Raw genomic sequence first — 124,158 nt, 5'->3', positions numbered from 1 at the left:
ACAAATACTGAAAGATCCCACGTACGGCATATCTAGAATAGTCAAAATCATAGAGATCGAAAGTCCAGCAATGGTTGCCAGGGGCTGGGAGAAGGGAGATGGGGAGTTATTCTGTAATGGGTACAGATGTTCAGTTTTGCAAAACAGAGTTCTATGGATGCTGGTGGTGATGGTAACACAACAATGTGAATATAATGAATGCCACTGAATTGTTCACTTAAAAATGACAAAAATGTAAAGTTTATGTTATGTGTACTTTATCAAAACTGGAAAAAAAAATAGCTCTTCCATGCTAACCTATGGCTTATGTTTTTAAACCTGAGCTCTCTTTCCAGAAAACCAATATATCAGCTCCTGTATTTGTCCTTGTTTAGCACAATGGTTTGCCTGTTGAATTTCATCCTGAGACTCCCTGTGTTACGGTGTCACGTATCAGCTATACATAGAGTTGTGCAACATAGGACACAGCATCCTATCTAATAAAGAGGGAATATGCAAATTGACCCTAACAGCGGCACAACTGGTCGCTATGACGAGCACTGACCACCAGGGGACAGACCCTCAACACAGGAGCTGCCCCCTGGTGGTCAGTGCGCTCCCACAGGGGGAACTCCCCTCAGCCACAAGTCAGGCTGATGCCTGCAAGTGCAGCTGCGATGGTGGGAGCCTGTCCCACCTCCTTGGCAGCACTAGGGATGTCCAACTGTAGCTTAGGCCTGCTCCCCTGGGGGCTCCTGAGCTGCCAAAAGGATGTCTGACTGCCAGCTTAGGCCCAATCCCCCCGGGGAGCGAGCCTAAGCCAGCAGGTGGACATCCCCCAAGGGTCCCGGACTGTGAGAGGGCGCAGGCCAGGCTGAGGGACCCCCCAGAGTGCACGAATTTTCGTGCACTGGACCTCTAGTTTCAAAATAATTGTGTGAACATTATTGTCACTACATGCTAATTAAAAGGACAGACTTTCAATCACGAAAATTAAGACTGGCCCTAGCTGGTTTGGCTCAGAACATAGAGTGTCAGCCTGCAGACTGAAGGGTCCCAGGTTCGATGCTGGTTAAGGGCACATGCCCAGGTTTCAGGCTTGGTCCCCAGTGGGGGGCATGCAGGAGGTGGCCAATCAATGATTCTCTCTCCTCATTGATGTTTCTATCTCTCTCTCTCTCGTCCTTCCTCTCTGAAATCAATAAAAATACATTTTAAAAAAGAAAAGAAAATTAAGATTGTATTCATGGTTGATAAACAAAGCAGTTTGACACTAGGTTGATATAAACTTTGACAATCTTAGCATACTTTTTTTTTTAGTTCCGCAAGAAACAAATGCACCAGCTGAGTGCAGTTGAATAAAATCCTCACAGAATTAGCAGTTTTCTGACCCACTTACTAAAAAAAGCTGAATCACACCATGGGGACCCCAGGGAAATGCAGATTTATACCTTTGATGTGTTGCTTGGTTTTTCTTCAATTAAAATAAATTCTGGGATCAGTTTCTGAGTCTTTGCCATCTTCTCTTCTTTTAATGGGTAATTTCACATGTCTTCTTGAATATTAAGCCTTTGCAAATTCTTGACTTTTGTAAATGCAAATGTATAAAACCTGCACACAGCTTTCTTCTATGCAAATATTTTCTAAACCCATCAGGAGGGCCTGTTTCTCTCTCTAATCCCTTCCTTTATTAGATTGGGGTTGCGGGTGGGAGGAGGGGGCAGTCAGGAGGAGAAGTCCAATGTGCTTTGCTGCAGACGGGGGCACCGGTCACTCCACCTGTGGTCACACGAACAAAGGAGAGACGCCACCATTCCCAGAGGCATGGAGCCGTGTTTACTCTCCATTTCCCACCAGCAGGCCTTCACCAGTGCTTTTCCAAACACAGAGGACAGCCTTTCTCCTCCTGTCACAGATTCTCCATCCATTCTAGTTTTCCTTTAAGAAGCTGTCGTCCAGATGAGGAAACTTTCCAATTTCAAACCCATTAGTACAGTCCCTGACCAACATCTCATCAACAACTCACTCTTGTGATTGCTGTATTTATCCTGATTCCATGCTTGTCTTAGTTCCCTGTAGGAGCCCCGTGACCTTGGCCGCAGCCATAGTTGCGTGATTCTCTCTCTTCCTGGCACTATCATTCTGTCACCCAGGTTAGTAACCTCAGGGCACATCTGCAAGTATCATAGCATATATGTTTTTGCTTCCTACATAATATCTAACACCACAGCCTCTATGTAATAAATTTTCTGAGTAAATGAAGAGGTTAATACCCACCAAGTTAGTGTGTAACAAATCTGCATTCTGAGATCAAGGTGTTCTTTTCCTGACATCGTGTTGAGTGAGCACTGACGATGCTAGGAATGTGCTAAGTGCTTTACATATATTCTTTTTATTTTATTTGTGTTAATCCTCACCTGAGGATATTTTTTTCCATTGACTTTTCAGAGAGAGTGGAGGGAGGGGGAAAGAGAGAAACATCAATGTGAGAGAGACACATCGATTGGTTGCCTCCCGCACGTGCCCTGACCGGGCCGGTGATTAAACCTGCAACCAAGGTAACTGCCCTTGACTGGGAATCAATCCTGAAACCCTTTGGTGTGTGGGCCAACACTGTAACCACTGCTCAGCCAGGGCACTCTACATATATTATTCATTCATCATAAAAATGTATCAAGATCTGACTACGGGCACTGTGCTATGCCTTAAGAATACACTAGTGCCCTAACTGGTTTGGCTCAGTGATAGAGCGTTGGCCTGCGGACTGAAGGGTCCCAGGTTCGATTCCAGTCAAGGGCATGTACCTTGGTTGCGGGCACATGCCCAGTGGGGGTGTGGGGGGGTGCAGGAGGCAGCTGATCAATGTCTCTCTCATTGATGTTTCTAGCTTGCTATCCCTCTCCCTTCCTCTCTGTAAAAAATTAATAAAAATATATTTTTAAAAAAAACTAAAACAAAAAATTGCCCTTAAAAAAAAAAAAAGAATACATTAGTGAACAAAATTATTTACTTACACATTGCCTGGTGGTCAGAGAGGTGGTCTGAGGTTCAGTTAGTAACTGGGGGAGCCTCAGTTAGGTCTTACCCTAGAAACATGTTCTTGACCACTATGTTGTATTTCCTCTGGTGTGAGCTATTGACAAGCCACGTGATAATAGTGACTGTCCAGTATGACCACATTCTTACACAATCAATGATGAAATACTCCTTGAAGATAAATTTTGAAGGTCTTATATAATGTTAATTCCAAATCCATACCAACTTTCGTTGATTACTCAATAAATACCTACTGGCCAACTGCTCTGATAACTGTATGATCCATTGGCTTTCATTAGAACTTGAGAATTTCTAAAAATTAATTCACGCATAAAGATATTTCATCACCAATAAAAACTTATTTCTCCCAAGAGCCAGAAGGGTAGTAACAGCAACGATATCACAAATTATGAAAAATAGATTTTAAGGCATCCTACCTACCTGCCAGCAAACGTATTCAGTTGTCCTGGCAACTGGATGATATACTATTTATACAATCAGTTTGCTTTAAAATTGAGAAAGAAAACTACAGGGGGGAAAAGGGAAATTCACTTAAGAAACTGTTAGTATGAGCAGTATCAATAGGTATAAATAACTTTGCCTGCCAACAGATTAAACCAGAATGTGGTGCAAAAAGAACAAGACATAACAAATGTTTGGGAAATTCTTGAAATGAAATAAAACCAGGAAATGCCTAAAAATAGCTTCAGATAAATGATACATGTAGCAAAACACATCAGCAGTGCTTTTAGGGCCAAGATCATTGAAAAGAAATAGAAAGATGTGAATACAAAGAAAATTAAAATCACAAATCTTTCTAAATGTGGGCAGTGAAGAACAAAATATAGCCAACTCTTGAGCATAAAGTAGCAATTTTCTGATGAGTTTGGGCAATGGAAACAGCCAAATCATTAGAAGAGGGAGAGGGAGAGTAGGGAGCCATTTAGTCAATGTTGAGAGCAATTCAGCTCAAAACAAAAGGATTTTTTTTTTTTTTTTTTTTGCTTGTTTGTTTGCCTAAGTGGAATGGCTCTGTTATGGGCTGGTTTCCCAATGGGAATTCCCAGAAGCAGCCAAAAGCACCCATGGGCTCACATCATAGACTCTTGTGTATAGCCAATTTATTCCTATTCGGGGAACAAATCCCATGTCAAATTGCAAAGCCTGTCATTTTAGAGCACAGTTGCTCAACCTCAGCACTATTGACATTTGTGGACAGAAAATTCTTGTTGTGGGCTGTCCTGGCATTGCAGAATGTTGAGCAGCATCTCTGGCCTCTACCCACTCAATGCCAGAAGCAACCCTTGCTCCCAGTTGTAACCACCAAAAATGTCTCCAGATATTGCCCATGTCCCCAGGGGTCAAAAGCACCCCCAGTTGAGAACCATTAGCTTAAAAGACGAAGGATGACCATCCAGCCCAACCTCTTACCATACAGATGAGGAAACCAAAGCCCAACACGTTGAATGCCTTGCTCAAATGGACACAGGTGCTTAAATGCCAGATCTCACCCAGAAACCCCAGACCATCACCTTCAATAATTCCCTTCTACACCAATTTTAGTCATTTCCATATCACCATCATGATTTTGCCATACCCAACGCCAATTATCTGAGTTGACTCTTTTTTAACTTAATGAATTGATTTTAAAAGGAAACAGGTATATAAGGGAAAGACACATGCAAAAATTAGAAAAGATTGCCCTAGCCGGTTTGGCTCAGTGGATAGAACATTGGCCTGCAGGCTGAAGGGTCCCGGGTTCGATTCCAGACAAGGGCACATGCCGAGGTTGCCGGCTCAATCCCCAGTAGGGGGCATGCAAGAGGCAGCCGATCAATGATTCTCTTTTATCATTGATGTTTCTATCTCTCTCTCCCTTCCCCTCTGAAATCAATAAAAAATAAATAAAAATTTAAAAAAATTAGAAAAGATTATGGTGTCAGAGAGATCTGTGCTCAGGTATTTTATCAAACAGCTACACTGTGCCTGCCATGTGCTAGTACCATTTATTTATTTACTTATTTACTAGGGGCCCAGTGCACGAATTTGTGCACCTTGAAAGGAACTGTGGGCCACAAGGCTGCAGTGGGCACAGGGCTGGGTCTCGGCCCATCCTTCACGTCCCACCCCTGACCCCTCCCGCCATGCCACCGCCCCCCCACCCTACCCCCCCGTCCTCTGTCTGCGGGCAACCCCTGCTCCCACCACTCCCACGCGCTGACAGTGCCGGCCCGCTGACAGTGTGGAGTGATTGGGGCCGGTGCCAGCAGGAGGGCTGAGCAGCAGCTGCTGCCCTGATTGCTCCTCAGGAGCAGGGGGAGGTGGAGAAGCCCTCAGGGGTGATCTGAGCCAGCAGCTGTTACTCACACCCGCTGACAGGGCAGAGTGATTGGGTGCAAGTGCTGGGCGGGACCGCAGTGTGCCAGAGCAGAGTTTTCAGTAACCACCAGAGGCTCGCCCTGATAACAGCAACCAGCACCCCGCCTTAGTCTGGCGCCCCTGCTCACCTGCTCCACCATCCTGCTGCGGCCACCGCCCACCATGTTCCGTGCGCCCCCTGGTGGTCAGCGCACATCATAGTGACCAGTTGTTCAGTTGTTCTGCCGTTTGGTCTATTTGCATATCAGCCTTTTATTATATAGGATTATTATATAGGATTCCTCACCTGAGGATATTTTTCCATTTATTTTTAGAGTGTGTGTGTGTGGCGGGGGAGACAGAGAGAGACATCGATGTGAGAGAGACACATTGATTGGTTGCCTCCCATATGCACCCTTGGCCAGAATCAAACCCGGAAGCCTTCAGCCCGTGGGCTGGCGCTCTATCCACTGAGCCAAACCAGCTACGGCTGCACCATTTTAAGTGCTTTACATATATGAATCTTTTTGTCTTACTAATGACCTTATTAGATAACTGTTACTATTATCCTCATTTTATAAAGGGTGATACTAAAGCATAGAGATTCAAGATCACTCAAGTCCTAAGTGGCAGAACCGGGATTCCAGCCCAGGAAGGCTGGCCCCAGAGTCCACGCTCTTCATCGGGAAGAGGAAAGATCGAAAATGCCTGGTAAGGGAGAGATGGGTCTGGAGCTCAAAACTCAGGAGCGTTTTCTACGTAGTTAGAAAATAATGGATACAGGTAAAAAGGCAGTCAGACCTGGTAGTTAAGGAAATCCTTTTGGAAGAAGGGAACTCGCACCTGGAAGAGAGACAAGTTGGACAGAAACGGTGGTGGAAAGAAAGGGACAGAAGCTGCGGGAGGGCGAATCAGGGGCAGGGACAGGATGAGACTCTGAGTACAGTGTACCGGGCTCTGAGAGAAGCAAGGAGCTTGGCTGGGTGAGGAAACGTGAGGCTGGAGGGGGAGAGTCAGGCATAATGGTGACCTGGGAAAAGGCAAAAGGAGGGGGGCGGTGAGGCCCAGGAGAGGGCCCTGGAGGGTTGGGGGGAAAGGTGCGAGGGGGATATCAAGGTGAGAACCTAGAGATGGGGGTGGGGGGCTGCTGCAACTTTAGGTGGGACTGAGAAGGGGCCCCAGCGGGGCGAGCTCAGGCACCCTGATGGGTAGCAGAGAAAGCACACTCCCATGCCAGGCAGAAAAGGGTGTCTGCTAAAGGCCGACGCTGGTGAGCACCAGCCACTGAAGTTAATGTTTTTCCCTTAAAAATCAAGTTCAGCCCTGCCAGCTCAGTAGTTGAAGGTCAACCTAGGAACCAGGAGGTCACAGTCCGGTTCTTAGTCAGGGCACATGCCCGGGTTGTGGGCTTGATCCCCAGTGTGGAGCGTGCAGCAGGCAGCTGATCAATGATTCTCTCTCATCATTGATTGTTTCTCTCTCTCTCTCTCTCTCTCTCTCTCTCTCTCTCTCTCTCTCTTCTTCTCCTAAATCAATAAAAATATTTTTTAAATCAAGGTCAGTATACACACCACGTTTTGCAAAATGTTGAATCAATTCTTCTCCAAAATATATTTAAAAAGGCTTTTGATTACATTTGAGAAAATTTTGAAACTTTCATGTTCCCACCACTAGTTCATAAATAAAATATACCACTTGAAAAAAATGCGCACACACTTGTAATCGCTGAATAAAAATATCAAGCGTAGAACTACTTTGTCACATGTTTTGCCAGCTCCCGGTGTTTCTTCAATGCTTGACTTTTCAAAAAACAAATTTTCTGGAAAATGTTTTGTCTTTTACACTTTCCAGTTTTTGCAGATCGAGATGTTAATAAAACAACTTGGGGAAATTCAATGAGTGTTGCCATATTTGGAAATAGGATTTCTTAGAAAGAAAATTTCCATCCATAGAAGTCTATCCATAGTAGATTAAGATTAGTCATATCCAAGTTCAACCAGAATATCCAGGTACAAAAGCAAAACTAATACAAATATATTTAAAGGAATATATAAATAATAAAAATGTGAAGTGAGGTATAGTAATTCAGAGTCTGTCAAGCCCTAGCTGGTTTGGCTCAGCAGATAGAGCATCGGCCTACAGACGGAAGGGTCCCAGGTTCGATTCATGTCAAGGGCACATGCCCAGGTTGTGGGCTCCATACCCAGTAGGGGCATGCAGGAGGCAGCCAATTCATGGTACTCTCTCATTGATGTTTCAATCTCTCCTTCTCCCTTCCTCTCTGAAATCAATAAAAATATATATTAATCTATATATATATAAAGCCAGTGATTAGAACGCCATAATGACCGGTCACTATGATGGTCACTACAGCCAGCGAACCTGCCAGATGGCGGGTGGGTGGGCCAGCCAACCTCCTGTAGCCCCTCCCCCTGGCTGGCCCCACCCCTGATGGGCCTCCCTACTCTGATCAGGGGCAGGGCCAGCTGGCCAAACACCCATGGCCCCGCCCCCAGGCCGCTGGACCCTGATCGCTCCCCCCACACCCCATCCGGGGTGGGGGCAGCCAGCCAACCTCCCGTTGCCCTCTCATCCTCCTGACAGGCCCAGCTCCAATCAATCCGCCTGATTGGGGCCAGGCAGCCAGACCCCACCTGTGCTTGAATTCGTGCACTGGGCCTCTAGTAAATAGTCAGTCAGGCCTAAAGCACTAGCATCATAGTATCAAGTAGTATATATATTGGGATTACATATTAATAATATAGAGTTATTGTGAGGATTAAATGAGATGTCATATAAAGAATATAAGGAATGTAAAGCTAAATATAGTTTAGCTACTATTATTCTAGTGTGAAGCAGAATAAACTAAACAATGAGCTTTGCTTTGATGAGTTTTTAATTCTGGCACTAATTTCCATATAGGCAGATACTTATTTATTCTTCTCAAGGCTGACCTAATGGTCTTAATGGCTCTAAATCAACAGTTCTCAAACTGTGGTTTGCAAACTACTGAAAGTCCCAAAGACCCTTTCATGGGGTCTGTAAAGGGAACACTATTTTCATAATTTTATTAATAATAGTATAACTAATTTTATAATAATACTAATGGTCTAATACCATTTTCATTTTTCACTGTTGACATTTGTACTGATGGTGCCAAAGCAATGTTGGGCAACACTACAGAAACCTTAGCATGAATCAAAGCAGTGGGACCAACGTGTATTGGTGGGCATGTTATTCTTCACTGTCATGTGCTACCAAAGGGGGAAAAAAATAAAGCTAGTTTCCCTTAAGAATGTGCCTGATGGAGGGTAAGAGATCAACTGAAGGACTTGTATGCATGCATATAAGCATAACCAATGGACATAAGACACTGGGGGGTAGGGGAGGCCAGGGGATTGTCAAGGGCGGGGAAAAAAGGAGACATATGTAATACTCTTTGTAATACTTTAAGCAATAAAACAATAAAAAAAATTAAAATTAAAAAAAAATGTGCCTGATGCTCTAGCTGGGTACCTCAGTTGGTTGGAGCGTCGTCCCCTACCCCAAAAAAGGTTGGATCCCCAGTTGGGGTGGGTACGGGAGGCAACTGATGTTATGTTTCTTACTCATATCAATGTTTCTCTCTTTGTGTCTCTCCTCCCCCTTCCATTCTCTCTAAAATCAATGGGAAAAATATCCTTGGGTGAGGATTAACAACAAAATAATAACAATGGCCGAAATCGGTTTGGCTCAGTGGATAGAGCGTCAGCCTGCGGACTGAAGGGTCCCAGGTTCGATTCCGGTCAAGGGCATGTACCTGGGTTGCGGGCACATCCCCAGTAGGGTGTGTGCAGGAGGCAGCTGATTGATGTTTCTCTCTCATCAATGTTTCTAACTCTCTATCTTTCTCCCTTCCTCTCTGTAAAAAATCAATAAAATATATTTAAAAAATAATAATAATAATGCCAGTCCTCTCATTCTTTTTAAATTTGGAACTACATAGTGATTTTTTTTTTACTAAAACACATAATGTTAATATGTAATAGGTTTATTAAAAGTATTTTAAAATGAAGTAATAAATTTTATCAGTTAATTTCTAATATGGTAAATATCAATATCTAAATCTACCCAAACTAAAGTTTTTGAGATCTTCAATAATTTTTAAGAGTGAAAAGAGGTTCTGAGACCAAAATGTGTAAGAACCACTATTCTAAATAGTTGTCCAAACTTGGGCTGGTCTCCTCTGATTACACACTCACAGGGAGACAGCGCTTAGGGCAAACCTGTCCAGTAGGAAATGACCGCTCCCTGGTCGGGTCAGCTGTGGAGCACTGTGAGCTGGAATTAGCGCTGGGGAAAGGTCTCACCGTAACAGGTAAGTCTGAGGGAGCAGGATCACTGAATCCAAGAAAGGCAGGCCAAACACCTTTTTGGAAAGATGGGCCGCAAGTCTGGATCAAGGAAAAATAAACAACTGGAACCCTTTTGGATTAGGAATTCTGTTTCTAAATAGATTAGGGAGAAACATGTCCTTTCCCCAGCAGAAAAAGACAAAGGGGAATTGCAAAACTGCGGGCTCCTGGGTCTCTTCCGATCCCCGCGGGACGGGACGGCTCCTCGCCACCATCTTCCCCTGGATTCGCTTTCGAGGAAGGACTGCTTTACCCGAACCCCCTGGACCCGATCCTGCTGTAATGACCCGGCGACGACTCCACCCCTGGAGGCCTCGATTTCTCCTCCGTGAAATGGGAAGAGGGACCGGGCTCGCTCCAAAGGGTCCAGCGAGGGCGACCTAAGATAACGCGCAGACACCCCTAGCACCATCCTGGGCACCTACCCAGCGCCTCCGAAGCAGAGGTTATTGTGAGAGGCATTTCTTTGCTCCGTATCCTCAGGGAGCGGCGTTTTTCCTTATTTTTCAATATAATTCCTTTCTTCCAGGCTATTGTTTTCGAGGTTCTGGTCCCTCGCATCCCTGAGTCATCATCATCAAGATGCCGGGCTTCTGAGACCGTCCCTTCGACCGCTCACTAGGGCTCCCCCTCCAGATGGCTGCGCCCTCGCGGGGACCGGGCTCGTTCCGTGACCCCGAGTCCCTGGGGCGGGGCCACCTGGACCTGGTTCCGTGACCCCGAGTCCCTGGGGCGGGGCCACCTGGACCTGGTTCCGTGACCCCGAGTCCCTGGGGCGGGGCCTCCTGGACCTGGTTCCGTGACCCCGAGTCTTGGGCGGGGCCTCCTGTCTCGGGAATGTCTCCAGGCCCTCGGAGGCCGGCTGGGAGGGGGCGCCGAGCCTGGGCCTCCCCAGTTGGGGATCCCCCGGCCCCCAAGCGGGACGAGGCCGGCGGGGCCGGGTTCCCAAGGGAGACCAGGCCACACTCCGAGCTGAGGGCGCTGGGGCCGCACCTTGGGGCGCCCGCGGGTGCCGGCGCGGTGGGAGCCTCGGGAGGGAGGTGCCGTCCGCCCCCGCGCGCCGCCCCGGGCGTGAGGCCGCGCAGGGGTGACGGCACCGGCGCCACCTGGCGCCGCCGAGGAGCCCCGGGAGCCGGCGAATCCCGCGCGGCGCGGCGAACAGGTGCCCGCGCGCGTCAGGCAGCGCCAGGGGGCGGGGCGAGGGGCGCGGCCGGAAGCCCGGGGCGGGGTGCGGGCGGTCCGGGGAGCCGAGGGGCCCCGCAAGGCAGGAAGGAGCTCGCCGGGCTGCGCGGCGCGCGATGTGGAGCCGCCGCCTCGGCGCCTGCAGCAGCCGCCGCCGCCGCCGCAGCTGCCGGGGCCGCCGCCGCGCGGAGGGACATGGAGCGCGGCTGCGGAGAGTGGCCGCCGGCAGCAGCAGCAGCAGCGCGCGTCGAAGCGACAGCGGAGCGCAGCCGGCCCCGTGAAGCGCTGCCCGGCCGGTGGCGGCAGCGGCGGCGGCAGCAGCAACAGCACCAGGGCGGCTGAAAACCCGGCGGCGGCGTTCCTCCCCGCAACCTCCTCTCGCCTCGCCTCGCCTCGCGGCCCTTAGTCCTCCTGCGCTCGGCCTCCCCGGTGCCACCCGCCTCCGCGGCGCGCCGAGCCGAGCAGCTGAGCCCGGGGGCGGGCGGAGGGGCGCGTGCCGCCGGCGGGGGGGAGGGGCGGGCCGGCGCGCGCCGCGCCCAGGACTCGCGGGGCCCGGGGGGCGCGTGCCGCGGCGCGAGGCGGGCGAGGCGCGGGGCGGTGCGGCGGGGCCCCTCCCCCTGCAGCCTGGCGCGCGCCGGCCGGGCCGCACCGCTGCGGGCTCCGCGCGCGCGGGCCATGTCCGCCTTCTGCCGGGGCTTGGCCGGCCGCGCTTCAGCACCCGCAGAGCCGGACAGCGCCTGCTGCATGGAGCTGCCCGCCGCGGCCACGGACGCCGTCGGGAGCCCCGCCGCCGCCGCCCAGGTCTCCTTCCCCGGGGGCCCCGGGGAGCTGGAACTGGCGTTAGAGGAGGAGCTGGCGCTGCTGGCGGCCGGGGAACGGCCGTGCGACCCCGGAGAGCAGCCTGCGGCCGAGCCCGGGCCTCTGGCCGAGGAGGCCGGACTGCTGCCCCTGCCCGCCCAGGACCCCGAGCTGCTGTCGGTGATCCGGCAGAAGGAGAAGGACCTGGTGCTGGCGGCCCGGCTGGGCAAGGCGCTGCTCGAGAAGAACCAGGACATGAGCCGGCAGTACGAGCAGATGCACAAGGAGCTGACCGACAAACTGGAGGTGAGTTCGTCCCCGCCGGGGTGGGTGGCAAGCGGGGAGCCCAGGCTCCCGCCAGGCCCTGGGCAGCTTCCGGAGCCACTCACCGGCTCCACCGCACTCCACCCCTCCCTTGCTCACCCTACCTCACAGAAAACCGCCTGGAAGCGTGGGGGGAGGATGCAGGGTTTCGGATTATCAGACCAGGGCACCCAGTGAATACACCGACTTTGCCACCCTGTTCACAGCAAATGGGTGCGTGCACGCTGTGGGCCAGTCTACATACGGACTGTACACGGCATCTACCATAGAGCTCACAGCACGACTAACTCATACAGCACTGGGGCGATGTCTGCCCACTGAGAAGTGAGAAAGGGTAAGCATTTAAAATATGCTTCAGGTTTTCAGAGAAGTAGTTAATCTCTAATCAGGGTGTTAGCCTAAAGCTTCCCAGTTTGGGCATTAAGGCCTCCAGATGCCCTTGTCTTAACTTCCCGGCAGCTCAGAGTTGTGGGAACAAGTGCCCCTAAAGGAGCTTTTTATAGCCTTCAAATACCCGGGGATTAGGAAACGGCTCCATTGCAGCCAGGCAGGCCTGGGCTCGGCACGTGACCGCTGGTGGTGGATTTAATGTGGGCCTCCGTATTTATGTGTGTTTAACAGCACTTTTCTGTGCTCTGGGTCTCACACGTGCGACCGGATGGCCAAACAGGAGAACTTACTGTCTCAGTTATTATACACACCCCTTAAAAGAGCTAGACGATTTCTGCCGTTTCTTGCCCTTAACTAGAAAAGGGTCTTAACCAGAAAGTGGCATGGAGCACCACCAGCATTTCTAAAAACCAGGGAGATTTAAAAAGGGGAAGCATCTGTGGCAGTGGAGACAAGCTTACCTTTTTTCAGCCGGTGCATTTACTGTTGTTGCCCAGTTTGGCTGCAGCCAGTTTTTTGGTTTTTATTGGTTACAGGAGAATAGTACAGTCCCGAATAAGGTCTGAAATTGACCCTCGTCTGGTTCTGTATCACGTGCTACTGGTCGAACAGTCAGAATGTAGGCTCCAGAACTTTTCTAGACTACGATTTAAGTGTGTCTGCAGTCCAACAACATAGCGAAAGCAAATCAGGGAGAGAAAAGGGAAACCAACGAGTGCCCTGTAGTTCAGTTGGCCTGTTAACTAGGTCTGCCAGTTGATGAACTCCCGAGATACCTTTCTGAAAAGCGGTTTGTGAAACCTATAGGTAGACTGCCAAAAAGCAGCCCAGTGAATTGAATTGTTTCATTTTCACTTGAAGTAGAGGTCTACAAATAAAAGGGTGTCTTTTTTTAAAAAAGAGATTTGATTACACGGCTCTATATAGAAGTACTACTGCAGAGATTTATACTTGATTTGAAATTCCTTCAGTGAGGGACTTGATTGAAGAGACAGCCGACTTGAAAGGGCCATCATATCAGTCGGCGTGATGAGTGGTAGATTTCAGCGCAATCCTGAGTGTGCAGTTACACACATCCTGGGTTCCATGTGGAGCCTTTAGACATTTCTTCAACAAAGGAGAAAGATTTCAAAATTCAGTACCCAGAAAGGTTCTGTTGTAAGTGAATGAATTACCTTTGACTATAAAACAGTTTAAAGCTCTTAAACTAGTTTTAAAATCTTCACTTCTCTGCAGGCCAGCACTATGAACTCTAGTTAAATTTCTGGAGGTTGGTTGCACAACAGTGTGAATGTACTTAGCACTACTGAGCTGTACACTTAAAAATTAAGATGGGAAATTTTATGTTACGTGTACTGTGGTCCCCCCTTATCTGAGGAGATGTTCCAAGACCCCCAGCAGATGCCGGAAACCACAGATAGTACCGAACCTCATATGAGCTATGTTTTTTCCTGTACATATGGACCTATGATAAAGTTTAATTTATAAGTTAGACACAGTAAGAGATTAACAATAATAATAAAATAGAACAATTAAGCCGAGAACTTTTCACAGCTTCCCTGGTGGTTCCAAATTGCCAGCATTGCTACTCTTGTGTTTTGCAGCCGTTACTAAGTAAAATAAGGGTTCCCTGAACACAAGCACTGCAATACCAGGTTAGTCGATCTGATAACCCCGAGGGCTAGTAAGTGACTAGCTGGCGGGAGTGTGTACAGCTGGACAAAGGGATGAGTCACTTGCCAGGCAGGATCGAGTAGGAGGATGCGAGATTTATCTCGCTTCTCAGATGGGCGCAAAATTGAAAACTTATGAATTGTTTATTTCTGGAATTTTCCATTTAATATTTTTGGACCAAGCTTGACTGTGGGTAGTTGAAACTGTGGAAAGCAAAACTACAGATAAGGGGGGAATGCTGTACTTTACCACAATTTAAAAAATAATGGTTTTTTTTAACAGCTTATTTTTAAAAAGCCAAATATTGAGCATTATTGAAACTGTGTGAGGAAGAGTTCAGTTATACTATTTCTCCTAGATGTGTTTGAAAATTTTTAGTTTTGCTCTGGCCGGGGGACTTGGTTGGTTGGAGTGTCGTCCTGTGCACCAAAAAGTTGTGGGTTCCATTCCGGGTCAGGGCACATACTTAGGCTGTGGGTTCGATTCCCCCGTGAGAGCGCATACAGGAGGCAACCGGTAAATGTTTCTCTCTCTCTCCCTCCCCCTTCCTCTCTCTAAAATCAAATTTTTTAATCTACAAATTCATGATAAATAAAAGGAAACTGAGGCCCAGAGAGACTGTAGACCCCAAGAAGGCAGGCACTATATCAGTTGTTGTTTTAGCCTCACCCAAGCACATGTTTCACTGATTTGAGAGAAAGAGAGAAACATTGATGTGGGAGAGAAACATGGATTGGTTGCCTCCCCTACAGGCCCAAATCCACAACCCAGGTATGTGCCTTGACCGGGAATCAAACCCTCAACTTTTTTGGTGTACAGGGTGACACTCCAGCCAACTCAGCCACCCAGCTGGGGTTCTAGTACTATTTTTTTAAGAGGGCAAAACAAGTAAGATGAAAATGATTACATAATGGGACTCAGTAGTAGATTTAGGGAAGCAGACCTAGGAGGTCTTTATTTGCATTCAGTGCTAGGTCCACTTTAAAAAAAGGTCTTTTTTCTTTGTATTTTTTAAGAATCATATCCTGGACTTAGGAGAATGGTGTTGCTTTTTCAGTTCTTTGCAGAAATCCATTTCTGTGACAACCAATTTTGGGTAGGCTAATGGTACTAGATTTGTTTTTTCAGAGTTTTAAATAAACTTTTTTTTTTAGAATGATTTCAGATTTCCAGAAAAATGTGGAAAGATGGTGCAGAGTTTCCATATGCCCTGCACCCGGTTTCCTCTATTATTAACACCTTACATTAGTATGGTACACACCATCATTAAGAAACCAGGACTACCTCATCAGTGTGGCTCAGGAGTTGAGCCTCAACCCAGGAACCAAGAGGTCTCCAGTTCGATTCCCTGTCATGGCACATGCCATGGTTGCAGGCTTGATCCCCCAGTGTGGGGTGTGCAGGAGGTAGCCAATCAGTGATTCTCTCTCATCACTGATGTTTCTATCTCTCTCTCTCTCTCTTCCTTCCTCTCTGAAATCAATAAAAATACATTATTTTTTTTAAAAAAGAAGCCAATACTGATATGTAAAGTCCTGAGTTTATTCAGATTTCCTTAGCCTTTACCTTATGTATTTTTCTGTTCCAGAATTCCATTCAAGATACCACATTACATTTAGTTTTCATATCTTAGTCTCTTCTTTGCTGCAACAGTTTCTTAGACTTCCCTTGTTCTTGTTTTTTTAATTTATTTTTACTCATTTATTTTTTATTTTTATTTTTATTTTTATTTTTTTTAGAGATAGAGGAAAGGGCGGGGGAGGGAGAGAGATAAAGAGGGAGAGTGAGAGAGAAACATGGATTTGTTGTTCCACTTACTTACGCATTTATTGGTTGATTCTAGTATGTGCCCTGACTGGGCATTAAACCTGTAACTAACTGAGCTACGTGGCTAGGATGAATTTCTTTGTTTTTGATGACCTTGACACTTTTGATATTAACTTTTTCCTCTGTGGAGGTATAATTGACCTATAACATTATGTTGTTTCAGGTGTAGATATTAACTTTTAAGATATCATATAGTCCCAAGAAACAAGGAATAGTATGGGCAGAGCCTCCGGACCTCCACACTTGCTGACAATTCTGCCTAGAGCAGCGGTTGCCACTGGTGGTCCGTGAGGTCCGAAAGGTTGGTGACCGCTGGCCTAGAGTTTACTGGTTAACTCAGCACTTAATTGAAATATAATTCTAGGAGAAACCCTTCTTTTTTCAGAGTAGATAAAAAGCTACATTTTGTATGTTTATAAATAGGAAGGTCTTAATCCCCGCCCCCCCACCCAGCGTTGAGAAACCTGCATTAGGAACTTTGTCTCATGTCCAAAGAGCTACAAGGACAGATTGATCAGACCACCTGTCCCCGACCCCGCCCCTCAAGTGGATTGGATTGTGTTAGTTGCTTGGTCGGGCTGTTCACTAACAGCTGTTTGCTGAGTATTTTTAAGTCTCTCTGTTCTTTCAGAACACAAGCCTGATTTATCTGGCCTCTCAGCAACACTGTGAGTACTGAGTTCTTGCTGTTGCCGTCTGCTCAATAGTTTTCATTTTGGAAAAACTCGATAAAACCAAGAATTACCATTTTAAGGTTGTAATTATCCCTTGTTTCTGCATTTCATCTTCCTGAAGTGTCTACAGTGAGTAAAACATCCCCCTTTTGGAAGTTTAGCAATATGAGGGAAGCATCGATAGAGCATGAAATTCTCATGCTGGTGAGCGGAAGCCCTCCCTTGTCATTCCTTTCCCCACATGCTCCAAACAGAGGCTGTATAAAGTACAACCAAACAGTGACTTTTTCAGCAAATATACTAGCATGGCTATAAACAGATGAGTTGTTCCCTTAAAGTGATCAACTTGAGCTGTACATTTATTTCAATATTTATTAACAAACCGCCTTTGCTAATGTGCTCGGAAAGTTAGTTTTGGATCACTGCTTTTATCTTTTGGCACATTATTTGGACTGTTCTGTAATGGTAAATTCTCATCTTTTGGAGGTAAATTCGACTTTCAGAAACACTCACACCTCACCCAGAGCAAAGTAAGGAATGAATAGATGTTCAGGGTGACATGACATCACCTCTTTTTTAGACACATGTCAGATGTGAAGTAATGGGACTGATTTTCTTGTGTAACTACACTCCGGCCCTTAAGGCTTCCCAAAAGAAGCATTCCAAAAAAATATTTGAAAAGTGAAATCTTGGCTAGATTGATAGCCTAGCTTCCCAAGGTGAAGAGATGATTGAGTCCTCTGAAGGAGATTCACATGCCCCTGTTAGCCTGTTGAAATAATTTCATGCTTGATATCAACCTTCAGTGCATCAGATCTTGGATAGATGGGTGAGTAGGTGGGTGGGTGGGTGGATGGATGAATGAATGGATGCCTAGGCCTCATCCCATTCTTAACTAAATCACGATCTCTGAAACTGGGGTTCAGGTGGGTATATTTTTGGAGATTTATATCAGAGCTTTTCTGAGAGACTGAAAGTTGAGGGCCATTGCTTTAACTTATATTCATATAATCCTTTAGGTATAAACTTGGCTTTTTTTTGTACATACTATGCTTTCAAGTAGGAGAACATACTTGCCTCTGAAAAGAGGCAGTTGTATTCATCGCACAGAAACAGAAAGATGTTCTTATTTCCTTCAATCCAAAAGAATCTTTTTCTATTGAGCTGCTACTTCCAGTCATTTATACTTTTTCCTGCACACCATTTCTCACACTCCACTTATTACAGGTATCAGCCCGTCCCACTGGAATAAAAACTCCATGTAGGCAAGGACCATGTCTGTTTTGTTCATCACTGTGTCCCCAGCACAGTGGCTGGCTCATAGTAGGCACTAAAGAATGGATTAGCAAAAAAATATGCAAGGCTACTAGGCCATGATTTAGAGCAGGCCTGAACCTGACCTTGCCTTAATGATTTTGAAATACAGTGCTGTATATATAGCAACAAATATTTATTGAGTGGTGATTTAGAGCACTATAAACAGTCAAATGACTGGACACAAATCCCAGCTTTGTCATTTACTAGTATTGATCTTAAGCTCATTACTTAACCTCTTCTGTTGCCTCATTTGTAAGAAAAGATAGTTCATCTGAAGGATCTCTAGAGTTCTTTCAGTCTCTGAAAATTCTGTCTGGTATTGTGCCAGGCATAAAAGATGCTTTCAACAGAAGCCTTCTTCAATAGTCATTTTAAGTTGTTTAAATGTATACTTCAGCTAATTAGGTAACTTGCTAAATTTCAAGTGAATTCCTAAGTCTAGAACCCCATGCCCAAGGACAAGAATAAACATAATAACTTCAAGTATTTTCCAGAGGAATGGCATTCTCTTTATGAAACCAACTCCTTTTCTACTCTGGACAAAGGGAATATTTTCGTAGCTGTGAAATGGGCAACTTTTCCCAAGTGGTAGTGTTTTGTTGTGCTAAAAAAAGAAAAGTTAGGAGAGGCCCTGGCCAGGTAGCTCACCTGGTTAGAGCATGGTCCCAATACACCAAAGTTGTGGGTTCCATCCCTATTCAGGGCACATACAAGACTCAACCAACGAATGCACGAGTAAATGGAACAACAAGTCCATGTTTCTCTCTCCCTTCCCCGCCCCCTCTCTCAAATCAATACACAAACAAAAAAAGTTAGGAGAGTGTGCAAAGAGAAAAATGAAAGGCTGTAGAATTTTTAACAGGTTTTAAATCTTCACTTTTCACCCAGCACTTAGAACAAGAGAAACACGAACTAAGAAGACGATTTGAGAACCGAGAAGGAGAGTGGGAAGGGCGTGTGTCCGAGCTGGAGAGTGACGTGAAACAGCTTCAGGATGAGTTGGAGAGGCAGCAAGTTCACCTACGGGAGGCCGATCGGGAAAAAACACGGGCTGTCCAGGAATTATCGGAACAGAACCAAAGGTTATTGGATCAGCTCAGCAGGGTGAGTCCCAAGTTAAGAATTGATGGTGTAACATTCTTCACTGAATTTGAAAGCTGAAGTAGAGCGTCTATATCATGTCAATCATGTATATAGTAAGAGTAATTCTCACTTCTGTTGCATTTGGTGTTATATCAAGTTGAATATTTTTCACCTGTAAGGACTTAGCTGTGCCAAACTACAAATCAGGAGCCAAGACCTTTCCCGGCAGGGCCAGCTATTGAGGCTTTCACAATCACTTCACTTGGGGGTGTTCTCATTTTTAAAATGAAAGAGTTGTGTTTAATGATTTCTGACATTCCTTGTAGCTCCAAATGTCTATGATTCCTTTAACTAGAGAAAGCCCGTCACTGGTAAAATTATGTTAATGCGTTTAGTTCAATTATCAAATGCCTCTGTCTTTGAACTGAAAAGCTTAGGGAAAATTTCTAGGGCAGATGATTTTTATTGATGTTGTCTTTGTGAATATAGATTCCTTCATATTATTTAAATATGAAAGGAGGTATGTGTATTTGTATTTAAAATTTGTTCTCTTTATTTCCACACTAAGTAAAAATTCTTTAAAAAAAATTCTTGTACCGGTTATAGGGTGGTGTCATGAAAGTACTAATTAACCAAGGTCAAACCTGTAAAATCATTGCAAAGAAAGGGTTTGAGGGTTGAATAAGTGGAAACCTAATTTAAATATAGAACATACCTTTTTAACAAATGCAGGAATGTTGTTAATGCCCTGGTCTCTAAATCCACCCACTTTTGAATTAAGAGCTGCATTTACTATTGTACCTAAGTCCTTCTTGTGTGTTGAAAAGAAAGCTGCTAACTCTTTAGTTACCAAAGGAAAAAAAGAACTACTCTGATCTCATCCCTAAGCATTAATATTCTTTAAAAAAAATTTTTTAAATTGATTTCAGAGAGGAAGGGGGGGGAGAGAGAGAGAAACATCAATGATGAGAGAGACTCATTGGTTGGCTCCCTCCTGCACGCCCCCTACTGGGGATGAGCCTGCAACCTGGGCATGTGCCCTTGACCAGAATTGAACCCGGGAACCTTCAGTCTGCAGGCTAACGTTCTATCCACTGAACCAAACCGGCTAGGGCAGCACTAATATTCTCATGAGAGCATGCCTTTGTCTGCATGGTTCATCTTTGGTTCTTAGATCTTTGGAAAAGGCTTGGCTAGAACAGCATATGGTAAATTCTTGGGTTTCCACTCATTCGATGGTTAACACTTGTATGAGGTTATTTCACTAGTCAGTTGCTCCCATTGGGTACTCTGAGACTATTAAAGCCTTCATTTCTCACAAGGAAGTGTGAAGTAACTGCTACTAATAGAGAAAGGAAGAGGAAGGGGAGGTAGAGAAGGAGAGAATGGAAGGGGGAGGGAGAGGGAGAGTAGGGGAGGGAGAAGGAAGAAAGAAGGACAGGAGAGAGAGAAAGAGAAAGAGATGCATTCATAGCAGAATGTATCTGAAAGGTGGCCCTGGCCGGGTGGCTCAGTGGGTTGGAGTATCCTCTCAGTGCACCAGGGTTGTGGGTTCCATCCCCAGTCAGGGCATGTGTAGGAATCAACCAATAAATGCATAAATGGGTGGAGCAACAAATCGATGTTTCTCTCTCTAAATTTTAAAAAATTTAAAAAAAAAACCAGAATGTTATGAAAGGTGAGAATTCAAGCGATAGATCTGAAGGTCTTAGCTGCAGGTGTCCTGTCTAGGGAATCCAGTGTCCTGTCTAGGGAATCCAGTCACCATTTGATTGGCTGGAAAGGAAGAGTTGGACAGGTCTTCAGGAGGTCATTTCCAGGGCCAGCTCAGGAACAGCGTTTCTGACTCAGTTCTACAACCATTTTCAGCAACTGGGAAGGGAATCTCCAGCCTTGTGAGATTGTAGACAGGTTTTTGAGTCTTCATTATTCATGAAAGATTAAACTAACCATATAGGCCTAGCCACATCGATTTGTTTGTTCAAGAACATTTATTTCATACTGATTCTGAGCAAGTATTTCTTTCTTATGGAGACTTAAGAAAGGAACACAACCAGCCAGCACAATGAAAGGGGAAATTATTTCTTGAGGCTAAATTCACGTTCTGAAAGAACTCTAGGTGGCCAAGAGAGATGAAGGGAGAAAGCAAACATTAGCATGACATAGGAAAGAGCCCAGAGCTGGGAATGTAGATGCTTTTCATTAGCAGGTGACCTTCTTTGTGCCTCTCTTTCCTTGTCCTTAAAATGGGGGTAAAATTTGTGCTGCATGCAAGTACTGCTGACGACGTGAAAATAAGATAAGGTGTTTATGTTAAGTCATATAAGAAGGTAAGGATTTGTGTCAGTGTGGATGGTTCTTGTATTAAAGCTGTGTCTTTATAGTTGAGGTTCCTTTGCCTAATTTCTCTGTAGAAATTCCCGATAAGCAGCTCCCAAAAGATCATAGGAGGATAACATTTCCACTCGATCTAGATTCTTGGTATCCTCTCTGGCCTTGAATGAAGGCCCCTGGTGAGTTTAGTGGCCTTTTTTCCCTTTCTCTTTTTAAGCAGGACAATTCCCTGGGGTTTCTTTCCGTCAGCAGCCAGTTTAGAGTGCATTACATTTTCATTTTATTAACTGGGTATTCAGGAACTTGAGGACTCGAGTGGTACTTTGAAGTGAATTCAGGTTCTCCTAGGACAAGAAAACAGCCAGCGGAAGTAATAGAAGGCCATACTTCTCTTGCAGTGTACATAATGTGCTTTTATAAGCATGAAATGTATAATATCGAAAATGCAGTACAGTATTTCTGTGGTGCTTTTGTTCAAAGTATTTTTAAATATATTTCCTTTGCTGCCATGTCTTCCAAGGCATTTGTTTGTTTGTTTTTTAAATATATTTTTTATTGATTTCAGAGAGGAAGGGAGAGGGAGAGAGAGATAGAAACATCAGTGATTGCCTTGACTTGTTTGGCTCAGTGGATAGAGCATCGGCCTGCGGACCAAGGGGTCCCGGGTTCGATTCTGGTCAAGGGCATGTACCTTGGTTGTGGGCACATCCCCAGTAGCGGGGTGTACAGGAGGCAGCTGATCGATGTTTCTCGCTCATCGATGTTTCTAACTCTCTATCCCTCTCCCTTCCTCTCTGTAAAAAATCAATAAAATATATTTTAAAAAAAAGAAACATCAGTGATGAGAGAGAATCATTGATCGGCTGCCTCCTGCACACCCCACACTGGGGATCAACCCCACAACTGGGCATGTGCCCTGACCAGGAATTGAACCGTGACCTCCTGGTTCTTAGGGCAAAGCTCAACGACTGAGCCATGCTGGCTGGGCTGTTTTGTTTTTGAATAATAGTTCTATATAGATATAATTCACAAACCATAACATTTACTTTTTTAAAGTGTACAAGTCAGTGGTTTTTAGTATATTTACAGAGTTGTGCTACCATCTCCACTATCTAATTATAGGATATTTTACCTCCCCCCCCCCCCAAAAAAAAACCCAAAAACCTGTACCTATTAGCAGCCACTCCCCGATTCCTCCTAACCCTCTACCCCATGCCCTGACAACCACTAATCTCTGTCTCCGTGGACTTGCCTATTCTGCACATTTCATGTAAGTGGAATCATACACACTAGTGTGTGACCCTTTGCGCCTGGTTCTTTCCCTTAGCGTAATGTCTCCAGGGTTCATCCCCATGGTAGCAGGTATTAGTACTTTATTTTTATAGACGAAGAGAATTCCGCTGCGTGGATTTAACACATTTTGTTTATCCACTCGTTATTTGATGAACATTTGGGCTGTTTTCACTTTTCGGCTACTATAAACATTCACATACAGGTGTTTTGTGTGACTAAGGTTCTTTTCAGCTCTAAAATAGGGTGCTGTGAGCACGTGTATCCCATGAGCGTCTGGATCCTCATTACGATGAAGGAAGGGATAGGTATTGTTCTGATTTTATAGCTGGGAAAGCCTTAGGGACAGAAAGAAAGATACGTGACTTGATTAAGGATCTTCCTTTTTAAGCTGATTGGGCCTCAGTTTCTGATGTCTGAGGCAGCAATTAAGGTCATAGGCAATGGAGCCAGACAGCCCTGGGACCAAACACAGACTCTGCTATTGACTAGCTGGATGAACATGGAAAAGTTTTTTTCACCTTGGTTTCCTCCTCCATGTAGTAGGACAGTTGTATTATTTCTAGGGCATGATAGTGATGTGAGGACCAAGTGAGAGAGTGTATATTACAGCTCCAGTCACACTATCCAGCATATCTCAAGTGCTCAATAAGTACGGTAGCTGTCATTATAATCACGCCCTCGTCGTGTCAGTGGGACTTCTGCATTTGAGGAAACAGGGATTCTCTCACCTGAGAGTGTCCCCAGCACATGCCAGTGTGTGAAAATGTTTTGTTTAGTAGGTCAGTCCCTATGCAAAAATATTTGTGTGAAATTGAGTCGGGTTTATTCTATGGCACCCCATATTCCCTGGACGCGGCTGCATATGCCCTGGGGATGCCTTTATCGCCTGTTTATTTGCTTATTTGGACAAAATGCCCTCTAAATTCTCTTCTAGCTTCTAAGATCATGAGTCTTGTTTTGTGAAACTCAGGCTGATGTATTTGGAGAAAGTGGAATTCGCTTCCTAAGTTAGAAAGTAATGCCACGATGGCATTGACAGTGGAGTTTCATAGGACACGTTGGACATTCGTCATCCGAACTATGTCAGAAGTGGAAAGAATACAGTGGGCCTTGCTTTCACAAAGGGCTCCTGGCTATCCTTGTTGTCTAAGGAGAGTCTCCCTTGAAAAGCTTGAGATGGCGGATTGGTGAGAAGCCTCTGACACACAATACAGTATTTTTCATGGGCATTACAGCAAAAACCTCCAGAGCCCCAGACGACTTTTCTCAACAGCAGCAGCAAAGACACCAGGGTTCTGATCCGTATTAAAGAGTCTTGAAGTGACTATTCACTCATTTATCCTGCTACAGTGTGTAACACAGTGTAGACACCGTGGGACGTTCCTACATTCTCTGTGTGTACACTGACAAGCCAGAGCAGTGATTTGAGCAATGGAGAAACAGTCTTGTTCATTATAAGAAGAATATCAGCAATCGCAGGCTTCTTATTTGGCCTTTTCAGTCTTTAGAGGCAGTTGAAATAAGATATTATTTTCAAAATGAATCTCAGTGGTGTTAGAAACGCCAGTTGGAGTTAAAAGAACGCATTTTCATGGTACTAATAAAACCCCGCTCGCACATTCTTGCAAACACTAAGGTCAGGCTTGAGCACCTGGTGACCAAAGAATGGGAAAAGCAATTGCTTTCTTCTTACAAAAAATGGGGTTTAAAATTGCTTAGGGACTTCTAAGGTTTTTCTTCCCCAAAATACATAGCTCTAGAGTTTGTAAAAACTGGCCAGAAAATGTTCTTACACTTTTCCCTGCAATTTTAGGCGTGATCTGTCAGTCACCTTTTTTCCCCATCTCCTTCCCTCCTCATCCTACCAACAGCATGTGTGTGGTTCTAGTCCATTTTCTTCACTAGGAGTTAGGGCTTCAGTCCCCTGCAGGCCTGAATGTATACAATCTTACTGATTATTTGATTATGTATTAAATTATAAATATTTGATGTAATTATTTGTTGCTTTTTTATTTTAAAAAATTATGAGATAACTTCAAACAGACAGAAAACCGCAAAGAATAATATAAATCCGGCTTTGTAAAATTTAAACATTTTTCATAGTCAGGTTTCTCTTTTTTTTTTTTTTAAATATGTATATATTTTATTGGTTTTTCACAGAGAGGAAGGGAGGGGGATAGAGAGTTAGAAACATCGATGAGAGAGAAACATCGATCAGCTGCCTCCTGCACACTCCCCACTGGGGATGTGCCCGCAACCGAGGTACATGCCCCTGACCGGAATCGAACCTGGGACCCTTGAGTCCCCAAGCCGACGCTCTATCCACTCAGCCAAACCGGTCAGGGCATATTCAGGTTTCTTAAGGAGATAGGCATTACTGATACATTTGAGGCTTTCATCTCATTTCTCTCCACTTTTCCAGACTTATTGTCCTCCCTGTTCATGCTTTTATACTTATACTACCCACACACACAGATATATCGCCATTAAATATACATGTTTACCCAGTAACAATGTATAACAATTGAAGTTTTCCTTGTTTCAAACATTGAATAAATGGCAACATCATGTACACATTTTGCAACTCGCCCTTTTGGCATTTTTTGTTTTGGGGGATTGACCTATGTTAATAAATGTAGTTCTAGCCGAAACCGGTTTGGCTCGGTGGATAGAGCGTCGGCCTGCGGACTGAAAGGTCCCGGGTTCGATTCCGGTCAAGGGCATGTACCTTGGTTGCGGGCATATCCCCAGTGGGGGATGTGCAGGAGGCAGCTGGTTGATGTTTCTATCTCATCGATGTTTCTAACTCTCTATCTCTCTCCCTTCCTCTCTGTAAAAAATCAATAAAATATATTAAAAAAAAAAAAAGTAGTTCTAGTTTATTTAACTGTTTAGTATTTCACTGTGCAAATGTAATACAATATAGTTATCCATTCTTTTGTTGAGAAACACTATACATTTTTTTTTTTTGCTTTTTAAATTGAATTTATTGGGATGACATTGGGTTAATAAAATTACTCAGGCTTCTGCAATTTTTATTATTACAAACTTTTTTGTAATGAATATTCTTGTACCTCTTCTTCTGGTGCACATATAATTGATTTGCTCTGGGGATAAACCTAGAAGTGGAAATGCTGGGTCCAAGAGTAAACTCATGTTCAACTTCATGAGATATGGCCATATTCTTCTCCAAAATATGGTTGTGCAGATTCACATTCTTAACCAGCAGTGTGTGTGAGAGCCCGTGTGTGCTGCTTTATGTCTTCGCCAATACTTGGTTATTGTCAGATTTTTAAAATTTAATCAAACTCATGAATGTGAAATGGAATTTTTATTGTTTTCATTTCTATTCATGAATCCCTAATGAAGCTGAGCATCTTTTGTGTTTTTTTTTTGTTTGTTTTTTTAAATATATTTTTATTGATTTTTCACAGAGAGGAAGGGAGAGGGATAGAAAGTTAGAAACATCGATGAGAGAGAAACATCGACCAGCTGCCTCCTGCACACCTCCTACTGGGGATGTGCCCGCAACCAAGGTATATGCCCTTGACCGGAATTGAACCTGGGACCTCTCAGTCCGCAGGCCGATGCTCTATCCACCAAGCCAAACCGGTTTTGGCTTGTTTTTATGTTTGTTGTGAATTGCCTATTTATATCCTTCACCTGTTTTCTTATTGGCATGAACGAATTTTTAACACATTTTTGATACTATAATGTTTTTAGTTTGCTTTTGGAGTCTTTTAGTAAACAGAAGTGTGTACTTTTTTATATATTTTTTTAATTGATTTCAGAGAGGAAGGGAGAGGGAGAGAGAGAAACATCAATGATGAGAATCATTGATTGGCTGCCTCCAGCATGCCCCCTACTGGGGATCGAGCCCACAAAAATTTAAGACTTGTCTTTTACATTTAGATCTTTAACCTACCTAGAATGTATTTTTTAGTATTATATGACATAGGAATCCAGTTACGTTTTCTACATGAATTATTGTCTCAGCACTGTTTATTCCCCCATGGATTTCTAACGCTGTACGGATTTCTTAATGGAAAAGAAAAATCATAACATTTACTCCTGACTAAGAGCCAAGATAACTTAAAATGAAAACTTTAGAAGGTTATAGAAAACTTTATTAGTTTGCTAGGACTGACATAACAAAGTACCACAAACTGAGTGGCTTAAACAACAGAAAGTTCTCATCTCACAGTTCTGAGGCTAGAGGTCCAAAATCAAAGTGTCGTAGGGTTGGTTTCTGAGGGCCATGAGGCCGGACCTATTCCAGGACTCTCTCCTTGGCTGGTTGATGTCTGTCTCCTCCCTGTGTCTCTTTCCTCTTTGTATATTTCTCTGTTATCAAATTTCCTCTCCTTGTAAGAACACCAGTCATATTGCATCAGGGCCCAGGCTGCTGGCCTCTTTTTGATCTGATTTCCTCTGTAAAGACTCTGTATCTCCTGATAAGTCACATTCGGAGGTAGTGGGGTTTGAACTTCAACATATGAATTTCAGCCCATAATAAGAGCCATTTTTAGGTGTGTTTTTTTCAACAGGTCCAGCTCTTGTATCTTAGTAAGTGCTGTCTTTGAGAGGTGTTCACAGTGGTGCCAAAGACACATGTGCCGACAACCAATTGACTAAGGGTTGCCATGACCAATGGGGGAAGGTTTATAATCCTTAATTTTATTCTTTGAAAAAGTCCTAGATCTACCTCTCTCATCACTCTCCCTTAATGACTAACTGGCATTCTGTTCTTTTGAGTAAAAGAGTAAAACCTTTATTATTTTTTAGATCTTCTTTAATTGAACATTCAGCAAACATTTATTGAGCAAGGTGTTGGGGATACAGTGGGTAGCACAAGGCCTTTGTTGTGTGAAACCAATAGGAAGGGAGAGCGATATGAATAACCAGACAACTAAACAAATACGCGAGAAGGGGGATGTGATGGCAGATGACCAAAAAGAAGGGAGTGACTTTAGGAGGGATCCGTAGGGAAGCTCTGCTGAGGAAACACATTGGAGGTGAGACCTGTGGGGTCCTAGAGAAGGTGGGAACAGGGTTCTTTGATGGGTTCTGTTACACTGTAAACCCTTTGAGAACAGGGACCACTTCCAGCTTGTTTATTGTTATAGACAGGTATTGAGCAGAGTGGGCGGTCAATAGACGATTGTTGGTTGGCCTGACTGGAGTGGCTCAGTTGGTCGAACATCGACCTGTGCACAGAAAGGTTACTGGGTTCGATTCCCGGTCAAGGCACAAGGGACCATACTGAAGGCAACCAATCAATTGACATTTCTCGCTCTCTCTAAGCATGTCCTCAGGTGAGGATTAAAACAAAACAGGATTGTTGGTGGTTATTTTTGTTAAAGTGACTATCTAAGGTGCACGACATTAAAGAAATATTTAGAACTACTCTAACTTTCTGAAGAACACACTGTCCCTCCATGCACTCTGCAGAAGAACACTTGACTCTTTCAAACTCACTCGTATGCCGCATGGGTGTTGTTCCAGAACCGGTGGTCAGGGGAGGACTGTGGACGTCAGTGCTGTGACAGTCAAGCTGTAGGTAATGGGAACTCAGTTGCCTAGAGAGCTATCATTGTCTTCATGGATGCTCCTGGATTTGCATAAACAGCCAGTCTTCCATGAATTGAGAAGAATGACTACAGAATGGGCAGAGCTTTTGTGTCTTGACTTAAAGCCTGCCAGTACCTGCATGGGCCGTGCTTCTCCAGTGGCCTGTAGGTTAATCAGTTAGTGCTGATGGAGATAGAAATGAACATTTTAGCTCCCCCCGCCCATGATCTTGCCTCAGGGAGGGTTGGCCATTATTTGGGTTTGGGTGTCATTATGGCTCCCCCCACCCCCTTACAGGGAGCATACACAAAGAACTTCCTGTCTCCAACTATCTGTCATCTTAGCTGTTCTTAGAACCCCAAATGGTCTGCAGTGTGCACATGTAAGCAGACATTCCCCTTCGGAAAGCTCGTAATGACTGCTTTTGGACAGAGCCTCCTGGAGGATGTGTGGTTGGCCCATGCATTCACCGTAAAATCATTATTTCCCCCCTTATTACCTGTTTCAGTACTGTGCTGTGTTCTTTTAGCTTTTATTTCCCAGTGCCCTCCCTCTTAGTCATTTTCCCCTTCATTGCAGCTCTACCTGTGTCTCTAACAAACCTTTCCCCGAATCCTCGCATCCAGAAGTGTGATCATGTGTCCAGTCACTATGGCTTTGGATAATTATTATTTAATTATGCCAAAGAGAGAAGCTATAGTTGGGGCAATATTTTTAAAAGGGGCCATTTCAAAGGCTGGGTGAAGCCCCCCAAAAGGTTGTAGAATCACAGATGGAGAAGGGGATGAAAAGAATTCAGCAGGAAGTTAAGCTTAGGTCCAAGGCCAAGGGAAATCAAAGCTTGCCTTTTAAACCAGAAGGACTGAAGCCAAGAGGTACCTGGAGGACTGGTCTGAAGGTTGGTGATGAAGAGGTTGAAATAAGGGAACAAAGAGTCCCTTGTAGATCAGGTGAAGCCTGACAGCTTGAAAGCCACGTCTGTGAAAGCTTGGCACCCAGTGGTGTGTTCTTTTGTGAAACTTGGTTTATCTAGCTGGGATCGGGGTGGCTTCTTCAGGGAAGAAACCTTACTGAATGTCCCTTACCACATATTCAGGAATTCTAATTTTGCCTCTGCTTTTAAGTTTCTACTCAAAGATTTTTAAATTAAAAAAAAAAACAAAAAACAAAAAACAGGGGAAATCCCCCATGATCCTCTGTCAGAGAAAAAACTAAAGACGGTACACCAAGGTTACAGGTTCTATTCCCCATGAGGGCACACACAAGAATCAACCAATGAATGCATAAATATGTGGAACAACAAATCTCTCTCTCTCCCTTCCTCTCCTTCTGTAAATCAATTTTAAAAAATAATTCTGTGCCGAACCGGTTTGGCTCAGTGGATGGAGCGTCGGCCCTCGGACTCAAGGGTCCCAGGTTCGATTCCGGTCAAGGGCATGTGCCTTGGTTGCAGGCACATTCCCAGTGGGGGCTGTGCAGGAGGCAGCTGATCGATCTCTCATCGATGTTTCTAACTCTCTATCCCTCTCCCTTCTTTTCTGTAAAAAAATCAATAAAATATATTAAAAAAAATAATTCTATTATATTGAGGTGAAATTTTGAGTTAAATTTCTCATCCAAGCTCTCTCAGTACTTGAGGCTCTGTACTGGTACCTTTTGTTAGGTGACTGAAGCTATTGTCAGATGAGTGCCTACCCCCCTGTGACTTCTGCCCTCTGTGGTCTCCCTTCTCTTTCTCCTTCTCAGCACCCCTCCCCCCAACTCTCAGCCCCCAGAAGAGTTGTTGTCGGTGGGGTGAAGTGTGTAGAAGGAAGTTGATGCAAACAGGTGTTTTTGTTTCCTGCCTGTTTGGAGCTGTATTCCTTGGTTTCGCCTCTAATGTCTTATCTACACACAAAGAATATAATGTGCATGCTAGCTGGAGCTAATCTTCCCTGAAAAGACTAATTTTCCTCTGAAGTGTAAGCTGACTCTTGTTCTTTAAACAGTTCCTGTGGGATTAGCAGTTCTGCACCCAGTACACTTCTTGAGCCCCACCCCCACCCCCCATTCCCAGGTTTCTCTCTCAGGGCTGCCGGCTTAAACCGTGGCCATGAGCGTCACAGCCTCTGCCTCTGGTGGGTGACACGGCCATTTTTGTTTCTAGGACATTCCAATGAACAGCAGCTGCTCATCAAAAGTAGTTTTGGTTGCTGAATTGAGTTTTGGTGGGGGTTTTTTTTTCCTTTTAGGGTGGGGACTTTTGTTTTCTTCTGAAAGTCTGCTTCATTTGCAGGCGTTGCGTCGTAGAAAAAAGACATGGCGGTTATTAGTCAGCCTATCCTTGAAAGAAGTTGGGAAAACAAGGTTATTTCCCAACCGAACAACAATAATTTAAATTTCCCGAGGGTGTTCCTGTGTGAGACCTCCTCTCGCCCCGTTACCACTCTGTGACGGAAGGAAGTCGTGGTAATTACTCTTCATTTGACGGAGAAGGAAACTGCAGATCAGAAATGGAGTAAGGTTGCCCGGAGGCCTTGCTCGGTTACAGGTTAACCACTGGTTTGGAGATTGGTTTTTGTACATTTCCAAGGGTGGGGCGTCAGTCAGAAACAACCTCCTCAGTGTATCTCCATCCATGGGCGTATTTTTTAGGTGGTAGTTGGCTGCGTGTTGTCTGGGTGCCCCCAACTTCAGAGTCACAGTGAATCCAGAGGTGGGGGTCCCCTTTTAGCAGTTTCTGTTTGTTGTGTCAAGGGTGTCGAGAGGGTCCCTTGAGCTGGAACAGAAAAGGGGCTTTGCCTGCGGGAGCTCTCGGTGAAGACAGCATGGCCAGCGTTTCCAGATTGGTGGTGTTGCTAATTAGCAGGTTAAACACACCAGAGGGTAATTGCTTATTCTTTCCGCAGATGGGTGTTTTTATTGGTAGATTCGTGTCTTGATTATTTGAGCCTGTTCTTAATTATTTACCCGGAGAGAACCATGCCTGGTTCAAGAGTCTTCAGGTTGGTTGTGTTAGTGACAGCTGTACCTAGTTCTGATTAGCTTTTTCTTTTCTTTTTTTCTTTTTTGTTAATCCTCATTGGAGGATATTTTTCCACTGATTTTTAGAGAGCGTGGAAGGGAGGGGGAGAGACAGTGAGAGAGAGAAACATTGATGTGAGAGAGACATGAATTGGTTGTCACCTGCACATGCCCCAACCAGGGCTGGGGAACCAAGGTGTGTGCCATTGACTGGAATCAAACTTGGATCCTTCACCCACCGGCCAACTCTCTATCCACTGAGCCAAACCGGCTAGGGCCTGATTATCTGTTTCAAAAGAAGAGAGCCTAAGGTTCTAGTATTAAATCTAAATTCAAGTGGCCACCCAAGATTCAGCAAAGCCAAAGATTTTGATGAATGACTATGGAAGTAGATCTTATTAATGCTGCTAGCTTTGACTTAATTTAATGGCAGCCAGACTTTTTTTTTTTTTTTTACATTGAAATCTGGGTTCCTTCAGCCCCTGTAGACAGCTTAGTGTCTTGTATTGGAGTAGTGAAAACAGTTAAATGAGCTGCCCCTGTCTGGTGTGAGGTGGGGCCTCCAAATTCTGTACCTGCCAAATGGGTTGCAGGTGATGGAAAGATTGGAATTTACTGGCAGGAAAAAAAATTGGCAGCAGCTATGCATACGCTTGTTACTCAGGCAGGTTAACCCGGAGTTCCGGTTTCTACATCTCGTTGCCTTGGAAAGAAAATATCTGTGTTCAGTGAGTAAACATAATCAGCAGAAAAACAGGTAATGTTTTGCCTCTGAGCGCATCTTCATTGGAGTCCAGGAAATAATCCACCGCTATCCTGTAATTTTCAGGCCTGAAAAAGAGTGTCTAGTCCATTGGGAGCAGAGGTTAATAAAACGTTTGCTTTTCAGAGATTGTTCAGGTTTGATTGTGTTTTCTTGTAAATTATAACACTTTGAAGAGCCATTACCAAAATAGAGAACATGACTCTCTTGGGACGGGCGCCACATTTCACAGCTGAGCGCCTGTTGGGGCCTCAGCACGTGCTGCCTTGAGGGACATGGGCCTGCAGCCTCTCTCGCCTCCCTGTGAACCAAGGAGTATTACGCTGTTGGAAGCCGAGTTGTGCAGAAGTTGGTGGTATTTGTAACGGCGTCACTGGGTGAGTACAATTTGTTTCAATACCTTAAAATCAGAAGTAAACCCACAAATGCTCCCTGCTGAGTAAAGCTGCCACTGCTATCCTCATCCTCCAACTTCAGGTGGTTTTGAAAAGGCCTCATTGTTCCTGTTGTGTTTATTAGTTTTATATGTTTAAATTTATGAAATATTTAATAAAATGTCACCTTTATCGCTATCTATGTAGTGAAGCTCCTCGTAAAAAGGGTTGTGCTGTCGAAAAACAACAACAATCCATATGTGGGAAATGGTTGGTTTAGATCAGTGGTTCTCGAACTATGTTCTGAGGAGCCCTAGGGCTCCCGAGGTGCCTCAGGACTATTACAGGAAGAACTGAAAGGGACAGTGAGCTGGTGGGTTTCCATTCAAGGAGGTCCCCCATCAAGCCCCACTGGGCCAGGGGATGCGGCCTGAGGTCCCCCCATCAAGCCCCGCTGGGCCGGGGGCGCAGCCTGAGGTCCCCCATCAAGCCCCACCGGGCTGGGGGCGTGGCCTCAGGTCCCCCGCCCTGGCCTGGCGCCACACAGCCTCAGGTCCCCGCTGATCGCTCATTACGGCTTGTTACGGGAACTCTGCCTCTGCTGTGGGCATAGGAATCTTGTGACGGTGTGATGGAGTGATGGTCAATTTGCATATTACCTCTTTATTATATAGGATACACACCGTTCTGTCCCAACTAAAGAAGCAGTTGGTTTTTTTGAACTCAGGTATACCTCTGTTAATCACAGATTTGGGTAAATTTCTCTGAAGCTGTAACTTGATCCAGAATCCCTCAAATTTTTTTAAAAATGGATATTTTTTAGATTGCCTTGGGGTAAGATATATCCATTCATGGTTACATTAGGTAGGATAAGACTGTTATATCAGACTAGAGGCCTGGTGCACGAAATTCATGCACTCGGGGGTAGAGCAGTCCCTCAGCTCGGCCTGCACCCTCTCGCAGTCTGGGAACCCTCTGGGGATGTCCGACTGCCATGGAGGTGGGAAAGGCTCCCACTGCCACCGCTGCGCTTGCCAGCCATGAGCCCAGCTTCTGGGTGAGCAGCGCTCCCCCTGTGGGAGCACACAGACCACCAGGGGGCAGCTCCTGCATTGAGCGTCTGCCCCCTGGTGGCCAGTGTTTGTCATAGCGACCGGTTGTTCTGCTGTTCGGTCAATTTGCATATTAGCCTTTTATTATGTAGGCTAAACCCTAAGATCTCAATGGCTTACATAATAGAAGTTTATTTCTCATTCCCATTAAGTTATGTTTTGATGGAAAGAGTTGGCCTGGGAACACTGCAGACCTCACCACCACCCTGTCACTCACTTCCATGCTCTGTCACTCATGGATCTTTACTAAACCCTCACTCTGGGTCTCAGTTTCTGTCAGTAAAACAAGGAGATTGAACTATCTAGAATCTATGGCTCTCACTCTCTGAATGTTCACATGATTATATGTGATGGCTACTAAGAAGAAAATCCTTAAGGGGGTGTTCTCATGCTGTGTGGTACATGGTGAGCCTGGTCACTTTGTAATGTTGCCTTCTTTTGTGCAGAACATTTTCATTTGCAGCTGGGATCAGGGCTTCTCTCACCAAAATCCAGTGCCTCTATATAATGAGAAATAGAGAAAGACTGAGATGATTGGTGCTACGACAACATTTATTTTCCATCTCAGTGGTGACACAGAAGGGACTTTCCCTGAACCTGAGCGATGATGTGGGCAGTGAGGAGGTATTTACCTGCTTTTCCTGTTTAAGATTATGCAGCATAGTACTAAGGTTTTATGAGGCTGCCATTCCCAACTCCACAGATGAGTCAGATCTTCCGCATTGCCCTAGCGTTACTCATTGCATTCAGTGCTGCATGACTGTCCTTTGCAGAACTGGAAGAATTCCCCCTACACGCACCTCTCGTCATCAGTCGCTAGGTTACAGCGTTTTACATTGTCCCAGTCTGGTGATGTTGCTATGGATACCAGTTATTCCTCCTCCTATGACACTGTTCTGGTCAGGCTCAGTGCAGACAAGACGTAACGGTGAGGTCAGCTGTTTAGAATATGGCTTTCCCTCTACCTTAATGATAAGATCTAAGTAATAGCTATCAATTCCATGTTTTCTAATATAGAAATTAAGGAAACGAGGCATAGCTGAATCCTGGGCGCACCACTCCTTCACTTGGACCTGTATTCCATTATTATTCTACGGAAGTAAAGCTAACAGATTTGAACTTGGAATAAGAGACATGCTGTGTTGTATCCAGCGCATGTTCCACACAGAACAGCATCCTGCCTCCTACAGGGAGGGCTCTCCATGGGAGATGACCATTATTTTTGGACATGTCCCTCAAAGGTTAGGGACCTTGAGAATGTTCTTGGTCAAAATTTGTCAACCTTGATTGATCTCAGTGATAAAGCCTGTTGTCTAAATTTTATTTCCACTTAATATCACACGTGGTTATGTTTGTCTTCCTGCGAGGTTTTAGACAATGTGAAGGCAGGGACTGTGTCTCTAACTGGTTTTCGTCCCCATCTGTGTGTAGAATAGCAACACACACACACACACACACACACAGCAGGGATCCAGAAAAGGCATGTTGATTTGTTTTAGAGGCTGAGAGAATAGGCCATTACTAACTGGACTTTGGATTTCTGGCATGTTTTAAAATGGTGCGAAACCCCTTCATAATACAGTCATTGAAGATTGCGCTTAACCCATGTTATTAAGCTGGCACCTCGTCTGACTCTTTGATCTCACAGTTGAAGAAACAACGGAGGCCCTAAGAGGATGTGACTCATCTAAGGTCACCGAGCAAGTAAAGCTGTGGTTTCTACAAACGTGTTATAAAAAGTCTAAAAAAAAAAACAAAAACCAAACAAACAACAGTTTAAAACATTTGTAGTAGAAATAATTCTGTGTGCTTAATCGTGTTTGGTTTTATGCAGTCTGTTTACTTAGAAATGGGGCAGGCAGACATATATGATTAACTTTAATAGGAGCTCTAAGAAGACCATACCAATTTTTATTTCCAGTCAACTCAAAGCCTTGCAGTCCACTTAATATTTGACTTATCCCTCAAAATCCAGATTGAAATTGAACATAGCATAGGATTCAGGGCAGCCTTTCAAAATTAACATCCTGTTTAAAAATGGGCCAAATTGGGCCCTAGCTGGTTTGGCTCAGTGGATAGAGCATTGGCCTGAGGACCAAAGGATCCTGGGTTCAATTCTGGTCAGGGGCATGTATCTTGGTTGCAGGCTCCTCCCCTGTCCGGGCCCTGGTCAGGGCTCATGCAGGAGGCAACCAACCAATGTGTTTCTCTCATGTCGATGTTTCTCTGTCTTTCCCTCTCTCACTCTTCCTAAAAATCAATGGAAAAATATCCTCCGATGAAGATTAACAAAAAAAAAACCCCAAAAAAGCAAAAACACACACACAAAAAAAGAAAACAGGCCAAATTTGAATTAAAAAGTCATCCCTTGCATGTGATGGCACTTCCCTAAAGGGAAAGGAATTTATTTACCAGATAGAATTCTTTTCTTTGGGAGCCACAAAGTGAATGAGAACATGTCTTCTGAAACACAGACCGCCAAAGGCCAAGGGCGTCTGTTATGGACTTTGTCAGCAGGGAAGACCAGACAAATCCCATGAGATTCCTCGAAGTGATAAGGCACAAGCCTCAAGCGATGACACGTCCTTCCAGGGGAAGCCCCTCCTTCCTGGACCAGAGAATCAGAGAATCTGCCCCTCCCCCTTTCTCTTCTCACCACCATGGCCACCGCACGGCCCTTGTTGAAGCTCTGAACTTTAGGCAGTAATTCCCCACACATCTCTCTGCCTTTCGGCTCTGCCCCTCCACTTGTCCCATTGTCAGGTTACCTTCCTTCATGGGAGTTCTGAATGGCTCGTTGCCTTCAGGGGGCTCCCGTTAGCCGACCAAATTAAGTTGCGACCCCTTGGCCTGGCATTCAAACCCGGTACCACCTGGACCTAGCACACATTTCCTACCTTCCCACCTGTGACCTGTGCGTCAGACACATGAGCACGTTTCCCGAGGATGCCGGTGCTCTCCCGGCTCACTAGCCCCCTCTCCTTGCACCTGCTGGAATCTTCCCCGGCCCCAAGGCCAAGCTCAGCTGCCACTTCCTTTACGAGGCCTTTGCTGTTCTTTCCCCTCCATTTTTATCTCCCCTCCCACTGACCACAAAGAGCATGTTCGTACCTTCCTTTTGTCCAGAGAATAGATGCTAAGGTTTAGAACAGCTTTCACAAGTAAGCATGTCAGACCTGTGGTTCAAGTGTATAGCAAATTTGACTGTTTACTAAAAGGTTTGACCTTGAGAATCAGTATTTTACTTCCTTTACACTCCATTTTTAGGGAATATTTATCTTTCATTAACTTTTGAGATATAATTGACATATAACATCATAGAAGTTTTAGGTATACAACATAATGATTCAGTATTTGTATATATTGTGAAATGATCACCGAATGCACACTCATTTTTGCTGAATCTCTTCACCATTGCTTATATCGGTGGCTCCCAGTCTCTCAGTATGAGAACCCTCACCCTTTAAAGATGTAATCCAATTGCCTTCTACAGTATTTTTGAGCACCCTTATTGAGGTATAATTTTCACTTTATAAAATGCACCCATTTTAAGTACAGTTTTAAACAAATATAGGTAATTGTGCAACCATCACCGTAATCTAGTTTTAAAACATGTTCATAGTGCTCTCCTGCCCCCCAAAAAAGTTCCCTTTCGCACTCAGTCCTCACTCTTACCCCCTCCCTCAGCCCCAGGAACACCAAGCAGCATTCTCTCTGTATTGAGGTACCTTTTCGGGGTATTCTGTGTGCGTCGGTGGAACCACAGTCCAGTTTTTGTTTCTCTTTCCCCAGCACAGTGTTTGTGAGGTCCGCTCATGCTGTGGAACTCGTCAGTGGTTCCTTCTTACTGCTGATCAGTGTTTTGTTGTGTGGACACACCCATTTCATTTCTCCATCACCCGCTAATGGACATTGGGATCGTTTCTAGTTTTGCTACTTGGGACACTGCTGCTATGAACAGGAAGTTGATGTAGGTACCTTCCTTTCTGGGGACACGTGTTTCATTTGAGCAGGTACCTGGGAGCAGACTTGCTGTACGCTATTTCTCTGTGCAGCTTTTTAAGAAACTGCCAAACTGGTTTTCAGAGAAGCTGCTACCATTTTACATTCCCACCAACAAACGTATGAGGCTCCAGTTTCTCCACAAAAGGACTTCCTGCTTAATATTAAAGAAAGGACTATAGGTGCTCACAATAACAGATGTCACTTTAGTTATCTGCAGATTAATAAAACGTATACAAGTGCCCTAACCGGTTTGGCTCAGCGGATAGAGTGTCGGCCTGCAGACTGAAGGGTCCCAGGTTCAATTCCGGTCAAGGGCATGTACCTTGGTTGTGGGGACATCCCCAGTAGGGAGTGTGCAGGAGGCAGCTGGTCGATGTTTCTCTCTCATCGATGTTTCTAACTCTCTATCCCTCTCCCTTCCTCTCTGTAAAAAATCAATAAAATATATATTTTTTAAAAAGTATACAAGTGACACATGATTAGGGACTTGGCAATAATTTTAAAAGGATTTCTACAGGCATACCTCGGAGATATTGCAGGCCCGGTTTCAGACCACCACAATAAAGCTGGTCGTAATCTCTTTGCTGGTGGAGGGTCTTGCCTTCAATTTGTAAAAAAGAAAAAAAAAGAGTCTGTAAAGAGCAATAAAACGAGGTATGTCTATATTCTGTAATCACAACAGCACTTGGTGACATGATGTCACTGCACAGGAAATGCTCTGGATGCACTCTCAAGCAATCCAGCCCTGAATGGTGTGGCTCAGTGGATAGAGCATCGGCCTGTGGACTGAAGAGTCCCAGGTTCGATTCCAGTCAAGGGCATGTACCTTGGTTGTTGGCATATCCCTAGTGGGGAGTGTGCACGAGGCAGCTGATTGATGTTTCTCTCTCATCGATGTTTCTAACTCTCTATCCCTCTCCCTTCCTCTCTGTAAAAAATCAATAAAATATATTTTTTAAAAAAAAGCAATCCAGCGTCCCCAAGGGTCTGTAGTTGCGACCTACTTGTTTAGAAATAAATATAAACTATCTTATGTCTTTTTGTGACTCATCTGCCAAATAGGGACCTACCTCATAAAGTTGTTTGAAAGACATGTCAAGCATTTGGCCTGTAACAGGTGCTCATTTAGTGACACCTGCTAGTCCTAGGGGTCAGCTGGGTTAATAGAAGGAGCAGAGGCTTGGAGCCGCACAGGTGAGGATTCTGGCTCATTTGAAGCAGGTAAATTACTAGCAGTCTCTCCTCTACGCAGACTACCTTGGGATGGAGATTGCGTGGATTCTTGTAAACACCGGTCTTCATACTTAATTCTTGCTCACTTCAAATTTCTGTTTGCATCTACCCATTTTCTCTAGTTTCATCTTTTTTGGATAGGAGCCTTCTTCTCCCCCTCCCTCCTAGTTTATCCACGTCACTTCCAAAATGTTCTTGCCCGTTGGGGTCCACCTGGGCAGCTTTTGCGCTGAATACAAATGCCTCGGGCCCACCCCCAGAGATTCTGATTTAACTGCTTTCGGGATGTGACCCGGGGGTTGAGATTTTTAAAAGCAGGTGATTAGAACGTGCGCCCAAGGATGAGAATTACTATTCTAGTGTGAACCCAGGATTGGGTGGCAGCTGTTCCCGCCTCATGTGGCATCAGCAGCCAGTGTGACGGGAACAGGCAGACCTCGTTCAATTACACCTCACGGATGTTGTGCTTTTCCCCAAACGGAAGGCACAAACCTCCACCAGCGAAAAGCTTACAACTCGCTGTTCTGCAGGGGTCTGAACCCAAACCCACAGTGTCGAGGCACGCCTGTGTCTTGATTCCTTTGTCAGTAAAGGGATTGAGCGAAATGGAGCCTCTGGGTTACCCTGTTAGAATGACACCAAGCCCGGGGGGAGCCGCTCAGGTAAGACTTCCTTCCACCCAAGTATCCAGTCAGTGTCTGAAAGGAGGGTGTGTGGACTGAACGCAGGAACCCGGCTGGATGGAGTCAGGGCCGTTTCATCGTCCTCGTCCTTCCAGGAGGCAGTGTGCATCGTGAAATGGACTCAGGTTTGGGCACTGGGTGGATCCGGGTTTATTTTGGCCTTGTTGATTACTAGCTGTGTTGGTTGAGCTTCTGAGAGTTTGCAATTGCACATTGTCTCCTCATCAGGAAAAAAAGTAGGGATTATTAAAAACAAAAACAGAATCCTATACCTTTGTAGGTCTGCTTGGATTTTAGACTATATATAAAGCCCTCAGCATGTGTCCTGGCTTGGCAAATAACAGCTTTATCGACATGATTAGCTGTGCTGTGTCTCACTAATTGGACGTGAAAGCCAGGGACTACGAAGCCGGAGACTATATTAGACTCATTTGTCTCTCTGGTGTCCTGTGCTCAGGTTATAAAATTTGATGTATAGAAAATAGAAAACTTGATTTCTTTTTTTAAAAATCGGACTGGTTGATCTCCTCGGTAAATAATTAACAGAGATGTGGCAAGTGAATGTTGCTACACATTTTAATGTCAGTATCCCTTCATTTTTGTTTAATGAGATTCATGGTCAAAGTCATGCAATGTCATACAACCCAGGAACAAAAATAGCAGTACATAGTATTCAGCAAGAAATGCTTCAGTAGTTTCAACAAGTTTGATGTAAGCAAGAGAATAGGTATGAGGGACAGCTGTAAACAATTACCAGGCAAGGAATGAGAGAGAGGTCAGAACGGATAGGAAGGATACAAAATCAGAACATTGAAATTTAATTCCTTTTTTTCCCCCCTAGCTCTGTCCATAAAGGGCCAAGAAGCAATGAAATACTAGTAGTTATTCAGCACCCCTAGTGCCAGATTTTACTTTCTAAATAGCGTTCCACTAAAAGGAACCGGGCTCCCTGGAGAAATGAATAATTCCAAGTCTGGGGTAGGACACCCTCTTGTGCTACAAGTAAGAAAGCTTCCAAAATCCAGTGGCATAACTATACTTTAATTGAACACAAACTAGTGGAGTTGGGTCAGAAGGACACAGACGTCAATTTGAAGGGGCTCCGACTGGCCAACGTTGGGACAGTCGGAGCTTCAGGGAGAATAATGGCCGCAATCGATTTATATTCACGAACATGTGCAGATCCATGAGTGTGTACTGACACTCAGACCAGAGAATGCCCGACCCCCAACTGTCAGCATTAGCAATTACTCTAATATCAGCTCCTTACTCTAAATATTGGCAAAATAAAAAAAATTGAGCATTTTTCCAGGAGCAACTGTGTGTTGTTGTTTTTTTAAGGTCTAGGTGATAGGGAAATGCTGTTCTTTACGTGAAAACAGTTTTAAGGAAAAAAGAAAAGGGGCAAAAACAGTAGAAGGTAAATGCAAAGCACCTGTCGCAGGAGCTTACTAATAACGAGCTCGGGAGGTTAGCCGGTGGAAGGAAGGACCGGCCACTGTGCAGCCTCCCAGCACGCCTCCGAGTGGGGGCGCGAAGGAGGTTCCTGCTGCGTTGTCACGGGGCTTTAGCTTGCTAGTCAGCTTTTTTCTTTCTTCGCTGTCTCTGTGGGTGTGATTATTGGTATGAGGTCTCCGTGCGATGGCTTGACAGAGATTTGGGAGTTGTTTTGCCCACGTCCAGCTGAGTTGGAGTTGGTATTAAACTGTGGTGGAGCCCTGGCCGGTGTTGGGCTCAGTGGTTAGAGCGTCGGCCTGCGCACTGAAGGGTCTTGGGTTCGAATCCTGGTCCAGGGTACATGCCTGGGTTGTGGGTTCAATCCTCAGTAGGGGGTGTTCGGGAGGCAGCCGATCGATGTGTCTCATCCAAGGTTTCTTTCTCTCTCTCAACACCAATAAAACCATATGTATTTTTTTAAATCAATGGAAAAAATATCTTCAGGTGAGGATTAACAAAAAATAAAAACTGTGGTGGAAATTCCATGAGGAAATGGGGATTATATAGAGAATATGAATTATTGACTGTTTCGGTGCTTGAGATGAGAAGAGAAGAGAATGATGGGGTAATCGCAAATCCCTTAGCAGTGAAGTTGAACCTCATCCTCCTCCTCCCCTTGCGGTACCTCTTCACCTGGAAATTGCCTGGGAATAACACTTTCGTGCTTTATAGTTTGATCTGTTGTCATGTTATCTAATTTGAGACTCAGAGCTGTATTGTTTGTTGCAGATAAGGAAATAGACCCAGAGAGGCTGAGATTTGCCCAGTGCTGATCAGCTAGGTCCTTCACAAACGGCCCTGTTGTTGTCCCTTTCTCTCTTCTATCATGGATGTTTTTCTCGGACTTCTTTCAGAGCTTACAGAACTCAATTTGCACTCCCCAGGTATTGTTGAAAATACGGCTTTTCTTGTGGAAAAATATATGCTCCAGATTTTTCTTTTTTTTAAATCCTCACGCAAGGACCTATTTTTTTTAAGTGACTTTAGAGAGCAGAGGAGGGGGAGAGAGAGGAACATGGATTGGTTGCCTCCCGTACACACCTGGACCAGAAATCGAACCCACAACCTAGGTATGTGCCCTGACCGGGAATAGGACCCGAAATCTTTTGGTGTTCGGGGCAGCGATCCAACCAACTGAACCACCCGGCCTGGGCTATGCCCCGGAATGTTCTCTCACACATTGTGTAGTAAGTGTCCAAAATAGACTTGGTCCCCATAGGACCAGTTTAGCTATTTTAATCCAGGACAGAGGCTAACATCACTTAATGCCATTATTCCCAATTAACACATCTGTTTACTCTCAACTTGCAATTGTGGTACAAGATAAGCTAAAAACAAGAAGATTCGGAATCAGAAGCACTAAAATGTTGCCATGTACCTAAGTGGTGTTTTAAGACAGCGTCTTAATTGAGGCAGTGGTGGGTATTAATCTCTCTCCTCCTTACCTGACCCCTAGACTGTCGATGACTCGGGGTTCATCGAGGACAAGGCTGGCTGTGAAATGGCTTGTCTCTCCCATAGCGTCTCATCCTGGGGTCATGGCTGTCAGTGCATCGGGGCCTGGAATGGAAGGCAGCTCTGTGGTTTCCTGGGGCTACCGGCCTTATTAGGAAAGCCAGTCTGGTAGTCCCTCCAAGTCTCGTTTCACTGGAGTTTTAATTAATAAGAAAACATCTCTGGTTCTGTCTTCTCTCTGCCTTTCAGACTTTCCTGCTTCACTGGCTTTACTACCATTTCAAAGGCCCACTTGTCAGTCACCTATCCGAGAACTGATCCCCCCAAAAGAGATGAGTATTGAAAATTAAAAAATGTGTTACTGCCCTGGCCGGTGTGGCTCAGTTGGTTGGGCACGTCCCATACACCGAATGGTCAGGTCGTAGGCTCAATCCCCAGTAAGGGGCATGCAGAAGGCAGCTGCTCGATGTTCCACTCTCACGTCGATATTTCTCTCTTTCTCTCCCTCTCCCTTACTATCTTTCTCTAAAAATCAAATTTAAAAATCTTAAAGAGAAAGAAAACATTACTTTGAAAAAGGCAGCAATGATATAGTGGTAGCTCGAAATCTAGCTATTCAGACAGTCTGCAGATTCCATAGTTACAGGTAATCGAGGAATCAGGTTGGAAGGCAGCAGCTGATTTAAGAAAACATGGACCTCAGAGGTGGTCATGATCCAGGAAACCAGTGAGGAGGCTCTAGCAGAGTGTGCTGAACACGGGGAGGCCCTGATTCAGGAGTGTGGGGCCTTAGAACCTGGCTGTTAGTGCTGTGGTCAGAGGCCTTAAGTCATGAAGGGGGAGGCATGTTAATTAAGATCAAAACAAGTGACCAGCCAGCATGGCTCAGCAGGTGAGCGTCAACCTATGAACCAGGAGGTCACAGTTCTATTCCCGGTCAGGGCACCTGCCTGGGTTGCGGACTTGATCCCCAGTGGGGGGCAAACAGGAGGCAGCCGATCCATGATTCTCTCTCATCACTGATGTTTCTATCTCTCTCTCTCCCTTCCTCTCTGAAATCAATAAAAATATTTTTTTTAAAAGATCATGACAGGGAGGACTGTGGAACCCCAAGGGCAGCTATAATTTCACCTGAAGGTTGGCCCCATTTCCCCTCAGTCGGTAGGACAGAGAACCCTCAGCTTCATTCTATAGAACACAGTCTCTGACATTGCCATTGCTATGGCTAAGTGTTCTTTTTTATTTTTAACTTGGTTGCCATCAGTGGAACCCTGGAGTGAAATGTTGATCTATTTAGAATTTTCCGGAGTGTTGACAGCAGCTTTCCCTCAAAGCGCGCCATTATAGCATCAATCCCAAGGGTTGTGTATCAGAATAAAGACTCCAGGGCCAAGGAAGTCCAGGAAACATTTAATATTATGTCTCTCTCTCTGAGAGTTGCAGTGTATATTCATATACTAAAGGGTTTTGTAAGTCTTCTAGAAAAGAAGCCTACTGGACCCAATGTTTCCCAAAGTTTTTAACTCCAGAATTTTGTTTTTTGTTTCCAACACCTACTAACTTTCTTTTGAACCAATATTTATCTCTTGACTTGGGAAATGGAACATACCCTTGGAATTAATAACTATATGCCAGGTGGACTGAGCTTGAGACAAGTAGAGAAGATTTAGATTATTGGTAATGTAGCCCCAGGATTTAGAGAGACTTTCAGAAACTCCTAAGGGAATGGCTCAGGGACTAGTAATGATGAGATGGGTGTATTTTGGAAAGTGAGACAGGCGTGCATCACTTGGACCTAACAGGACGAAGAGGGTACCTCACGTTCGTATTAAGCTTTCAGATTTACAGAACTGGCATTTCCACCATCGGGACCCTGTGAGGTAAAAGAGGCAGATGCTGTCTTCATTTAACAAAAGAGAAACCGCAGGTTAAATGACTTTTCCCAAAGTCACATGACATGGCTAATTATGTAGTAAAATGAGTATATCTAGAACTCTGGGCTTAGTCTGCAAGTCCAGGGTTTATGCCCACATCACCAGAGTGGTTGCTCACGTCTGTGCTAATGAGTGCTGCTTCTATAGAAGTGTACACTTTCTCTTCTTCTCCCGGGATAAGTCCCTCTCGTTGCATTTCAACCCCTGAATTCTTTTTAGTCTTTGCTACTTCCCACAGCATCAGAGTGATGAGCAGTCTAGATATCACAAATACCTAGTTTGTCTCCGGGCATCCTACTTCGCAGAGGATCACAAACTTCAGACTTGGACAAATTTCAATATGAATTTAGAACCTACTGTGTGTCGCCTCTTTTGGTTTCGTTTTCATAAATTCGGCCGACATTTACTGAGAACCGATCACCAGCTTACCGGCCAGCATCACGTTACCCTTCAGTCCATTTTATCTTCTGATGCATTTCATCCGTGCACTTTACTCCTTAAGGCTTCAGGATGTATGTCACTCGCTAGAGTTCAACTGTCTGTTTACAGTTCCTTTTGTGTTTGTGTGTGCCAGGCGAACGATAGGTGCTTAACAAATATCTATCGGTGTGTGAAGGACTCCATCAGATCAAAACACAGGAGAAAGAAGAAGGGTTTGCGCATGCCTGAAAGTAATAGAACCCTGTGTAGTCTGACAGGGTCACGTCGGCTGTCTTGGTAACCTCAAAATAAAATTCCTTCCACATCTTCCCTTCGCCCCTTTACATGCATCCGGGGCCCCACATGTACCTGCGTTAGAACATTCCATTCTCAGAGGCAACGCATTCCATTCTCAGAGGCCAGGGAGGGGAAATCTTTCAGGGAAATGAGGCCCGAATAGGTCAGAGCTCCTCTTCCCAGTAGTGGCTTCGGGTCATGAGCAATGACAGGGATAAGAAGCATCTGATGAAGATTGAATGGGAGAATTGTTTGTCTGTTTAGCCTATTTCATGGCCTAATCAAGAGATCCTTCCTACAGGCCCGTCACTTTCAGGCTGACGATGGGTTAAAGAATCAACAGTTAGTTTCTGCTTGTCCACATTCCACCCACTTTTCCAGGACTTGGCTGGCAGTTCATCTCCTCCTAAAGGCTTCTCTCACCATTCCAGCCCAGAGATTGCTCCATCTAGTTGGCATTCATTATTCACCGCCTTGGGAATTTTGTTTTGCTTGACTTATTTTTTTAACTAACCTTTTTCTTTTTTTAACCAAAACCGTATCATCTGCTGCACGTACCATTTCATAACCTGCTTTTTAAGTTAGTGATCTCCACTTTTCTACTCCAGTAAGTTTTCCCTCTAAGTCAGCGGTTCTCAACCTGCGGGTTGCCAACCTGTGGGTCGCGACCCCTTTGGGGGTCGAACGACCCTTTCACAGGGGTTGCCTAAGACCATCGGGAAACACATATGTAATTACATATTGTTTTTGTGATTGATCACTATGCTTTAATTATGTTCAGTTTGTAACAATGAAAATACATCCTGCATATCAGATATTTACATTACAATTCTTAACAGTAGCAAAATTACAGTTATGAAGTAGCAACGAAAATAATTTTATGGTTGGGGGTCACCACAACATGAGGAACTGTATTAAAGGGTCGAGGCATTAGGAAGGTTGAGAACCACTGCTCTAAGTCCTCATTCACATTTCCCTACTTGATCTCCAGAAATGGCCTTTACTCTTGGTTTGCACACCAGAATCTAATCCAGGACCGTGCCTTATTTTATTGCGTTACGTCTTACCCCTTAAGTGTTATTTATTTTACTATAGTTCCCCCATTTGCGTTGACATGTTCTAAAAAACTGGGCCGGTTGTTCTGTAGGAAGTTCCAGCCTCTGAATTTGTCTGGCTGCTTCCTCACCGTGACATTTAGCTCATTCTTCTATTCGGTGGCACTTCCTGTCAGCTGGAGGTTCTGTGTTACAGCGTGGTGGATTCTAGTCAGACCTTCTTGGCTGGACGATAGGCACTTCTGATGTATAACATCAGATGGCACAGGCTGGTTGTCCCCCAGACTAGGGAGGTGTGTGAGGTCCTCCCTTGTTCAGCTGTGTTTCTCCCCTTTCGACAAGAAAAGTAGTCGATGGCGTATTCAGGCATTGACTTTTGAAAGATTCTTTTTCAACACCACTAAATACTGGAACACAGTTTCTCTTCCTTCGAAGTCATTGAGCATTTTGGTGAAAATAGCATATCATCGACTAAATTTTCCCATGAAGATTTCCAACGTGGTGTTTTGGTCTCTATAACTTACTGTTCTGAATTCTGAAAAGTGAACCAGTTGGAAGTCTAACAGAAATTACACTTTATCTCTAAGATTGAAATTCGGAAGGCTTCAAATACAAGGGATGGGCTCTGCCGTCTGTGGAAATGACAGAGAACTGCCTCTTAATGAGTAAGGTGTGGGAACATGCACAGTACAGCCGAGGTGAGTCAGGAAGGCAGGACTGGGCTTATTCTCACTATAATTATAATACTCAGATTACATACCGTGGAGGTTAAGAGCTGCCGTCTGGCATGGGTCTCCCTCCCTGGATTGGGGGTGCGGGGCTCGAACAGGAGCATTGGGTCCTGGGCAGTTCATATCTGGATGGAGGGGGCATGACATGTGACTTCATGACCCTGTTTGGGACGTACGATCATCCAAGACTCTTCCTAAGTGGAATTTAGCTTCACACGCCAATTTCTTTCAAGAGGTGCAAGGGATCCATAACCTTTATATTTATTTCTCACCGTTGCTGGAGGTCAGGAGTTGGGCATGAATTAACTGAGCCCTCTGCTCAGGGTCTCTCAAGCCCCTCCACAGCACAACCCCCTTCTTCTCCCCAGAGGAACCACTCTCCTGACTTTTATGGTAATCAGTCCTTTCCTGCAGCGGTTCTCAACCTGTGGGTCGCAACCATCGGAAAACACATATAGCATATCAGATATTTACATTATGATTCATAACAGTAGCAAAATTACAGTTATGAAGTAGCAACGAAAATAATTTTATGGTTGGGGGTCACCACAACATGAGGAACTGTATTAAAGGGTCACGGCATTAGGAAGGTTGAGAACCACTGCTTTACAGCGAGTTTCACTTGCTAATTATGTATCCATAAAGAATACTTTATTTTTCCTATTTGGGAATTTTGCATTAATAGAATCATACTGTGAGAATTATTTTGTGTCTGATTTCTTTCACTTAACAATTTGATTTTATAGTTCATCCATGTTGCTACAAGTAGCTTCAGTAATTTTCATTTGCTTTGGCATATTATAATCCACTAGAGGCCCGGTGCATGAAATTGGTGCACGGGTAGGGTCCCTAGGCCTGGCCAGCGATCAGGGCCGATTGGGGCTTTCCTTCTGGCTGCTGGCCGGGACCTCCCTTCATTCTGCGCCGCCCCCTGTGGGTCAGCACACGTCATAGCGAGCGATAGGTCTCCTGGTCGAACTCCTGCAGGGACAATTTGCATATTAGGCTTTTATATAGAGACTAGTAGCCCTGCGCACGAATCCGTGCGCCAGTAGCTCACTGCCGCTCTCCTGTAGCTCCCTCCGCCCCCCCGCCCCGCCCCCTCATAGCTTGCTGCCCTGCCCCCTCCTGTAGCTCTCCGCCACCCGCTTGTAGCTCACTGCCCCACCCTCCTGCTGGTCCGTGATCCAGTCGTTACGTGGTCGGTCGTTACATAACGACCATTTGCATATTACATCTTTATTATATAGGATTATATGAATACATCATACACCTGTTTTATTGGTGATGGTTGTTTATAGGTTTTAGTTATTAACAAATAGTGCTGTTATAAATGATCTTGGGCGTATATTCTGGTGAACACAGCTCACATCTCTGTGGGATATACACCTAGGGAATTGCTAGTACATAAATCTTTAACAGCTTCTTTTATTATTCCTGAAGCTGGATTCCTTGCAGTAAAATTAATGGCTCAGAAGATGTAACCATGGAAGTCGATTTCAGAACTACTATGATTTTGCTCCACAATTGTCAGTATGATAGCCTTTATTCTAGTTTTATTCTTTCTGCTGTGGTGCACACCAGCCACGCTTTGTTCAGTCTGTGGAAACGAGGTATAGAATCAGTAAGCAATGTCCTTGCACTGGGAGCATCCGGCTTGGTTTTCCCTCAGGTTCATCTGGAAATGTGCCCCTTTCATGCTGCCTGTAGCCCGTTCTTGCAGGTTGACATAGCACCTGTGTCTGATTGGCCGGCAAGCTTTGAACTGTTGGGGAATGTCCCTGCATAGAAACATCAATTCACCATGATCAAATGTATAAATAAATACGTCGATGCAGTGCGTTGTCTGTTAGGATTCACTTTTCCAGAACTTGACATCTGTCATTTGAATGTTGGAATGTATGTGCTTTGGGGCTGTTGCTTTTACTTTAGCAAATGCAACCCCTAGCTTGTTCCTTTATGTGGCTCGTGTCCTTCCTTGAATGCGGGGCTACATCTTACTCATTGCCTAACATATTGCCTCGTCTACGGTAGATGTCCAGTAAGTTACGTTGCAGTGGGTCACCGCATTATTTGGAATTGCTGCCTTTGTTGTATTTTTGGTCTTCCTTCGTGTGTTTGGTTTACTAATGAGAGAGCCTTTTGATTGACGTAGAGCACCTTCTCCGCCACCTGGGAGCTCTGGGGTGACAGGATATTTGGGTTCTCGTTGGCTTGGAATAATTATTCTGCCATTCCACTGGGCCTCTGTCTGAGTGTGCTCCAAATTTTCATTTCTATCTTTTCAAGCTTCCTTGCTCCCCAAAATGTTCTGGCTTATAAGACTGCAGTTAATTGATAATCTCCACCAGGGCACCCAGATAGGCATGGAAGTTGACTGACAGGAAGGAAGCAAGTTTAAATAGGAAGGTGCATAGCAGTGAGGTAGTACTTTATGCCTGAAAGCCTTCACAGACATTCATCAGTTTCCCAACACCTTGAAGAAGAAGGGAATGGGTTTTTATTATGTATTTAATATCTGAGAAAGTGAGATATGCTTTTAATGTATTTTTTTAAAAAGACATTTTTATTGATTTCAGAGAGGAAGAGAGAGACAGAAACATCAGTGATGAGAGAGATTGGCTGCCTCCTGCATGCCCCCTACTGGGGACCAAGCCCGCAACCCGGGCATGTGCCTTTGACCAGGAATCCAACCAGGACCTCCTGTTTCATGGGTCGACGACGCTCAATCACTGAGCCACGCTGGCTGGGCTTCATCTCTTAACTCTTCCTGAGAAATTGATGTTCACTTGGGAACAACTTACATTTTTTTTTATCAGACGCATCCTTTGACCTTCCATTTTTCTCAGGAGAAAACTGAGTCACCTTCAAAACTTACTGGTTTCATGTACACACAGCCAATCCACGAGGCAGTTTCTGGAAGAAGTAAGCTACTCTTGCTCCCTTACCATCCTTGGAGAAATAAGAAAATAGAACAGATACCAACCCACAACACTGATAAAGTCTAAGTGCCCCCTGAGGATGGTCCAGCAGTGGGTAGAGTTCATTTGTCCCATATTTTTTATTTTTTAAATTTTTATTTATTGATTTTAGAGGTGGGGGAGAGAATGAGAGAGAGAGGTTGATTTGTTGTTCCATTTATCCGTGCATTCATTGGTTGCTTCTTTCCTGCATTTGCCCTGACTGGGGATAGAACCCACAACCTTGGTGCGTCGGGACAAAGATCCAACCACCTGAGCCCCCTGGCTACGGCTGCCCCCTGTGTTTTAAAGGCCTGAGGAAACAGGCCAGACTGCTTACGTGAATTGCTTATGTTCACACAGTGAACCAGGAAGGTAGAACAGGTGATCTGTGTCCCAGTACTTTTTCCTGACACCAGTTTTAAGCCTTTTTTTCCTATCCAGACCACATGCTCAGAATGCTTCTGTGGTGTTCATTTTGCAGAGGGGACTAGCCATCACTACACCTTTCATCTCCCACTCAAGAAAACGTAATGAGTGAACCTTTTGAATTTGCTACTATTTATATTGTTTAACGAAAGTATTTACTACATTCCTCTATTAGTAATAACAAATTACTTGCAGCATATATCACAACTGGTCATGACTGACACGAATATGTTCATAGTTATAGCTTTATATAAAAGTTTTAATTATTTTTTTCAAAATAGTACATGACATCGTTAGATGTCTTTCATTACTTTTGATTTCTTAAAAATAAAAATCAGCAGACTGTGCCTGCTCAGCCACTCACATCCTCTGTCATTCCTATTTTTTTTTCATTGTTGATTTTCTTTAAGTCATTTTTTGTCAACTCGCTGCCTGTTGTGAGCCCAGCCCTTTCTGGATCCTGGAGAAGTTGCCAGAGAAGTTGGACCACCCTTTCCTTTAAAGAACCTACAAGTTAGCACCCGTGATAAGCTTGTTTTTGGGGAAATGAATTGTCCTGCTGGAGAAGTCACCCTCTCCACAGTTCAGTGTCCTCATTTAAGTGGCGGGTTAGTAATGTCCACCCGGTAGGTCTTATTATGAAGACTCAGTGGAGTAATCAGTGTGACACCACTGAGCCCTGTGCCTGGCGGAGGTCAGCACTCAGTAACTGTCCACTCAGTTTGCATTTAGGGAGCCACGCAAGACACTAACCAGAAGATACTCTATGATATGAAGGCCATTTTTAAAAAATGTGAATTGAGAGACAGAAACAAGAACTGAGAGCTAGAGCTTATTAGGAAAGGCTTCATGGAGAATGGAGGGTTCAGGGAGGCTCAGAACCTAATGATGGAGCTGTAGGTGTAAGGGTAAGGAATGGATAGACTCTGCTTTGGAGGGAGAATTGGGGCTCCCCTACCCTCCTCCGCTTAGAGTCTCGCCAACTTTCTATCCCCATATGATATCTGTGTGGCTTCCCCAGGGACTCCACAGAAAGTAATTCTCACCCGGCGGTAAAGCCCTCTGGGTGATTGTGGTCAGCATTACTACTATTTGCAAGGCAACCATCAGATGATATGTCATCTTAGTGAGGCAAGATACAAGAAGTATTTTCATCAACAAATCCCCAAAATTTGCTGGTAGAATGGCCCACAGGGAGATAACCAGACTACTTCAACTCTGCTTTTCCATATTCCTGTGTGTAAACATGTAATAGGAGATGATTTTAAGAAAAAAATCTTGCCATGGATTTTTTTCTATAAGGAAATACCATCATGCTTGAATTCTGTTTGAATTGTTTTTGCAAAATGGACATAACAGAGAAGGTAAATCTGAAGGGGGGGCATTTAAATCTAATTTATGTAGAGTTTTGTGACTGCTGGTTAGTAATTAGGGGGCAGTGGTAATAATTGAGATGATTCATCTTCTGTCAGTTTTGTTCAAATGCAAGGAAAGATTTAAAAATAAAATTCTCGTGCTCGCTTCGGCAGCACATACACTAAAATCGGAACGATACAGAGAAGATTAGCATGGCCCCTGCGCAAGGATGACACACAAATTTGTGAAGCGTTCCATATTTTAAAAAAAATACATGAATAATAATAATAAAAGTCTTAAGATTTAAAAATAAAAATTCCAGATAAAAAGTGAACTCGTTCTGGCCCTGGCCAGTGTGGCTCAGTTGGTTGGGCATCACCCCAGGCACCAAAAGGTTGCCAGTTTGATTCCCAGGCCAGGCACGTGCCCAAGTTGCGGGCTCGATCCAGGAGGCAGCCAATCAGTGTTTCCCTCTCACATCAATGTTTTTCCCTCTCTTCTTCTCCCGCTGAAAAATCAAGAAATAAAGTTTAAAAAGTGAACTCATTCTGTAATATGGGAATTTTATAGAATTTGTGTAGTTCCCTCTGACATTTAAGAGTATGTTATAAACAGCTGTAAGTAAAAATAAGTGAATTGATGTTTTTCCTTGGATTCAGCAAATTTGTCTGCAGTGTGCCCGGCACATTCCTGAGCGCTGGGATTATGGCGGCAAAGGCAGCGAAGGCCCTGCCCTTTGGAACTGACATCAAGGGCCGAGAGGCAATAATTCCGTTAACAAAGGCGTATATATCAGGTGTGGTAAGTGCTATAGAGAAAAGCTAAACGGAGGAAGGGAATAGAGATTGACATGTGAGGGTAGGTGAACAAAGGAGGCCTCTCTGATGAGATGACATTTGAGCAGAGGCCTGAGTGAGTGAGAGTACAGACCTTGTGAATGTGCCAGGGAAGAGAGGGCCGGGCAGAGGGATCACAGTGCAGGTTGTGGTGTAAGAACATGCTCAGCAGTCAGCACGGAGGCCAGGAGAGTGGACCAGAGAGGATGCAGTGCCTGGCCAGTGGGGCTCAGGGGTGGAGCACGGACCTATGAACCAGGAGGTCAGGGTTCGATTCCCAGTCAGGACACATACCGGGGTTGCAGGCTCGATCCTCGGTGGGGGGTGTGCAGGAGGCAGCCGATCAATGATTCTTTCTCATCATTGATGTTTCTATCTCTCCCTCACCCTTCCTCTCTCTTTAAAATCAATAAAATCAACATATTATTTTTAAAAAGAGGAGATAGAGAGGTGGTTGGGGCAGGAGAAGGAATCTTGTACAGTCTTTTAAGGCATGATAATGACTTTATTACGTGTTTTATTCTGAATAATACAGAAAGCTTCTAGAGGAGTTTGAGCAGTGACATGCTGTGACTGTTTTTATTTTTTTAAATACATTTTTATTGATTTCTGAGAGGAAGGGAGAGGGAGAGAGAGAAACATCAATGATGAGAGAGAATCATTGATCGGCTGCCTCCTGCACACCCCATACTGGGGATTGAGCCTGCAACCCAGGCACGTGCCTTGACGAGAATTGAACAGTGACTTACGGTTCATAGGTAGACGCTCAACCACTGAGCTACGTCCACCAGGCGTGACGGGTGGTAGGCTTGCTCTGCGCGATGGAGAGTTCGCTGCAGGACACGGCTGGGAGCAGGGAGACCAGCTAAGCCAGTGGTTCTCAACCTTCTGGCCCTTTAAATACAGTTCCTCATGTTGTGACCCAACCATAAAATTATTTTCGTTGCTGTTTCATAACTGTCATGTTGCTACTGTTATGAATCTTAATGTAAATATCTGATATGCAGGATGGTCTTAGGCGACCCCTGTGAAAGGGTCGTTCGACCGCCAAAGGGGTCGTGACCCACAGGTTGAGAACCGCTGAGCTAGGCGATCCCTGCAGTCTGTAGTCCGGGTGGGAGCGTGGAGGCAGGGAGAAGTGGTAGGATGCCGGATGTTTATTTTACTCGGTAAATACTCACATAGTGCTCATTATGTGCCAGACACTGTTTAAACGGCTTTAAAATACCAACTCCTTCAAGCTCAGATCAGTCCTCGGAGGTGAATTTCGAAGGACAGCCCCCAGGATTTGTAGATGGATCGAATGTGGGTGTAGAAGGAGGGAAGGGAGTCCAGGATCATTCCTGTGTTTGGGCCTGAAATGCCTTGGGATGGAGTTGCCATCTCCTGAGAAAGGGAGGACTCGGCGCACGTGGGTGGAGGCCTTCAGTCCGGAGTGGGCTTTCTCTGCACGTGAGCTGAGCTGCCCAAGTGGACGTGGTGAGGAGGCAGGTGGATGGGTCAGAGAAGAGGTCAGGGCTGGAGATAAATTACAGAAGAGGTCTCAAAGCATTCTGGAAGAATTGCCAACCGGAGGTCTGGTTTTTGCTGCTAAACCCCAGCAGCTGGGGTGACAGCCTTTTCCTCGGGCACAGTCGTGTGTGCTGGCATTTTCATGGGCATTGGGACCAGATGTGCATTGTGAATACGAGCGCCATCGCTTGATAATCTGAGTGGCCTCAGTTGTGTGACTTAATCTCTTCCGGCTTCTGTTTCTTCATCTATGGCAGCGGTTCTCCACCTTCCTGATGCCACGACCCTTTAGTACAGTTCCCCATGTTGTGGTGACCCCCAATTTCTTTGTTACAAATTGAACATAATTAAAGCATAGTGATTAACCACAAAAACAGTATGTAATTATATATGTGTTTTCCGATGGTCTTAGGCGACCCCTGTGAAAGGGTTGTTTGACCCCCAAAGGGTCGCAACCCACAGGTTGAGAACCGCTGGTCTGTGGGGTCGGTTAACAGGACACACCCCACACATAGCATTAAGATAAAGTGGAATAAGGTATGTTACCTAGATCCGCGCTTAGACATAGCAAGTGATTCATCATCTTCCTTTTCTTCAGGTTTAGTCTGTTGCGTTCCACCCTAACAGGACACGAGAAATCTAAATTTGAAGCCTCCTCCCACATACACTGTTTTGAGAGGGTGCCTGTTTAATAACAAGCTCCAAAAAAGGCTTTCTGATCTATCAACTATCAAAAAATAACCTTTTTAAAGGCGGGAGTTTAGTGAGGTTTACAGAAGGCTCGGGGAAAGGACAGGGGTGGGTTCTAAGTAGTAAAGTTTCCACCTGAGAAGCAGCGTGAAGGTACAGGTAAGAGCACCAGGCGGCACATCCTCGGACCTGTCACGGGTACTTCACACCACAGCCTGAGCCACGGTGACCTCAGAGGGAATGTGCCTTTCCTGGGGATGGGCTGTTTACATCAAAGGGAATTATCTCATTAGTGCTCCGATGATCCTGTTAGTGCTTTACAAAGGGACACTCTTGGGGCTTAGCTTAATCCCACTTCCATTTTCTACCTCAAAAAGCACTTGTGTAAGGTTTTCAGATTTTACCTCGTACAGTAAACATTTCAGCACCTACTATGTGCCGTGTACTTTTTTAGGGAAACAAAGATAAATAGGAGGTACAATTCCTGTCCTCGAGTCCTTCATCGTGTAAGAGAGGAAACAGACATGTAAATAAATAAAACAGTGGGTGGTAAACAAACAAAATAGAGTGTGTAATAGTCAAGAGTATAATAGGACTGCGAATAGTGTTGTAATTTTATCCTGGCAGATTATAAAAGCAGTATAGTGGTCGCCTATGGGGAAACTGGGCTGTTCAGATTAAGAATTTATCAGGTGGAAATTTTCAGGGGGAGACATTCCAATAAGCAGAATGCTGGAGACAGGTCCAGGGGAAAAGAAAAAGGCTTAATTGGATTAATCGTTTGTTTTTACAGTGGTGGGAAGAAAGTGACTGCCACTTTGAAAGCAATTTCTCCTTAATCCCTCTCCAGCTCCAAACAAGAACATTTGAACTTCTTAACCTTCCTTTCGAAGTCTAGACGAGTGCCCTGGTGAGCCGTATGACCAAAAGGAAAAAAAAAGTACTGGAATTTCCTTTCTTAATGAGAACTAGACGTGGCCGTTATTTTTTGAGGGACTCCATTTGTCTTCCAGTGAGGAGTTCCTAAGAGTTTCCCCCGCCCATTCCCATCACTGCCCTAAATTAAAATTGACGAAGTAGAATGTCATTCCAATATCTACCTTCCCCTCGCCCTTCCTGTTTATGCTGAAAAGATTATCCGTTTCTTTTCCAAGCCTCTTCCCGTAACCTCCTTTTGAAAGCATAAACATTTCACATTCTGGGAGTCCTACCACACGCAGTGTTTTCAACCCTGAGCGAAAGGGGGGCGGTTCCAAGAGAGGCGTGTTCTTGGGGGACAGTGCGTGCCTCAGGGTAACGGGACAGGAATTCTGCTCTCTTGCCTGCATTTGCAGGTCCACTTTCTTCTTTGCCCCCCGAGACCTTTCAGGGCTTCTCTGTTCTTACCGCCACCATCCTGGGTGAAGGCCCTGCCTGCATTCCCTGCAGCGCCGCCTCCGTCCTAGGTGAAGGCCCTGCCTGCATTCCCTGCAGCGCCGCCTCCGTCCTGGGTGAAGGCCCTGCCTGCATTCCCTGCAGCGCCGCCTCCGTCCTGGGTGAAGGCCCTGCCTGCATTCCCTGCGGGGCCGCCTCCATCCTGGGTGAAGGCCCTGCCTGCATTCCCTGCAGCGCCGCCTCCATCCTGGGTGAAGGCCCTGCCTGCATTCCCTGCAGCGCCGCCTCAGGGCTGGCATTTCGCATCCTCCGTCAGTCCCTGTGCCAACTTTTCTCAGACTCTTCAAGATCTGTCCTCATTTATATGTAATCTTTTAGACATTTCTGCGCCGGTGACTTGAACGTCTGATTTTTTGTTTTTAATTAATTGGTTGCTCCTTGTTTCTTGCTCTGACCCGGGAATCCAACCCAGAATCTTGGCGTATTGGGACGACACTAAAGCAGCGGTTCTCAACCTGTGGGTCACAATCCCTTTGGGGGTTGAACGACCCTTTCACAGGGGTCGCCTAAGACCATCGGAAAACACATATATAATTACATATTGTTTTTGTGATTAATCACTATGCTTTAATTATGTTCAATTTGTAACAATGAAAATACATCCTGCGTATCAGATATTTACATTACAACTCATAACAGTAGCAAAATTACAGTTATGGGAGAACCAAGATGGCGGCGTAGGGAGCGGACCTGTGTGTGCTGCTCTCTCACAGCATCATTGAAACTATCAACTATGAAGTAAACAACCGCCACTCAGAACCATGGGGAAGTTGGCCCAGTGGGAGATCTACAACTGGAAGAAAAGAAAGAAGCGCAGTGAGACTGAGTGGGAGCTACGGAGGCACCAAAACCAGAGGTACGCAGTCACACGCCACGCGGGCTGCAAATGGATTCTCGGTTTTTTACAAACCCTCGAATCCTCTGGGCTTGCTCGGGGTGGGTCTCTGAGGCACCAGATCCCACAGGGAGAGGCGGCCACGGCCTTGCAGTGGTCGGAGAGCGAGGGAAGCTCTGACACGCGGCTGCTCGCCGGCACTGAGGGACAAGAAGTCCTGGTGTCCCGGGGAGGCGAGGGGCGCGGAGACTCCGCCATCGCTATTTCCTCCGAGCTGGCGACTCCCTGTGACCCCGCCCTACCCTCAGGGCTGTGCCAGAGGCACAAGAGGGAATGACTGTGCTTTTACAAACTCTCAAATCCACTGAGCTGGTTCGGGCGGGTCTCTGAGGCCCCAGGCCCCAAGGCGAGAGACTGCACGGCCTTCCAGCGGTCAGGAAGCGAGGGAGGCTCTGGCGCTCGGCTGCTCGCCGGCACTGGGGGACGCAAAGTCCTGGTGTCCTGGATAGGCAAGGGGCCGCTGAGTCTCCGCCCCGGCGACTCCCTGTGACCCCGCCCTACGCAATCTACATTCCCATCTGGGCTGTGCCAGACTCACAAGTAGAAACGCCTTTGCTTCTGCAAACTTTCAAATCCACTGAGCTGGTTCAGGCGGGATCATGAGGCACCAGACCCTACGGGGAGAGGCAGCACGGCCTTGCAGCCATCAGAAAGTGAGGGAGACTCTGTTGCACAGCTGCTCGCCGGCACTGGGGGACACAAAGCCCTGGCAGAGATTCAAGGGGCCGCGGAGACTCAGCCAGTGCTATTTGCTCCGCCATGGCGACTCCCTGAGACTCAGCCCTAATCAATTTACATCCCCATCCAAGCTGTGCCAGGTGCACAAAAAGACCCACCTGCGCTTTTGCAGCCTATCCCAACAAATTGCAGACTTCAACTGCTCGCAGCCATGGGAGACACACTCAAGAAGCAGACCCAGGAGAACCAGGATGGCGGCATAAGGAAGAGACCTGTGCGTGCTACCTCACACAACAACATCGAAACTACCAAATATCAGACAAACACCTATCATACAGAACCATGGGAAAGTTGGCCCAGTGGAAGCTCTACAACTGGAAGGAGAGAAAAAACATTGAGACTGAGTAGGATGTGACACCAAGTACAGAGCCCAACCCAACAAACTGCAGATTTCAACTCCTCGCATAGAAAGAAGCGCATTGAGACTGAGTAGGATGTGCAGAGGCACCAAGTACAGAGCCCATCCCAGCAGGCTGCAGATTTCAGCTCCTTGCATCTGGGAGGGACGCAATCGGGGGGCAGAGTCGGGTCCGGGGCCGGCCAGGGCTGGGCCTGACTGGGCCGGTACTGTGGAACTGCTGTACCAGCAAGCGCACAAACATGCCCACTGGTCCCAGTCTCTTGTGGGGCGCTGGGGGACAGCAGACAGGCAGTCTGTGCACTTGGTGGAGGGCAGGAGTGCTGGATGTTCAACCACCAGGAACGCCTGGAGATTTTGTCTGGTGGGGAGCCGCCGGCAGGGGACAGAGGGCCAAACTTCCTGTTTCCCCGGTAAGGCTGGGATGGCCCCGGTGAGGTTGAAACGGCCCCGGTGTGGTAGAGACGACCCCGGTCAGGTCGAAACGGCCCCGGTGTGGTAGGGACAACCCCGGTCAGGTTGAAACGGCCCCGGTGTGGTAGGTACAACCCCGGTCAGGTTGAAACGGCCCCGGTGTGGTAGGGACGACCCCAGTGAGGTTAAAACGGCCCCCGTGAGGTAGGGACAACCCCGGTCAGGTTGAAACGGCCCCCGTGAGGTAGGGACGACCCCGGTCAGGTTGAAACGGCCCCCGTGAGGTAGGGACAACCCCAGTCAGGTCGAAACGGCCCCGGTGTGGTAGGGACAACCCCGGTCAGGTTGAATCAGCCCCGGTGTGGTAGGGACAACCCCGGTGAGGTTGAAACGGCCCCCATGAGGTTGAAACGGCCCCCGTGAGGTAGGGACGACCCCGGTTAGGTTGAAACGGCCCCCATGAGGTAGGGACGACTCCGGTGAGGTTGAAACAGCCCCCGTGAGGTAGGGACGACCCCAGTCAGGTCGAAACGGCCCCGGTGTGGTAGGGACGACCCCGGTGAGGTTGAATCGGCCCCGGTGTGGTAGGGACAACCCCGGTTAGGTTGAATCGGCCCCCGTGAGGTAGGGACGACCCCAGTCAGGTCAAAACGGCCCCGGTGTGGTAGGGACGCCCCCGATGAGGTTGAAACAGCCCCGGTGAGGTAGGGACGACCCCAGTCAGGTCGAAACGGCCCTGGTGTGGTAGGGACGACCCCGGTGAGGTTGAAACGGCCCCCGTGAGGTAGGGACGACCCTGGCCAGGTCGAAACGGCCCCGGTGTGGTAGGGACAACCCCGGTCAGGTTGAAACGGCCCCCGTGAGGTAGGGACGACCCCGGTCAGGTTGAAACGGCCCCCGTGAGGTAGGGACGACCCCAGTCAGGTCGAAACGGCCCCGGTGTGGTAGGGACGACCCCGGTGAGGTTGAAACGGCCCCCGTGAGGTAGGGACGACCCCAGTCAGGTCGAAACGGCCCCGGTGTGGTAGGGACAACCCCGGTCAGGTTGAAACGGCCCCCGTGAGGTAGGGACGACTCCGGTGAGGTTGAAATGGCCCCCGTGAGGTAGGGACGACCCCGGTGAGGTTGAAACGGCCCCCGTGAGGTAGGGACGACCCCGGTGAGGTTGAAACGGCCCCCGTGAGGTAGGGACGGCCCCGGTGAGGTTGAAACGGCCCTGGTGAGGCTCAGACGGCCCTGGTGAGGTTGAGACTACTCCAGTGAGGTTGGGACAAATAAAGGGGACCAGTATGGACTGATGAACAGGGGTAGATACAGAAGCAGAGCAACATTGAACAGAATATTAAACTACAGTGGGAAGCCTGGGGAGGGTTGCGGGGGGGGATTAAGAGACCAACTGAAGGACTTATATGCATGCATATAAGATTAACCAATGGACACAAGACACGGGGCGGGGGGGGGGGGGCGGGGGGTAGGGGCCGGGGGAATGTCAAGGGGGGAAAAAAAGGAGACATATGTAATACTCTTTGTAATACTTTAAGAAATAAAAATTATTAAAATATAAAAAAAAAATGATGATAGAAGATGACTTGACTTGGAGTGGTGAAACACGGTGCAATATACAGATGATGTATTCCAAGCCGGCCGCTTGACTGTATACCTGAAATCTATGCAATTTTATTAACTAATGTCACCCCAATAAATTCAATAAAATGGCTAAACTTAAAAAAAAAAAAAATTACAGTTATGAAGTAGCAACGAAAATAATTTTATGGTTGGGGGTCACCACAACATGAGGAACTGCATTAAAGGGTCAAGGCATTAGGAAGGTTGAGAGCCACTGCTCTAAAGTTTACAGTCTAAACTACTTGAGCAAGTCAAGGCAAACATCAGATCTTAAATCACATAATAGTGCTGAAAACGACAGAAATAGCAGCAGCTAGCACGTCTAGTACTTAGTGGGACCAGGCACCGTTCGAAGCTCTTTGCACGAATTAGTTTATTCTATCCTCACAGCGACCTTTTGAGGTAGCTACCACTTTATCCTCATTTTACAGGTGAGGAGGCATCCGCCTGCGGTCAGCCAGCGAAGTAGCCCGTGGAGAAGAAAGACTGTTTTTTTTCTGAGTTTGAGTTTGGAACAGTTTTCGCACAGGAGCTGAGTCTTATGCATTTGTCTCTGTCCTTAGTTTCAAGCATAGAGAGCAAGTGTCCCGTCCACATTGAAATTAGTGCACAGGTCCAGGCCATCAAGTTAGCACACAGGATTGTGTGTCATTTTGGTTTAAGAAAAAAAAAAGCCTTCGTGAATCAAAAGCTCTGGTTGTAAATACAGCATATTGGGAATATCTGGGGCCTGTGTTATTGTAGGAGCCCTCGTAGAACATTTACAGATAAAAACTGAAAAATATATTTTTTCTGAGTTCTTCTGAAGTGTTTTTTTTTTTTTTTTAATTTTCATTAAGTAGCAACAGGACCTGGACCTTGAATAACGGCCCTGTTTTAGAAACAAAAGCAGATTAACAGTTAGCATCCGTCCTTTTTTCCTTTTTCCAGTGAGGCCTGTGGTGCCCGAGTTGCTGGCCTTTGATGCTGAGGGGTTGCGTTGGTGACAGTGGTTGGAAGGAGGATAATGACCTGTTATTGTGCTCTTACGTTAAAGTTAGTCCCAGTGAAACCATGAGCCGTGGCCCCCGTCTAGGGGTGCACTTTTCTGGGTGTCAAAGAGCAGCTTTTACAAACACTGGTGTGACCAGGGCCACCAGGCATGTGTTGCTTTTATCAGGCATCCCCTCCCCTGAGGAGCACGCACTGTTAGTGGCATCCGACTTTCCTCGTTCCGGGGTGCGTTTTTGGCATCCCCGAAAGTTGTCCAGTACGTGACTGTCTGTTTTTGTCTTTGTTTTTAAATGGTAAGGAGCCCTGGCTGGTATGCCCAGTGGTTAGAGTGTCGGCCTGCGCACCAAAAGGTTGCAGGTTTGATTCCCAGTCAAGGGCTCATACCTGGGTTGCAGGCTCGATTTCCAGCCCCAGTCGGGGCACATACAGGAGGCAGCCAATCAATGTGTCTCTCTTACATCGATGTTTCTCTTTCCCTCCCTCCCTCCCTCTCCCCTTCCTTCCCTTCCACTCTCCAAAAATCAATGAAAAAAGTATCCTCAAATGAGGATTAACAACAACAACAACAATGGTAATGAGCCCTGGCCGGGTAGCTCAGTTGGTTAGAGCGTGTGCCTGACTCACAAAGGTTGCAGGTTCGATTCCCAGTCAGGGCACATACAGGAATCAACCAGCGAATGCCTACAGAAGTGGAACAACAAATTGATGTTTCTCTCCCCAAAAACCATTATCATTGTAGACTCGTGAGTATTTCTCTTCCTCTGTGCACTGTAATCTAGGACTGTTATCATTTGTTTCCTTGACCAAATGGTCCCCGTCTTCGGCGTTGGGAGCTCAAGGTGGCTCCTGGGGGACCATCGCTTTCGGGGCACCTCCTTCCTTTCCGGCATGACAAGATGTTCCTGCTCGTTTCGTATTTTTCTTGCTTCATGAAACTCTGGCACCAGCCATTTCTCCAAGGAGCCGTCCGTGTTCATTGGTTAGAGATTGGTGTTTAGAAACCAAGATCTGAGCACGAGGTGTGCTTATTGCTGCCAGGGTGTCGTTACTGTAACTGTGTCTCACTCTGTCTATTTGTATGTATACAGGGCAGGGCAAAAGTAGGTCTGCAGTTGTTTGTATGGAAAATACTGCAACAATTAATAAATAATAATACAAGAATAAATTGTGTTTCACATATTCACAACTGTAAACCTACTTTTGCCCACCCCTGTATAGGAACAGTATGATGGTAACTAATCGTACAAACACGTAGAAAGACTGGTGGGGGGGGGGGGAGGGGGTCAACAAAATGCTAACAATATTTTAAAAGCATCCTGCAGTGGGGTTCTGTTTACATTTAAATTGAAAAATAGATTCAATTATTTTGAAAATAGTATTCTAAATTAGCAAAGTTTTCAACTTCAGTACATTACAAATGATTTTAAATAGTTCCCCCTCTGTCTGAAATGAGAATAAATTCAAGGTAGTGGCTCTAAAGTCACTTTCATTTCATTTTATTTTATTTATTTTTAAATATATTTTATTGATTTTTTACAGAGAGGAAGGGAGAAGGATAGGAAGTTAGAAATATCGATGAGAGAGAAACATCGATCGGCTGCCTCCTGTACACGCCCCACTGGGGATGTGCCCACAACCAAGGTACATGCCCTTGACCAGAATCGAACCCGGGACCCTTCAGTCCACAGGCCGACGCTCTAGCCACTGAGCCAAACCGGTCAGGGCGTCACTTTCATTTTAATGAGCATTTTTGAGAGGGAGCAAAGGGGGGCTGGGAAAGGGGTGCTCTGTGTGGAGGCCGACAGGACGAATGTAGAAGCTAAAGGTCTGGTGGGATTCCCAGCTCAGCACCTGCCAGCACAAGTATGACCTTGGGAAAATGACTCACCCTTGGTGTCCTCATCTGCAGATAGAAAGAGTCAGACCACCTCCTTCTCCCGTTATTGTGAAGATTAAATGAATTAATAAGCATGAAATGCTCACACCAGGGTGGAGCACGTAAGAGATGGTTGATACGTGAGGCGTTGCTATGGTGTCATCATCCTGATTGTCACTCTCACTGCCACGCCCCAGGTAGTTCAGGCAGACGCCCGTTATTCATCATGCCCTGGCAAAAAAGAAAAATTGATAATTTTTTCTTTCCTTTTTTTTTCAAATACAAGCAAAAGTTTATTTAGAAAGTCCCAGAGGTAGAAGTAAGTCGGCTGGGCTGCATGGGCTCAGGAAACAAGTTACTGAGGCAAAAGACGGGTCCTTGGAGCTTAGGAGGAAGACAGGCAAAGAGAACACATCTGGGGAAGGAGGTGGGGAATGCCAGGCTCCCAAGCGAGGCATGCGGCCCGCCCAACTTGAGTTTGACATGCTTGCTCGGAAGAGAGTGCTGGGGAAAGATGGGGTGGGGAAGGCACAGGTGTGATCTAGAGAGAGAGCACTGATCGTTTTTCTTTTTTAAAATGTTTTTGTTGATTTCAGATAGAGGGAGAGGGAGAGAGAGAAACAGCAGTGATGAGAGAGAATCATCGATTGGCTGCCTTCTGCAAGCCCCCTACTGGGGATCGAGCTTGCAACCCAGGCATGTGCCCTGACTGGGAATGGAACATGGACCTGGTTCATAGGTTGATGCCACACCAGCCTGGATGAGAGTTTTTTCTTTTCTTTTTTAAAATAAATCTTTATTGTTCAGATTATTACAGTTGTTCCTCTTTTTCCCCCCCATAGCTCCCCTCCACCCAGTTTCCACCCCACCCTCTGCCCTTACCCCCCCACTGTCCTCATCCATAGGTGTACGATTTTTGTCCAGTCTCTTCCCACATCCCCCACACCCCTCCCCGCCCCCAGAATTGTCAGTCCACTCCCTTTCTATGTCCCTGATTCTATTATATTCACCAGTTTACTCTGATCATCAGATTTTTTATTCACTTGATTTTTAGATTCACTTGTTGTTGATAGATGTGTATTTGTTGTTCATAATTTGTATCTTTACCTTTTTCTTCTTCCAATTCTTAAAGGATACCTTTCAGCATTTCATTTAATACTGGTTTGGTGGTGATGAACTCCTTTAGCTTTTTCTTATCTGTGAAGCTCTTTATCTGACCTTCACTTCTGAATGATAGCTTTGCTGGGTAAAGTAATCTTGGTTGTAGGTTCTTGGCATTCATCACTTGAATATTTCTTGCCATTCCCTTCTGGCCTGCAAAGTTTCTGTTGAGAAATCAGCTGACAGTCGTATGGGTATTCCCTTGTAGGTAACTGAGTTTCTTTCTCTTGCTGCTTTTAAGATTCTCTCTTTGTCTTTTGCTCTTGGCATTTTAATGATGATGTGTCTTGGTGTGGTCCTCTTTGGATTCCTTTTGTTTGGGGTTCTCTGAGCTTCCTGGACTTGTAAGTCTATTTCTTTCACCAGGTGGGGGAAGTTTTCTGTCCTTATTTCTTCAAATAGGTTTTCAATATCTTGCTCTCTCTCTTCTTCTGGCACCCCTATAATTTGGATGTTGGTACGCTTGAAGCTGTCCCAGAGGCTCCTTACACTATCTTCATATTTTTGGATTCTTTTTTCTTTTTGCTTTTCCAGTTGGGTATTTTTTGCTTCTTCATATTTCAAATCTTTGACTTGATTCTTGGGATCCTCTTGTCTGCTTTTGGATCTCTGTATAATATTCTTTATTTCAGTCAGTGTATGCTTAATTTCTAGTTGGTCCTTTTTCATATCCTCCAGGGTCTCACTAAATTTATCGGCGGTTTCTAGAAAATTCTTGAAAAACCTTAAAACCATGGTTTTGAATTCTATATCCAGTAGTTTTCTTTCCTCCATTTCTGTCATTTGTGATCTGTTTTTTTGTCTCCACATTTTGGCTGCTTCCCTGTGTTGATAGAGTGGCTTTGTGTGCTAGGTGTCCCTATAGGGCCCAGTGGCTCAGCTTCCCCAATGACCTGAGGTGGACACTCTTGGTGCACCCCTTTGTGGGCTGTGTGCACAGTCTTGTTGTAGTTAAGCCTTGATTGTTGTAGGTATCACTGGGAGGAATTGACCTCCAGGCCAATTGGCTGTGAGAATCAGCTGTGTCTACAGTGGGAGAACTTCTTTGCTGAAGACACCCTTATGGGGCAAGACTTGCTTCAGTGGGGCTTTGGTGCTCACTGAGTCTGCCCCCTGAGTGTGTCCCTTATGGATCTGAGGAGTTGTAATCTGGATGGTCCCACTCTGACCACTGGGGACACTGGCTCTTAGATCTCTAAGGAGGTGCTAATTTAGCCTCTGCCTGAGGCTACCCAGCAGGAGCTACAGAGAGATCTGCGGATTCCTCTCCCTTGTTTGGGGTTTGGAGGTGTCCAGATGAGGCCCAGCTGTGAAGCAGTGCAAGCTGCTGTGGGGCCTTGGGCCTTCTTTTGGATGATCTGGGTCTCTCTGACCCAGCTGCAGTTTGTTAGGTAATTTTAGATCTCAAAGGGCCAGGCCTTTAATATGCAAAAGCCTCTGACGCAGGTTGGGTGGGGAGGGGTCTCAGGGAATCAACAGGGCGGAGCAAACAGGTATGGCTGATCCTCAGCCCTGCCCTAAGAGGCCCCCGGGTCTCAGTGTCCTGGTAATCGCTGCAAGCACCTCTGAGAGAAAGCCACCCTCGAGTTCCACCTGCTGCCAGACAGTCCAGTTTCTCCCCGTATGAGTCTGGGTCCCCATAGACTCGCCCAGAACTGGAGTTCAGAGCAGTCGGGAGCTTGAGACTCCCTCCCGATTGAAAAAGACAACCGTGTCCTCAGTTGACAGCCCTTTCCACGTGCGCCTCCGTACCTCTGCACTTTACTTCTGCACCTCCTCGGAGCCTCAGTGTGCTTTTCTCTTTCCTTCTAGTTGTAGAATTTCCACTCAGCCAGCCTTCCTGTGGTTCTGGATGATGTCCGTTTTGTCTTTTAGTTGTAGTTTTGAAGTGGTTGTGCGAGGCAGCAATTTCCGGTGTTTACCTATGCCGCCATCTTGGTTTCTCTCTGAGAGTTTTTTCTTAAAGCTCAGTAAGTCAGGCAAAGTATTAAAATAGTATATCTTTCCTACTATGATTTCTAAGTTAATTGGTTCATTTTTTCCTTTTTTGACAAACAAGCTAAATGGATGCTCACTAATTGTTTTCACAAACAAGTTAAATGGATGTAACTAATGCAATTTCCTTTCCTCCTTTTAACAAGAAAGTATATATTTAACAGTTCTGCTTTGGCCAATTTAAACAAATTTAATCTAAATGTTCCATTTGGGGGAAGTGTTCGTATGTTATTAATCACGTCAAGAAGAAGAGTAATCATGGAACAGCTCTGCTCAGTGGGGAGAGCGTAATCTGTCCAAGATGGTCCACTGACCACATTGAGCATTTGGGGAAAAGGAACACAATGTCCATGTTTTTTTGTATTGTTTAAAGTATTACATGTCTCCCACCCCCCCCCCGCCCCCCGAATTAACTCTGCCCCACCCCCGCCACTCCTACCCCTGAGGGCAAGCCCCCACCGCCCCAGTGTCTGTGTCCATTGGTCATGCTAATATGCATGCATACAAGTCCTTTGGTTGATCTCTAACCCCCACCCCCACCTTCTCCCTGCTCAGTGCCACCTTCTCTCTAGATCAGCGGTTCTCAACCTGTGGGTCACGACCCCTTTGGGGGTTGAACGCCCTTTCACAGGGGTCGTCTAAGACCATCGGAAAACACATAATTACATATTGTTTACAGTAGCAAAATACAGTTATGAAGTAGCAACAAAAATAATTTTATGGTTGGGAGTCACCACAACATGAACTGTATTAAAGGGTCGCGGCATTAGGAAGGTTGAGAACCACTGCTCTAGATCCATATTTGTCCATCGGTTTATGTTGTTCATTATATCCCACATATGAGTGAGATCATGTGATATTTATCTTTCTCAGACTGGCTTATTTCACTCAGCATAATGCTCTCCAGGTCCATCCATGCTGTTGCAAATGGTAAAAGTTCCTCCTTTTTTATAGCCACATAGTATTCCATTGTGTAGATGTACCACCAGTTTTCTAATCCACTCGTCTGCTGATGGGCACGTAGGCTGTTTCCAGATCTTAGCTATGGTGAATTGTGCTGCTATGAACATAGGGGCGCATATATCCTTTCTGATTGGTGTTTCTGGTTTCTTGGGATATATTCCTAGAAGTGGGATTACTGGGTCAAATGGCAGTTCCATTTTTAACTTTTTGAGGAACCTCCATACTGTCTACCATAGTGGCTGCACCAGTCTGCATTCCCACCAGCAGTGCACGAGGGTTCCTTTTTCTCCGCATCCTCTCCAGCACTTGTCGTTTGTTGATTTGTTGATGATGGCCATTCTGACAGGTGTGAGGTGGTATCTCGTTGTTTTGATTTGCATCTCTCAGATGATTAGTGACTTTGAGCATGTTTTCATATGTCTCTCAGCCTTATGTATGTCCTCTTTCAAAAAGTATCTATTTAGGTCCTTTGCCCATTTTTTGATTGGATCGTTTATCTTCCTTTCGTTAAGTTGTATGAGTTCCCTGTCAATTTTGAATATTAAACCCTTAACGGATAGAACATTGGCAAATATGTTCTCCCATGCAGTGGGCTTTCTTGTTTTGTTGATGGTTTCTTTTGCTGTGCAGAAGCTTTCTATTTTGATGTAGTCCCATTTGATTATTTTCTCTTTAGTTTCCACTGCCCTAGGAGCTGTATCGGTGAAGATATTGCTACTAGTACAACTTATATCTGATATTTTTCTGCCTATACAACGTCCGTTTTATTTTGCCATTTTGAAGATTAATTAATGATAACAACCCAAGCACTCACATTATAAAAGGAGTTCGCTTCAGATAGCTCAAGGACTATTTGTTAAACTCTCCAGCATTCTTTAACAGAATTAGAGTTATTTCTCAAATGTCTTGTTTTTATAATCATCCACGCTGTATGCAATGAAAGTAAGAGAAAATTTGAGAATATTAGAAATCAATATCGAAAGTCTAACATGTTTCATAATACCCACTGGTGGCAAGGTATCGAGAAGCAGGCATATTTGTACTCTGTTGGTAGGGATATAAATTAAACCTTTTTGGGGGGACAGTTTGGCAATACCTATCAAAATGAATATCCTTTTACCTCGTGATTCCACTTAACAGGAATGTATTCATTTCTAGGACAAAGATAGGTAAGCAAAGATTTTTTTTCTTTTTTATTTTTTTTCAGCAAAGAATTGGAACTCTAAATGCTCACAGGTAGGGACTAGTTAAATAAATTATGGTATATTTGTATACCTAAATATCAGACAATTGTTAAAAAGAATAAGGTAGATCTACATATTGACATAGAAAGACGTTAAAATATGTATTTTTAAAGGTAAATTTTTTGGTAATGTTTTCGATAGATATGAATATAAAATTCAGAGAAGAAACAACTCCAGTGTGGGTGATATCAGCGCTATCACTAGAGAACGGGGACTGTAACTTCCGTTTCGATCCTTTGGTCTCTCCTCCCCCCCTTTTTTTAAAATTCTGAACATTTGTTACTCTCATAGAAAAAAATTTTGAGTTGAAGAACAAGAAAAACCAGAGCTAAAATCGCACCATCTTTTTTGTATTATTGATTACCGATGGCATTCTTTGCCACAATTTTGCCGTAGCTGTTCCTGGCTACTTAATCAGACATGGTAGCCAAAACTCATCATGTTGAGAAGTAAACCATGAGTCCTGTCCTGCCATTTTCCATTATCAGAATGAATTGTTCTAAGATCATGCCGCCGTCACCTCCAAGTCCAAAACCTGGAAGGAAGAAAATTCTTATTTCCAAGGGCCATGACTGCTGCCCTAAACCTAAGTAGGAAAATTTGCATCTTCAAGAGAGCTATGGCTCCTGGAGATTGGCCGGCTACTGGATAGCTTTGAAAGGTCACCAGGAGACCAGAACCAAAGGTATGGCTGCTAAATATTTCTGCATTTCCCCCTATTTTCTAGCTTGACCCACACCTTCATGATGTTGGCTGAGTCACTGAACTGGCTGTTTTCAGTGCCGACCCCGAAGTGGACTGTGTATGTGACAGCACCCTGTGACATAAACATGGTGTTCTCAGTACCTGTTTTTTTGTGTGTGGATTTTTAAAATATTTTTATTGATTTTTAGGGAGAGGAAGGTGGGGAGAGAGAGAAGCACCCACGTGAGAGCAAAACATCTATCGGCTGTCTTCCCTACCAGGGATCGAGCCCACAACCTGGGCACGTGCACTGACTGGGAATTCAACTGGCAATCTTTTGGTGCACAGAACAACGCCTAACCAACTGAGCCACACCGGCCAGGGCTCAGTAGTTGTTTTTTGTTTTTTTGTTTTTCTTAATAATTATATTTAACATTTATGTAATTTTTTGAATAATAGATGCACGTGATCTAAACTTTAATGAGACTAAAATTGAACACAAACGTTTCCTTCTCATCAGTCTCCGTCTGCTGGCTTTCACCCCTACATGAAAATAGATAACCTCTGTTATTAGTTTCTTTTTTTTCTTTTTTTTTTTTGGATGCCATTTCAGTGGTGTTTTATACAAGCATAACCAATAGACATAAGACAATGGCGGGTAGGAGAGGCCAGGGTAATGTCAAGGGGGGGAAAAAGAAGGAGACATATGTAATACTCTTTGTAATACTTTTTAAAAAAAAAGTACTTGGTTTTTAAGAAAAACAACTGATCCTTGGAAAGTTTAATATTTTACACAGTTGCCCTAAATTTGTAGCAATGCAGTATTTCTTTATTTCCCTCAACTTCAGTGATTTGACTCAACCCACAAAGTCCTGAATAAGAAATAGGGGAATGGGTGTTCCTTTAGACCAGCGGTTCTCAACCTGTGGGTCGCGACCCCTTTGGCAGTCGAACGACCCTTTCACAAGGGTCGCCTAAGACCATCCTGCATATGAGATATTTACATTACGATTCATAACAGTAGCAACATTACAGTTATGAAGTAGCAACAAAAATAATTTTATGGTTGGGTCACAACATGAGGAACTGTATTTAAAGGGCCAGAAGGTTGAAAACCACTGCTTTAGACCCACCTTTTTTGTGTTACTGTGTGAAGGAGAAACATGTCTATAATTTGGGAAAGGGGTTAAATTACATAACAACTCTTCCACATATGATGGTAGAACAGGAGCTGTAGCCCTGACCACCTGACTCTCTTTCCATCCGGCCGTCTCCTCTCAGGAGTGGAGTGGGTCCCTTTAGTTGCCCTGGCTAACTAACTCTCCTACTTGAAGAACTTCAGAGAAGCTGGGAAATTGATTATGGAGCTAAAAGGGCTCTGTAGGTTTCCTGATACTTTGATCAGAAAGCATTTAGAACATTCGGGTTGTGTTACTTAATTTATGTGCAGAAATAGATAATATTCATTCTGATGGGTCTAAAGATCTAAGCCAGATTCCATCTCGGAAAAATCATTGCTGTTGAAAGGTGCATTAGTTCCTATCAAATGGTAGCTTTATCCGTCCGTCTGGTTGATCCATCCCCTCCATCATCATCACAGGCAAATGACTGGCCACCTTGCTGGAGGGGGGAGCACAGAACCTGTCGGCCAGGGACCAGGGCCGTGCCACTCCCTGTCAGCCTCCACCTCCCTGTCTGCAGAATGAGGCCAGTGATTCCTGGGTTCCTGCTTCGTGGGGCTGCTGGCAGCTCAGATGAGAGTGTAGATTAAAGGCCTGTGAGCACTGTGTCCTTGGCACATCTGAGGAGTCGGACATTACTCAGTGGTTACGCACTCAGATGCTGGAGTCGGGCTTTCTGGGGGGAAGAGACGCGGTTTATTTCTGGGGAGGTCGCTTTGAGAGGAGACACGTCTACAGGAGCACATCTGAGACCACCTGGGCTAGATTTGTAGCCTTCAGTGCCCTCTGTGGCTTTGTTGTCTCATGATTCATGTCATGGGGGTGATGCTCAGAATAAGGTCAGCTCCTGAATTGCCCAGCACTTTGCAAATCTACACGTATTTGAAACCCTGGTAGGGTTTCAGCTGCATTCAGCGCAGGCAGTCACACTGCAGCACATATGAGATGGGATTTTCCTCCTGGGCCCTAAGTTCTATTAGAAGAAATTTTAAGAGTCTTAAATAAAATTGCTTAGTGCTAAAAAAATAAATAGAAAGAAAGAAAGAAAGGAAGAAAGAAAGAAAGAAAGAAAGAAAGAAAGAAAGAAAGAAAGAAGCCTTGCTAAATTGGACTCACAAAGTTTGGTTTTGAGAATGAGCCATAGAAATGGGAAAAACTATTTCAAGATTAAAGGACAGAGCATCGCAGTCCTAATTTGGGAGTAAGATGACCCAAAGTTTGCCATTCTGATGTCATCGCTTACTGAGATGTTGGGCAAGTTTCTTCACTTCCTGCTCCCTCAGGAGTAAGTTGAGGGTGCTAGGCCTTACTTTGGTTTTGACAATTGAGACAATGCATTTAAAGCATTTAGCACGTTTCTTGGCACATAGACTTGGTAAATATTAACGCTATTTTTAGGCAACGGTGACTGACATATTTCTAAGTGATTAAGAAGTCTAAAACAAGCTGGCAGTGTCTGAAATTAAATTTAGAATATGAAGGAAAAAATGGTTTCATTTTATTTTGTTGTGTTTTATTTATTGATTTTAGAGAGAGAGAGAAACCTCGACTTGTTGTTCCATTTGTTCCTGCATTCATTGGTTGAGTCTTGTGTGTGCCCTGACCAGGGATCGAACCCACAACATTGTTATATCGGGGCAGTGCTCCAACCAGCTAACTACCCGGACAGGGAGAATTGTTGTTTGAAAATTAGAACTATAAGTTAAGATTCTTCTTACGTGTCTCTCTAGTTGGGCATGGAGGGGAGGGGCAACATTTGTCGAATCTGTGGGACCCAAAAAAAAGACGGACAGTTGATTATATAGCCCTTGAAGATAAAAAGAACCGTTGAACCTGTAACCATTACCGCGAAAGCCTCATTGAACAGCTGGCCTACCATTTCAGCGTCATGACGTCCCACCTTCTCCAGAAAGCCTTTCCTGAGCAGCTCGGCACACGGTGATCTCGCCCGGGAACCATAAAGCTTACTGACCCCATTTCGACTCAGAAAAGCACGGAGCCGTTCCTTGCCGGTCCGGTGGCTCTCCTCTGCACTGGGCAGTGTTCGGGGAGCGCCTGAGAGGGGTTGGGCTGGGGCCCCGGAGGAAGACTCGAGTTGTGTCTTATCCAGGGAGCAGGGAGCGTTCTTTCAGAATACTCACCTGGGTGTTCGAGAAGGTGCTGACCCACCGTGATAGCTGGTGTTGCTGTTTCAGCATTAGAGAATAAGTGGGCTAGGTTGGGAAATGAGCACCTCAGCCAGCACTCCCCCAGAGAGTTAAAAGTTGCAAAATAGCCCTGGCCGGCGTGGCTCAATAGTTAGAGCTCCGGCCTGTGCACCAGAGGATCTCGGGTTCGATTCCTGGTCAAGGGCACGTACCTAGGTTGCAGGTTTGATCCCTGGCCCCAGTTGGGGTGTATACGGATGGCAACCAATCGATGTTTCTCTCTCACTCCTCCCTTCCTCCCTCCCTAAAAATCATCCTCTGGTGAGGATTAACAACAAAAAAGATGTTGCAAAATAATGTCCTTGAGGAGTGAGAGGCATAACTCCTAACAGGCATGACGGAGTTTTAAATAGTGCCGTGTTGAGCGGACGTGAGAAACGCAGACCACGACGGCCCCCTGGGCCCCGCTGGAGAGCTGGATGGGAGAAATACCGGCATTTCTCCGGTTGTAGGTCTGTCTGTCTTACTCTTTCGTGTAACACGCCGAGGCTTTGCTGAGCTGCTGCCGGGTGCCGAGTCACGATGCTGATGGTAACCTTTCCGAGCTGACTCCTTTCTAGACCTTTGGCCTCTGACCAGCAGAGTGGTCTGGACCCCGACAGAGCCCTTGATGGTGGAGGTGGGGGCAGGGGCCTGTCTCGTGTGGGTGCTAGAGGACCTTCGAACCCGGGGAGGAAACCAGCCTCACCTTCTCCTCAGAGAATAGAGCTGCGGAGAAATAAGCGCTTGAGAAAGGAAAGGCAAAAACCGGAGCAGCCGCCGTGGCGCCCCCTCTGAGGGTCTCTCTGCTTGCAGGCATCGGAAGTGGAGAGACAGCTGTCCCTGCAAGTCCACGCCCTCAGGGAGGACTTCCGGGAGAAGAACTCGTCCACCAGCCAGCACATCATCCGCCTGGAGAGCCTGCAGGCCGAGGTGAGCCCTGGGCAGCCGCTTGGTGCAGGTGCTCTCCTGTTGGCGGGCGCTGCGTCCGGTCTTTCCGATAAGGAGCCCTCTGACCTGGGAAACGGAGCCCTGCGCCCTCAGATCCTAGAGGGACAGAGCGGTGAGGGGCTAAGCGGGGGGCACGGGCCACGCTCCTGGGGAGCCCGTGGTCTGGAGGAGGAGGGAGCTGAGTTACTGCTCAGTGTGTTGAAATCATGAGTGACCTGCTTTGTACTGAATATGTTGATTCCTCCAAAAGCATCGGGCCCATCCTCAACGGGAGATGGGGAGGGAGTCTCCCTCCCTCCACTCCACCAGGTCCCATTTACTCGCCTGAACAGGGCTATTCTCACCCCTAAAGTGAGCGGAGTAGAGTAGCTGCTTCCAGGGTGGTTGGGAGGATTTGGTAAGTTTACACGTGGGAAGCGCTGGGTGTGGTGGTCGTAATGTCATTGAAAGTGGACAAGTGACCATCGGGGTCTGTGGCCCCGAGGGGCGGGAGGGCAGAGCTTAGCACTGAGGAGGCGATCCTGTGAGCACGCAGGTGTGGGCGGTGAGGAGAAGGGGGGTCGTACCGGCACCCAAACAGGCCTTTTCCTGGGAGGCTGCTCCCTGATCTGCTCTGAGGACCCTCAGCCACGTGCCCGAAAGAGCCGCCCGTGGCTGAGTCACACTCTGGAGGACAGACCAGGGCCAGGCACACGGGCACCCACTGTGGTTAAGGAATCCGCCAACCTGGTCAGCCCGAGGCAGGCTGCTCCCTACTTTGTGAAGGACCCAAAGGCGTTTTCCTAAAGTCTGTCCACGTCTTCTCTTTCCTCCTGCCTCTCCTTCCCGACCTCCCTCCCTCCCCTGGGATGGAGCAGCAGGTCCTTGAAGTAAGTAGTCTGCTCCGTGGCCTGGCATGCCTGTCCGTGTCCGTCTGTGTGCATGACCTGCGCTCACGTGCCGCCGCCGGGGTCTGACTCCTCGAGTGGCCTGTCTTCTCTCTCCCCGCACCCCCCCCCCCCCCCACATCCACTGTTCCCACACCCTCGCCGCACAGGCCCATTCCCAGGAATGTGCATTGCCAGATTTGTCACAAGTTCGGGGCAGGGGGGAGGGGGGCGGGGGGGGCGGAGTTGGCCGCCTCCTGCCGATGCCTCGCTCCCAGCAGCACTGCTGCTGTTAAAACCCAGGCTGTGAGGTTACTCGTTTCAAACAGGTGACTTCATGGGCCCGGGTGGTCTCTCAGAACTACTCATGGCTTCACGGAGTGGGGCTTGGGCAGCAAGGGTGGTGCAGGGGGGGAAATGGAAAGGTGAGAGGGGGCTTACATGAAAATCAACTGGAGTAAGAATTCCCTTCGTGCTTGCGTGGCTTCAGGGAGGGAAGAGTGGGCCCATTCACAAAAGGGGCTGCTCCCTCCGTCCCTCACGGGCGCATGCTTGCGAGACAGTGTTTCTTTGTTTGGCCAGATACCTGATCTCTGGACAAAGGCCACATACTTGGTTCCCCGGGACATGGGCTGGTGGCCATGGAGATCTGTGCCCAGGAGCAGAACTCTAGTGCAGAGAGGGAGGACAGCGGGGAGCAGGGGCGAGTGGGGAGGTCCGGCAGGTCCCCCTCAGTGAATTGTTACCCACACGAGAACCCCGCAGCCACGGCAGGGGACTATGGACAAGCAAGACACTGGCTGAGAAATCAGCCCAGCAGGGAACTGAGAAGTAGGAGGAGCCCCCCAAGGCCACTGGCATTTGGGGGACTTGGGAAGGCTTCCCAAAGCCCTGAGCGGGGCGGTGTTCGGCGGTGAAGCAGCACTGGCCCGGCTTCCACCTGCAGACCTTGAGGCCAGAGAAAACTTGGCATCCCTTTCCCCTGTTTTCCTGAAACTGAAGCAACCAGACAGACCTTCCTAAAAGATTTATGTCTCTGGAGACTGGCTAGATACTCTGTGTACAACACACCAGCCTGTCTCGTGAAAGGAGAGAAAGTGCTCCTGTTCACAAATTCAAGCAAAAAAGGTAGCGTGAGTAAGTCAGCCACCCCTGTGTGCCTGCGCGCTCCTTCCCGGGGCACAGGCTGATGCGGGCACTGCTCCTGTCGGTACCTGCCAGCTCCCCACCAGCTCGGGTCTGAGCTGGGACCCCCAGAGCCAGACCTGCCAGCAGGGGGGCAAGAGAGCCGCGGACAGGGGGGGTCAGCGGCTCCAGGGCCAGCGGGGCGTCTGCTTGTGCGTGTGCCGTGAGAGGGCGCGGAGGGTTAGGTTCCACTCCCGAGGAAACGGGGGTCGAAGTCGGGTTGTGGGCAGCAGGGTGGGGCTCTCCTGTCTTATCTGTGGAAATTCCAGAGCACTACCCGTCCCTTTCTCCGCCTGGCACCCCACATCCCAGCCTTCCCAAAGCTCCACTCCCACCCCTTCCCAGGATTCTCGACGGGAGGGGCGTTCTCTGTAGCCGAGGGGTTCGCAGCTGCCATCTCGGAGGTGGGGGCCCCAGGCCCTGGGCAGAGGGCCTGCGTGCTTGGAGGCTGGTCCCTCCCCTCTTCCGATGCTTCAGCCCGGGTATAACTCCACCCCCCCACACCCCCACCCCCGGCTCTGCCCTTGCAGATCAAGATGCTGTCGGATCGGAAACGGGAGCTGGAGCATCGTCTCAGCGCCACCTTAGAGGAGAACGACCTGCTCCAGGGGACGGTGGAGGAGCTGCAGGACCGGGTGCTGATTCTGGAGAGGCAGGGCCATGACAAAGACCTGCAGGTACTGATGGGCCAGACAGAGCAGCGCTTAGCTGCCCAGCTAGAAGGAAAGGCTGGGAGGCCAGCGCCACCTCCCACCTCCCACCTCCGGGGTCAGCAGTGGGTGCAGGGCCCCCCCCCCCCCCCGCCCCTCCCCGGGCCTGGTTGTAGCTCTGGGCTCGCCGAGTTGGCTGGGCTGGCTCTGCTCAGAAGAAATGCTTCCCCACCCACAGGTCATCCTTCCATTTTGTGCTGAGCCGCTCGCCCCAGAGCAGTTGGACGAGTTCTCTCTGGGCCATTCGCAGGCTGGGACAGAGAGAGTGGAGAGTGTGGTCCTGCCTCCAGGGGCGGGGGACCTGCTGGGGCTTTCAGAGGGAGCCGTGACTGCTGGCTCACAGCGCTCTGCTGCTGCTCCCCGGGGTGGGTGGAGGTCGTTGGCAGGAACCAAGAAGCTGCCCACTGAACCCGGCAAGACTTGCACCCTGCTTCTGCCAGTTGCTGGAAGAGGCACAGGCTGGCCCCTTTGTGAGCCTGATTAGCCCTTTTATTTCTCACTAAAGGAAATTGCTTCATGGCCGTATCTGTCCTTTACTGGGAACTGCCAACCGGCCTCAGCTAAATCCCCAAGCTCACACTTAGCAAGAAGCAGCCCCCTGAACGAGATAATCGCTCCCGGCCTCCCCAGAAACGGAGTGTAGCATCTGCCACCGGAAAGCCTTGCTGAGCAGGCCTCGGAGCACCGGCCTGTGGCTGAGTGCGTGCTGCCCTGGGCATCCCCAGGCGTGCCCGGGAGGGGGTGGCGCTGCCGTCTGTGTGCAGGTGGTCAGCCCGGTGTGCTGGCGCTCCAGGTGGTCCCCGCCCACAGGCCAGGCCACGAAGGCCCTGGGCTCGGTGGTCAGCGTTGAGGGAAGCCTTGAGATGTGGGATGAGGATGCATTTTAGGCGAAGATCACTTGTTACTGACACCATCAGCCGGCTGAGCTACCATCTGAGTGATTCACCTCTTTCAGGGCAAATTAGGGATTTTTCTCCCTCCATGTTTTTTATACATTCAGCTTGGAACTTGGCCCAAAGCCAAGTTGAATAGAAAACGATGCTGGAAGAGTTTGCTCATATTTTAAGGTTGATGGTGTTAATAGGGGTGAATGTTCATATGCTTCTTATAGGGAACAAAGCACCTTTGCACACGTTCTAAAACTGAGGGCTAGAAAAAATGAAACGTTTATCCGCAGCAGCCTAGTCAGTCAGTGGAACCCTTGCTGCCTACAGGACCTGGTGCTCGGTGCTAACTTCAAGCCTGTCACTGGCCTGCAGGTCAGTGTTGCACCGGCCTCTGTTACCCCGTCGAGCACCGTGCTGAGGGCTGCGAGGCAGAGCAGGGAGAGGAGAAGGAGAAGAAGTGCAGGAAAATGGAACAGTTGCCCCTGCCTGGAAGAAACGTTTTGTCTAGCACGAATTCACAAATGAAACGTCCTTACTTCCCATCAAGAATTGGGGCCCTCGGCCCTGGCGGTTTGGCTCAGTGGATAGAGAGCACTGGCCCGCGGACTAGAGGGTCCCAGATTCAGTTCCAGCAAAGGCATGTACCTCAGTTGCAGGTTCAATCCCGGCCCTGGTCAGGGCACGTGTGGGAGGCAACCAGTTGATGTGTCTCTCTCACATCGATGTTTCTCTCTCTCTGTCTCTCCCCCTCCCGTTCATTCTCTCTAAAAATCAATGGAAAAATATCCTCGGGTGAGGATTAACAACAAAAACCAAAAAGAATTGGGGACCTGGGGCTGGGGAACGGCCAGGACTAGCGTGGACCGTCCCGCACCGGCCGGCACAGGGGCTGTGTGTTCTCTCGAGTCCCACGTCACCCACAGTCACGCCCTCACCACGGGCACATCACTGCCGTCTGATCAGGCTTCCGTGAGAGCGAGAGGCTCGCTCGCCCAGGGCCTACAGCAGGTCAGGCGCTTCCCACTCTGATCGGAAAGTCCGCGTTTATGGGATGAATCTCATTTTTCCCAACTGTGTGTAATTCCTGCCCTTTGGTTCACATGAAACTCCTTCCGCTGCTGCCAGTGACCAGCCTGCTCCAGAAAACCCTTCCTGTTGCCGAAATGGCCCGTATGATAAATAAAAATCCCAGTTTACTCTGATGGTAGTTGAATGATCTAAAATCGGACTTGTGAAATGTAGAGCTAGTGGCCTTGGGATGTCTATCATCCATGGTTTTAATCCCTTTACTCAGGGAACGAGAGGGAGGCCAGCAGGCTGGGGGACAGGCCTGCCACAGCCGAACTCGGCCCCTCCCCGCCTTGGACCTGGTTCACTGTGTCAGGGGGTTCTACTGTCAAACCACTGACCCAATCCAACTCCCGATTTTTTTTTTCCAGACTGCGAATAGGGATAAAAATTATTTATTGAGGGTCCAATAATTCTTTAAATGAAGCTAAACTCTTGATGTCCAGCAAAGGCTGTTGTCCCTTTAAGGGCCCTGCACCTGTCCTAGTCCACACCCAGCTGGGCGTCTTACAGATGTGCGCAGCGGGCGGATTTCACCCGCAGAGAGCACGGCCCCACTGTGGGGCGACCCAGAAAGCGGCGATTTGGCAAAGCACTTCACACTCACCGTCTCCGTTCCTCGGTGTGAGATGAGGAGGGGGCCCCACTCCTGCCGGCGCTCGGGGCGTGACGATCGAGAGCCTGAACTTGTTACACTGTATGAACACAGGCGTTTGGTGTCTTCCTTGCTCATACATGTAAATACATTTGGTGTCATCTTTCAGTTCCCATTTTAGAGGGTTCTCATAGGTAATAGACCCATCCCTGGTTTGGTTCGTGTGTGTTTTTCTGCATAAGCCTGTGGATCGGTTATCGACCAGAGCGGCAGCCCCGCCCTGGAGTTCTGCGCCCTCGCTGTTAGAATTCGCTGAGCACCTCTGCGTGTGCGTGAGTGAGCGAGCTAATCCCGTCCCGTGCACAAGCACCTGTCCTCGTCTGTGCCGACGGCTCCGGCTGAGGTCTGTGTGGAGTTGTCTGGAAATAATTGTGAAGCCCTCTGCCAATTTAGGATGCCGTTTGCAATCGTGCCAAATGCTTCCTAGGAATGTCTTTTTTACTTTATGTTTTTTAACCCTCGTTTCTTTTTTCTGAGTCTCCTCAAAACTGGGGCTGGAGGCCTGCCCACTGGACCAGCGGGTATTGCTGATCATGGGAGCCACGCAGGGCAAGCTTGCCAATTCCTTTCTCGTGCTCTGCACCCAGGTTCCAAGCTCTTCCTAGTCAAGGCACATCCAGACCCCGGTGCCAGCAGCCGCCGGCTCCTGGTCCGGCCGGTAGGGGGGCTGTCGAGGCGCCTAAAAGGCTGGCTGCAGGCTCCGCGGGGCAGCTTGCTCCATTCATGAGCGAGAGCTGCAGAGTTCTGAGTTGCTGCCGGCACTCCTCCGCCTCTGCATCTCCACTGGAGCCACAAGCCCACCTGGAAAAAAACGGGTGTCTGCTCTGTTTTCTTTTCCTTTTTTAAAAAAAATATATTTCTTTATTGATTTCAGAGAGAAAGGAAGAGGGAGAGAGAGATAGAAACATCAATGATGAGAGAGAATCATTGATTGGCTGCCTCCTGCACGCCCCTGACTGGGGATCGAGCCTGCAACCCGGGCATGTGCCCTTGGCCGGAATTGAACCCAGGACCCTTCAGTCCGCAGGCTCTATCCACTGAGCCAGACTGGCTAGGGCTGCTCTGTTTTCTTAATCCTCACCTGAAGCCATAGTCATGGATTTTTAGAGGGGGAGGGAGGAGAGAGAAACACCCAACGGGGATGAAACCTGCAACCTAGGCATGTGTCCTGATCAGGAATCAGACCCACAACCTTTGGGTGCGTGGGAGGATGTGCGACCAACTGAGCCACCCAGCCAGGAGCTGAAGAGCTATTTTATAAGATGAATTAGTTACATTTAAATCCCAGGAAGTTCTTGGAATTATATGGGGGGGGCACACTACTAATTCAAGAGCAGGGGAGGAAAAAGTGGGAAACGTTGTTCCTGTGCAAGTGCAGTGTGTGGACATGTGCACAGCGATTAGCAAATGGATCCGATGCTGCAGTTAGGGCCTTCCGCTAGAAGCACGTGTAGCGAGGGGTGCGCCCGCACGAGCATGGCTGCACCGGTCAGTGGAGTCGACCCTTACGTTCAGCAGCAGTAACGGCCCCAGGGAGCAGTGGGCTGTTTGACTCCTCAGGGAAGGGGCCACAGAGAAACGGGGGCGGGGGGGGCGGGGTGCGGGTCATAGCAAGAGCGAGGGACGGAGCCCTGGTCCATAAGCCGAGACCCCTGGTTGCTGTCCCCTCTCTACCCTGTCACTCTCCTCCTCTGAGCCCCGGTGCAGGAAAGGCCCCTCCCAGGACCAGGGCTGTGTCCGTAAACCGCGAGGTATAACTCAGAAGGCAGACGCTGCTTTTCCCCGGTTTGGGAACTCTTGGTGTTACTACTTGGTGTTATTCCGCGTCCCACCCCCAGGACTTTTGCAGACAACCTTAGCTTTGTCACTAAAATACAACATACGTGTAGTAAAGAGCACAGCTCTTCAGCAGACAGCCCAGTGAATGTGTACAAGTATGTACACCTGTGTAGCCACCACCCAGCTCTGCACAGCCTCTGATCAGCAACCCCCCGCCTCCCTCCCAGGCAGTAAATCCCCTGCCACTTCCTCAAAAGTAACCCTCTGTTCTGGCTTTCTTACACCTCAGTGCAGTGTGGGCACTTCTTATAGGTGGAATCATGCGTTCTGCATTGTTTTATGCCTGGCTTTGCCCAACATTATGTCTATGAAACTCATCCGTGTGGTGGCATGTAGTGGTGGTGTGTGCTTCGTTTGCCGTGGGATAGTATACCCAGTGGTCGGCAAACTGCGGCTCTCGAGCCACATGCGGCTCTTTGGCCCCTTGAGTGTGGCTCTTCCACAGAATACCGACTTCTGCGCATGGGCCACGAAGTTTCAATCACACTGTACTTGCGCGCCCGCACGTGGTATTTTGTGGAAGAGCCACACTCAAGGGGCCAAAGAGCCGTATGTGGCTCTCGAGCCGCAGTTTGCCGACCACTGGTATAGCCATTCTATTTTTCCTGGCATTGGGATGGTTTCCCACTTGTGGCTCTCAGGGAAAATGCTGCTGTGAACATCCTGCTTGTTTTTTGGGCACACACCTGGTCATTTGTGTTGTAAGAGTGGAACTGCTGCCCTGGCCGGTGTGCTCAGTGGTTAGAGCCTCGGCCCACACACCAAAGGGTCGTGGGTTCGCTTCCTGTCAAGGGCATGTACCCGGGTTGCAGGTGCAGGAGGCAGCCAATGGATGTGTCTCTCTCACATTGGTGTTTCTCCCCCCCCCACCCCTCCTTTCTCTCCTCCTCTCTCAAAAAAAAATCGCTGGAAAAACACATCCTCAGGTGAGGATTAACAGAAAAAGGGTGGACTTGCTGGTCATAGGATAGGTGTGTATTTCACTCATTAGAAACCGCCAAACGGGTTTCCAGGCTACATCTTCCACCCCACCTGCTGTGGGCGTCCCAGTTGTTCCACGTCTTCATCAACACATGATACTATTTTTCTATTATTTACTTGTCTTAGCCATGTTTCGGTATTTTACCTTTATGTGTGTGTGTTTAATTTTTTACTGTGGAGAATTTCAGGTGCACTCAGAAACAGAAGAGGGTGATGCCCCATGTCCCACAAACCACCGGCCCCTTCCAGTCCTCCGTACACCCACTTGCTCCTCTCTTGTATTGTTTTAAAGTAAATCCCAGAATTTTTATGATTTCATCTGCAAATAACAAATACCTCTAAATGATAAGAACTTGAAAAATATAACCACAGGACTATTGTACTTAAAAAATTAGCAATATTGCCCTAACCGGTTTGGCTCAGTGGATAGAGCGTCGGCCTGCGGACTGAAGAGTCCCGGGTTCGATTCCGGTCAAGGGCATGTACCTGGGTTGCGGGCACATCCCCGGTGGGAGATGTGCAGGAGGCAGCTGATCGATGTCTCTCTCATCGATGTTTCTAACTCTCTACCTCTCTCCCTTCCTCTCTGTAAAAAATCAATAAAATATATTTAAAAAAAAAAAAAAATTAGCAATATTTTCTTAATATCATCAAATACCCAGTCAGGGTTCACATTTTCAATTGTCTTACAAAATCATAATTGCTTTTTATGTTTTTTGTTTGAATCAAGGTACAAATTAAAGTAGGCTGACCCATGGCAGTCGGTTGGTGTCTCTTAAATCTCTTTAACCTACAGGTTCCCCCTTTATCTTTTTTTTTCCCTTAAAATGTATCTGGAAGAACCTGCGCTGCTTGTCCTGTGGGATTCCCCAAATCTGAGTGTCGCTGACTCTGTCCCCCTGGGGTAGCCCAGCATGCTTCTGCCTTCTCTGCATTTGTCTGTAGTTGGGGGTTGGAGGGAGGAGCTCGGGCGGTTCCGGCCGGGCTCCCTGTGGCAAGGCCTGACGGCCCCTGTGCTGTCTCCCCGGAAGCTGCACCAGAGCCAGCTGGAGCTGCAGGAGGTGCGGCTCTCCTGCCGCCAGCTGCAGGGGAAGGTGGAGGAGCTCACCGAGGAGAGGAGCCTGCAGAGCTCGGCCGCCACCAGCACGTCCCTCCTGTCCGAGATCGAGCAGAGCATGGAGGCCGAGGAGCTGGAGCAGGAGAGAGAGCAGGTGCCGCCCCCCCCCCCCCCACACCCCGCCACTCGGGCACGTGGGGATCGCGGGTGACCCGGGCGGGCCCTGCCTGGGCGCCCGCTGCCTCAGTGGGAGCCTGTGGGAGCCGCTAGGCCTGCTGGCCGGAGCCTCATAGGAGTGCTTGTTCACTGGTCGTAGCCTCACCTCTCACACGGACAGGGTCCTAGGTCATTCGTGATCGCCCACTGGCTGCTTCTCATAACCATTCCTTCCAGGTCGGACCGTGCACTGGCTCCCCAGAGCAGCCGCCTAGGGAGAGAAGCGCTTTATTTGGCAGATGGGAGGGGCTCGAGGGCAGGGAACATAAGAATTGGGATTCTGTATAGATGTCCGGGGCCCATAGAACTATCCATACTTTTGGAACAGGTGATTTTTAAAAATTTCTGCCAGAACAGGATCTTAGACACTTGGGTTCACTTACTAGAAAAAGATGAGCGGGTGGCAGCACTCTCTCGAGCCGTAACCGAGAATAATTCTTTTGTGGGGCAGCTGAGACTGCAGCTCTGGGAGGCCTACTGCCAGGTCCGCTACCTCTGCTCCCACCTTCGAGGCAACGACAGTGCCGACTCGGCCGTCTCCACGGACTCCTCGATGGACGAGTCTTCGGAAACCTCGTCTGCCAAGGACGTGCCAGCCGGCAGCTTGCGGACGGCCCTCAGCGAGCTCAAGAGGCTGATCCAGAGCATCGTGGATGGCGCGGAGCCCCCGGTAAGAGGCCGGGCTGAGCGGGGGGTGCCCCGTCCCCTGCAGGACCTGACTGGTGGGAGCTTGAGACCAAGTCCTGAGAGAGGCTCGCTCTGGAGCTGGAGCCTTCGAAACCCGCCGAGGGTCCCTGAGCCCGACCTCTGAGAGCACCGAGCGCCGGGCGAGGAGGGCTGAGAGCCAGGGCGCCCGAGGCTCCGGGACCCTCTCTCCGTGCAGCAGGTGCAGGCCATGGGCTCAGGTGCCAGGGCTTTCTTGGGAAGCTTGGAAGACAGGGCTTTGGGTCCAGGTAAACACTGCAGGTTACTTCCCTGTAGCCCGTTGGTCCTCGGGGTGGGTTAGCCGGGCACAGGCACACGGGGAAGGGCCAGAACTGCTGAGCGTGTCTGAGTGAGCACAGGGTGAGACGATCCACAGCAGGGCTTTCTAGAATCCCAGATGCGGCTCCTCTGTGCAGGAGGGGGCAGTCCCGAGGCTCTGGCAGGCTGGCATTGCTCCTGGCTCCGGGACCGCCTGCTGTAGGCCTCTTCTCTCTCTCTCTCTCTCTCTCTCTCTCTCTCTGGGCTGTTTCTGCTCGGGTTTTATAGAGTGGCTGTGAAGGAAGATGGAAGGCTGGCCATCCTTAGCTGCACGAGCCGCGTGGACCTGTGGGATGGGCTGCAATACGGAGACTGGGTCGTGGCGGGCAAAGGGAGCGGTGGGGGGGACGTGGGCTGTTTACGCCACAACCTTCCCTGAGGCCTGAAACAAAAGAAGTACATGTCTAGCTGCTGCTTGCTGACTAGAGAATCTCTCTCCTCTAACCTTCCTTCCTTGCTTTGTCTCTCTTCTCTCTCTCCGTCCTGCTCTCTGCCCCGCCTCCTGCTATCTTTCTCTCCCCCGAACGGAACCATCTTTCCGCTGGCCGCCTCGTCCCTCCCCTCCACCCTCACCTCTGACCATCTCTCCACTCGCCATCTCCCTGCTTGGCTGGCTCGCTCGGACTTGCTGTCAGAGCTCCCGGAGAATTGAGGATGACTCCTTAGAAGAACAGATAAGGCAGACCAGCGAGGACTCGCGAGCCCTAAGGGAACTCATGGAGGGAGAGAGGGGTAAACTGAGGCAAAGCCTAGAAGAGCTGCAGCAACTCCACAGTCAGGTGAGCACCCGTCCTCGGTCGGTGCAGGGGGACCTGGCGAGCTTCCTCCCGTGTCCCGTTGAGAAGTGGTTCCCTCTGCCGGCTCCTCGGGGGCCGTGACCGAGGTTGAGGTGAGGTGGGCATCTTCCATCTTCGAGAGGAGAAGCCAGTCCCGGTTTAGCCCAGAGTCGCTGTGCAGAGCCGGGGATGGGGTGGTTCTGCTGTCGGCAGTGCCAGCACCGCTCAGGCTCCGAGGTTTTCCAGTCGCTCTTGAGCAGGGAAGTCTGAAAACCAAGGATTGATCTCCAGGCCTCTCCTCTGTAAGTGCCTCGCCTCGGCTAGCCCGTCCCTCAGCTTAGAGGCACTTACGCCGCTCGCGCTGCTCCTTCCCCGCGTGGCCTGAGAGTGGACACCCGTATTCTGACCTGGAGAGTTTCCAAGGCTTAGGAGCCAGCCCCACCCAGAAAGGAGCTTCTGAAATGCGTCCGAGGAGATAAACAGACTCTTCCTGGTGACCAGGGTCAGGTGTCGAGGTTCTGTCCCGCTTGTGGGGGACACCGAGCAGGCAGCCTATTAACCCCGCCCCCACCCAGCCTGCCCCCTTCTTTCCGTCCAAAGCTGTCACCCTCCTGCCACACGGGGCTGATGAGAGAGGGAAGTGCAGCCTGGCTTTCACTCCAGTCGGTCAGTCTTACCTCTCAAAGACCGCCTGGAAATAAACTCTTATCTTTTGGGGGTCGTGCCCCTTAGACTTCCTAGTAGGATTCTCTTGGGAGAAATGGGGAGTCCCGCCCACAGCCGTTCGCCCCTGCGCTCCCTGGGAGGGACCACCGGCAGGACAGGCTGTGGAGAGCCGGCGCTTGTTCCTGGCCACGCGTGGGGAGTGGGTCTGGGCAGCCCGCGGCATTCTCAGGCCTGAAACCCAAGGCCCTTGGGTGTCATTGGCCAGGAAGGGGTTCAGGCGTGGGGACAGGTCTGGCACTGGGAGAGTAGACGCAGGAGAATGCGGATCCGGAGGTTCTGCGGATCGACACAGGCCGTGTCACCGCAAAGCCCGTTTACATTCCTGCCTGGTGCTTACCCGCTCTTGGTCTTGGCTGTTTTTTGTTTTGTTTTGTTGCTTCTCAGAAGAATAAAACTGGAAACCCCGGAGGGCGTCATCTCATCCAGAAGCATAAGCAAGGCGTAGGTGGCTGAGAGTTTGATGTGGAACTTTTTTCTTTAATTTATTGATTTGAGACAGAGAGAAACATCAGTTTGTTGTTCCACCCATGTGTGCATTCATTGGTTGATCTTGTCTGTGCCCTGGCTGGGGGTCCCACGCACAAACTCCACATGTCGGGGCGACGCTCCAACAACCGCACCCCCGGCCAGGCCTGAGCGCGGGCTCTGAAAGGGACAGCCCCGTGCTTCCCCACATCCGGGCCTTCTCTCCGGCTTCTCCGCCGAGGCCTCTCCCTGACATGCACGTGGTCTCAGCCTTCCTCAGCCATCAGGTCCCGGTCAGGGTTCGCGTCCTCGGAGCCGCCCCGGCCCTGCTGTGTCATCCTTGCCCTCGCTCACATCTCATCTTCCCAGTCCCTAGGCCCCCACGCAGACTAGCTCGAGGTCTGATGTACCTTTTATCTCCTCCTAAAGCAGCGGTTCTCAACCTGTGGGTTGCGACCCCTTTGGGGGTCGAACGATCCTTTCACAGGGGTCGCCTAAGACCATCGGAAAACACATATATAATTACATACTGTTTTTGTGATTAATCACTATGCTTTAATTATGTTCAATGTGTCACAATGAAAATACATCCTGCATATCAGATATTTACATTACGATGCATAACAGTAGCAAAATTACAGTTATGAAGTAGCAACGAAAATAATTTTATGGCTTGGTCACAACATGAGGAACTGTATTAAAGGGTCGCGGCATTAGGAAGGTTGAGAACCACTGTCCTAAAGCATCTAGTGCGGTGCCTTGTCAGACACAGAGTTGTCCAGTGAAAGCACAAACAAAGCCCTAGATATATAACTTCAGGATGTTTTCTTTGATGCTATTCAGTCACGAGGACGGCCACCTTTTTGGGAAAGGTGGGCTTAGGGGTGGCTGTGCCCTGTCGTGTAAGAAGCCAGATCAGTCCTCGGGACCACCATCAGCAAGTTGCCTGTGGGGGGGCGGGGGGGGCGCAGAGCTTACAACCAGGTGGGCACCGTGCGGGGTGCTGGATGTTACTCATCTCTTTTGATCCTCACAACAACTTGATGGTGGGAAATACTTGTATTCTTGCTTTTTATGAAAAGTAGGTGAAACTGGGAGGGCGAGTCCCTGTCACTTCTAAGGCAGAGAGAGCTGGTGGTCTCTATCGTGACCAGGTTTCCAGGCCAAAGCAAAACATTCTTGTTGAGCCCGGCCAGCATGGCCCAAGGGTTGAGCGTTGATCTGTGAACCAGGAGGTCACGGTTCGGTTCCTGGTCAGGGCACATGCCCGGGTTGCGGGCTCAGTCCCCAGTAAGGTTCGCGCAGGAGGCAGCCGATCAGTGATTCTCATCATTGATGTTTCTGTCTTTCTCCTTCTCCCTTCTCTGAAATCGATAAAGTTCTTGTTGGGTTTTATCTGGAGCATATTAAATGCTGGCATTGCCTGCCTAGCACGTACTTTTATCTGTTGCTTACTCAGCGTGGAACACCTGGCTGGCCCACGCTGGCCGAGTCACATCAGGGCTCACATGGTCTCCAGGTGCCTGGCTGTCCCTGCCAGGTGCTTTCTGAGTCCTGAGTCCTGGGCTGTCAGGCTGCAGAGCCTGCTGCCAAGTAGGGCGAGGCCGGGCTTCTCGCCCATTGCCTTGACTGCCTCGGGGTGAGCTGCACATGTGTGTCGTCCTCTGTAGGATGAGCCGCACATGCGTGTCCTCCTCTGCAGGGTGAGCCGCACATGTGTGTCCTCCTCTGCAGGGTGAGCCGCACATGTGTGTCCTCCTCTGCAGGGTGAGCCGCACATGTGTGTCCTCCTCTGCAGGGTGAGCCGCACATGTGTGTCCTCCTCTGCATGGTGAGCCGCACATGTGTGTCCTCCTCTGCAGGGTGAGCCGCACATGTGTGTCCTGCCTCTGCAGGGTGAGCCGCACATGCGTGTCCTGCCTCTGCAGGGTGAGCCGCACATGTGTGTCCTCCTCTGCAGGGTGAGCCGCACATGTGTGTCCTCCTCTGCAGGGTGAGCCACACACGTGTGTCCTGGCCTCTGCAGGGTGAGCCGCACATGTGTGTCCTGGCCTCTGCAGGGTGAACCGCACATGTGTGTCCTCCTCTGCCGGGTGAGCCACACATGCGTGTCCTCCTCTGCATGGTGAGCCGCACATGTGTGTCCTCTGCAGGGTGAGCCGCACATGTGTGTCCTCCTCTGGAGGGTGAGCCACACACGTGTGTCCTGGCCTCTGCAGGGTGAGCCACACACGTGTGTCCTGGCCTCTGCAGGGTGAGCCACACACGTGTGTCCTGGCCCCTGCAGGCGCCCCCGCCTGTTCTTCCCTAAGGCTGCTCACCCTGCTCATCGGAGCTGTCCCCACCTCAGAAGCACCAGGGCCTGACGTTCCTTACCAGGCTCCCAAGAGCACGAAACCCATTGCCCTAGTGACAGCAAATGGTCCTGTGTCCCTCTTCATGGTGGGTGTCCTCTGGCTTCCTCCCCGCGGCTGCTTGCGCTGCAGCTGCAACTTGGCTGTCTTAGCTGGGGAGTCCCGGGCCCTGGCTCAGCCTCATTCTGTGGGGATGGTTGGGCTTCGAGGAGTAAACCGAAGGTGGCGTCTCTCCCCTCGAGGGAGGGACAGACCTGTGTGGACGGAGCCTCCCCTGGAAACATGTCAGAAGTACGAGTGATATTTAACAAGAGGGCAGGAGGCATCCGGCTGCAGGCTGATCTGTCACCTGTGAGAAGGGGCCCACCCTTCCAGTCATTCAACAAATACGTTTGAGAGCTCCGCCCGCCAGGTGGCAAACGACAGAAACTCAGTCCCAGAAACTCAGTCCGCTTCACTGAAGCAGGAAGAGAAGGCATGGGCGGGAGACCTGGCCCTTACAGAGCCCACAGGAAGGTTGGAGAACTGAGCTCCAGGACAGGAAGGAGCCGTGGGCAGTGGCAGCAACCGACTGTCCATGTAACACCTTCCCAATGGCCTGAGGCAGTCAGGCGGGGGGGGGGGGGGGCGGGGGTAGGAGGGGCAGGCGAGACCAGCAAGGCTGGGGTTCACGCCCAGGTGCCTCGGAAAAGATACGTCTTTTCCCTTTGGACTCCCCAGTCGGGGAGGACATGCCCTGTCTCCCACCGAGACACATCCAGGAATGCCCCAGAACAGGGAGGGAGTTTGGATGGTGGCTAGCCAGGAAAATCTCAGCTGTCCGCTCACTGCACAGCATCCTGGGATTAACATCGCCGAGTCAGGCTCCGAGGTGCACGGATGCTGGGACGTGCTTCCTGCCGTCAGAGCTCGGTGTGCCGGGGTCACCATGGTGCGTGGGGTGCGCCGTGCCACCAAGGGGCTCCCAGCAGAGGACGGGCTGTGGTGTCCTCTGAGGCACAGGGCACGGGGAGGGTGGCAGGTGTGAAGGGAAAGGTGATCTCATCGCTTAGGTGTGTGAGCTGCATGTGCTGTGACCAGGGGGCAGCGTGAAGGTGGAGGCGCCAGGCCGGGCCGAGTGCTGTCGCAGGGATGGGACCAGGTCCCGGGCTCTTCCCAGCCAGGTCCTGTGGGTGGCAGTGCTCCTTGTTGAGTTTCTACCAAAAGAAGTGAGTTTCAGAGCCTGGTGCATGTGTAGCCCCCTCCGTTAGTTCCCTGGGGTTGCCTTGGAATAAAGGAGGTGGTGCAGTGGGCCGTGTACGGAGGGGACCTGGCCCCATGGCTGCGGCCCAGGGCTGCGGACCCCTGCCTAGGATGTGGCATCCTTTCTCCAAGAGAGATGGGCCTCCCGCGGGCAGCGGGCAGCTACCAGCCCGCATGGCACAGGCCCCGCGCCTGCCTGGAGTTTCCCGGCCTCTCTCCCTCTCGGAGGGAGACCCCAGCCAGCAGCTGTGGCATCGTCATGCTCACCCCTTCGGCTTCCCTGCAGGTGACTCTGCTGAGTGTGGAGATGACTGCACTCAAGGAGGAGAGAGACCGACTCAGAGTGACATCTGAGGACAAGGAGCCGAAGGAGCAGCTTCAGAAGGCCGTCCGGGACCGGGACGAGGCCATTGCCAAGTGAGTGAGCAGCGCTCCTTCCCTCCACGGTCATCAGCAGGAGCCTGCCTGTCCGCTCCGGGCCAAGGTTACATCCTCAGAGGAATATAAAAGTGAAAGAGAGTCTCCCTGCTACCCACCCTCCCCCCACACCCGTTCTTCTCTCCAGGCAGACACTGCTGAACGCTGGGTGGGCGTGGCCTGCAGACCTCTCTCCTCGTGTGCAATGTAGTTGCCGTGGGCTTTTGAAAAGCATCAGTGGATGATGCTCTACATGTGTTGTTTTTCCCCCCACTTATGTCTGAGAGAGCCTTCCAATTTCATTATAAATGTACTAGAGGCCTGGGGCACAGATTCGTGCACCGGTGGGGTCCCTCGGCCTGGCCTGCACCCCCTCTCACAATCTGGGACCCCTTTGGGGGATGTTGGAGGCCCAGTGCACAGATTCAGCCCGATCCCCGCAGGCCAGGCCGAGGGACCCTATGTGCACCAGGCCTCTAGTATGCATATAAGATCTTTGGTTGATCCAGCGGTTCTCAGCCTGTGGGTCGCGACCCCTTTGGCGGTCGAACTACCCTTTCAGAGGGGTCGCCTAAGACCATCCTGCATATCAGATATTTACATGACGATTCATAACAGTAGCAACATTACAGTTATGAAGCAGCAACGAAAATAATTTTATGGTTGGGTCACAACATGAGGAACTGTATTTAAAGGGCCAGAAGGTTGAGAACCGCTGGGTTAATCTCCTCCCGCCCTCCGCCCTCCTCCCTTCCCTCTGAGATTCCTCAGTCTGTTCCATGTTTCCATGCCTGTGCATTGAGTGTCTGCCCCCGGTAGTATCATAGCTACCGGAGCAGCCGGACGGTCGCTTAGGCTTTTATATATATAGATATCTACCTGGACATTATTATTTTGGGGTGGGTTTTTTCAACTTTTATTATGGACGTTTTCAAACATACACAGAAGTAGAAAACAAGCTGGATCCCTTCTTACCCATCTCTCAGCTTCAACACTGATCAGCATGTGGCTAGTGTCTGACATCCCCACCCTCACCCACCTCCCCACTGGAGGTGTTGAAGAAAACCACAGCACATCCTATCCACTCACCTATAAACACTTCCGTGTGGATCTCTGCCAGAAAAAGGCACTTTCTGTAAAACACAACCCACAGTGCAGTTACCACACTTGAGAAAAGTCATAGTAATTTCTTATGTCATCTAGTATCCAGGGTTCAGATCTTCCCAGTTGTCCCGTGAATCTTTTTGTAATTAGACTCAGACTCCAGAGACTCCATTTACTCGATATGTCCCCAGTCTTCCCTCCATTTTTTAAATATTGCATTTATTCATTGAAGAAACTGGGTTGTTTCAGAGTTTACATTCTCACTGTGATTGCATCCCCAGAGTGTCATTTAACATTTTTCTCTGTCTGCTGTATTTCCAGGAAACTGTAACTTTTTAATGTTTTCTTGAGCTGAGAAGAAAAGTATAAATGCATTCTCTTACATTCAAAAAATTTGGAAGTACATAAGCAAAACACATATTTCCCTATCCCCATCTTGTGTTAAATTGTTGTTAATCCTCACCTGAGGATATTTTTCCATTGATTTTTTTTTTTTTTTAAGAGAGAGAGGGGCCCTAACCGGTTTGGCTCAGTGGATAGAGCGTCAGCCTGCGGACTGAAGGGTTCCAGGTTCGATTCCGGTCAAGGGCATGTACCTTGGTTGCGGGCACATCCTCAGTAGGGAGTGTGCAGGAGGCAGCTGATTGATGTTTCTCTCTCATCGATGTTTCTAACTCTATCCCTCTCCCTTCCTCTCTTTAAAAAATCAATAAAATGTATTTTTTTTTTAAAGAGTGGAAGGGAGGGGGAGAGACAGAAAGAAGCATTGATGTGAGAGAAACACATCAATTGGTTGCCTCCTGCACATGATGCCCCAACCAGGGCCAGGGATCGAGCTTGCAACCAAGGTACATGCCCTTGACCTGAATAGCATCTGGGACCCTTCAATCCGAGGACCAATGCTCTATCCACTGAGCCATACCAGCTACGGCCTAAATTATTTCTTTATCATGCACTCAGTCTATACCCTATTCACTGAGTGGGAGGAGATACAAAGTTCTAAAATTGTATCTGCTTTTAGAGTGCTTTGCAACACATTAATAACATTTGTGCGTCACTTTGCTGTTTGCAAAACACTTTTATCCTTTAATGCTCCCAGCCACAGCAAGGGGTAGAAAATTTTAATCCCAGTTTTACACATGAGAACACAGATTCTTTCCCCAGGATCACAGCCCAGTGGTGATCACTGGCCTCCACCTCAGGCCTCCGACTCTTGTCCCCACATCCTTTCCCCTTACCATGTGGCTGTTTGTCAGGAACCAAAAGGAGCTCATTTGAAACAGATTGTAAATATGCCTTTTAAGAAAATAATAGGATACATTTTAATTTCTGACTTTAAAATTCCCTACACCTTTCCCCTTCTCACTTCCTCACCCACTCCTCCCCACCTTTCTGTTGTCTTCATTCATTTTCATCATTTTAGTTTTACCTTTGGGTCTCTATCTGGTCAGACCCCATTATCAGTTCATTTAGGAATTTTACACTCAGTGAGGCTCACAAACCTATATGTTGACCAATGAACTTTCAAAAAGAGTCTGGAGGTTTTGGCTAAAAATACATGATATTATTCAAGGGTGTTAAAAGTTTGTAGTTTGGGAAACCGGCTAGGCAGAAACCCGCACAGGGTTGCAGAGAAGAAAGGAGAGTGAGGAGGTCTGCAAGTCCCGCATTCTCAGCCCTGGGATTGGCCCAGGAGTTACCAGGCCCAGGTCAGGTTGTCTGGAGGCACCCTCTGCTCCTGGGCTGCCAGAATCCTACGGTTCCCTAATGTGATCTCCTCACTAAACACAAACAAACTCGAGGGCTAGCAATCCAGCTTATAAAAACAAAAAGGAGTCCGTTGCTAGTGTTTTCATTTAAATGAGGAATTCTAGCCTCTGAAATAATTCCTTTTACATCTCTGGTTGCTGTTTGCGTTCGTGGTTTCTGCAGTTTTGCTTTCTGGCTTGGGGCTTCTCATGAATGACAAGCACTGAGATCCCCAGTGTGCAGTCTGAGGCCGGATAGGAGGTGGGGAGGCGGGCCCTGCCTCAGGCGCCGGGGGAAGACGACCCCTCCTCCGAGCTCCGCCTCGCCCTCCGCCCGCAGCGTTAGCACTTTCCGGGTCTCCAGGTTGCTCGTGGCGCCACCTGCCGGGAGACGCCCGGGAACTCCAGCGGCGGCAGCGGGGTGGGGCGCTGGGATCCTCTCCGACAGGCTGGGCGTCCGTGGCAACCGGCTCCACGGAGGAGTTCCGCTGTTTGCCACTGGCCAATAGCAGCGGGCGTGACGTGTGACGTGGCAGCTGGGGTGTCTGAGGCGCCGGCGCTCATTGGACAGGCTCCGCTCTGGTCCCTGCAGCCGCATTGCGGGCGGCAACCCCAGCGGTTGTCCTGAGCGACTTGTCTAGGAAGGGCGGGCGGAGCAGTGGGGTGTCAGGGGAGGTGACTGATTGCTCGGTGGACTGGAGGCCAGTGAGGAAGTGACGGTCATGGTGGTGGCCTGAATTCTCTACCCCAACTGCCCCGCCTTCCAGCCATGCTTAGCCCGGTGCGTTCCTGAGGCCGGAGCTGGGCGGCCTCTGCAGGCGGGTCCTCCAGCTGTGCAGGCGGGTCCTCGGGTCGCTGGCCCTGTACGAGGAGGACACTTTTGCGAGTCTTCGTCGTGTCGAATGCAAAAGGGATGAAGACAAGGACCAGTGCCGCCTCTGCACAGGCGGCCCCGTTAGTCTGCATTTTTATGCCCGTTCCCCCACCCCCTCCCCATTAATATTATTTTGCATTGAGCTGGAACTTAGCAGTGTTGGGCAAGGTTTACGAAGTAGTGTGTGTAAACATTTCAGAATGTGAAAATGCCAAAGTGTGTGTGAGCACTTCCCCATCAATGATCATCATCCAGAGATAACAAAGTAGACATTTTTGCCTGTGACCTTGTATACACACAGGCACTTCTTCTTTTCCGAAGCAAGTATATCCGACCTTGTTTTCTGGTGCTTTCCGCCCCCAGGTCCAAATACATGGTGAGTAATTTACCACCAGGCCCCTCGTCATTGGCTTCTGTGACTAGCTGAGCTGTGATCATCACCACTCTGTGGCCACCTTTGCACATGTATCTCTTAGATTCCTTAAGGGGGGTATTGCTAGTGAAAAGGGGGGACCAGGAGGACAAGGTCCTCTCACAGAGACTGGCCTTTTGGGAGAAGGATTAGCAGCTCCCTAGTGAGGCCTCGGGGATCTAGTCCTCTTAACCACTTCTTGTCTGTGAGTGTGGGTGACAGATAATCCTCCCCAGGCTGCTTAGGAAAATGGAGAACAGTCTGTGAAAGCATGCTGCGAACTGCCCAGCCTCCCAGAGTAACATCGTGGTTACTGTTACTGTTTGTTACGAGTTTGGGGTCAGAGCCGTTTCCTCATCCGGTGGTAAAGAACCAGCCCGTCTGGCACGAGGTGTCCATGCTCACGGCTTGTCTGTTTCCAGGAAGAACGCTGTGGAGCTAGAACTCGCCAAGTGCAAGATGGACATGATGTCTCTGAACAGCCAGCTGCTGGATGCCATTCAGCAGAAACTCAACCTCTCCCAGCAGCTCGAGGCTTGGCAGGTAAGGGCGGGGAAGACGAGGCTCCGGAGGGGTCTGCATGGAGGCAGCGTGTGAGGAGGAGGGTTTGGTCCTGGAGGGTCCGGTGTGCATGGGTGAGCAGTAGCCCTGTCTCACCTGTGGAGGTCAGAGTCCTGCTTCCCCGTCCCCGGGAGGATGCCTGGGGATGCTCTCAGGAGCAGTGGGGCCAGGCTGTGCTGCGTGGGGCTGTGGCGACCTCCAGGCTCGGCACAGGGGCCTCCTTCGCAGCTTTGTTTAAATCGGCTGGAAAGAAACAGCTGTTCAGGTGGAGGGCCCAGGAAGCCCTATATGACTGAACGAAAACAGTCGGGTGTAGCTCAGCAGCCCTGAAGTCGCTGCAGCTGCTGCCCTTCCCTTTCTCCAAGGCCAGCTTCTTTTTGCGGAAGAGTCCATCCTGGTGCGAGCTGGGGGACAGAGCCAGTGCGTCCCTCTGGGGCCGCCGCTTTCAGAGCCAGCAGCCCACCCCTCAGGCCTGACATGGCTCTCCTCTGAGCCAGGGCTGTCCTGGCTCTTGTTAACGAGGCCGGCCGCGTAGTACAGTTCAGGACATGGGTGTGACCATTCGTTAGACACCTGTGGCTCCAGGCGAGCCCGCTGTGGAGGGGCATGGACTGCTGCTGCAGGGCCCTGAGCTGTGACCCTCCCTCCACGCCCAGAGCTGGTCCTTGGCTTACGTCCTGTTCTTTTCTCTTCTCTCCTGGCTACAGTTTGCTTCCTCAGGGCTTTTTACTATCTGGCTCCTTTGGTTTCTGATCTAGTGGCCTTTCTCAGTTCCTGTATCAACAGCTTTAGTTGTACACCCCTCCTGCCTTTGAGGTGAGATTGCGCTCTCATCCCATCCACCCTTACCCCCTCTACCATGAAAGTCCCGTCCCTGTCGCACCTCGTGGCCCACCGCGTCTGTGTGCTGGAGTCCGGCATCATGTCTGTACTGTGCGCCATGCCATCACACCCGGCCTCTCCTCCCGTCATCACCACGCCCGTGAATTGGGCAGCATGTGGCCCGGTACTGACAGGCTGAGCCTGGTTTCTTGGTAGCACCTCCTCATAATTGGGTCACTTTGCTCACAGAGATAACGGCAGGTATGGGATTATGAGCAGCTTATTTATGCTCGAGTGTGAGTGTGTGTGAGAGAGAGAGAGAGATGTTCTAAAGCAGCAGTTCTCAACCTGTGGGTCGCGACCCCTTTGGGGGTCGAACAACCCTTTCACAGGGGTCGCCTAAGACCATCGGAAAACACATATATAATTACATATTGTTTTTGTGATTAATCACTATGCTTTAATTATGTTCAGTTTGTAACAATGAAAATACATCCTGCATATCAGATATTTACATTACGATTCATAACAGTAGCAAAATTACAGTTATGAAGTAGCAACGAAAATAATTTTATGGTTGGGGGTCACCACAACATGAGGAACTGTATGAAAGGGTCGCGGCATCAGGAAGGTTGAGAACCACTGTTCTAAAGTGAGATAAGCATGAAAATGCGGCGTGCGATGTGCCAGCACAAACACTGGCCCCTCTGAAAGGGCTCCTTCCTGCAGGACGCTCTGCGGTTCCTGATGCTGCATTTAACCACGTAGATCCTATTGAGCGCGGCCGACGTGCAGGCACTGCTGTGGGTTAGAGCGGGGACTGGGCTGCAAGCAGGGAGCATGTCTCCTATTTCTGAGAGGAGGAGGGTGCAGGGAGGACGAGGAGTGTGACGCCAGTCGGATGGAAGGAGAGGTGGGAGGGAGGACAGGATGTGGCCAAAGGAGAGAATAAGAGCTCCTTGCTGGCCAGGCGGCCGCCTGGTGATGGCTAAGAAGTCTTTGCTTCACGCTGAAACCTGCAGACATTGGCGTGACCGCTGGTGAGAGCTTGGGTGAGAGTGTAGATGGACAAGCTGCTCAGGGAGGGGCCAGCAGCCCACTTCTGCGCTCCTCCAGTGAGTGGTTGCCTGACCTTGGCAACCCTAGCCCAAGGCTCAGGCTTTTGCCAGGACATCCCAGGGCCCGCAGGGCTCGAGATGCTTATGCTTCCTGCTGATGTGGCCTAGACAGGGCTGCCTGGATTTCTAAACCAACAGTGTTCCTGCTGTGTTGGCGGCAAAATGCCTTGTCAAAAGGAGTCTTGCACAGAATCGGAGTTTAGCAACTAGAATAGAGTGGCACTGCGTCCAGAGGCTCCTCTGAGGTCAGAGCTGCTGCTCTGTAAGGTGGAGTCGGATGAGGGGCATTTTCTAGGCAACTGGCCCAAATTGGAAGGGGGAAGGTGCTCCCCCAGTGAGGAGGCTAAGGACCTGGGCCTGTTGAGCAAGACGAGCCCTGAGGCGGTGATGGGAGCCTCCCAAGGAGAGGCTGTGCGTGTGGTTGTTGGTAGGCAAGGGAGGCACCCAGGGAGTCTGTGTCCTCGTCACATGCAATTGCCAGTGAGGTAGCTCAGGCCGATAATAATCAGAAAGCTGGGCTGGAGAGCTGGCAAGCTGAGGTTGCCAGCAGGGGCGGGCACCCACCCAGCCTCAAAGGTCATAGGAGGCAGGGCAGAGGGCCGGTCACCGTGGAGACAGACAGGAAGATACCAGCGGCAGGCACTCTGGCCGTCTGTGGGGTCAGCCGAGGGGTAGCACTGTGGAGAGGCGAGCTCAAGCCCTGAGATGAGGTGTGTGGCTCCTGTGTCCTGGCATCTACACTTGCTTTCTTGGTTGGGGCAGCCCCTCCCTCATCTCCTCCCTCATCCTCATCTCCTGTCCTTCGGTCCTTCAGACGTGTCACCTCCCTGCCCGCCCCCAGTGTCAGAACTCTGCCCTGCTCAGCCCCTCTGCTCTGCTCTCTGCAGGATGACATGCACAGGGTCATTGACCGGCAGCTGATGGACACGCACCTGAAGGAACGGAGCCGGCCTGCTGCTGCCCTCTCCAGGGCCCGTGGCGCAGGGCGTGGGGTCGAGCCCAGCACCGCTGAAGGCAAACGGCTATTCTCATTCTTCAGGAAAATTTAAGTTGGGAGGAGTCAGGCCAGCGAGGACAGGTGGACTGGAGGCGAGGAAAGGGTGCAGGTGAGGCCGAGAGCACTGTGTTCATGTGCAAGGGCTTCCCTGCTGGGCTCTGGGGCGCTGCCCGCCCACACTGGGGCCATGTCCTCCAGGAGGGCCTGCCTGGCTCCTGAAGGCCGCCCTGGGTAGAGGGACAGGCAGGAGCCTGTCCCCATGGCCCAGCCCAGCCCAGCCTGGGCTTCCCTAGGATCTGCTGCTGTTGAGCAGGGCTCAGGCTGCCCAGAGCGGCCCACCCCTCAGTGGCTCCCGTGCCCAACCCCAGGCTGCTGCCCTCCCTGTGGGATCTGGGGATCGGGAGAAACAGGCCCTCTCTGCGTCCTCAGGAGGCTGCCCCCGGGGCCGAGCCTGCAGGGCACCACGCCCAGGCCTGAGCCTCCATCCTCCCCAGCCCTGGCCCAGGGAGTAAGGGGAGGCGGCCCCTCACCCATGTGCATGCACCTCTGTCAGGAGCACCTCTAGGCAGGAGACCCAGCCTGTGGGGCCTGACGGCTGGGGCTGTTCTCGTGCGCTCGGCCACAGTGGGCTCTGCAAAGGCTTGGCTGAGGCCATCCGAGCCCAGAGGAAGAAGGGCCTGCCCCCAGCGCCACTGCTCTCCCTCCCGGCCTGTGCCAGGGCAGGCCTCCCCCTCAGCCAGTCTTCTCACAGGTCCTCTGCAGGCTTGAGCCATCCAGCCCTTTCCCTTCATGGGCCAGGGCTGGGAGGGGTCCCCGCCTCCCAGCCTCCTGCTCCCCTCACCTATACAAGTTCTTGGTTCAGCCAAGCAAGCCCAGGACACAGAATGGCCCCAGAAGGCTCTGCAGCCACCTCCACCTCAAGGGCAGCACTGTCACCACGGGCGATGCCTCCAGATACTGCCCACCAGGCCTGCGGAAGGATGAGTCCTGCAACTGCTGCTCCCTCGGCAGCCACGCACCTTCTGAGGAGGCCCTCGCTCAGAGGCACCGGCTGAGCCAGCCGCGAGCTGCCTCACCTGGGAGCAGCCCAGGAGGGATGAGCGGAAAGAATGTACCTATAGATATGTACATACCACAGTGCTGTACTTTTGTATGTAGCAATCATGTAAATACATGTATGGATTTTATAATATACATATTATATATAAATCTATAAATGCATATTTTTAGAAAAACAGCACACCACTGCTTCTTTTGAAAATAGTCTCAGAATAAATTGAATTTCTACAGAGCTTCCTGCCTCTGTCATTGGTGCCCGAAAGGGGTGTTAGAACGCAACTTACCTTTCAGGACCGCCACTGGCTGGCACGCAGAGGCAGCAACAGTGAGCCCCTCATACACAGGGACCCAACCAGTGCGTTCAGCCAGGAAGGGGCACCTCCCCGGGAGGGTGGAGACACCCTGTCAGTGACAGCTGTTTTGGGAGCAGTGGCCGAAGGCGCTGCCCCCACGCCCACCCCGGCTGGGCTCCCTGCCAGTGAAGGCTGCCGTTGCCCAGCCACGGGCAGGCCCTCCAGCTTGGCAGAAACTTCAAGCCCGAACGAAGTCAGGCAGGCGAAGCTTCCACTGCACCCTTCCGGACGTGAGAGAAACAGGGCGCTTCCCTGGCATCTTCGCACTGCGCTCAGCCAATGATCGAACCAGAGAACCTCCACGTGGACCAGCCTTCCATGGGGAAAGTGAACTGGGCTTCTCAGTCCCTGGGCCTCAGGCAAGAACCCACCAGAGCTGGACACAATGGTGGAAGAAGTCAGGCCCACCCAGAGCACAGCTGGAGGAAAGGAAACAGGCCCTGAAGAAAATTTGGCAGCTTGAACCTTTATTTTTAGTACTTTTTTAAAAAAGCATAATTAGAAACTTTCAATACAGAAATAATCCTAGCAAACCATTTAAAAGTTTTGTTGTTCGACAGGATTTCGCATCAGGTCCACCAGGACATCAGCCCAGCCCTGTGAGCGCCCCACCCCCACCCCCCATTCATGCGAACAACACTCAGCGGGACAGGCACAGTCGTCACCAAAATCACCCGCCACCTGGGCCTGGACACCCAGCTGCCAGAGCCATGGGGGTTTCTAGCCGGGGCTGGAAACTTCCAGGACCTCCTCTTATTGCTTGAGTTTGCAAGCACTGCCCTACAGCACCACCTTCATGCTCAGAGTGGAGTGTGCTGCCACCCAGGATCCATGATCAGCCACCCTCCACAGCACCGCCTCCCAGGCCCACACAACTCCCCCAACTCATCCTGCAGCTCCCAAGTGAAGGCCTGTCACGTGGAACCACAGTGTTTTGGCAGTTTGGGGAAGTGGGGAACCCCACATTTTGATTAAAAACCCCCCAACAGTGTTAACGAGGAAAATCTGCAGTGTGATCTGTGATGTGATTGTCCAGTCAGGGCTTCAGCTGGAAATCGCCAGGGAAGGAAATCTAGTAAAACACACCACGGTGTTGAAATAAATTATTCCCAGGTTACGTGATCCTTTTAGGGGAAAGGTGAATGAAGCGTCCCAAGGAGGAGGAGAGGGGACAGTGATCAAGTGTAGATAACCCTGGTTTTTCCTCCGAGGGACCAGGGGAGTCAAAGCTGGCTGGCTCCCAGCCGCAGCTGCCATTCCTTCCCACCTGCTGAGGAATCCTCGTGCTACCTTTGCACCAAGACAGTTGTCAGTGACCTGAGGCTGTCTGCCACCCAGCTCAGAGGCAAGAGGCAGCATCCCCACAGTCCAGCAGCACCCACTCCCCACATCGAAGACCCAGGAACTCGGTGGGAGGCCCTGGACCCACACAGACAAGGGTGAGGCCCCTTCTTCCCACCAAGCAGCATCCAGGAAAGCAGAGAGGCTCTGCCAAGAGCCCGGCCCCACAATGACAGGAAGCCATTCACTTTTTCTACAAACACTGGACCCAAAGGGAAGGCCACAACTCTTGCTGCTGTGCCAACCGAACCTCAGGAAGAGAAAAGTGTGAGGAACTTAATTCGTTTGATTTGGCTTCATTTTCTTAGCTGTTAAAATAATGCTCCTAAGCCCCGTCCCTGCGTGAACACACCCTGTCTTTCTGCTGGAACTGAAACAGGTTGGTATAAATAGAAGCACAGCTCCCCTGGGTTTGTAGCTTAGAGGCGTCTAGAAGGCAGGACAAGAAACCTGTTGGCCAAAGGGCAGGAGTGACTCCTGTGGAACCAACGGGCTGGGTCAGCTGAGGGCAGGGCCTCTAATGGGAACCCCAGGCCCACATCAAGGCCAGGCCCCCCAACTGCCAGATGGGTAGGAGATGGACAGGCTGGGGAGCTGAGCAAGGCCCTACCTGCCAGGTACAGAAGTCAGCGATGGCCTGCAGGAGAGAATGAGGAACGTGGAGCCCACTCCACCAGCCCAGGTTGGCAAAAGACATGGCTAGAACTCGATCCCATCTCCTCAGGAAGCTGCTGGCGGTAATATGGGATGGGGAGGGAGGGTCTGTTGCAGCAGGCTGGCATTAGGGAGGCAAAGCCAGAACAGGACGAGGGTGAAACAGCCGGTTAAAGCAATATACATTATGTACAAACGGGTTATCAGTCCGCTCGCTGGCAGCATCCTCGCTGGGCCCAGGCGCCTTGGCCAGGGGGCAGGGGCACCAAAAGGGAAGGGCAGGTTGTCCAACACCTTCTTGGTACTCGAGGGGGAGGGGAGGAAGTGCCGATGGCGCCTCCAGATACAAAAACGTGGAGAGAATTCTTAAATAACGGCACGAAACTGAGACTGTCCCCCGAGGAGCCCGGCGGGCCTCGGGCCAGGGAGTGGCCGCAGTGCAGTCTCTGCAGGGGGCTGCGCGGCATTAGCAGCAGCGTTTCTTTCGTTTACTGTTCCTCGTGAGCTTCACCACGTCGTTCTGTTGCTGCTGCTGCTGTTTTGCTAGGTTGTCTTTCTTTGCTCGGAGGACCAGCTCTGTGATGCAGTTGAACATCTGTGAGGATGAAGGAGGCAGGGCGGGCCTCAGACCTGGTGCGGAGGCCCGTCTCCGCTGCGCTGCTGGCCGGCAAGGCCACCTCCCCACCTCCCAGGGCCCAGCTTTCTGTGTCTACTTGTGAATTTTTTGGTCTGTGTGTCTTCGCACCCTTTTAGAAGGAGGTGGTGACGTGTAGAGGTCAAAGAGGAACTCCAAAGACCAATGAGCTTGTGTCCTGGAGAAGTCACTCTCAGGATTTTCCAATCTTTCTTTTAGAGAGAAAGAACCCCTTTCCTTCAGCTGGACTCTCTGGACAAGACAGATAAAGGTGCCCCTACTAATGACTGGTTAGGGGGCCCAGAGCCTGCCCAGGCCCTGCCACCTCACAGCACAGCCAGCCTAGAACCTAGACCCCAAGACACCCTTGCGCTCCCAGGATTCACCTACCGGCCCACAGTCCTGTCCTCCACTCCACCAGGAACGGTATCATCAAGCACTTGACAATTTGCTTCACTTTTCCCTCACAACCCAAGGGGCAGGGACTCTCCCCCCAGATCTACAGAGGAACACATGGAGCCTAGAGCCCGTAGGCTCCGCCCAAGGTCACACGGGCCCCACCCCACAGGCTCCCAGTGGACAGGCCCGTCCTGTGATCCCAGCCCGACTGAGGCGCAGGGTGTCCAGGAGGCAGTGGGGATCCAGCTTCCCTGGGCCTCTGGACTCCACACACCATGGGCAGGATTTGCCCAGAGCCTTGAGTGCGGCCAGCCTGGGCTCGAGGCAAAAGGCCCGGCTTTCTCCCAGGATCCCGCCTGCTTTCTAGCCGCCCCGCAGGGGGATGTGTCCACAGCAGGTGTCACTGGAGCTCTGGAGGCCAAGGCCGCAGAGAAGCCCGAAAGCAGGAAGAGGGGACAGCAGTGGCCGGGGCAGGGTCAGTGCGGCAGAGGACTGAGTGGACACTGCCTGGCTGTGGTGTGGAGCTGGGCACTGTTCCTTAAGTTGGAGCCTCAGTTTCCCATTTGAAATGGAATAATTTACCTGAGAGGACTGTTCAGATGTGAGCTCAGACTTTAAAGGCCTGGCAGCTACTATGACATGTTCTGTCAGCCACCTGGGGGCCCGCAGCAGGCTAGCAGGGGGAGGAGCAGGGCTGTGGTGGTGGAGCAGAGCTCAGCCCTACTCCCCCCCTCTCCCTGCTCCAGCCTTGGTCTCACCTCTTCCACGTTGACATTCTCCTTGGCACTGGTCTCAAACAACTGGATCCCCATCTGCCCGGCGAATTTGTAGGCATCTTCTGTTTCCACCACCTTCCGCTCAGGGTCATCGTTCTTATTCCCCACTTGAAGGCAAAGCAAAGTCAGCTGGTCCTGCAGGAGCAGCCCTGGCACCCTCCCTCCCACTGCCCCCACGCCAGTGAGCCCAGTCTCACCTAATATTCGGCACACGTCGTCACAGTTCTGGTTAATTTCATGAAGCCACCGTTTGACGTTGACGAAGGACTCGGCACTGGTGACATCATAAACCACGATGACCCCGTGGGTCCCCCGATAATACCTGTAGGGCCAGGGTCTGTGTCAAAGCTTCAGCCCACACAAGACCTGCCTGCCCGCTTCGAGAGTGGCCGGGACCTGGGAGGAGGCCAACCCTTTCCAGCAAGACACCCAGAGGCCCCTCTCGCCTGGCCCTGCCGGCCGGGCTTGCACTGTGCTCAGCCAGCAGCACTGAGCCCCACGCGGTCCCTAAGGCAGCCAACCAGGTTGTTCGGCGTTGGCCACTAGCTTGAAATGTCTTTGAGGTTGTCATTTTATTTTTAAAATTCAGGCAGGTTTTGCATTTGACATCATATCACTATCCTCGGTGTGTTTTTTGGTTAATCCTTACCGAGGATATTTTTTCCATTGGTTTTTTAGAGAGAGTGGAAGGGAGAGAGAGACATCGATTGGTTGCCTCCCACATGCACCCTGACCAGGGCTGAGGGATCAAACCTGCAGCCCAGGTACATGCCCCTGACTGGGCATCGATGCCACACCTTTGGTGTGCAGGCCAACGCTCCATCCACCAGCCAGGGCTCGCTATCCTAGTTTTAACATTCGAAAATGTTTCTCCTCAAATTTTAGCAAAATGCCATTCCAAGAAGACGTGCCATTTGTGAAATCTGCCATGGTCTGCACTCCCTCCCCAGGAGACTGGGGGGCACCTCGCATCCTGCCACCATCCATGCCAGGGGCAGGGAGAGCATGGAAGCAGTATGGCACGCAGGCAGTGTTGGGAAAAGGGTGTCCCACATATGCCACCATCCAAACGTACAGACCCTGCAGCCTGAGGTCAGCTAGAACAGCGGTCGCCAACCGGTGGTCCATGGACCACTGGTGGTCCGTGAGGTTCAAAAGGTTGGCGACTGCTGAGCTAGAAGCTCTGGGCGGCAGGAGGGTATAAGCACTCCCCCCGAGACACCATGTCCCCGTTCATTCCCGTGGTTCAGTAGGCCAAATGGAGTACATCCACCTGGGGAGGAAGGGGAGGACAAGGCCTCCCACTTCCACTTCCCTGGAGAGCCTTCCCGGACCCAACAGCCAGGGGACTCCCCCGCCCGATGCTGTGTAACCACTCAGAGCGGCAGAGACTCACTTACCAGGGGCCTCTGAGAACGAGGTAAGAACCAGTGCCCACGCTCTGCCATCCGCTGCCTTGGGGAGCCCCAACAATCGAGCCATTTAGGTACTGTGCCCCCAGAACCAGCCCTGTCCTCTACCCCCAGCAGCTGCTGCTGAGAGTGCCAGGTTATTACCAATTCGGCTTCGTGGACACCCCTCTGAGCAGCTACAAGTACAGGAAGAGACCATTGTCCCCGGCCAGCAAAGTGTGTAGAGGGAATGTATTTCCAAACTCTCCTTTGCTAAGACTATTGAAGATGCCAAGAAATAGCCACGGCCCCAGCCCAGTCCCACCACAAAGCCCCTCTGCTCCCTGGGAGACTCCGCCCCCTCTGGGGTCCAGGCGAGGGCCTTTAACAAACTGAGACTCAGAGAGAGACTCGGCGCTCTGGCCAGGAGGGTGCCCGTGCCTTGGGTACCTGTTACCACCGCCATCAGTAGTCACTTCACTCACCACAATTTAGCTCTGTACCGGCCCCCCGCCCCACGCTTTATATCCACTACCTAATTAATCCACCACCTAATTAATCCACTACCTAATTAATCCACTACCTAATTAATCCACTACCTAATTAATCCACTACCTAATTAATCCTTGCAACAACTTGTATGGACAGGGCGGTTGCCATTTTACCAGTGAGGACACGAGGCTGAGTGACCTGCCTGAAGTCACACCGCCAAAGTCAGGGCACCTGGATCTACCTCCAGGGCCAGGTATCGTCGCCTCCCTCTCCCTCTCATCTCACTACCCCACACCTCACTCCTCCTCCCCAAACCCACACCCGACATCCACACCTCTTGGTCAGCAAGACCCAGCTACCAAGAGACGAGAAACTGTGAGAGGGTGACAACAGGGCTCGTTCTTGGCAGGCCAACGGGATGCGCTTTTAGTTTCTCTTTCAATGCCCTGAATCAGAAAGGCCACACTACTGTACCCTGACCCGATCCCTGAAAAGAGAACAAACTCCCAACCTCTCCCAAGTCTCCTTCCTTCTTCACCAGCTACCATCACAAAGTGGCCCCTCGGCATGGCCTGCAGAGCCTCCTGCCTCATGAGCGGCAGAGTCGGGGACCCCAAGATGGAGCTACCCTCAGCCTCCCCAGGCACACAGGATGGCCAGCAGGGGCCAGGCTGGTGCCACAGCACAGGGTGCAGTGCTGCCTCTTCTCAAGCACCCTGAAACAGACTGCCCTCAGGCAGCTGAGGAACTCCAGTCTCCCCAACAGAATGAGGAGCTGTGCACCCCTCCCACCTGCCCGGAAAGAAGCTGGTAGTCAAGGGAGGGGCAGTGGCTCCTCTGCTAAAAGGGCCTGGACACCCAGGGCCCACTGCCCTGCCCGAAGCATTTCTCGCGGCCACAGGCCCAATAATCTTGGCTGCCCTGAATTCCTTGACTGGTTTTAACCCTCAGGAAGCACTCGAGCATCTATCACAGTCCCAGTCTCTTGGGGGTGAGAGAGCAGGACTGTGGACTGGTTAAAGGCAAGAGCTTTGGTATCAGACCTCAATTCAACTCCTGACTAACCAAGCTAAGTCCCTTCACCCTCTCTGGGCCTCACTTTTTTGTTAATAAAATGGAGGTAATCACAGGGCTGTTTTTATCAGGATTAAGTGAAATGAAGTAGGTAATGTCCTTTGTGACAGTCCCAGCCCCAGGTCAGGACAGCTGGGGTCAGTGCCTTGGTCTGACCATGAGGTCGAGGTCTTGGTCTTGCTTGAGCCTGGACACACCGGCCACCTGAAGACGCCCATCCTCCCTCCCCAAGGAGCCTCTGACCCCAGTGCCCTCCTTAGGGCCTCGCAAATAGGCACTGAGACACCAGAGGCTCAGGTAACTCATCAGCAAGTAGCAAGAAAGCGGCACTGGGCAGACCCCAGGACATGACCCCTGGGGCTGGGGGCTTCTCGGACCACAGTACACAAGTGCTCACTATAGAGCCAGCCCAGCGACAGAAACACCCCCAACACTGCTCAGGATCCAATCCCTTGACCAGGCTACCCAGCCAGCACCCTCTGGAGCCTCCCCACCCCCCAATGCTCCCAGCCACCACTGTAGAGGCTCTTTACCCCTTACACTTCCCACTCTCAGAAAATCCTGCAGCCAGCCTGGGGTCCACCCATCTGCACGCTGAAGGGAGGAAAGACATCTCTGGCTGGAGAACTCCCTCACCCACCTTCCCAAGAGCCCCCCCACACAGGGCTCACCTGGGGGAGACACAGGAGAGGCCGACCAAAGAAGCAACTACTATGGGCCAGACACCACCGTGTGCTGTCCAGGCTCTGTCACCCACGGGGAGCAGGACCCCTCTCGGAAGTTCCCTCACTGTGCAGTGGGGATGACAACACTGCCTACAGAGGGCTCACTGAGATGCTCATGCAGCCCAAGCACAGATTACCTGGCACACAGGACTCAGCATCAAAGCAAAGCCTAAAGATAATAAACCCTGTGAGAAACGGAAGCACAGAACGTGTAGGCAGCTTGTCCATGGTCACACAGAACAAAAATATAAATTCTGAACCATTGCCCTAGCTGGTTTGGCTCAGTGGAGAGAGCATTGGCCTGGGGACTGAAGGGTCCCGGGTTCGATTCCAGTCAAGGGCACATGCCCGGGTTGCGGGCTCGATCCCCAGTAGGGGGCATGCAGGAGGCAGCCAATCAATGAGTCCCTCTCATCACTGATGTTTTTATCTCTCTCCCTCTCCCTTTCTCTCTGAAATAAATAAAAATATTAAAAAACAAAAAAACTTGATACTTAAAAAAAAAATTATGAACCATCTGCCTTCAAAGCCCTGCTCTTTCCTGGAACCTGTTCCATTAACAGCCCAAGAACCAAGAGCCCCTCCAAAGGATTCCACTATCGAGCTCCAGCTGGGTTCTCCTATTTGCAGCTACGAGTCACAAAGGTGCTGTGGCAACCCACTGGGTGAGCCGGGTTCCCAGTAACCAGCTTTGGGGAGGCCAAGTAGTGGCCTCTCAACGGCCTCCTATGCGCCAGCGCCCCTTCCCACCCTCCCAACAGAAAAGCCAGCTCCCAGAGGCAGGGTGGGTGGTGGGAAGCTGCACAGCTGACAACCCAACAAGTTAAGCGTCTGACCACCAGGTGAAGCCAATATCACTGTCATCCCATTTCCAAAGGGACCAAAGGCCAGAGGGTATGCTGACTGACACGCACGGTCCTGCCAACCCAGAGCCAGGGTACTCAGCCACTGCCCACCCACGGCAGCAGCCATATCTCATCCCCTCGTCCTCTCACATCCTTAGGAAGAGGAGGGCTCAGCTTGACACCACCGACTGTGGCCAGCAAGGAGCTTACCTCCTGACAGTCCCGGACCCACCCTGACATTTCCACCATGACCTGGGCTAGTTACTCAACGGTGTCCAACGTCGGTAGCGAGGGGTCAGAATGGGGGCAAGTGCCTGACTCACGTGGAGGTGATGGTGCGGAAGCGCTCCTGCCCAGCTGTGTCCCAGATCTGCAGCTTCACTTTCTCCCCATTGATCTCCACGGTCCGAATCTTGAAATCCACTCCAATCGTGGTGATGTAGCTGCCTGCAAGCACACACATTAGCAAGGTCCACAGGTGCCCCAGTCAGACTACACTGCACTCACTCTGGGCCCAACGTGATGGAGGTCCCAGGGACATAGTTCTGAGTAAGAAAAGACAAGGTCCCTGGCGTGAAGGAGCTCCATGGAACCCATAGTCAAGGCGAGGGCAACAGACATGATACAATGAAACAAAGATAAAAAAGACAATTCCAAAGTGATGAGCGCCACAAAGGAATAAAACCAGAGATGTGACTGGGCAGGGACAGGCTCCTTTAATTAGAGTGGCTGGACTGTTAGCTATGGCCTGAGAATAGTGGGAGGCCTAGCATGCACTTTTTTTTCTATTCTATTCCAAACGTTTTTAAAGACCCACAAATTAACTTCCTAACACACAAGTCATGACCTGCAATTTGAAAAACAATGTTTGAGGCAGAGGAGACAATAGCAAAAATAGCGGTGGAGGGAGGGGGTCAAGTAAGGTCAAGCACAGAGTCATAGGCAGGTAGGGAGGGGGTGCCAAGACCTGATCTCGGGGCACCTGCACCATTCGGAGAGCTTGGGCTTTCTGTTGTGTGTGACGGGAAGGCACTGAAGGTTTTAATCAGAGTATGAGCTGCGTTATAAACAGCTCTCTTGTGACATCTGTGTGAGAGAAGGAGCGGAAGAGAATTTCTGGCCAATGTAACAGTTCTGTCCAGGCTTACAAAGGCCCGAGTGCTAAGACATGTTTTCACTCCAATTGGAGCTTACTGTATAACACAGTGCTGCAGACAGGACACACACAACTGACTCTATAAAGCAGTGGTTCTCAACCTTCTGGCCCTTTAAATACAGTTCCTCATGTTGTGACCCAACCATAAAATTATTTTTGTTGCTACTTCATAACTGTATTGTTGCTACTGTTATGAATTGTAATGTAAATATCTGATATGCAGGATGGTCTTAGGCGACCCCTGTGAAAGGGTCGTTCGACCGCCAAAGGGATCGCGACCCACAGGTTGAGAACCGCTGCTATAAAGTATCAAAACTCTAGAGCAGTGATGGCGAACCTTTTGAGCTCGGCGTGTCAGCATTTTGAAAAACCTTAACTCTGGTGCCGTGTCACATATAGAAATTTTTTGATATTTGCAACCATAGTAAAACAAAGACTTATATTTTGGGTATTTATTTTATGTATTTAAATGCCATTTAACAAAGAAAAATCAACCAAAAAAATGAGTTGAGTGTCATAGGTTCGCCATCACTGCTCTAGAGGAAAGGTCTAAGTTCAAGGTGGGGTGGAGATCAAGGAAGGCTTTGGGGAAGAAGTCACATTTGAGCCCAGCTTGAAAGAATAGGTAAAATGTCAAAGGTTGAGATTAGGTGGGGGAAGACAACCCACCCAGAGGCAAAACACCGAGAGAAAACATTCAGAAACAAGCCAGCCGGGCATTCCGGGCCCTGGGCACTGCGGCTCTGGATGAGCCAAGGAGTGTGACCCAGCGCCTACTGCTGCAGGCACTCAACCGGCAGCTGGTGGCTGAATGAATGAGTAAGCGAGCGCTTGGGAAACAGCAAAAGAATGAACGACCAGTGGGAGCCAGAAAGCTGGGAGGTGAGCTGAGAACGGATGATGAAGGCCATAGGTTTTCAACGGGGAGGACACTGGGCAGTGTCTGGAGACGTTTCTGGCGTCACAAATGGGGAGAGGGACCAATGCTCCCGGTGAGTGGAGCCCAGGGACTTTGCTCCATATCCTTTACGGAACAGCCCCCACAACACAGATCACAGGCCCAGAGTGTGAACAGTTCTGAGGTGGAGAAACCTTGCTATAAACTCTGCTCACCTAAGAGAGGGCCGCTGAGGTTTGAAGCAGAGGCAGGCCCCTGGCAGAGCCATGTACTAGCTAGTAAATTCAGCAGTTTGACGGGGGGGGGGGGGGGGGGGGGGAAGCCGCTGAAATGCTTCAGGCTGGAACCAACTAAGATACTGGTGGTAGAAATGGCAAGAGGAGCGAGAGAGCAAAAGAGAGCCCTCCAGGAGTGGAAGCCATGAGGACGGGGAGTCAGAAGGTCATGAGGAAAAGGACTATTTTTCAGCCTAATGATAAGCTGCCCCTTAAGTGACCATTCTTGAGCAGAAGCAATAACAAGCCGCTGGTAGGAACTGAAAGATTCCTGAGTCCCAGGCACTGTGACCTGCAATGTCACAGGTGACCCTCACAACAGCCCTCTGTGGGAAGGACGATGATCAGTCCCACTTGCCGATGAGCTGAGACTTAGTCAGGCTCATGGTCACACAGACAACTCTTTCCACATCACACCACCAGTGGTGCTACAGGACGACTGCTGGGAGAAACCCACTTCTCCACCAAGAGAGGCGGTAGCCATGTAATCACTTCCTAGTTTCAGCTCATCCCTTAACCACACCATAGGGAATTCCCTACAAGACAGTCACACTTCATCCTTGATCAGAGGGCCCGAGCTAGCCTGAAGTCTCTGCAATGAACCTGATGTATTCAACAAACACATCCACTTCACCAACATCTGGGAAATACAAACTTAAAATGAGATAGCACTGTTTGCTGATTGGTTTAGCAAAAATGAAGACTATCTAAGACCTAGCATTGATGGGCCCTTTATACCCCTTCATGCCCAACCGGTGCAGCTGAGTGGTTGAGTGTTGACCTATGAACCAGGAGGTCACAGTTCGATTCCCAATCAGGGCACATGCCAGGGTTGCGGCTCAATCCCCAGTGTGGGGCATGCAGGAGGCAGCCAATCCATTGATGTTTCTATCTCTCCCTCTCCCCTCCTCTCTGAAATCAATAAATATATATATTTCTTTTTTAAGTAAAATAAATAAAATAAACCCCTTCAGTGGGAGTGTCAGTTCACTTAGTACAGCTTTGAAAGCTCAGTTCAGAGCACTGTGAAAAAGTTAAGTGCACAGACGCCGACCTCATGACTCCTCATCTCTGCCAAGAAGAAACATAAAGTGTAGCCCAAGAAATGCAGCCTCACAGCTACCAGAAAGCACGCACACATCAAGAGCATGTGAGTGAGCCATGTGCATCCATGCACAGCCAGGGGAACTTCAAAGCCTTTCAAAAGAACCAGAGGTCTGTACATGCCGTGGAAAGGTGGTCCCTGGTGCCCTGAGGGGAAGGCCAGCTGTGACCACCGCATGTGGAGTGAAGAAAAGTTACAAAGACAGACAATGCTGAGCAGAAGCTACCAGGGCACCAGAGGGGTAGGTAAAAGGACAGCTTTCATTTTCCACTATTGAGTCTACCTGTTTGAAATTTCACACAGGCATGTACTAACGCGATATTTTTTTAACTGTTTTTTTTTCTTTTTTAAATACTGAAACACAAATAGACCCAGGGTGACCAAAGTATGGGCCTGTAAAGGATTTTTTTTTAACTAAACAAATGAAGACGAACACAGAGGCCTCTAACCTGTGCCTCCCCTGCTACCCCCCCCCCCCCCCCCCCCCAGCCTGCAATCGCACTGACAAGGTTTGCGACATGAGGCAGAGGCAGGTGTTCTGGCGCCAGGCAAAGGGATTTCAAAACTGAAACATCCCAGCAGCACCTCAGAGGCACACTCACCTGAGAAAGTGTTGTCGGCAAAACGTAAGAGTAAACTGCTCTTTCCCACACCTGCAAGAGAGAGAGAGCGGGCGATGAGAGGCAGCACGGGTCCCTCCCTTCCACCAGCCCTTCCTTCTGCAGGGAGGTGACACCCGGGTCCTGAGTTTTAAACCCCGTGGGACAGAGCTCCCTCCTCAATGCTGCTTTCAATCTGAAGCGGCCACACACCAAGAGCATCTCCCCCACGCCATCTCTGATGTTCTCCTCGGTCCTAGTGTAAGGCAAGCTGCCCCCCAAAGCCCAGGGGAGAAATGAGAAGGACTCGTGCCCAGGTCCTGTGCTGAGGGCTGGCCCCAGCAACCCAGAGGAAGGTACCAGATGACAGAAATAAAGCAAGTCACCAAATGAAACTGGCCCCAAAGTGCGTCTGAAATGTGGTCCCTAGAAAAGTGCACATCATGTGTGGAGCTTCAATTTGTGTGCAGTGTGAGCTGCAAAGAACCCTTGAGATCACTGGGGCTATTCTGCAGGTGAGGAAACTGAGGCCCAGACAACTCGAACCAACTGTCAGCCATGCTACCCCAGTTAGGTCACTGTCAGCTGGACCAGTGAGGAGGGCTGTCTGCCATACACCTATCAGCCCCACAGCTCCCATGTGCACAAAGCATTTCACTTGCCGCAGCATCTGCTGGCATACTTGCTCCCAGCACAGGACCCTTGTAAGCTTGGCTTCCCTTTACTTCAACACACAGCAGCTTTAGCCTTCCAGGTACAACCTGTCCCGTGTGCATCCCCTACCCCCGCCACCCCCTAAGGCCAGCTGGGTCAACTGACCACAGAAGGAAAGAATTAGCATGCATAGAGAGCTGTGTGTGGTGGGCACTTTGATGCTCCTATAACTCCAGCTGCATCTGTTAAGATCAGGATGTGGCAACCGAAGCTTCAACAAGCTAAGCAGCTGGCCTAGGGCCTCAGCAGGAAGTGTGAGCTGAGATCTGAATCCAGAGCTGAGATCAGAATCCACTCGGGAGCTCTAAAGCTCTTTCCAATACAAACTGCTTGGGGAGTCTTTCTGCATCTGTGTCAGGAAGGTGAAAACAAAGACCCCAAAGGGGCTCTGCATCTCACTTCTGGCTGACTTAGCAGCAGTGCTATCAAAACTAGACTGGAAGAGAACTTAGTCTAGGGTCTCAGAAACCCCCACAACTAAGTGCAAATTGTGAGTATATGTGCGTATCTGGGGGCAGGAGCCCATAGCATTCATCAGCTCCTCAGAGAGGGCACTACCTCCGCCCCCAGCCCCAGCTGTGCCTAACACCAACTAATCCAGAAATCCTCTGGGCGCAGTCCTCTTGGATGATCTGTCTGGAGACTTCTCCAGGTGAGTACCCTGTCTGGGGAGGCCCAGGGGAACTTGTTTCATGGTAAACCTGGGCCTGACCTTCCCAAAGGCAGGCTGGGGGTCTGTGCCCCATGGCACCTGCTGCTCAGCCCGGGCCTGCAGCACCCTTGCTCAGAGCCACTTCCTCATTGCTGCCTCTACAAGGCTTCCTGCTGAGCCAAGAAGAGCCCAAGTCCTGGGCTGGGTCCCTCCCAGCGCTCTGCCCAATGCCAACACCCCATCGGTCCTGCCTGCTCCTCTGCTTCCTCCTGGAGACTTCTGGGTCCACTTACTCAGCTAAAAGCTGTGTCTGGGCAACTAGGCTGAGTTCTTCCAGGAAGGCAATCTCGCCTCACCTACCCTGGACAGTTAATGTGCTGGAAGCCAGGCCCAGCACTTAGTAGGTGCCAACAAAACACTGTGTAATGAATTATGACTAAGTGGATGTCAATCACACTGACAGCTATGCTATCTAATGCTGACTGCAGCATTAATAGGAGCCAAGGGAGTGCTTTTCAAACTTTGGGGGGTGGCAGAATCCTTTTCTTAAGTTAAAGGTTACTGACTCCCGTATATCTAAAACAGTAAGGGGAAATGCTCTCTCTGCATGAAGCGGTGAAGCAGCAGCCTTCCTTCCAGCAGGGCCTCCCTGGGTCCCTTTCACTCCGCCCAGCTCCTCTGCAGAGCTTCTGAAAGCCACCAGTCTGCAGAAAGACCACACCAACAGCTCCTCCGAGCCTCGAGGTTGGGCCTGACACCCCACCTCCAGCATTGCTCTCCCTTCCAACGGAACAGACACCCACCCTCAGAAATGCCATCTCCCAAATACCCCTGCAGAGGCCGCTTTGGGAAAACATACTGCGACCATCATCCCAGAGCACTGGCCTACGGGAGGAGTGACAAGTCCCACTCCACCTTCCCCACAGCTGAAGTCAGCAGCTTCCCAAGTCCAGCCGCACCATCCTTCACCCGGCAAGGGGCAAGGAGCAGAGGCGGCACTCGGTGCCTCGTGGCAGCTGGGGGTGGGGGGGGCATAGAATTACTCTGCAAACACTTCACACACTCTCTCTGTCATCACCGTGCTCCCTGCATCACACCGCTCTCTTCCTTGCTTTCTGCCTTCTGGGCTACACAGATGCTTGGACCCTCAAAAAGCCTCCACAGAAGTCCCCACCCCCAGCCCTGCTCCTCCCTTGGGCTATGGTTCCCTCACTCCTTTTGGCTTCGGTTCTAGACTGTTGAAGACCTTTAGACCTTCAAGTAGAGTGTTCTCAATTTCAAACCTGGCTCGGTAACTAATTCACTGGAAAACCTCCGACAAGTCACTTCCCCTCTTCAAGCCTCAGCTCACACTGTGTGAACGGTTTCACTAGCTCTCTGACGACCACCCCAGCCTCCAGCAGGTCTCGTGGATCAGATGAAATGCTGTTACACATTAGAGCCAATGTTGGAACATAAGAGAGAGGAAGAACCTTAGGCATAAAGAACAGCTGCAGCCCTAACCGGTTTGGCTCAGTGGATAGAGCGTCGGCCTGCGGACTGAAGGGTCCCAGGTTCGATTCCAGTCAAGGGCATGTACCTTGGTTGCAGGAACATCCCCAGTAGTGGGTGTGCAGGAGGTAGCTGATCGATGTTTCTAACTCTCTATCCCTCTCCCTTCCTCTCTGTAAAAAATCAATTAAAAAATATTTTTTAAAAAAAAGAGCTGCAGAAGTTGACAGAATGAATTCTAGAAGCATGTACAATCTGGCAGAGTGGGAAGAAGAACTCTAGTTTTATAAAGAAAGAAACATTCACTGAGGGCCTACTGTTTGCCAGGCCTGGGACCAGCTGCTCACACACGAATCCATGTGTGTTAACTCCTGGCTTTGCCTCTGATGAGCTGTGTGGCTCTGGGCAAGTCAGTCAACTCCTCTGAGCCATAGTTTGCTTTTCTGACAAACTCCACAGGCACAGGGGAGAAGCCGATGGGGAGTGTCTGTGAAGTCATGGGTAGGCCGTAAGGAAGCACCCACACAGGAGCCCAGGCCAGGGGAGCACATGATGCTCGTCTCCTTGCTCAGTTGCCAAAGATTCGTTTGAACTTCCATGGTGACCATCTCCCAGCCTCCGAAGCATTTGGCTTTGAGGATCAGCTCACTGTCAGGAGAAATTAAGCTGCAAAGCATCTGTCTTCTCTCCTCAACATAGTCCTCTACACACTGAACTAGGAGCCAGTGAGTCTTCTCCCACCCTGACTCCTGGTGAAAAATCAATACACCCTGCAAAATGCACTGCGAAGAAGGGGGCCAAACCCACCCCCGGGGTTTGACAAAGAAGAAAAGTCAACAAGCTGAGCTTATGCTTTTCATTTTCGGAATCAGCACAGGCTCTGGATGTCTTGCCGCGGGAGAAGGAGCCCTGACCAAGGAGAGCTGACTTTAACCCCAAAAGAGAGAACCAAGACCAGGGCAGAAATCAAATCCCGTCAGGGCATACACTCCGGACCCAGAGGAAGGCCGGAGGCCATCTCCACCAGCAAGTCTACACAGCTTGTCTGGTTTTCTTTTATTCAAACCACAACCTCCTCCTTTCTCACTCCTTCCCCAACCACAGCTCCTCTTCATCTCTGTAGTTAACCCCTAATTTTTCCTCTTACCTCTCCCTTCCACCAGTAACCACGGAAACCTCAGCCATCTTTCACCTGATCCAAACCACCAACCACATCCCAATGCTGCTCCCCAGGAGACCCAAACCCACCCACTTCCCCGGGCCAACACTCCTTCCTACCTCAGGTCTGACATCCCTTTGACTCGGTCCCCTCTCCTTACCAATCCGCGGGCTCCACCCCCTCTAGTCACATGACCCCTTGCCCACATTCAGCGCAGGTCTGGTCTGGTCTATGAAGTCGGGTGCTCCCCATCATAGAACCCCAGCGCCTCAGTTACGCTCCTGTAAACCTCCCGAGGCCTGCCTCCCTGACCTCTTGGTCACCCCATAAACCTGCGTACCTGCCACACTCCAAACACCTCGACACCCTCCACCCTTCCCCAGAAACCAGCCTAATGCTGATCAGGACACTGAATATTCCTTCAACAACTATGTGTGAGGCACCTACTGAGTGCCAGGCACGCGCTGGGCAGGAGAGGCTGCAGGGCGCCGAGTAGGACCGCCAGGAGCGTGGGGATGCTGAGCGCTCGGTAACAGGGGCTGCACCTCCATGCCCGGCCATGGACACGCCGCACAGGAGAGCAGACAAACACTGCACACCCACTGTGTGCGTGACCTCCCCCGACACCCCATCGGCCCAGGACGCCAAGACTAGTGTCCCATTTTACAGACGAGGAACCGGAACCCGGGGAGGCAGAGCGACAGCAGCTCGGCAGGCGGGCCGGGCCCGGTGCGAGGTGCCTCACCTGCCTCACCTCTTAGCCTCACCGGACCCCGAGGCAGGTGCTGGGCACAGGCCCACTTTGCAGAGGAAGAGTCGCGGCTTCCGAGGGCACTGCGATCACATCCACAGAGCACACCTGCGCCGGGGCGGGACGGCGCGCTCCCGGCTTCCTCTCCCGAAGACCACCCGCCCGGCGAGGCCAGTCCCCGCGTCTCGGAGGAGGACACGGAGGCTCAGACACGCCAAGCAACGCGCCCAAGGTCACCGGCTGGGGAAGCTGGCGGTCCCGGCACTCGAACCCAGGTCTCTCCAACTCCAGAGATCGCGCGACTTGACCAAGGTCACACGTGAGGCAGCGGTAGGCGCGGTGAGTGGACCGGACGCCCCAGCCCCGACCCCTGCTCGCTGGCTCCTCCGCTCCGCCGCCCGGCGCCCCAGCCTCTCCTGGGCGCGGCCCCGAGCCCCTCGGCGCACCCCTGGGGCCGGCGACCGCCGGGCAGCCCCGCCCGCCCGCCCCGCGCGGGCCGGCACCTCCCCGCCCGTCTGCCCGCCCTGAGGCCCCCGCGGGCCGCGCCCGGCAGGGCCCACGCCGCCTCCGGCCGCCTCGGCCCTCACCGCTGTCGCCGATGATGAGCAGCTTGAAGAGGTGGTCGTAGTCCCGGGCCATGGCGGGCGGGGGAGGCGCGGGCAGGCAGGCGGGGTCGGCGCTGGCCTCGCGAACCGCAGCTCCCTCCGGGCTGCTCCGGCAGCGGCGGATCCACTTCCCGAACAAACAGCCGGAACTGACAGAAACACCTCCCTCCGCTCCCCCTCCTCCTCCTCCTCCTCTTCAGCAGCCGCCGCCGCCGCTGCCGCCGCCTCTCTCCTTCCCGCCCCGCCCCGCCACTGCGCAGGCGCAGCGTTCGGCACCGCCTGTGCGCAGCCGCAGCGTCGGCCAGCCGCGCCCTCGCCGCGCTCGCGCACCGCGCATGCGCTCTGGCAGTCCCGCCGGCGCGGGCCCGCTCGCCTGCTTCTCGGTGAACGTCGCTGCGGCGGCTCGCGGCCCTTAGGGCTCGGGAAGATGAGCTGCTGTCGCGCCCGAACGGAAAGAAGCCGAGAATGGCGGAGAAGCCCGGCCGTGGCCCGGGACGGACTGGCTCCTTCGACTTCAAGCCCCGCAGTCTGCGGAGAGGAAAAGACAGGCGCGCCGGGACCGTGGGAGCGGGGCTGACACCGGGGCCTCGGACGCTCCGCCCCCTTTCTGCCTGGACGCCGCCCCCGGGGAGCTGGCTCCGGCCACCGTGTCCCGAGCCCGTGGGATGGACGCCGAAGCGGTTGGCGGCTGCCGAGTGTTCCAGGACAGGAGCCACGGGCGGAGCTGAGCGGGTTAGGATGTGGCTTCCTAGGTCCGCTGTGGTGGAAGTCGCCTCCAGCCGGCAGTTCTCTGGGGCTCGAGTTGCCTCCTTGGTAAAATGGGGCGAGTATTCGACTCAGAGTCCGTCCGACGTGACGCCGAGCCTGTTAGATCGATGCCCGGTGTGTGTTTTGAGGGGAGGGAGAGAAGGGCTGAGGATGGGGAGGAGCTTTGCTTTACGTTTTATTTATTCCTGGGCTTAAACTTACAAGGGTCACTTCCCATAAAAGAAGCAATAAAAATCCAAAATAAAGTAAAATCATCATCTATGCCAGTATGGAAAGAATGTAAATATTCAAAGAATATAAATAAAATATTAAGTAGGATTACAAAAGACAAACATATCCTTAAACCAAAACATAAAAAGTAAAATAAAACAAAAAATCTTGACTATAAAAAGTAATGCTAATGGATGGGTGGAGCAACAAATTGATGTTTTTCAAATCAATTTTTTAAAATTTTAAAATAATGCTTATAGTTTTTAAAAATAATGTACAGTTTACCAAAAAGTACAAGTTGCTACTTTTCCTTCAGACCCACTCCTCATAGGTAATCTCTTAATGTTTCTTGGATACCTTAAAATGCTTAATAAATATATATTAGATGAATGAATAAATCTCCTTCGTTGAGTATTCTGTGCCTGTGCAAACACATACGTGTATGTGCGCTGCCTTTTGCTGCATTATGGTACTCCGCATGGTTGAACTGTAATTTAACCCCTCTGCTGTTGATAGGCATTTATGTTTTTGTTATACAATGTTGCAGGGAAGATCCTTGAACAGCATATGGAGTATCTGACTACAGCTTTGAGTTTTTCCAGGACCTGAGAATCAGTGTGGTGGTGTCAAAAGAACCTGGGCTTGGACTCTGACGGTACCTAGAGAACTGCTCATGTGACCATTGAGAAGTGGCCCTTCTTGGTCCAGGAAAGGTTAATGGGGTCGCCTTTGATCCAGCCGTGTTAGTGAGGAAGTATCAGGGCAGAAGGAAACATCAGTGTGGCCACCAGCAGGCACGCTCAGCCCTGACCCACCATTGAGGCCGCACTCCAGGCTGTCTGCTCCACCTGCTCTGGAGGTGGACAGACTGTTTGAATGCCAGCTCTGAAATCCTGGCTCCGGCCCTGAAAAGCTTTGAGCTTTTGGATAAGTCACATCACAGTGTCTCAGAACCCCAGGTTCCACACAGGCTAGTTGTGAGGATTAGAACTGTGTTTCTAAATCACCAGCACATATAGGCATATTAAGTTTTACTGTGTTTCACACAAAGATTACAACTCATGCAGGCTCAGATAGCATTTTTTAGTAATAATGTATTACGTTTTCTAGACAGAATGCTTTATACTCAAACTACAGTAATAGTGCAAATGTGACTTTTACATGAAACTGACAAACCAAAATATCTGTGCAACTGGCTTTATTGCGATATTCGCTTCAGAGCAGTGGTCTGGAACTGAACCCACACGTCACCAAGGCATGCCTGTGGGCATATAACAGTTAACCACAGTCATTGTACACAGGCCCATCATACTTTTAGCCATTTCTTACTGTAGCCTCTAGCACACAGGTCCAAGGCAGCCTCCCGACATCAGGGCTGCAGGATACCTGTGGGTAGAGCAGAACTGGCCGTTGTGGAGAACAGGTGCCTGGCTTGCCTGTCTTTGACATTAATTCATTTATTTAGTAACTAATTGTCTAATGAGTGCTATTTGTTTATGTGCCACAGATAGTAGAATAGAGCCTTTCCCTCCAGGAGCTTATAGTCTCATCAGAATAAGATACACTCAGGAGGAATTAAAAATACAAGACAATACAATAGATAAAAGAGCTATCAAATAAGCAGTCTAGACTGCAGAGGAGGAATGCTATCACTCTCAGCTAGAATGAGGGGAAAGAGGTTTCATCACACAGATTTCCTGATGGAACTGGAATTCAAAGAGCTTTGAATGACAGGTGTGTTAAACAGCCACTGTCACAGTCTGTGAGAATCATCAATTTTGTCTTTCAGGGGGAATTCCCTGTAGGTCAGGAGATGTGCCTGACGTCCCAAAAATGAAGCTCTGAGTACATTTCCTGTAGAAATACTATTTTACATTTATTTAAACTATAATGATGGGAGCGATGTTTTGGTATGTAGATAGATGTGGATAGATACTTTATATGTGTATACAGATAGAAACTTCCCTGACCTGAGGTAAGAGTCAGTGTAACACTGACGGTAAACTTTGTTCCGCTGTTCTGAACAGACAGCTTACAGATGAGCTTCTGCCACACCACCTGTTTGCACATTAGAAACTGCACTGGGAGGCAGTGAAAGTTTGTGAGCAGAGTAGCAACAGCAAAATGCTATTTTAGGAAAGTAATCTGCTGCAAGCATACAGCATGGATGTCAACCGCAGCACTTTAAGGGAGGTCATTGCTGAAGCCCAGGTGTGAGGTAACGGCAGGAAGGGACAGATAAGCAGAAGGCAATAAACAAACATCAACCAAAGCAGCATTTAAAAAAATCGCACATCGGGCAATTCACTCACAAATTCAGTAAATACTGTGTGCCGACTAGGTGCCAGGCACTGTGCTGGGCACTGAGGATATAACATGGGCAAAACAAAACCCCATCCTCACGGAGCTTACCGTTCCTTCAACAAGTCTCTGTGGGTTGCAACCCCTTTGGCGGTCGAATGACCCTTTCACAGGGGTCGCCTAAGACCATCCTGCATATCAGATATTTACATTACGATTCATAACAGTAGCAACATTACAGTTATGAAGTAGCAACGAAAATAATTTTATGGTTGGGTCGCAACATGAGGAACCGTATTTAAAGGGCCAGAAGGTTGAGAACCACTGCTCTGAGGGCTTACTGTGTGTCAGGCTCTAAGCGGGAGATTCAGCAGTAAACAAAACTAGAATCCCTGCTTTCATGGAGCTTTCGTTCTGGTAGAGGATGCAAAGAAATGTGTCTAAAGAGGAAAATAAGGGGAACAGGAGTTTGCAGAGGTTTACAGGACAGTGACACTATGGAGGTATAAGTATATACTGTTCATTCAAGAAGTTTGGCAGTGAATGAAAGAGCAAAAGAATGGGTGGTGAGAACAGTGGTGTTGAATGAAGTGTTTTTCAGGATAGCAGAGGTGGAGGATTAGCCGCTGGCGAATGGTAAGGATTGAGTAGTGAGGACTGGAGGTGGGTGAAGGGCACTTTAAAGAGCTTTGCTGGCAAAGAGGAAAGTCGGGAAGTGCACTCGCTAGTGGGGAGGCCTTGGAGACAGAGCCAGCAGTGCCTGGACAGCAGCAGGAGAGGAGGGTTAGCACAGGGGAGGCCTGGAGGGTTCTGTGTAATCCAGATCGGAGGCTGGTCAGCAGTGGAGTCCAAAGTTGCTGAGATTCTAAGTAGCAGGGTGGAAGCACATGTTGCAGCCATGTAAGGAGGGAGAAAGAGGTGGAAGTAGGAATTTCGAGAGGGCAGGTGAAGTCAATGTCAGGGACTTTAAATGGACTGAGATAGGGTACCACCACCATGCTGGCCCAAGAGGGAAGGAATAGAGGAATTGTATCTGTCTCTTTGATGGAACTGGAAATTGGCCCTTTATCCCATACTGCATGCCTGATGCCACACCAGGAGACTTGACAATGGCCTTGCCCTGCCCTTAGGTAGCCCTCAGAATCAAGGGGACATTAAGTACCTTGATTGCAGAGACCGTCCTGGTATCCTCTGGGGCCTAACACATGGTAAGTACTTGGGAGGTCTGTTGAATTAAAGAGAAGCCACACACAGAATTTAAAGAGAAGGAATATCAGAAACAATATAGTTTAACACTCAAGTTTGCTTTATGAGGGGTACGGGCCAAATTTGAGGTCTCCCACCATAACTCAGAGTCAGTCTCCTGCCCCCCATCCCCACCAAACCCTTCAGTAGGATCTTAGTCTCCTCATCTTTTAGATTAGATCAGTGGTTCTCAAAGTGCAGTCTGTGGGCTCCCTAAGACCCTGTCAAAGAATCAGTGAAATCAAAACGTTCCATGATACTAAGATGGCACTTGTGGATAGATACTTTATATGTGTATACAGATAGAAACTTCCCTGTTCGCATACACGAGTGCAGTGGTTTTCCAGAGCCTACAGATGTGTGACATCGCAACAGGTTGACTGTGGGAGCAGACTGAGAATCCAGACATTAAACAGACACAAAAACGCTCTCCTCGCTAAATGGCTTCTGTTTTGGAAAACTTAGTTATAACTATTTGTCGTAGATGGTTATTTGTAATGTAACGGTGTTTTTTTTATATTTATTGATTTCAGAGAGGAAGGGAGAAAGAGAAACATCAATGATGAGAGAGAATCAGTGATCACCTGCCTCCTGCATGCTCCACACTGGGGATCGAGCCCGCAACCTGGGCATGTGCCCTGACCAGGAATCGAACTGTGACCTCCTGGTTCATAGGTTGACGCTCAACCACTGAGCCACGCCAGCTGGGCTGGGCTTATTATTTTTAAATGAATTAATAAAACTTTAAAGTTGACCAGTTTTGATGTCTAAGATGGTATATATCAATAGGTAAGTATAAGCAACAGCTCTTTGGGGTCCTCAATAATTTTTCAAAGTGTAAAGGGGTCCGAGGCCACGGTGTTTGAGACATGCTAAATTAGATACTGTTGCACCCAGCTTCCCACCTCCCTTTTTTATGGGAAACTACATGGTAGGAAGGACCTACCGGCTGCGATCTCAACCAGAGAAGCATCAGAAAGTGACTGGTGTGTTCCCTGTGGGCACACTCAGGAACCTCACCCAGAAATCCCACTGAGGTAATAATCCTTGGACCAGTTTTTCTGGTTTCCTAAGCTTCATCACCATCAACACTACCCTCCCACCCCAGCAGGCTGCAGGGGACGGACCTTAGAGTCCAGGGGCAGCTCGGAACCACCCAGGAAGTAACTCTACCTCTTCTGAAAAGTGAAACCAGTCGCTCCACAGAGCCACAGGCCAAGAGCTTGATTAGTTCATTAAATTCACCATCCAAAATTATTTCTACACAAAGACCCTGGGGCTTGGTGACCACAGCATCAAGTAATAAGGTTTTTCTCCAGTTCTGCAGCCAACTAACTAGCTGTGTGACCTTAGACATTCTCCTTTCCATCTGTACCTCAACTTTTTTAAAATATATTTTTTTTTATTTCAGAGAGAAGAGAGGGATAGAAACATCAGTGATGAGGCTGAGTGATCTATCGGCTGCCTCCTGCATGTCCCCCACTGGGGATCGAGCCTGCAACCCAGGCATGTGCCCTGACCAGGAATCAAACCATGACCTCCTGGTTCATAGGTCAATGCTCAATTACTGAACCACACCAGCCAGGCTGTATCTCAATTTTACTCCTTAGAAAAGAAGGATCAGCCCTCCTGGCCTCCCACACATGTGCTGGAAGCACCGCTTAAACAGTGATGGTAAAGGCTTTCTGCCCAGCACAGCGAGGACCCATCTGTGTGCTGTCATTCGGTGTTTCACGTAGTCAAACACAGTAATTGTCATTCCTCAAAGAAATGTTTTTGTTAGCTTTTCAAACATCAGCTTCAGAAAGTTACCACTACATATGCAAATCATGGGCCCAGCAATTACCTCCTGAATGTGAGGCCTGTCCTTGTGGCACCGTGGGTGGTACCGAGCTAGTGTCGTTTCTCTTCAGTGATGCCACATGAGCACCTCCTGTGCACCCGGCCTGTGCACCGCTCTGTCTCACTCCAGACAAGCCCGTGAGGGGACGAGGTGGACATGTGGGCTCAGAGAGCCTAGGGAGCTTGCTCCGGGTCACCTAGCTCACTTCTAGGCCACGTGTTCAGGTTCAAGCCTGACTTCTGAGTCCGTACTACGCTGTACTAGAACTTGAAAGTGCTATCTGCATTTCCTTAAAAACATTCAGAATCTAGATCTTTAAGTTAGGCTGCTTCCTGTTTCTATTGTTCTAATTTAGAAAGGCTTGAAGGCAATTTCAGGCACGTCCACACAGAACCATACTTAGAAGAAAAACATTCCTGCCAGTCTTGTTTCAAAATCTGCCCCAAAAAAATATTTCCAAGTCCCTGCGACCCTCCTGAGCCCTCTGCACCACAGCAGCGTGGCAGTGTGTGTGTGTGTGTGTACGCGCGGGGGCGCACGGACTTACCTGGAGGTTTGGTTCCAGAAGGAACGTGATGTCACACTCTTCCACATTTTAAAATAATCTTGATGCTCAGGATTCCAGACGTTTCAAGAGTCAGTTGAAGGACTGAGAATGCTGTTTAGTTCCCCCTGAATTAGCTAAGGGCATGACTTGTCATTGCCTTTCAGGCCTGGGACAGAAAGACGGGAGTCCCCACCCGAGAAGAACGCTGAAGTCTGAGAGAATGTCTTTCCAAAAGACTTTCCCAGCAAGTGCCCTGTGAAGGGGGTGAGGTATTGATCAGGCCTGGACTTGCTGCCCCTGGACTTGCGCTGCCTGTGTGCCAGGACCGGAAAGGTCTGGAGGCACTCACTGTTTGAAGGAATAAAATGCTGGTGCCTAACCAGCCAGCACAGAAGTAAGAGGAAGGCTAGGGAGTCTTACTTCTGGGGGACGGACTGCCATTGATTAGCTCTCTGGCCCTGGGCAAGTGACTTCTCTGCTTCAATTTCCTCTGGAAAACAGTAACGAGAACCATCTCATGGGTTGAAAGATTAGAAGAAAAGAAGTCATGTTACAATTACTATTAATCCCTAAAGGATAACTTTGAAAACAAGAGCTCTTTAGAGCTTCCGTTCCAAATCCCCTACTTTACAGACAAGCAGAAGGCCCAGAGAGGTTGGATGACTCGCCCAAGGCTACACATCTCCACCAACCACAGAGCCAACAGCTTTGCTTC

General features: G+C 49.2%; 2 protein-coding genes and 1 non-coding gene across 6 annotated transcripts; 2 read left to right on the top strand and 1 right to left on the bottom strand.

Moving 5' to 3' along the window:
- The first annotated feature begins 11,609 nt into the window (after window positions 1-11,609).
- BICDL1 (BICD family like cargo adaptor 1) lies at window positions 11,610-99,097 on the top strand. 3 transcript variants are annotated; one of them, XR_011469048.1, is made up of 11 exons: window positions 11,610-12,053; window positions 18,842-19,057; window positions 73,144-73,260; window positions 75,860-76,006; window positions 82,501-82,680; window positions 83,194-83,412; window positions 84,401-84,544; window positions 89,615-89,745; window positions 94,306-94,426; window positions 95,152-95,260; window positions 97,272-97,346. XR_011469048.1 is itself a non-coding variant. In XM_070399887.1 (10 exons), exons 1-10 carry the CDS (start codon window positions 11,625-11,627, stop codon window positions 97,431-97,433), a joined length of 1,866 nt encoding a protein of 621 aa, XP_070255988.1. In that variant the 5' UTR covers window positions 11,610-11,624; the 3' UTR covers window positions 97,434-99,097. The 3 variants fall into 3 exon arrangements, 2 of the variants coding, with proteins under 2 accessions (XP_070255988.1, XP_070255989.1); XM_070399887.1 differs by lacking the exon at window positions 95,152-95,260 and having other exon boundaries at window positions 97,272-99,097; XM_070399888.1 differs by lacking the exons at window positions 84,401-84,544; window positions 95,152-95,260 and having other exon boundaries at window positions 97,272-99,095.
- On the top strand, window positions 51,699-51,805 carry LOC138998204 (U6 spliceosomal RNA). The gene has a single exon (XR_011469077.1). It is a non-coding gene; the product is annotated as a U6 spliceosomal RNA (small nuclear RNA).
- A 142-nt stretch (window positions 99,098-99,239) lies between the features above and the next one.
- RAB35 (RAB35, member RAS oncogene family) lies at window positions 99,240-116,724 on the bottom strand. Of its 2 annotated transcripts, XM_070399889.1 has the most exons (6): window positions 116,512-116,718; window positions 111,161-111,211; window positions 107,448-107,571; window positions 102,795-102,919; window positions 102,580-102,704; window positions 99,240-101,383 (listed from the first exon to the last, which is right to left on the bottom strand). In XM_070399889.1, the coding sequence occupies exons 1-6, from the start codon at window positions 116,561-116,563 to the stop codon at window positions 101,255-101,257; spliced, it is 606 nt and encodes a 201-aa protein (XP_070255990.1). In that variant the 5' UTR covers window positions 116,564-116,718; the 3' UTR covers window positions 99,240-101,254. The 2 variants fall into 2 exon arrangements, with proteins under 2 accessions (XP_070255990.1, XP_070255991.1); XM_070399890.1 differs by lacking the exon at window positions 102,580-102,704 and having other exon boundaries at window positions 116,512-116,724.
- Between the last annotated feature and the right edge of the window lie 7,434 nt (window positions 116,725-124,158).

Source organism: Myotis yumanensis, unplaced genomic scaffold (genome assembly GCF_028538775.1).
Source record: "Myotis yumanensis isolate MYYU_CA2020_CCGP unplaced genomic scaffold, mMyoYum1.0.hap1 SCAF_19, whole genome shotgun sequence".
Lineage (NCBI taxonomy): Eukaryota > Metazoa > Chordata > Mammalia > Chiroptera > Vespertilionidae > Myotis > Myotis yumanensis.
Note: the sequence above shows the minus strand (reverse complement) of the source record. Positions and strands in the feature narration are given on the sequence as shown.

Coding starts and splice junctions, on each gene's coding strand:
- BICDL1 (XM_070399887.1), top strand. CDS start 11,625: ATGTCCGCCTTCTGCCGGGGCTTGGCCGGCCGCGCTTCAGCACCCGCA. Junction 19,058..73,143: donor TATTGGATCAGCTCAGCAGG/GTGAGTCCCAAG, acceptor CTCTGCTTGCAG/GCATCGGAAGTGGAGAGACA. Junction 76,007..82,500: donor GCCATGACAAAGACCTGCAG/GTACTGATGGGC, acceptor TCTCCCCGGAAG/CTGCACCAGAGCCAGCTGGA.
- RAB35 (XM_070399889.1), bottom strand. CDS start 116,563: ATGGCCCGGGACTACGACCACCTCTTCAAGCTGCTCATCATCGGCGAC. Junction 111,212..116,511: donor GCTCATCATCGGCGACAGCG/GTGAGGGCCGAG, acceptor TCTCTCTTGCAG/GTGTGGGAAAGAGCAGTTTA. Junction 101,384..102,579: donor AGAATGTCAACGTGGAAGAG/GTGAGACCAAGG, acceptor TCATCCTCACAG/ATGTTCAACTGCATCACAGA.